Genomic DNA, 144,179 nt, shown 5'->3' on the forward strand with positions numbered 1-144,179 from the left:
GAAAAATGTACCCGAACTCAATATGACCTGACTTAATTGAAATCAACCCGAAGCCAAGATTAACCCAATATTTGAGACACGAACCCGAACATGACCCGACTTAGAAATGACTCGACTTGATTGTAACCCGCGTTTCTTTATTTTACTTGAAACAAACTCAACCTGAACCCGAGTATGACCTGATCGACCTGATTATAACCTGCAAATTATTGACTTCAACCGAACTCGACTTGAACCCAAGAATGAATCGACTAGGAAATGACCCGACTTGAATCACTTGATTATAACCCGCAAATTTTTACTTTAATCGAACCCGACTCGAACAGATCGACCTAAGAATAACATGCAAATTATTGGCTTCAACCGAACCCGACTCATACCCTAGAATGGCCCTAACTCATTATACCCCGTGAAAACCTGAATTAAACCCGACTTATTATTTACCCGACCCGAATGTAACCCAACCTATTACTGACTTGACCTAAGCTCGACCCAGCCCGAACCCGACTCGCATAAGTTATGACATTAAGCCGGATTGACCCGACTCGAGTTGTTAAACCACTAATTTAATTGACCAGCAAATATCATCTTCATAAAGCCAAATTTCTAAAGCAAATTTAATAAGCATGATGATGAGGGAATAAACAAATCAAACATATGATTATGCTATATATATATATATATATATATATATATATATATATATATATATATATATATATATATATATAAAGATATATATATATATATAAAGGCTCATGTAAGAACTCTCCTCTATATAAGAACCCAATCTTATATAAGAACCAATCTTAGCCCTTTATTAGTTTTCATCTAACCATCTAAAATGATCCTTAGTAATGACATTTCTGTAATTTTGAAAATTTCGTATTTAGAACATAGAAAAAAAATTTAGAACATAAGCAGAAAAAATTTAGAGCATAAGCAAAAAAAATTTGAACATAAGAAAAATAATTTAGAAGATAGCAACAAATTTAGAACATACGCATCCAAAAATGTTAGAACATAAGTTGAAAAAAATAATCATAGCATAGGTAAAAATTAATAACATAATATGAAAAAATAATTTAGAACATAGGAAAAAATTTGGAACATAAGGTGAAAAAATAATTTAGAACATAGGAACAAATTTAGAACATAATCTAAAAAACAATTTAGAACATTAAAAATAATTTGGAACATAAGTAGAAAAAATTTAGATTATGAAAAAACTTTAGAACATAAGTTGAAAAAATAATTTAGAACATAGAAAAAAATTTAGAAGATAAGCTAAAAAAAATAATTTTAAACATAGGAACAAATTTAGAACATAATCTAAAAAACACTTTAGAACATTGGAAAAAAATTTGGAATATAAGTAGAAAATTTTTAGAATATAGGAAAAACTTTAGAACATAAGCAGAAAAAAATTTAGAACATAGGAAAAAGTTTAGAACATAAGAAAGGGTTCTTATATATATATATATATATATATATATAGGGATCCGGTAAGAACCCCTCCTTATATAAGAACTCTAGTTATATAAGAATCCATCTCAACCGTTGGATTAAGTTATTTTGGACGGTTAAGATTAAAACATGCATCCAACTTTTTCAATCCCTTTACCCACCTCCCAACCTTTTCTCTCTCCTCTAACTTTCCCTCTGTTCCTCATGGATTTCTCATTTTCTCTCTCCACAAACCCCCAAAAATCTCCATAGAAGTTGCAGTTTGAAGGATTTTCGTTTCAGGTATGTTTTTCTTTTCGATTTTGTTCAAATTTTCCTGAAACTAGCATGATGTTCAAGTGGATTTTGTGGTTTTTCGATGTGATTTTTTGAGTTTAGGGTTCGAATTTAGGGTTCATTTTTTGAGTTTGATTTTTCGCATGGAGTTTAATTATTTCGAGTTCGGAGTTTTGCAAATTTAGGGTTTAAATTTATGTGAATTATTTTGTTCGTTTTTTGCAAATTATTTTATTCGATTTCTGCGAATTATTTTGTTTGATTTTTGTTCAATTTTTGCGAATTAATTAGTTTGATTCTTGTTTGAATTATTTTGTTCGATTTTTTTTTACCGTCAATTTCACACAGATTTTTCAAGAATTTCTCAATTTTTGAATTTTTTTTCTTCAAATTCAAACAATTGATTATAGATCTGTCAAATTTGAATTGATCCATCCAAAATAGTTTAGAACATATTAATATTTTAGAACATACGAATATTTTACGAAGTATATATGAAGGGATTGACTATGATTTCCACTTTGGATTTGTTAGTGTTACTTCCCTTGCTTATATGTGTAGGTAATGTATGTATGTATGTATGTATGTTGTATAGAATCAAGAATTCATAATTGACTAGTATTACTGAAATGAAATATTAAGGATGAAAACATGGAACAAAATGGAAAAAAGAATCTTGTAAAGCTCATAGCGTCAATTCTGCCTATGTTCTAAAATATTCCAAAATAAAAGGAGACGAGGCCACATACACTCGATCAACTTCACGGCTTCACCCCCTTTCTTGCAAGTTTTGTTGGCTAGTGTGGGTGCTCTGAGTGATAATCTACATTTGAATTAACCAAAAAGGAATGTGGGTTTGTTGGTTGATATTGTGTATAATATTAATGGAATTACTATGGTCTGACCATTGAGAAAATGTTTAACTATGTCAGTGTGATTGATTCATATAGTTAGGTCTAAATTACATATTCTAGACAATAAATTTATATTCTAAAGTTCAAGTTCTAATTCAAATCTTTCCTCCTATCAAGTAGCTTAGTCAATGCATAAAGTTGTAACTTTGGCTGAAATAAAATATATCGGTAATGGCTTTAGCTAAAGTGTTGTTACTATTAAATAAATAGTCTCTATTTATTAATTTTCCATCTATGCATAAAATTTTAGAACATAGGGAAATAAGATTAGAACATTAGTAGAAAAAAAAATAGAAAACTAAAACATAGGGAAAAAAAATTTAGAACTTAAGAAAAGGTGAAGAACAAAGGAAAAATAATTTAGAACATAAAAGAAAATTTAGAACATAGGGTGAAAAAATTTAGAACATATGAAAATATTTTAGAACATAGATGGAAAATTTTAGAACATAGGAAAAAATTTTAGAACATAGATAAACAATGTCAAATATGAAAAAAAAAAGTTTAGAACATAAGGTGAAAATATTTAGAACATAGGGTGAAAAAAATTTAGAACATAGGTAAAAAGCTTAAAACATAAGGCGAAAAAATTTAGTACATAGGAAAAAAGTTTAGAACATAGGGAAAAAAATTTAGAACACAGGGTGAAAATATTTAGAACATAGGAAAAAAGTTTAGAACATAAGGTGAAAAAATTTAGTATATAGGAAAAAAGTGTAGAATATAGGGTGAAAAAATTTAGAACATAGAAAAAAAGTTTAGAACATAGAGTGAAAAAATTTAGAAATGTTTAAGATTATAGATAGAAAGAATTTAGAACATATGGTGAAAATTTTCAGAATTATACGAAAAATTCAGAGCATAGACAGAAAAATTTAAAGTAATGGATGAAAAAGTTTAGATGATACGAAAATAATTTAGAACATATAAAAAGGTGTAGGCAAAAAAAGTCAAAGTATTAGCAAAAAAAACTTTTGAAAAATTAAACTAATAGCAAAAAACTTTTGAACATTTATGGTAAATGAAAAAAAAAGAACATATGCTAAAACCTATTAGCTCAATTGGTAGAGCACTATGCAAATGCATAGAGGATGTAGGTTCGATTCCTACATAGGTTATCTATAAAAAAAAACTTTCGAAAGTAAACCATAATAACTTAATAGTAAAACTTGAAAATAAATCAAATTATTTTTTCAACTTATGTTCTAAATTATTTTTCTTATGTTCTAAATTTTGTTTGCTTATGTTCTAAATTTTTGTGTTTTAAAACTTTTTTTTCTATGTTCTAAATTTTTTCTACTTATGTTCTAAATTTATTCCTATGTTCTAAATTTTTTCTATGTTCTAAATATAAACTCTTCAAAATTACAGAAATGCCATTACTAAAAGGATCATTTTAGATGGTTAGATCAAAACTAATAAAGGGTTGAGATTGATTCTTATATAAGATTGGGTTCTTACATGTATAAGAACCCATTATATATAAAAACCATTTTCAGCCATTGGATCAATCAAGATCTAACGCTCAACATTTACCCGGATCAAAATAATGGCACTATTGTAAATTAATGAACTTTTTATTGTATAACAGGAATTTTAGAAAAATTTGTCAGCTCTTTCTCTATCTAAAAACTGGTACAACTTTTTTCTCTCTCTAAAGTTCTCTCCCCAAATTCATTCAAAGCTTTCAAAGAAAGATTCATCAAATTATTCATTCAAATCTGCTTGGAACTCACGAATTTTGTCCGAATTCTTCATTAATTCAAGTGTTCGTCAATACGTTTGCGATTTTTGGCGATTTTTGGGTATTTTTCTATCTGATTTTGTTTTTGGCGAGTTTCTATTCGATTTATATTTATTTGTTCGATTATTTATTAGTTCGATTGTTTGATTGTTCGATTTTTTTGTTCTAATTTTGATTTTTTTGTTCGGTTTTCTTTTGCGATTTTGATGCTATTATACTGCTATTTTTTTCTCAAATTTTCCCAGCCTTTTGCGATTTTTGTATGCTGTGATTTTGATGCGTTAATTTCTCAATTTTTTGCTCCGATTATGTTCGATTTTTTCTGTTTTTGTTTGATTTTTGTGATATTCATTTGAATAATGATGTGCCTTTACTAGTTTTTTAATGAACGTTACCAAAAGATCTTAGCTGCTTCCAAACACCTTCTCCATGTGTAACATGAACATGTTGTTTTATACTCCGTTTAAATGAATTGTGGAGCTTGTTTGATGAATGAATTAGAGATGTGTAGTAAGCTTCATGATGCTGCTCCTTGCTGCTTGAAAGATAAGTCGTATGAGAAGGATATTGAGGACCTGATATGTGTATATCTTTGATTCTATTTTTGTTATAACAGCAAGCTTATGTATCAAACTGCTTTAAATACATCAACATGTAGCTTATTTATTTGCAGCCTTTTTACTTTCAGTTTAGATATGTACTATGGGTTTGTTGGATGTGGCTTAACTATTAATATATCCCCTTTTCATTGAAATAAAAAAAGAGTGAGAGATGCTCTTGTTTATGTGTTGATTGTTGAAGAGCATTTTGTCTATTTATGCTTGTGAAAAGTTTAGAGCTAAATGAGCTTGGACGTGAATATTCAGCTCAGCTAGGTTATGTTACCGACGTATCGTAGTAGTCATGGATGATTGATAGATCATCCCTCCAATATGACCATGAGTAAGTGATGCGTATTTGAGTACTACTATACTGGTAGTTGTATGACTGATAGATCATTCGGGTAATTTTAGTTGTTTTTAATGCTTACCAGATCATTCGGGTAATTTAAGTTGTTTTTTATGCATTAATCAGTTTACTTCCTATGTTTAAAAGTTTACTTACAAGTTCTAAAGTTTACTTACAAGTTCTAAAGTTTTTAGTCTATGTTCTAAATTTTTCCAACTATATTCTAAAGTTTACCTATGCAATCTACACTAACCCCCTACCAGATAATAATGATGGCCTAGACAGCTTGTCATCCCTTCCAACTCTAATACTTACAAATGTTAAACATATAGCACTCATGATAGATCAAAAGAGGGAAAGCCAAATGATGGCTCGAGTTTTAAGACCAAGGACAAGGACAACTAATCTAGTTCATAAAACAAAAGTTTGGGTTCTGAATATTATCATGGGATCAAATCCACTATGTTCTAAAGTTATCCTTTTATGTTCTAAAGTTTAACCTCTATATTATAAAGTAACTAAAGTTATCCTTTTATGTTCTAAAGGTTTTTTTTATGTTCTAAAGTTTACTCTCTATGTTACAAAGGTTCTAAAGTTATCCTTTTATGTTCTAAAGTTTTCGTTTTAAAGTTTACTCTCTATGTTATAAATTAAAGGTTCTAAAGTTATCTTTTTATGTTCTAAAGTTTTCGTTTTAAAGTTTACTCTCTATGTTATAAAGGTTCTAAAGTTATCCTTTTATGTTCTAAAGTTTTCGTTTATGTTCTAAAGTTTACTCTCTATGTTATAAAGGTTCAAAAGTTATCCTTTTATGATCAACAAATTAGAATCCATTGTCCTAGTGAGATTTGAGAGCTGCAACCTAGTTTTATGCTTGCTAGTTCATACTTGTGTAAGTGTGGTATACTATATATCAGTTTGCCTTTATGATGTGATGGGATTTTGTATGTGATGGTTTCTGTGTTCATGTCTCTATGTCTTTTCCCGCCAAGACTTACAAAATAGAATAATATTAATACTTCAAAGAAGAAAGATGATGATTTTGATATTGATAATTGCGAACTCCCTATATGTGACCTTCCTTATTGACTAAGCTGATGCTATTGCTATTGCTATTGCTAATTTGCTATTGCTATTGATAAAGTGATAATGAGTTAATGACACATACAAAGCTAAATATTTAGATATGTTTTACTGTCATGAATCTCATGATTGTCTAAGCTTTTAATATAAACCTTGTCAATGTCTTTCACTGACAAAAATTGAATCTCTTATTGTCCAATCAACAATTGCTTATATTATTTTTGATTTGATACATTAGGTAAGCTCAAGGTTTATATTTATTTGAATATCTTATATACATCAGTCTACTAGCTCAACGGGTAGAGCATTGTGCAAATGCACAAAAAATGTGGGTTCAAATCCCACGTAGGTTGATTTGTGTAATGTGGAGACAAGTGTATGTTTATCTTTAAAGAGTTTCGTTTTAACATAGTTTCCCTAAGTATTTTTTGTTCGTATAACTTAGTCCTGTATATTTTTTGTCAAAGCTTGCTTGGTTAATACTAGTCTTAACATGGGATAGTCCTTGCCCTCCCAAAATGTGCACTACAGGACTACTAATGACAGTATAAGCAAACTTAATGTCTATCTTTTTAGTAATTTTTTTAGTTCGGATGCTTTATATACATCAGCCTACTAGCTCAACGAGTAGAGCATTGTGCAAATGCGCAAAAGATGTGGGTTCGAATCCCACGTAGGTTCATTTTCATAGTGTGGAGACAAGAGTTTGTATGTGAGTTAAGTTGTAACAAAGTTTCTATAGTCGTGAATCATTTCGATCAACCAATTTATTCTTGTACGAAATATAACTTAGTGCTAATCTAATTTTCTTTTTGAAATTATTTTTAGAGTTAACCTATGTAGGAATCGAACCTACATCTTCTATGCATTTGCATAGTGCTCTGCCAATTGACCTAATAGGTTTAGCATATGTTCTAAAATATACTAAATTTGTTCTAAAATTTACTAAATTTGTTCTAAAGCATGACTGAGAATATAAAAAAGATTCGTATAATCATACTACGTACTTTAGAACATAAGCAGAATATTCTTTTTCTATATTCTAAATTTTTTTTGCCTACTCCTATGTTCTAAATTTAGTCTACTTATGTTCTAAAGTTTATTTTCCTATGTTCTAAATTTAGTCTACTTATGTTCTAAAGTTTATTTTCCTATGTTCTAAATTTAGTCTACTTATGTTCTAAAAGTTTTTTTTTTCCTATGTTCTAATTTTAGTCTACTTATGTTCTAAAGTTTTATTTTCCTATGTTCTAAATTTAGTCTACTTATGTTCTAAAGTTTATTTTCCTATGTTCTAAATTTAGTCTACTTATGTTCTAAAGTTTTATTTTCCTATGTTCTAAATTTAGCCTACTTATGTTCTAAAGTTTTATTTTCCTATGTTAAAAGTTTTTTTTTTCTATGTTCTAAATTTAGTCTACTTATGTTCTAAAGTTTTATTTTCCTATGTTCTAAATTTAATCTACTTATGTTCTAAAGTTTTATTTTCCTATGTTCTAAATTTAGTGTACTTATGTTCTAAAGTTTTATTTTCCTATGTTCTAAATTTAATCTACTTATGTTCTAAAGTTTTATTTTCCTATGTTAAAAGTTTTTTTTTTCTATGTTCTAAATTTAGTCTACTTATGTTCTAAAGTTTTATTTTCCTATGTTCTAAATTTAATCTACTTATGTTCTAAAGTTTTATTTTCCTATGTTCTAAATTTAGTGTACTTATGTTCTAAAGTTTTATTTTCCTATGTTCTAAATTTAGTCTACTTATGTTCTAAAGTTTTATTTTCCTATGTTCTAAATTTTTTCTACCTATGTTCTAATTTTTTTTCCCCTATGTTTTAAATAATCTTTTTACCTATGATCTAAATACTTTTGTCTATGATCTAAATTTTTTTCCTATGTTCTATTTTTTTCGATGTTCTAAATTTTTTCCTATATTCTAAACATGTACTATACATTTCTTCTTATGTTCTAAATTATATTTTTGTCTATGTTCTAAACCTATAGCCTATGTTCTAAATTTACCTATGTTCTATACTTTTATTTCTTCGGCCTATGTTCTATTTTTTTTTCAAATGTTTTAAATTTTCTTTTTCATATGTTCTAATTTTTTTTCTTATGTTCTTAATTTATTATTTTTTTGTCTATGTTAAATGTTTTCCTATGTTCTATAAATTTTTTTCCTATGTTCTAAATTTATCCTATGTTCAAAACCTGTGCTCTAAATTTTTTTCTACTTTCTCTCTTGCTGCTCAACCACTAAACCTTCACCACTCCCTCTCTTATCCTACACCGCATCTCCAATCTACACCCTCACTCACATCCACCCAATTCGGCCTACCCCCTGTTGCTCCCTCACGCAAAACCCTCCACCTCTGCCAACATCACAACCTTCTCATTCCTCTGCCACCAATCACAGCCAACAACCACCACCAAATTCACACCACCATAGCAGCCACAAAACAACAGCAGTACCCACACAACAACAATCATTCGAACCCTAAATCGAACGAAATAATGAACAAAAATCGATCGAAATAATGAACAAAAATCATTCGCAAAAATCAAACAAAATAATTCGCAAAAATCGAACAAAATAATTCGCAAAGATTCGAACCCTAAATTTGCTAAACTCGAACTCAAAATAATCAAACTCCATACGAAAAATCCAACTCAAAAATCGTATAAAATAATACGCAAAAATCGACTCCTAAAAATCGCAAAAATCGAACCTTAAATCCGAACCCTAAAAATCGCAAAAATCACCTATTAAAACTGCAAATTCACTTGAACATCATGCTAATTTCATGAAAATTTGAACAAAATCGAAAAGAAAAACATACCTGAAGCGAAAATCCTTCAAATTGCAACTTCTATCAGATTTTTTGGGGGTTTGAGGAGAGAGAAAATGAGAGATCCGGGAAGAAGAGAGAGAAAGTTAGAGGAGAGAGAAAAGGTTGGGAGGTGGGTAAGGGGATTGAAAAAGTTGGACACGTGTTTTAATCTTAACCGTCTAAAACAACTTAATTCTACGGTTGAGATGGGTTCTTATATATATATATATATATATATATATATATATATATATATATATATATATATATATATATATATATATATATATATATATATATATATCTAGGGGTTCTTACCGGATCCCTCCCCTATATACACATATATATATATATGTGTGTGTGTGTGTGTGTGTGTGTGTGTGTGTGTGTGTGTGTAGGGGAGGGATCCGGTGAGAATAGCTTCATATTTGAGAATTCATACTTATATGAGAACTGATTTAAAATTTAGAACATGTGAGTAAAAATTTAGAACGTGTGAATAAAATTTAGAACATGCGAGTTAAAATTTAGAACATGTGACTAAAATTAAAATTTTGAACATATGAGTAATAATTTAGAACATTTGTGTGAGTAATAAGTTTAGAACATTTGATTTAAGAATTAGAACAAGTGATTAAAAATTTATAAAATTTGCTTTATGAAATTTTAAACATACTAGTAAAATATAAAAAATCTGAATTAAGATTATGAACATGTGAATAAAAATTTAGAACATCTGATTTAAGATTATAAACATGTGAATAAAAATTTAGAACAAACTAATATAGAAAGTGTGAGTAAAGTATTTAGAACATACGAGTAAAAAAATAGAACATATGCTTTGAAATCTGGAACATATAATTAAAATTCTTAGAACACACGTTTTAAAATTTAGAACATATAAGTTAAAATTTTGGAGCAAGTGATTTAAAATTTATGACATCAAACTTAACTAATTTATGGTTTAGAACATGTGAGTACTAAATTAGAAAATTTGATTTAATTTAGAACACCTAAGAAAAAGTTTAGAACATCAGATTTAATATTTAGAACATACGAGTAAAAATTTAGAACATAAAGAGTGTTCTCACATATGAAAAATTCTCACATAAGAAAAATTCTCACAAGAGCCATCCCCTGTGTGTGTGTGTGTGTGTGTGTGTGTGTGTGTGTATATGTGTGTGTGTGTGTGTTTGTATGTGTGTGTGTGTGTGTATATATACACATATATATACAATATATCTAATAGAGAATTAAAACTTATATTTATATACACATATGATATATAAATATATCTAATAGAGAATTAAAACTTGTATTACCATGAGGTCCTTGACAATAATACTCTTTCTCTGTTACAATTACGAAGTATAAGGCCTTCGTTATTTTGGTTCGGTTTTTTTTAAAAAAAATTTATTTTATTATGTGTAGTTGTGTACGTATTATTCCTGCAAAATGGATTAATGTGGGAGTATTGCAGACTTGCAGTAGAGTTGTTGCAATGGAAAAGTATGAGATTAGTGTGTATACTATAACCTTGCAAGTGTGCAGTTATTCAACCAAGACTCAAGAGTTCATGGAATGGAGAATTTAGTGGTATTGAGTTGGATTGTAGTACTTCTTAAGTAAGCAGTTTGCATCTATCCAAGCATTTGTGTGTTTTTTTTTCTTTTTTTGTTTGAAATTTTAAAATAGACAATATTAGCTATTTTTGCAGGAATAAATGTGGGAGTATTTTTTTTTTTTTTTTTTTGAATTAAAGGAAAAGGAGGGAGTAGTTTTTTAGGTGGGAGTGAATGAGGAGGCTTGGTTGAGGTTTTGGAGGCTCCTCATTCACTTACTCTACAATTATATATTTTGGTAATTGCTTCAAATTATTAGTCGTTAGTTAGTGTTTCCTATTTTCTTGTTAGTTGTTGTTAATGTATGCTTAAGTGGGTCTTAGGATATTTACTGGTGGTGCCGTAGTGGGATAGTTATTAGGATTAGTTGTTACGTGTATTTAGTCATTAATAAAGGATAAATTAATTAGGAGTATGTTGTTAGTGGGAGGTTAGGTAGGCTATGTTTATGCATTCTGATCATGGGATAGTTCCATATTTGTAGGCCTAGTTTGTTACTTTCATTTTCTATAAATTATGTAATGTATCTGTTTGCAAGTGTGTGGAATATGACCATCATTATTTCGGTTTCTCTAAAACCATTTTCTCTTCTTTAAACCATTTTCTCTTCTTTATTCCTTTTATTAGCTTCAACATGGTATCAGAGCGAGGTTTCGATCCTCGGACCTATTTGTTTGCTCAAGAAGTGTGGCGTTCCTAAAGAAGTTTATGTGTCACAATTAAAAATATGGTTCTTATTACATGTCATTCAGTAAATATTAAATATTAATAAAGATTTTTATAATGCAGTAATTCAGGGTATTGCCGGGCCTAATACAAGGAAGTAGAAATGGTGGAATGTTATGTATTTGCAGATACATAATATTGATTAAAATATTTTAAAAACAAATGGTAGAGAGAGAAAAGAGGAGAGAGATAGGAAGAAAAAGATATGTAGGTGTACCTCACCTAGTTTTTGGTCGGATAGTATCACGTGATGGGGGATCACGTGTTGATTGTTCCACTGAAAGCTTATATAGTACTATTGAATCTTCAGTGGTACTATTTATGCATTAAATTAGTAAAACTAAATGCTTATATAATACCAATAGATGCATATATAGTATCACTGTATGTTCAATGGTACCATTTTGTCATCCAATGATACCAGAATATGCATTCGCTTGTACATATGTATAATTATATGTATGCCCCTTGCTATGCATTTCTACATGCATAACATTCCCCCCTTTAAAATCCCTCGGCCTAGTAAGAGGGATTTTAAAGGGAGGATGCATAACAAGGAGCATTCATGTAATTACACGTATGTACAAACGAATGCATATTATGATATCATTGGATGATCAAATAATACCACTGAACATACAGTGATACTATATATGTATGTACTGGTATTGTATATTCATTTAGTTGTACTAAATTTATGCATAAATAATACCATTGAAGATCCAATGGTAATATATAAGCTTTTAGTGGTACAATCAGTTTATGGTCCCCCATCACGTGAAACAATCTGACAAAAAAATAGGTGAGGTCCGCATATAGAGCTCTCTCTTCCTATATCTCTTTTTTCTCTCTCTACCATGTGTTTCTAGAATATTTTAATCATTGTTATGTATTTGTAAATACATAACATTCCTCCCTCACTACTTTCTCACATAGTACCCCCTCCGTTTTTAAATACTTGTTCCACTTTTCATTTGCAGCCGTTTTAAAATACTTGCTCCATTTTTTTATTTGGAAAGTTTTAACAATATTTTATTAATTTCTCTCACCTAGTGGACCCAACATATATCTCTCTCCTCTAATTTTCTCCACTGCTTATGCTTTTTACAATTTTTTATTCTTCCACCAACCCCACCACCTCCATTTTTTTTACTTTCTCCCATTTCTCCTAAAATTTCACGCATGGATATTTAGGAGGGAGTAATCTAATATATATATAAATAAAGTAGGTATTTTTGGAGAGCATTGGGAGCGCCATGTAAGCAAAGGTAGATTTTGGACCAATAAAAAAATTAGATTTCTATTTTATTTTAAAATTAAAAAATTCACTCTCCAACTAGATAAAAGTGACGAATAAGATTCGATATATCTCCAATTTTAATGCCATGTAGATTAAAATCCACGAATTGAATTATTTTAATGGGAAAAAAATACTATAAAAATCTAATGATATAGATAAACTACATAAACTTCAAAAAGATATTGTTAGTTAAACTACTATACTACCTAAAAACTATCTTCACAAACAATATATAAAATTTATTGTTGTTATTAATATAAATCGTAGGTTAATTTTCATACATAAGATAATTATCTTATTTAAAGTATTATACTCTTGCCATGATATCCGTTTACCATTGCATGATAATATAGAGTTATAAAATTCTTTGAAATATCTTTGATTTAAATATCATATGATAGTAAACATCTACTACATACAAATATTAAATTATTTTTGATTAAAATATTATATGATGATAAACACCCACTATAAGTAAGAATGTTGGCATATGTAAAAAAAACTATCTTTACAAAAAATAGCCGTGCATACTATTCAATCATCTATGATTTAAATATCATATGATATTAAACACCCACTAATCTTTAATTAAAATATTCTATGATAATAAAAACCCATTACATATAAATATTATAAAACATATATATTGTAAACACCTACTATAGGTATGAGTGTTGGTATTTGATGGTTGCATATAATTTTCAATATTAGGATTTGATAATCATAACTATCATGATAAGAGAAAATTTATTTTAACAATAGCCCAATAAAATAAATTAAAAATACTTATAATCATATCTTAAAACATATCTACCATTATACGATAAATTTTGATGGTGTTTACAATAAGAATTAAAAATTAATCGTTAATTATAATTAAATTAAAATTTGTGATTCATACCTACTATTATAAATTGACCCATCATACGACACCAACAAAATTTCGTATCAATACAAAACCAAATCAAATAAATTTTGTGTTAGTAATTGTGTCAATTGTAGATCATTAATAGCTGGGTAATTCTTAGCCGTTTTTTAAAAAAATTATCTTTGTATTTGTTACGTACATTGTGTTTATTTTGGGATTTATGTTTGTTTTTGTGTTTACATACAAATCAAATTTAATTTAAGAATTAAATTCAAGCAAAAATGATTGAAAAATCAAAGTACGTGTTTCTCGCCTATTTAATGTACTGAATTTTCGCAAACACGATAGCTTAATAAGTTTGGATATGGTTCTATTGGACGCGAAGGTATTTCTTATAAAATATTGACCTCTATTAAATTTTTAATTGAACCTTTTTAGTTTTTATTATAACTAGTTAACTTAATTTCTTATTTTTAAATGCAATGTGTACATTCACGCCTCAATCGAATCCAACTTTGTTCAACCCTTTCATCCGAAATTGATTGAAGGAAAAGTTTACACCATTAGATATTTTTCAGTCGTTCCAAATAAGAAGCAATATCGCATTGTCAATGACAGCAAAACAATGATTCAATTTTTTTAAAAACACCGTGGTCCGAGCTATTGGGGATAATGAATACATTTCAATGCATAGATTTGATTTTATACAATTACATTCTTTTGATCAATTTTGCAACAATTATTCACTCTCGGTAAATATATTGGTTATTTTATCTAAATGTATAGATTGTTTTATATCAATTTTATTTTTGCTAATATTTCATTGTTTTATTTTTATATTAGACGTAGTAGGTCTGGTTGTAAACGAAATTGGTGATTCAATCGAAATAGGTGATAATGGTATGTATGTGTTTTTTTTTATTATTATTTTTAAATAATTCTTTTTACACATTTTTATTTTATGTGTATCTAATATTTATTTTGTAATTAGGGGGAAACGAGTATACGAAACAGAAAATTCAACTCGATCAATGAATTCACTAAACCTTTTCCTATTATAATAACGTCAACGATGGTGAAAGAGTTTAATGGTAATTTAAGTTAATTGTTGTTTATTATTTTACAATTATTTTTCTATCTATTTTTTTTTTATTATTATTACTTAATATGTTGGTACTTTTAATCTAACCTTAATTTTTTTTATTATTACTTAATATGTAGGTACTTTTAATTAAATCTCTTCATCATCGAACAAAATCTATACAAATATAGAAGTTCCAGATGTTCAGTTCTTAAAAGATATTTGGAAGTATGATTTCTATAGCGTATGCTTTTAAGAATAAATTTATTGGTCCATTATGCAAGCTTCAAAGTCATCGACTCTTATAATTTATATTTTTTTAACTAATTTTTTATTATAGTGAAAAATTGGAAAATAGTACTATATATTGGAAAACTTGAATTACAACGTACTTCTACGGACTCAGAAGAAATTATCTCCAAGAAGATTGATATCTCAACTCTTATGAATCACATACAAAAAACTGTTGAAAAGGTATTATATTAAAAAAGCTATATCTATAATTTTGGATCATTATTTAATAATTAAATTTATATCATATAAAATAATTTCTAATAATTTCGTAAATATAGGATTTAAGATTCTACTGTAAGGCTAAAGAAGAAGATACAAGTAAGGAAATTGAAAAACGGTCTCATGATAAATCTGATAGTAAAGATGATAAAGATTCAAACAACAACATATTTAAAAAATCAAAGGTATCTATCTAATTTTTCTCAAAAATTAGTAATTTTTAAAATAATACACTAATTAATTATTTAAAAATCTCATTATATTGCAGGCTTAATTTCATGATCAAGATAACAAGTTTCATAGTGTGGAGGGATATTCAAGCTTCAAAATTATCATCCATTATGTAAATTTTATATACTTCATTAAATAATCATTGATGATTTTAGAATTTCGTTATTAAGTTAGCCATTAGACTATTTAGCAAATTCTTTATATGATTTTAAATTATTATGTACTCCAATATTTCAGATTTTAACTTTTATAAGAGATCTTATACGTTTTATTATTAGTATCATATTTCGTGTTAATATTTTTGTGTATATGATACTATTCAAGGTGGTGGTGAAAAGAAATTATAAATGATAATCTTTTCATGTGTGATGAATTTTTTTTTTAAAAAAACAAATATATATCTAAAATTAAAAAGACATTCTTCTGAGAAAAAAAAAATTTAACTGTTGTAAAGATAAGTTTCAAGGCCGAAACTCCATGATATAATCCTAACCCAACTTTAATAAAATAAGTATCAAACTTATTTGAATCATAATTTTTATTAAAAAAATTATCATACCTATTTGAATGATTAATAAGACTAAAAGTTATCTTTTTGATTTTGTCCAAAAGCTACCATATACGTGTACGTGATACTATATAGGGCCCAAACATGTTTATGACATATTAGTATGTCCCAATACATATTTGGCAAAATCTGTTGTAACTTCTGTAAAATTTTGATGAATTAATTAGTCATTAAGTTGGCATTATATGAAACTATTTCGACATAATAGATGACCAAAAAGTAATAGGTGAATATCTTTCTAAAAAAAAAAAAGTAATAGGTGAATAAGTGGACTTATATAAAGTTAAAAGAAACAAGATAATCTTTTCATATGTGATGAAATTTTAAAATCAAAAAAATTTTAAATCAAAAAGATAAAAATTTACTTTTATTGTAAAGATTTTACTAACCAACTTTAATAAAATTATCATACATATTATGTATTTGATTAATAAACATTGATCCAACACGATAACATATGGTTTCAAAAGGTAACATGTTGCTCTCTCCCATATTCATAACTAAAAAAAATAATATTTAAAAATAATAATAATAAAAAATATATAAACTAACTCGTGCATCGCACGGGCTTCACATATACCATTGGATGCATCGTGTACCGGTGTATTTAGCAACCATGTTTTGTTTTGAACTCTGAAACCAAAGAAACCACCACCACCTTCCTCCATTGCCGATGCCTTCTCTTCCTCTGTGGTATGCTCTCAGACCATCGCCATGAACAAAGAAAACGATCCGATTCAAGAAGATTCACTAACGCCCGAACAACGAGATCGAATTTCTCTCAGGTTCAGAGCTGCCAAAGCCCTTCTTGCTCGCAAAAAGCCTCGCTTTTCCTCTCCTCCTTCTGTCCCACTCAAGTAAGCTTTTTCTTCCCTCTTTGAGAATCTTACCCTTTTTCTGTTTGCCGTCAATTGCTGTAATTCAGTTTTAATTTCGTCATTCCTTTATTCTGTTAGGTTTTATAGTCGGTTTCGAAGAACAATTGTATTAATTTTAATGGGATTTTGGGTCATTACTCAGTGAATTTTATGATGACTTCTTAATTCACTTTAATTCATTCAAAAGAACCCCTGTTAATTTGTTAATCGATTCTAATTGTTGTATCAATTCATAATTAGCATTATTTAAGTCGAGATTATGTCTCTCGTTTATAATTGTGATTGGGGTCGGATGTAATTTATTTTGTGATACCGAGCAACACGAATGATGATGAAATAGCATGATAAGGAAAATACTATGAATTGGTTGAGATTATAGGAAGCTTTTATATTGCTATTGGTTTTCGTTTAGTCTGTGTGGCATTGCAGTCCGAGCATGCTGAATTTGTTATTTTTTGTTCCTGTGAATATGGTTCTACGTATTTGTAAGTGATAGTTGGCAGTGTAATGTGTATCAGTGTGTATATCATTCATGTGAACTTTTGCACTTGTTGTAGGACTACTACTAAACTTGGTAGTAGCTGTTCAACTTGGGTTCCTAAGACTGAGAGAGTCCCACTGAAGGAGTTGCAGAAACCTTTGGAGTCTTTATCTGCATCAAGGGTATACAACCAAAGTGACAATAGATATGTTGGTGTATCTTCGCCAATGCGTAGTTTTGCAGATAGGATATTAGATAGTTCGACTACAAGTGAGAGCAATGGATGCTCCAGGGATGGGAGTCTATCTACTCCAATCAATGTACAAGTGCAACGATCTGAATCCTTTAATATAAATCACTGCTCACCAGTTTCCAGTGTTCTTGATGAAGAGTTTGACTCGTCAATTTTTGACGAAATCGATTTATTGCTTGATGGAACTCATGGGAGTTCCGCTAAACAATCTGAGAGGGAAGTAGATACCAGACAGGATCATACGCCAAAAACTGAACTTGATGATGGGAATCACTCCAATACAAAGCCCCTGTCTCATACCGAGCTTGATAATCTACGAGATATTCAAGGTGATATTTCACAACCTCTCATGGGGAAAGTAAACATAACACAATCAAAAGAGTTTTCAGGAATGCCAGAATCTTATTCGAAGTATTTGGAGTCACTTAATGAGGATCAATTGGATGCTGCTTCTACTGATGCTTCAACACCATTGATGGTTGTAGCTGGTCCAGGAAGTGGAAAGGTCATCCGCAATCTTCTACCTTTTACTTCTTTAAAGTTATTAATTCTCCTTAGGTGTTCTTTCTTGCATTTATGCTAATAAAACACTATTATGTTATAAGTTTGAAGTATGAGGAGTTTTGATGTTTAAGCTACAACGAAGTAATGTTTGAATTATTATGTACTACAGCTGAATAATTGATCCTCTATTCATCCAAAAATATTAAAAAAGAAAAAAATCAGTTACTTTTAACTATTTCATTCCTTGAGTAATGGCCATTTGGATTCAAAACTGTAATATGTTAGTGTCTACTCACCTACTTTAAATAGCTCTACTTTTTAAAATTGAACTATATGTTTATATGAACTGAAGAGAGATGAATTATACATTGACTAAAAAAATATGATTATGTATTTGCAAACAGTCTGGTACTAATTTGATAGAGTAGAGATTGTAGTTTTAATGATCTCTTTTATCTTCTCCATGTCGGAAGAAAAGTTTCCTATTGTTCAATACTTCAACGTATCCTTGCCTATCATGTAATGTCTTGAAATGATACTATGCCTTTTAACTTTCTCGAATTCGTTCATTGAGAATAGGTTCCTTCAAATCTTCTTCCATCAAGGGCAAGAACTTATATAGAATGTGGGAAGTGTAGTTTTGCAACCATGTTAGCTACATGCTTTGTTTACAAACTACTAGTAATTTTAATCCTGTTTTTATGTATCAGACATCGACAATGGTTGGGCGTATTTTGATGCTGTTAAATCAGGTAATGCTCTCTTTCTCCTAATCTAATACTGATAACCTGTAGCAGAACCAGGTCTCAGAGAACTGTTAGGCTGCTCAAAAAGTTTTTAATTCTTGCTTTCTTCTTGGAGGATTTGTTTAGGGCATTGGTCCATCCCACATACTGGCAATGACTTTCACAACAGCAGCAGCTTCTGAAATGAGAGATCGAGTTGGAGTAGTAGCTGGAAAGGAAGTAGGCAAAGCATTAACCATCAGCACCTTCCATTCATTTTCTCTGCAACTTTGTCGTGCTCATGCAGATAAGTATGTCACAACTGTGTTTTGCTCACATTTTTAAATTGAAGGATTTCAAAATATCTGAATAAAGCTGACTGGTTATTGAGTTAGATACATGATAGAAATTGTTTGAATTTTGAAACACTCAACCATCATTTGTTTTGGCAAAAAAGTGTTGTTGCAAGCATCTATAGTATACTTACCATTTCATAATGATGATTATTTTGGATTACATATAACTTGAAAGGAAAATATTCATGCTTTAGAAAAATTCAAAAAACTTTTGATAAGACATTGATGTTGCCCATACAGAAGCAGCCTGACTTACCTATTTTCATGGCTCCATCAGATTTAGTTGTTACATTGCAAGTTCAAGTTAAAATATATGCTACCATAGTGGCTAGCCTAGTTTGTGGTTGAAATAGTGACATGACATTTAACTTTGGAAATATGTGGCAGAGTAATATGTGGCTGATTAGTAGGGCTTAGGAGCATTCAGGTTTATAGTATCCCTTCACTTGTTATTCTGGCGCATCTGGTAGATTTCTTGAAAAGAACCACTATTTGTAGTATTTTGATTTTAATTTCAATCAAGGAGCTTTAATTTGTGGTAGAAGTTTCAAGGAGAGAAACTACTACTGTTATGGTGATTCTTGTTGTAATAGTATGTACTTTTTAGTTCTTGAATGTTCGACTCACTTCCCGACGGTTTTAGGGTGTTTCCAAAAGTTCTATTCACTTTTCATTTTTTCGATTTTGCCAAACCCTTTAACTATCTTACCCCTCTTGGTTCTGTCCCACACTATTTATACTTTTCCTCTCACTAGCTCTCACTTTATTCACTTTTTTCTTGCACCTCCTGCCTTTTTCCTTATGCAGCTTTTTCTTACACTTATTCACCAATCTATACATTCCTAGATACAAGAGTCTACAAACGTAACTTGAACTTTCTAGAATTAAGGTAGTAGCTAAAAAATACGTACTCGTATATGATTTCCAAAAAATTGAAATTAACTTACACACAACAAAAATTTTATGAGCTATAGTATTCAGTCACGTAAAAGGTTGAGTGGACAAAGTTGGATAAGTTTCAAACTCTAAATGCTGATATTGAGTTGTAAAGATTTTAATTGGAATTGAAATAATAGGGCTGAGTGATCTTATTTAATTTAAATAAGATATACTCAACTGTTATGTTAAAAATTAAAAAATTGTGTGGTTAAAAATTTTGAAGCAGACTTTCCAAAATTTTAATTGAGTTCAACTGCTAGTGATGTATCCTATGCCAACTTGCTGTTTGTGAAGACTTGGTTTTTGTTGGCTTCTTAGGTTATTGGGCTGTCTTAGGATTGCTTGACAGCCATTTTGACCTTATAATCATAACTCTAATTATCGTCGATAGTGCATATATTTTAGTGTGCTCTCATTAGAATTTCTTCTCTATCCATGTTGTAACAACTCTAGGTTGGGTCGAACATCAGAATTCTTGATTTATGGGCATGGGCAACAAAGGAGAGCTGTTATTGAGGCAGTTCGTTTAACTGAAAGCAATAGTGGAATACAAAGTCTTGATAATTGTGAGAAAAATATTTCTGCCGATGATATAAAGATTCAGGATTTCAAGGAGAAGTCCCAAAAATGGCAGAAATTTGTGACTAAGGTGTGTAAAATGTTAGCTTCTTCTTCCTTCCTTTCGATATTTAGCTACCTTGAAAATTTGAAAGGTTTGAATCTTTGTATCATATCTTAGTTTTGTAATGAGTATGGTGCAAATGGTCCTTGGAGCTTATGGGCATGACAAAGGTGCATGCCTTTTGGTATGAGATGCTCCTTAAGTGCCATTAACCCTATAAAACACATTGATAGTATGTTCTTAAATCAAATTACATATGAGATTATAAATTGACAGAAGGAAGCATAAGTGAATTTCATAACACATTATGCCTTTGGTGTCTTTTTGCTTGTTAACTCCACCATATACTATTTTCTCACCCACCATGTAAAGTTTTCATTTCTCTTAGGCACAATTGTATAGGAAAGAAAATTTGATGTGGAATTATTGATTAAAGGTGAATAAGAAATGAGTTTTGTGGGTTTAGTTTAATGCTTTATATGAGATTGATTTGTAGCTTAATGATTCCAATTATTTAGTATTTAATATTACTTATCTGTTTGTGAGTGACTTAACGACCTAAATTAAGTGCTTATTAGGTAATAATTGGCCACAAAGGCACCTATTTAAAAAGGCTTTGCTTGTAGAGTGCATTAGCTTTTGATGTATGAAAATGTGAGATTTTGTTCTTTGGTTGTCCTTAGTGAACCTTCCGTTGTAGTAAACTACATTGTTAGTGGACATAATCATTTTTCAAACTTGGTGTTTTGTTCAATGGCCAGTACTTGGTTCAATAATAACAACAAAACCTTAGTCTTGAAATGTTTCAGGGTCGGCTAACATGAATCGTCATAAGAAACCGTCTGACAAAGAAATGGACATAACAAGAAAATTAGTTGAAACAGTTTGGAGAAAGGTGTGTAAAGTGAGAAAAAGAAAAACTTGTAAGTAGAATTTAAGAGTGTTAGAAGAGTACCAAGAATGAAATTTTAAAAAAGTTTTAAAGCAGTGGGAAAAACGTGTGAGTAAAAAAATTATGATTTAAGAAAGATTTAGCAAAGGAAGTCAATAAAGTTTATAAAACACAAATTGAGTAAAAGAATAACTGTAAATGTTAGAATAACATAATCAACAATATCTATATAATCATGACACGTTGTTGACGTGAATTATTCTCCCTTTACACTACCTTATCCAACACCATATTTTCCTCAATTCTGAAAACACTCAATCACCCATTTCCAAGTTTTTCAGGTTTTCCCCTACCCCTCGCGATCCTAACACTTTGCAACTCTTCAAGTTTCCTTATTGTAGCCTCACTTGGTCTCCTAACATGGCTAAACCACCTTAAGCGATTCTCCCTCATCTTGTATTCAATGGATGTAACCCCTACTTTTGTCTTAATTATCTCATTCCTTATCTTAACATACGCATCCCCTCCACATTCATCTTCTACACATGGCAATGCTTTACACCTCTCGCTGTACCATATAACAAAGCAGCCTTTATTTCATTCGGTAGAATTTACCCTTCAATCTATGAGGCATGTCGGGATCACATAAAAACCTTCTCCACTTTAACCAACCCGCTTTGATCAATGAGCTACATCTCCATCCAATTTTTCATCCTTTTGAATAATAGATCCCAGATATCTCAGAAGGCCTCATGGACAAATCGTCCCGTCCAAGGTGATCACCCCTTCCTCCTTGTTTCTCCCGCCGTAACAATTACATTCCAAGCACTCAGTGTTACCTCTGCTCACCTTCAAGCCACGAAATTCCAAAGTCCGTCTCCACAATTTTAACTTATTTTCCACGGCTTTTTTCATCTCAACAATCAACACAATATTGTCAACAACATCACGCACCATGGTATATCATCTAGAATTAAACTCGCCAAATCGTCCATAAAGATAGCAAAAAGAAAAGAAAAACTAAGTATAAAACCTTGATGAACTCCAATTGTGTTAAGGAACTCTTCGGTCTTCCCAATAGTTGTCCGCACACTTGCGCTAGCTCCTTCATACATGTCCTTAAAGCACACAAAAGACCCTTGGTACTTTATCCTATTCCTTCTCCAAATCAAGAAAAAATTATAAGTAAATCTTTCTTCTTATCTTGATATAATAGCTTTGTGTTATTATTTGTGTAAAGATCTTATCTTTTGCTTGCTTAATTGCTTTGTATCTCATATAAAACTTACAAAAGCCTTACAAATCTGGAAATCAAGGAATTTCCTTACCATGTTCAATGGAAAATGAGGATGCAACATTAGAGGGTCCATAGGGGGTTTTTGTAACACCCCAATAATTCTCTCTTAAAAACCTGTATATAACCTGAACAATTTAAAGAGAATTACTGGCGTGCTACCGCCACGTGTTCAAACGTTAAGGCTATAAACTTAAAACAGTTATAAATAAACTTCAAAACCAAAGTATTAAATCAAAATAAGTATTACAAGTTGGAACCATTAAGGCCTTTATTCAAATCCCAATAAAAGTACTGAGTAAATAAATCCACTGTTCAAATAAATTCAAACCAAAAGGAATAGTGTCAAATAAAAATCGAGTTAAAATAAATTCAACTTGCGAAAGATATAAACTGCAGTCAACCAACCCTCTACTCAAAATCCCACGATGAATGTTGCATGTGCAAGAACCTGTGGTTATTCTGCTCCCCAATATTACAAGTGTAAAAATTGGATCGTCACATGGTCATTGAAAGGCGAAGGCCATGACCAAAGAAGAACACACACAAAAGCACGCAATCGCTGAGTACATACAAGCTGCGAAATAAATTTAGAAATACCTAACATGCTACTAATAATCAAACATATGCATCATTAAATAATAATCTCAACACATGACTCAACTATCCAATTTATTAAGACTTCACTAGTTAATAGTAGCTAACTCATTTCAATTTATTCATTGGATTTAGCAATAGACAAGGTTGTCCAACTAATGTCCCATTTGGAACATCAATAATGAAAAACCCCATGCCTCATTTCGGAAACATCAATAAACATCCAACGACCACGGGCGCGACTCCGTGACCACCTTTGAAAAATATTTGAAATAAGAGACTCGTTTGGGTAGACTTAAGAAGGGAATACTTGCATATTTCATACATATCTTTTCATTTAATTATCACATGAAGTGTTGTTTTTCTTATTTATTTAACATGTTGTAATTAATGTTCTAATTGATGTGTTTTATGATGTGCTTGTGTTATGCTTTTGTATGTTCGTTGCGTTGGGTTGGCGTAGAAAAGAGATGAGTGACTCAGTAAACACGTCTGAAAGCACGAATAATGGTACTAGGAACAACCCCGTTGTTGTGTCTGAGGATGAGAATGATGCTAGAAGTGAAGATACTCTAGAGAGGTTTGAAAGGACTATCACGCCAGCTAATCCTGATTACCAGTATATACATGAGTTTAAGACTGCAAAGAACAAAAAGCATAAGATTAAAACCTACCAAAGAATGTTTCATGACTATACTCTTATTGAATTTCCAGATAAGAATAACCTTGAATGGCTACAACCACCACTTGAAGATCCAAATGCTGGGAAGAGAGCTACTAGGAATCCTAATCCTCTTTACAACGCAATAATTATTGACTCAGATGATGAGAAGGGTCCCCATTTTGATGCTAATAATTATGATGAGAAGAAAGATAAAAACAGCAATGTGATACCTTGAGATTTATTTTTATAAGGGTAGAGTTAGCATGAATAAGGCATTTGCCATTGATAATGGTTATTAGAACTTCATTATTCAAGGTTACTATAATGAAGTTCTAATAACCATTATCAATGGCAAATGCTTTATTCATGTTAACTCTACCCTAACAAAAATAAATATCAAGGTATCACATTGCTGTTTTTATCTTTCTTCTCATCATAATTATTAGCATCAAAATCGGGATCCTTCTCATCATCTGAGTCTTCAATAATTATTGCCTTGTAAAGCGGATTAGGATTCCTAGTAGCTCTCTTCCCAACATTTGGATCTTCTGTAGCCATTCAAGGTTATTCTCATCTGGAAATTCAATAAGAGTATAGTCATGGAACATTCTTTGATAGGTTTTAATCTTATGCCTTTTGTTCTTTGCAGTCTTAAACTCATGTATATACTGGTAATCTTCCACATCAGGATTAGGTGGCGTGATAGTCCTTTCAAACCTCTTTAGAGTATCTTCACTTCGAGCATCATTCTTATCCTCATACACAACAACGGGGTTGTTCCTAGTACCATTATTCGTGCTTTCAGACGTGTTTACTGAGTCACTCATCTCTTTTCTACGTCAACCCAACGCAGCGAACATACAAAAGCATAACACAAGCACATCATAAAACACATCAATTAGAACACTAATTACAACATGTTAAATAAATAAGAAAAATAACATTTCATGTGATAATTAAATGAAAAGATATATATGAAATATGCATGCATTCCCTTCTTAAGTCTACCCAAACGAGTCTCTTATTTCAAATATTTTTCAAAGGTGGTCACGGAGTCGCGCCCGTGGTCGTTGGATGTTTATTGATGTTTCCGAAAGGAGGCATGGGGTTCTTATACGTGAAACAGGGAGAAGGAAGAAGAGGGTTCTTTCTTTTTTTTTTTTTTTTACGTGAGAGAGAGGAGAAGTGTGAGGGTTTTAGGATTTTTATTTGGGTTTTATTTTTTTCCAAGTTTTATTAGTAGTAGGAACTTGCAATTTGGGCTTGAATAAGAGGAATTAAGTGTTTGGGCTATTAAGTTAAGAAGACTTAGAATTTAAATCACAACTTAGTTGTTTTAGTTTGAAAATAATTAAAATCTTATTGCTTTACCTCAAAAAAATTCATACTTGTAAAATAAAAAAATAGAAATATTTTTATGAATAATTATAAATAATAAACTAATACATTATAATTATATCGAAAAATGTGGGGGATTGCAGTTTTTGTAATCAAAATTGATGGTTTTGTGAATTAGACTAAGGCATAAGCTAATGACTTATAAAATTGCAAATGTTGAATGATTGGATGATCTGAATTATGATGACAACACAGTGAAATTCCTGTTTTTACTTGTTAGGGCTTGGGTTTTTGTAAGATAAGCAGCCATGTTTCATCAGTCAACTATGATTAAAGGCATTAGATATTAACCTGCATACTCTGAATGATATGGTTATGAAGTTCTGTCTTTCATATATATATTTCTTAATTAATTTTATCTTAAATTTAAAAAATCATGCTATTTACTGAAGAGTAACACATGTATGCAAATGCTATTATGCTATAGTCTGCTACATTGGGAAGGCATTGAAACCATTTGTCCTAATCTATGTATGTAAAATAAGTTTGTTGTACTTATTGTTTCCTTCAACTTACAATGCAGGCTAAAGCATCTGGTAAGACGTCCGAAGAATGCCGTCAAAAGGGTGATCAATTTGGAGTAGGTTCCCTCTTTTATCCTGAAGTCGCATGATCCTTTTCCTTTTACTTTTTCTCACGGCTTTTGTATAAAAATTTTCTAAAACTTTTGTTCTGATTTTGCGTCAGGCTACAGTCTTGAGCAATTATAATGACATATTAAGATCTTGTAATGCTCTAGATTATCATGACTTGATCAGCTGCTCAGCTATGCTGCTAACTGATTATCCTGAAGGTTCTTCTCTTGTCTACTAAAATGGGCAATATAATAAGAATTTTCTTTACAAACATAAATTCTTACTTTTGAACTTTTCTTAGTTCTCGAGGAATGTCAAGCATCATGGAAAGCCATCATTGTAGATGAGTTTCAGGACACAAGTTCTATGCAATATGGCCTTTTAAGGCTGCTAGTATCCCATGGACATATAACTATTGTTGGTGATGATGATCAGGTTAATTCTCTGTAACATCTGTTTGCATTTTGTCTTCCCCATTTATCTTAGTGAAAATAGGTCTCTTTTCCCTTGTGTGTGTGTGTGTGCATGTATTTCTGTATCTTAGTGTGAATTGATTGGAGAAGGGTGATGCTGTGAATAAGCTATGGTTCTACGTAACTTCATCTTCCAATTTACTTCAGACAGAACTTGAATTGACGTTTGTCAAATTGTCTACTGCAGTCCATATTCAGTTTTAATGGGGCAGACATATCTGGATTTGACTCATTTCGAAAAGATTTCCCCTGCCACAAAGAGGTTTGCCTTGCAATTTTGATTTTGTCTCATGTTGAGTGCATCTGCAGATAAGATAATAACTTCTACAAGATTTATTGTTGTTTCTCTTACTCATTGTGGGATATACCTTACATAAGTATGCTGCTTTTACTTCAGGTACGACTAAAGAAAAACTATCGATCTACTCGCTGTATCGTTGATGCTGCTGCTTCTTTAATTCGGCATAACATAAAGCGAAGTCAATTGAAACAAGCATTTACAGATAATTCTTCTGGTTCTAAGGTAAAATTCTCACCTAGTCACAATGACATGGGCACGGTGAAGCCACTGCTTCACATCCTCTCTCTCTCTTTTTCTTTTTTCCCTGTTTCTGTTTAAACTCCTGAGGGTTTTCTTCTTTTCAGATAACATTAAAGGAGTGTTACACTGAGAGTGCACAATGTGCATATGTCGTTGATAAAATACTGGAAACCGTGTCAAATTCCTCTGAAACTAAATGTTCTTTTGGCAATATTGCAATTCTTTACAGGAGGCAGGTTACGTTTATGCTATCCATAAATTTTTACTTCTTTCACTATCTGCTTCGTTATCTATTGAGAAGCCTAACCCCATAAATTGTAATAGGTGTCAGGCAGACTTTTCCAAGCAACCTTCCGTGATAGGAAAATTCCTTTTAATGTCCATGGTGTGGCCTTCTACAGAAAAAAGGTTCAACAAATTTATATATTAAATTACAGTATTTTGGATGTTATCTTTTCTTCTTTTGTTAATGTTGGAATTTACAACCTAAATGATATGGAAACATTGCTGTCATCTTGAATATAAGTATTTTGGCCTCATGGATGTAAAAGTTAGGTTGTTGATGAGAAGGATAAAAAAAAAAGCTAACACCTTTCCATGGTAGTTTTAGTGACACTATAATTGCTTGAACTCAACATAAGAAGTATGTCCCTATCATGTTGATGTCAGCATGGTATGACTTGAATTTAAATATGAACTCAGTTTATAGGTCAAATTTTGAGAGAAAGAAACCAAATCAAACTTGACTCCTTTATCACACGAAGTTAATTTGAACCTCATTCCATTTATCTTATGAAAATTTGCACCAGCTTGACTCGACATGTTCACCAACACATAACTTTGACCGTTGATGTAATCTTTCGAAGAAAACACCTTCCCTATCCTTTTGAGTGAGATGGGTCAATAACTCCACATTGGAATATGGAGAAACTTCTAGAACGTAGGATCTTAATTGATTTGGGTGTCTTAGTTTTTATTATGAATGGTTTACGCTGTGTTCCCCCATTGTTAGAATTTTCGTTATCAGCGGTGGTGGTTTTAGGTTTTTATTTTGATTTGGTGGTGTTTACTTGGGTGGCTGTGAGTTTGAAGGGAAAAAGGAGAAGGTTTGCTATTTGAGGTAAGGAAGAAGGTGGTAACAAAGGCTATGCGAGTGGGCGGTGGTGGCTAAGTAGACTAAGGTGGGGGTGATGTCAAGGGTACGTAGGATAAGGGTGGTTAAGGGTATATGTATGTCCTTTTTCTTTCTATTTCACATTTTCACCTCACCTTAATATACCTGCTATAAAATTTCATTAAGAGGAAGTATTTTTCTTTAGTAAAAAATCAAGGGGTTTTCTCATGGTGGCCTTGTAGGTTTGTGTTTTAGTTTTGGTAGAGAATTTCATATTATTTTGTGTATTTTTGAATTTTAATATCATTGGTGGCCGTGTTTATGACTTTATGTATTATGGACCTTAAAAACGCATATGTGAAGCTTTTAAGAACACCATTGTTGATTAAAATAAGTCATGGTGTATTTTTGAGAAATTCATTGGAGTATGCTTTTTATGATACTCCCAATGGTGCTCCATTTGTCTTCATTTAGCTCCTATATTTTTGAAATTTACTTTGCCCTAAAAGAAAGAAGGGAGGAAAAACAGAATGTTGCGTGTGTAGAGCTCTTGTAGTAGCACACCCTTGTTTTTTGTTGATGAGAAGATAAGTTATGTGAGAACAGTTCGACATTTTAGTTGCTAGAGGTCATAAAAGGCAGTTTAATGCCATTGATCAACTCTTTCTCTGGCATCTATCGAGCTTTTTTGAAAGAGGATTTAGAAATCCTTGCCACCCAAGATGGCGGTAAAGAGGGAGTGGCTAGGTGGTGACTTAGGTGAAGGTGGGGTTAGGGTAGCTAAGGATTAGATGACAGTAGGGTGGTGCATTTAATGATTCTGTTAACTTGCCAAGTTGATTGGTGAAGGTGCAGGATTAGTGGCGAAGGGTAATGTAAGGGTGATTTTGTCTTGACTTTCTCTCGCACCTCGCCTAAATATGTGTGAAAAAAAAACGTGTCAACTAATTTGAAACGGAGGAAGTATTTGCTCATATTAGAAATGTTCAAATTGATTAGATCTCTTTATTTGCGTTTATTTATTGTTAAATGGTTTTATTTTGCGATTTAAGATTTTATGAAACTTCATATTAGGTGAATTGAACATAGCCTTACTTATACTTCACATAAATTTTGCCAAACTCAATTTACTATCTTTACTTACCCCAAAATATTTAGACCTTTCCACACTCCTTTACTTTACCTGCTCTTTTTCTTACACCTACACTACCCCTTTTAACTCCATTTATCTTAATTTTGCAACCATTTTCTTTCACCTAATCATATTTTTAGAAGTTTTTTTTTTTTTTTCCCCCCTTTTTTATCAGCGTATTTTTAGTAAATTTAGAGTAAATGAGTGGAACAAAAAAGGGAGGTAGTGTTACCATATTGATTAAATCTTGAGAATACTCTAATTTAAAATCCTTAATTTCAAATTTTAAATCATTTTAATCTTAACCCTTAAGTATTACATATTCACGGTTGGTTCCTTTTGCACTTTAAGTTAATGTGAGCCATTAATAATAAATAATAGGAAGAATGGTTTTTAAAAATCCAACTTTGGTCGATATCTTTAAATAATCCCTACTTTTGATAATTATGGAATAATCCAAACTTTAAGGTGCGTTTTCTTTATGGTTAATATTTTTTAACAAAATATTTTGCCACATTTCGAATGTTAATTGGTAAAAATAATAAATAAAAAACACGAAAAAGAAAATAAAATAGGCCACCCATCACCACAACCCCTCCCCACTCTCTTCCTTGCCGGCGGTTTGACCCCACCTTGCCCTTGTCAACAAACTCCCCACCCATAATTTTGTCGCCCGACAAACCTAAAAAACCCCCACCCACCCTTAATTTCGTGCACATTTCAGCGAAAAACTGGAAAACCCACACTAACCCTCCTTGAAAACACCTAAACCCCCCACCCCCGGTTTAGGGTGAGAGGCGGCAACTGGTTAAGGGTCGGAGGGGCGGAGAGGGTGGGCTAGGGGAATGGGAAATGACTAGGTGTGGGTAAGTGGGGCTGGGTGTGGGTGGTTTCAATTTTCGATTTTTTTATTTGATTGTTTTGATTTTCTTAAAGGTTTATTTGTTTTTTTAATTTTTTGATTTTTTTTTAACCTATTATAGTAAATTATTGACCAGTAATGTATGGGTTGGACATGATAGAAGAAAACACACCCTATAATTGGGATTATTCTAGAATAATCAAAAGTTGGGATTATTATAAGAAAATAACCAAAAGTTGAGATTATTATAACCAAATTTTCCTAAATAATAATGAGATTCACTAGATACATAAGCTAATAGGAGCTATTATTCTGACCTCTCTCAAGCTAGATGTAAGATGAAAGCTTTTGTTTGTTTGTTTGAAATTCTTTTGATAACATGATTTGATGTTCAATTGTTCATGCACCTAGAAAAAGAAAGTTTTGTTTTGCTAAGTTCATTTCCTGATATATGATTGGCTTGTACCGTAGGTGTAGTTTGCACACGGCCGTAATTAATTTTAAACCTTACTCAATTCCTAAGCAAAAAGTTCTCAATGACCATCCTTCTTATGGGAATTAGCTGTATAAACATGGAGTGTTTTACTTCATTGAAGTTGCTCTTCTTCCATGTCAATACATCACATTTTGTTTGCATATTTGCTACCATGAGGTTTGAAGGCCTTATGTAATTGACGGGTAGGTTGGGTCAGGGTCGATTACGGGTCGGGTCAAAGAGGGTCACATTTTTTAGGGCTAATAGCGGATCGGGCTAATGCGGGTCGCAGGTTAATAGCGGATTGATAATGGGCGGGTCAACAAACTATCAACTCAAATAAATATTGGACAAAACCATTATTATTTGACCCTAAATTGATCCTATGCAATAAGGGCTCTGTCCATTAAAAGCTCTGCCCATTAAGAGCCCTTTAAGTTTGGCCCTGACCTATTATCATTGGGCTAAGGGTCTACTGGCCACTAGATTCACACTTGTTCCATTTGAATACAGTCATATGCTATTAACTCTTATTTTGAAAGACTTGAATTGTGGATTCCTCATTTGTATACACGTGGTTATCGTGGCATTAGTTTAATATCTCTATATCCAAAAGATGTCTTTCATAGTCCTCAGCATAGGCTACACCTGTATAAGTTTATTATTTTGATAATTGTCAACTGATTGATTCCATTCAATTTAGGAGTTGAATATTTGTTGTTTTTGGATAGGTAATAAAAGCAATCTTAGCCATGGTTAAAACAGCTTTGCCTGGGTGTGATGATAACCCTTTTCGTCAAGCATTCAAAACTCTGTTGCTGTATGAGAAGGAAGAAAAAAAGAAAGTAATGCTCTTAGTTTCTTTGTTTACATTTGTTGTTATTTTGAAGGACCTCAAACAATTGTTGATTCTGATATTAGCCATTGGTTATCGTGTCGTTATTATTGATACATGTTGTCCTTGATTGTTGCGGATATTTTTTTTCTAGGTAATAGAACACATTGATAAAATATCAACCATAAGGAAGTGCAGCTTTATTTCAGCTGCGTCTGACATATTTAATGCAAAGATATCGGGTACCTTCAAGAGGTTTTTATTTACACCATCGCTCCATGCCTTTGTATCAAATTATTTTGAAATCTACAAGTCCTTTTTAGTACCTTAATAACGTGATGGATTTTAATTCTGTTTACAGAAGTCAACTTAGCCAAGGACGAAAAGTGCTTCAAACACTTGAGATGATATCAAAACTTGTCTATCGGGTAATTCTATATCAGCTATGGAATGAAGATTATTCATTTCGCATTGAATATCAATGCAAAGTGAAACTTTGCAACCCATACAATATAACGTCAGGATATGATCAAATTTGAACTTGATTTGTATAATACTCTCGATCCTTGTCACTGCAGTAAGAGGTCATATTGTTTATATTAGTGTCACAAGTGTTAACCTTTTGTTTATGTAATAGCTTATGCTAAGCTCATCTTTTGGGAGAGTGTGTAGCCACTAGCACATTGTAAACTTATCGCTGCCCTCAATTCTTGTTTGTTTGACAAATGCTTGCAGGAACAGTCAATATCTTCTATCATTACATCTATTGCGAACCTCCTCCCTCAGGTTCTATCTTGTGAAACTTTATGTTTATCTTTTGTGTTTATTTGTTTATTAATTTTTCTTTAATAACTTTCATATGCAAAGCTACAGCTAGTATATCTTTGAGTAACTTATAAAGAAAAACTAATGTTGGATTGAGTTTGGTGAAGTTGTCTTAAAATTTTGCAGTGGTTCTTGTTCTTGTATTAGTTTGCACACTTGTGCATTATTTTTGTGGCTTATGTTGTTGATATTAGTAACCATTGCTCCTTTGTTCCTCATTCAAAATAAGGGAATTAGCAAAAACTTGACTAAAACGTTGCAGAACTGCTAAATTTTTCGTTTAATACTTTAATTTTTGGTATTCCTTGTTTCTTGGAACTTAAGTGTCAACGTTACTATTTAAGCCATCCCATCAAAAGAATGTCACTTTTCAATTATATTGGACTTATTATGCACTAGTAAAGTTTTTATCTTAGGAATTACTTGCAAATATGAAAACAATTATGCATAGCAATGGCTTGAAGAGCCATCCTTACATTTCCTAGCATGTTGAATAGCTACAGATGAGAATTTCACCAATGTTAGGCATAACCACAAATATATTCTTTGTAAAACGAGCATTTGTTGGTCTAATGAGAGAAGAATTTAAGATCTCGTGACTTGCATTGCTTTATCAATGTACTAACTCTATTCCGTATTAAATTATTAATTGCAACAATTGGGTTGGGCACAAAGATTAAGAAATCGAAAAATGTAGGCCCACCATATAGGTGGCCCAACCTTGTGGCCCAACTTTATTCTTGTGATTAGATGAAAAAAAGGAGAGAGAAGCAAATAAACTAGGGCAAGGTCTTAACTTTAGTTTTGAAATGCTTCCCATTAGAGAATTGTTGCTATTAATGTGAATCTTCCATAAAGGCAATTGTTGTTATAAATAACGGAGGAAATATTAATTGTAGTGACATGTAATTATGTATAAAAAAGTATTTCCAAGCCTCACACTATTTGCTTATTGCTCTGATATTTTATTTTCACAGAAGTACCTTCTTGAACAGCGGGCAGTGATTAGTGTTGATGGAGGGAAACTACTGAATGAAGACAATGATCTCAGATCTGTAAGCGTGTGCTTTATAAGGATCAGAGGAAACATATTGCATTTTAAACAGCAAATTTCTTTGTTCTTTGAAATAGGATTCAAATATTAATTGCTGATTGTGTTTGTCTGCCATGTTGCAGGTGCTTCAATACTTACTAGATGATGTGAACGATTTTTTATCATCACAATCTGTTCCAAGAAAAACTGTACTTGATGAAATTGTAGAAAACAAAGGTTGTATTCACATACTGCAGGCTTTTGTGGACTATATATCTGAAAGGGAGAAGGAAAATTTTCGCTCAAGGAGACAAGATAATCTAGATTCAGTCACATTGACTACCATTCATCAGGTTATTTCCATGTTTTAATCATGAGAAAAGCACTCTGTTCTCTTTAAATTTCACACCGCCGTTGGTGACATAAGATGCAGATAAGAAAGAAGAAATTAGTTTGCATAGTCTGCTATAACCTCCTATATGTTTTGTGATTTGGTTCTATAGTGGTATATTGTGAAACTGCCATCTCACACACATTATTTTATCCTTGTGTATTTTGCAGTCAAAAGGCTTGGAATGGGACATTGTGTTCATAGTGAAGGTAAGTTAATATGTATATTTTGGTGTAATCACCTGCGGAGTGAGTGGTTGTATGTGCCTTCATTAAAAAGAATGTCTATGTTTAAATTATGAGTCTAGTTAGCTTCTTAGTATAGAATTTTGTCATTTACAAAAGGTTATGCATATTATTGATTCACTTATGGTTTTGGAGCCCATCTATTAATTAATTGGCAGAGTCTACAGTACATGACACGCATCGCTATTCACCATAAAAGTCATGTATTGCTATGTATTACTCTACTATAATTTTTTTTTTTAATTAAAAAAACCTAAACTTTATCCTTTCCCCTTATTTTCACCCAGTTTCTCGCTCTTTCCTATGGCTTTCCCCTTCTCTAGGTTCTCTCTTATAATCAATTACTTTCCTCCATTGATGAGTTTGAAGCTTGAAGCATGTAATTTAGTAACAATGTCCCTGTCTACCTCAATGATTCAATTTAATTCATTGTTTTTGATTTGTTATTTTTAATTTCTTTTCTAATTAATCTAAACCCTAATTAATACACGTTTACATGTCGAATCACCCATTACTTTTGAACCTACAAAATCAAAATTAGAATTTAACAAAATAATCTTTGTTAATTATAATAAGAAAAAATAACTGAAATTAGTTCATGATTTTTTTTTTTTTTTTTTTAATTCTCATCACCATTGATTATGAAGTACAATTCATTAATTAAATTACAAGCCTACAAGGCACTGTAATTCCTTTACAAAATTGTGAATTGAATGAAAATGAGTTTTCCATTACACAAATTTCAGCACAGTGCTTTGTAACTTGAATAAAAAGGAGGAAAAAAAGCGATTGATTGGGGAAAAAATTTGAGCCAAATTGGCTTACGTTAATTTTTAAAATTGCAAATACTAAGTAATATTTTTAATTTATAATATTATTAGCAGTACATGGCGGTACATTATCATCACAATTCCTTCGACATCCCCACCAAGCACTTCAAGAATTGGTGTAACCCCCAATTCCAACTCCCAACTTTGTAGGGCATCCCTTATTTTAGTCGGCCCAAAATTTTAGTGTGATTTGCAAGAAACTCTACTTTAAGGACTTATAACCCACATCCCGTATCATCACAATTGCATAGTTTAAGTCAGAAAATGGAGTGACACCTCGATCAATTGATCACCCTCGTGCACACATCCGGCTAAAATCGGTCCATCGATTAAGCTAGTGAGTTAGTTATAACAAACTACGACTATGAAAACAAGCAATGTAATAAAACCAGAAGCTTAACTTCTCATTAATATGATATAATTTACAATGATGCGTATTTACAAAGAAGCAACAAATAAAACACAACGAAACATTAAACATAGATAAGCAACAACTGGACAATAAACATAAATCCACAAAGGATATCCTTAAACTTTAAGAGGTAAAGGGACCAAACTGAGGTTTGAGACGAGCATACTATGGGGTAGTTGGGTTGAATTCAGGCAATGGAACCACCATGTTTCTCATCATCATTGAAACAATTGCCTTTCTATAAACCGAGTCAACGGACTTGGCTCAGCAGCACCCGGAGTCGCCACTTCCACGTCGCCACTTCCTAAGTCCTCTTAACTGGCACCTCACTATACCTCGTTTGCCTACATTAGAGACTCCTCGAGCTAACCACTTGCATTAGAAACATTAGTATGGGTGCTTTGAGAGACAGATTGATCAGAAGGCTCCACTCCCACCCCTGGGAAGGGACATGTGAGATGAAGTTGCTACTAACATCCCACACTGCACCACTTTTCCATTACTTAGGCTTGTCGATCATTTATCTGGCTCGCCAGCCTTAACTTGGTACCACCACGAGGTCCAAGGGTCCTCAAGTTGAAACCAAGTTTCCCACGGATCTCCTTCACAAGGGACTTCATGTGGTTGAGAGACAACTAAGGACCACTAGAGTACAACACCTCAATGAGATCCCCAAGGTAAGTCATCATCCTAGCATACAAAGGATCATCATCAAGTAAATCTTCTAATTGAATTAAGTAAATCTAGCAGCACAAGGGCGGGAAGGCTTGTTGGCACTAGCATTGCTCGACACTCTTTTAGGGATATCCCGAGTGAATGTCAGCTTCCCCGATGGTGGTCGCATCTTAGTGTGTAAACTTTGAGATGGTCAGACCAAATTGTCATGGGATTTTTGTGGACTAACTCAACGTTACAAGGAACGCGGTACGGTGCCACGAATCGCGAACTGATTCGTGCGAACCGGAACGCGGAACAAACGCGAACTGAGTCGCTAGTGGTCGCGAACCAGAACGCTGAAGGTGGCGACTCCTAGTTGTGGCTGACCGAAGAGGGTTGTTCTCCCTCTGCAACTTCTAATGGGTTGTTTCCCGACATTTGCAGTGCAATATTCTCTCTCTTCCTTCTTTCACGTGCATTGCTTATTTAATTTTTGAAAATTTTCTGACTTTTTTCTCTCTCCTCTCTCATGTTTTACATAGCAGTAACATTTTACTAGGGTGGCAGCTAGGGTTTTGTTTCAATTGGTGAATGGGCTTAAACCTCTATCAACAACTGGGCCTTTTTTCAATGAGCAACTTAGGCCTTCTATTTTATATACTCTAATTTTTTAGCAATCCACTCACCTAAATACATATTTTTGGAGGAATTATTATATATTTGTGTTTATTTTAATTTCTAATATAAAATCTATTAATAAAAATCACCTATATATTTTTTTTTATTAATTTACTATTTCGTACCCAATCGTACCGGATTCACCACGGGTAGCGTTCCACGTATTCGTTTCCGTACCACGTTTCGAATCGAATCCCGTTCCTTGTAACATTGGACTAACTTTTTTTTTTCTAAATTAGGGAGCTTAGAGGTTCCCTTGATGGGAAGTGGAAAAAGTCTAAACTAGCATAACAACACTCAAAATAAGAACGCGCACACAAGTAAGAGAAGCACACAAACACAAGCATAAGTAAGAATACTTTATTAATTCATGGCACACCAATACAACAAGTTGTTTCTCTCTCTTGAATCTTTTTCTAGAGCTCCAAGAATTCTGTCTCTAGCAAATGAATGCCTTGGCCAGTTGGCCTATATAGATAGGCACTTACTACATCACAGTAAGTTAGGATAACTACTCACTACGCCCACAGCACCCATGATCTATGTAACTGCCTACTACTTGCATAGTTATTTGGATGCATTTGGACTTGTCCACTAAATTTTTTTTACGTTAAACATGATTCCATAATCGTCTAGTCCCACTATCCCATGCTCCTACATTTTAAGAGGTATGCATCAGTTGTGCCTATGTGGCGCCCAACTGCTCCATCAACATAACTACCCACTCTCCCTTAGTGCTCCTATTTTCTAGGAACACTAAGTAAGTGGCGTAATTGGTAGATGACGCGGTATTCCTCTCTAAAAATAACTACTCACGTTCTACGCCTCACTTTGGTGCTCCTATTTTATAGGAATCGCCTTAGTAATGGCTTAATCGCATTCTGAATTGACTTTGGTCATGATTCTGGAGTTTCAATCCACTAACATCATGGCCCTATATTTTAGGAACCATACTTAGTCATGTGCCACCTCAGCATATCCATCCTGATATTTTAGGGAGAGTGGTGCAACGTGGGTGGTTACCATAACCGCCCACTATCCCTACAACTCTTCCCACCCTAGAATCAAGGCAACCGTATGTTATCCACGATGACTAAGTTAACCGTCAAGGAATCTCTACTATTGTGGTCTGCTAAAGGTATTCATGGTTACACCGATCTATTTTGCCAAGGCTCTTCCTTAGCAACTACCCCGTGGCATAATTCCATAGTTCCACCATAGGAACCATAGTCATCGTTGACTAGGTCATGCTTGCTCCTCCATGGGGGAGTCTTCGTAGTCTACACTATAGTATTAACCGTAGAGACTTCCTTACATGATCTCAAGCACATCCCTACATCAAACCACGCTCCGTCAAGTTCAAGGTTCCATCATAGGAACCATAATCAATACCAAAGATTGTTATGGAGTTTTGCTCATTAGAACACTCTAAGATTTGTTTGGTGCGCTCGCGCGTGCTAGCCACAAGCACAAGGCTTAGTTGGCTAAGCACTTGCTAGCACCAAGATCTAACCACATGGGGTTATTCCTTGTAACCTCACAAACCTTAGACATGATTGTGAGTTGCTTTAGCCTCACTTGGCTCGTTCTCCTTCAACCGAGCACTTGGGTCGTTTTCCTTGAACCAAGCATACACTTGCTTGCGTAGGCAAGTGAGTCCCGAAGGCCTTGCGTGCTTATGCGAGATGGTCGGCACCTTTTCCTAGGTCGACCAAAGTGTCTGTGACAAACCCCCCAAACTAAATGAGGTTAACGTCCTCGTAAAAGATTAAGAAGGTAAATCCTCACTTGATCTATGCTTCCCCAAACACAATGCCTTCACTTAATCCGGGCTCTACCTCTTTTCTCTTTAGCTTTGGACTATGATTTTCCCTTACTCGGGAATTGTTGTGCCCATCACAACTTGCCTTATTGTCACGAAGTTGGGCTATCCTGTTGCTTCCACATGCACTAGGAAACATCATAGATCCTTACAAACCCTTATATTATATTCTCTTATAAAGTCGGCACGGGATTTTTTGGCTAAGAGGACAAGGGAGTTGGCTAAGATAGTTAATGTCATCAAGGTGGCGACCAATGGAAGTGATTAACCTCTCTGACTCCGAGGATAAAGCAGCGGATGTTGCTGGGGCCATGTTCTATGACTCGGCTTTTTGGAAAGGCTATTGTTTCAGTGATGAAGAGAGAAACATGGTGGTTCCATTGCCTGAATACAACCCAACTACCCCATAGTATGCTCGTCTCAAACCTTAGTTTGGTACCTTTACCCCTTGAATTCAAGAAGGATATCCTTTGTGGATTTATGTTTATTGTCTAGTTGTTGCTTATCTATGTTTTTATGTTTCGTTTTTATTCGTTGCTTCTTTGTAGATATGCATCATTGTACATTATATTGTATTTATGAGAATTTAAACTTTGATTTTATTACATTGCTTGTTTTCATAGTCAAAGTGCGTTATAACTAACTCATTAGCTTTATTGACGGACCGATTTAAGCAGGATGTGTGCACGAGGGTGATCAATAGATCAAGGTGTCACTCCACTTTATAATTTTGACTTGAAAAATGATGCAATTGTTATAATGCGGGATGTAGGCTGTAAGTCCTTAAAGTAGAGTTTTTTGCAAATCACACCAAAATTTCGAGAATTCTGACTGTAGTAGGGGATGCCTTACGAAGTTTGCAGTTGGAAATGGGGGTTTACACCCAATAAGCACTTGGTAGGGATGTTGAAGGAATTGTGTTGATATAAGGCAATAAGCCCTTCTCGATGGTGCCCAACAGCACATCGTTCGACTTTGCATGCTTAGCTTCACATGAGGAGCAAGCCAAGTAAAGAAAAAAAAGCCAAGTATATTAATCAAGTCAAAACCATTATGTGAATAATGAAAAAAGTCAAAGTGTAACACTTATTAAAAGATGGATGAGATATTATTATTTATATTCCCCACAAACTCCACTAACACAATATTTTATTATATTTAATTCAACATACTTTAAATATTTCCCGGTCAAATTGATGCACAACAACCACAGCACATACAAAGCCTTAGTCCCAAGAAAATCCGGTGTACTTAATTGGAAAAAAATTAAAACAAAGGGAGTGCGAAATAAACTGATTCACTAATATTTCAAGAGACGTGTACCTGCAATTATCAAGCCACATAACCTGGTGCTCTCCTTTTTTTGACCATGAGCTCAACAACAGAATAGTGTTCAATTGTAGCCCAAGGAAGTTTTTTCACATATATGTGAAGTGACGAGCTATTAAATTGTAAAATCTTCAATGTTTGTGTTTTGAAAGCCTCATTATCATTAACAAACACAAGTTGACATTTTTTAGATAATGTTATTGCACTGGACTATTTAGAGTATTGATTTATTTTCTACTTGAGTTAGAAATTTGGTTGCTTCAAGCTTAACTATATTAACAACCAGTTTGGCTTGATATTAAGGCTTCCGATCAATAGCTTGGCTCAACTGTTTAATTTAAAGTTTCTGTTAGTTCTTTGTTCTGCAAAATGTATCTTTTTCTTGTATTTTTCCATATAGATATGCTATTTCTTTGGATAAGTCAGTGAATAAATCTTGTTCTGCATTCCAGGCAAATGATTCGGAGATTCCACTACTACATGAGCATAATGGTATTGCTAAGGAACGTGGAAATTCTCTTGAGGTGGGCACCCTTGTACTTCAAAGTTTTTGCAATGCTTATTGTCATGAATCAGTTGAGAACTATAAATTCCTAACTTGTAAGGTTCTGCTTTGATCTGCAAATTGCAGGAAGAACGGCGTCTATTGTATGTGGCTATGACTCGTGCTCGAAAAAAGCTTTTTATGTTGTATGTGACAATGGACTCAAACTGGCAGGTCATTATTTAGAAAAGTGCATTCTCGCTTTGGAGTTTCATACTCCTAGATTTTGACAACATTGAATTTAACTTCAGGTGCTTCATCCTTCTCGTTTCCTTCAAGAGATTCCAACGCATCTACTGGAGGTTCAGGTATATCAGTGTTTATTTCTGTGCTAGAGACAGATATGGAATGTTGTATTAGTTCCTGGTGTTAGCTTTTAAAATATTTAGTACCTCTGGTGGCTTGTGTGTTTGAAGGATGACTATATTACCCATGCTTAGCCATCTAATGTGAGAGTTGTAATAATAAATTAGCAATGATTTCTAATTCCACAGTCTTATACTCTTCTCCCCATTTTTTAGTTTTTTATTTTGTTTTTCATTTGTTGTAATTACTACCCTGTCCATCTGATGTTTCAATTAATCAATTAGCACAGCCCGTACAAAAGTATTATTATGTGAATACCTTCATTTCACAAACTTCCCGTATTATGTTGTCTGTTTTGTCAATGATTTGATGGGGGCTCAGTTGAAGCAGTAACTTAAAAAAAATGCAGGGTATTTTTGGCATGGGTATAAAGGTGCAAACTCATGTGATACACTGATATATCTTAAAAGTTTTTAAACAGTCAAATTAGTCATTTTTATGATAGCAGGAGAGGGAGTCTGTGTTATATAATTGTTTTTCGGTTGTTGATATGATTTTAATATATGGTGTGATGGAAAGTAGAATCAGGAACAGCTTTTCTGCTAAGCTGTAGGAGTTCCTAGTAGTGCCAACCCTTAAGGATGAACTGAGATATTAAGCTATCAATCGGGAGGATTGAAGTACTAAAATTTTGTGTCCAGTCTCAGGCTGTGATGATGTGATGTTATTTATGAAAGTGGCCCATATATCTGCCTGCGAAGCTAGATTGGTAAGGGAGTCAACTTTATGGCTTTTGTTTGTGCAGCAGATTGCCTTTAAAAGTTGTATTACTGGTATCATGTTGGTCTCATGGTGCTTTCTTGTATAAAATCTATAAACTGTGTGCCTTTTCATCTGTGAGCATAGTTATTTGCTGTCCACCTATAGGATTTGGATTCCGCCTAGGAAATTTTTTTATTTTTATTTTCAGTCATCAACATGTGCATCACAAAGGGAAGGGCTTACAACTTCTGTCAGGCAAGGGTCTGTGTTCAATAATTAAACTCTGCTACCTGTAGGAAATCTTCCTTTAATTTTGTCCAAAATATAGTGTTAATTGTGAAGGTCCATACCTATTTTTGAGTATCAAATATTAATAATCTGACATGGGTATTTAAGGTGAAAGGAAGTGTCAGAGCAACTTGGCACACATCCATGGCTGCATGCCATTTGAGAACTAGAATAATTCAAGAACGCAATGTATTATTTAATATAATTTATTAATCAGCTCAACAATGTGACAGCTCTTGGAAAACAGAATAAGAAACAGTAAATAGCTGTTTTAACGAAGGCAAATAGCAATCACCAACAAATACAAAATATATATCTCAGTTCATGTTTAAGCTTATTGAAACTTACTATACTATTGCCGTGTTTCCAGTAACTTTTGCTTTATTGGAGATACAAAACTCAGTAGCTGCATGCAATGTTTCTGTTTTTGCAGGCAGACTTGAATTTATCTGTAAATAAAGAACTATCTGTCAAAATCCAGTCTGAAGCTATCGAGCCATGGGAAGCTGTAATAGGAAATGATTCTCCTAGCTGCAAGATAGACAAAGCATTGGAAGATTTAAGAAATATAGAAGCTTCAGAAGATTTGATAAATACAGAAGCATTCAGTGGAAACTGTTTCTTGAAAAAGTAATTTCCCAATGGCACTTTTATGTTACCTTTTTCTATATTAGACGGTTTCTTATGACAATTCATGTTAGCTGACCCCACGTCATTTTGGGACTAAGGCTTTGTTATTGTTGTTGCTGTTATTGTTGTTGTAGTAGTAATTGTTCATTTTATAATGGTGCATTTGATGGCTTAGGTTATTTTTTTTTTTATTACTGTTGAATTTATCTTCGTAATCTATTCTAATATTACTATTTTACAGGTTCAATGCTGAAGACCGAGCACTGGTTTCACGAATATTTCATCAATGGGCCAAGAAAAAGGCTTTTCAAGATCCTAAGAGGCTACTTGACAAGGTAATGTTTTGAAACAAAGAATGTTACTTTTTGGTCACTAGATATGACATAGATAATTATAGCTCATCAAGGATAACAATCCTTGATACTTTAATAATACACTTGGATGATTCAAGGTCCATGTTGTAATTTGGAACTAACTTGTGGGCGGTCTTCAACCATCAGGTCGTAATGAAAGGATCTGTTATTGTTGTTGCGTTTTTAATTTGTGTAGGTGTTTTTACCTCTATTTTCCCATTTTTTATTACCCATTTATTGAAAATGTTTCCTTCCCAACTTTGCATAAATGCTGGGATTTTGTTTAGGGTTTGTTGTTGTCATAGGATGTGCAATTTGTTGAGCTAGAAACACTTGAAAAAACAGCAAGTACTGGAAAATGGAAAATGTATGCGTCATTGTCCCATTGACAAAATATATTATGTCAGCATCAATTTTGATTAAAAATGCGCTATGTAATTTCATACTGTCTTTGTTATAGTGGTTTGGTGTTGGAAATCACTGTGGGATAAATACTATAGCTTGCCTAGTAAGATGCATTATGTATGTGGATTCAGAAAAAGTTCTCTTGTGTGCACATGACATGCCATGTTGACCTTTGGGATGCAACCTTGCAAATTCATCAACCTGTTGTTATAGTCAATATATCTATTGGTTTTATACGAGATACCAATTTATAGAATACCATTGATAAACTTTGTAAAATGAACATCAACATTTTTTTTGTTGATGAATAATTTTGATGATGAAATTATTACATTTGCACCTTGAAGATATTTGTAGGTTGGGAAAGATAGGCTAATACTAGGGAAAATTCATCCAACACAATGTATAAGCCTTTAATTTTGTACTTTGTACTCCTATGCGTCAAGTTTCTCGTAACTTTTTTTTTGTTTTGTTTTTTTTTTTTTACTTTTTTTTTTTATTTGGACTCTAGTAGATTATGTTGTTTTTATATACGCAGTGATCTTTGTAAATAACCTAGTTCTTGAAAGTTATATATGTCCTCCGTCCTCAAATTAAAGTCCTATTTCACCCAAAACCTTGATCTCTTAATGTCCCATTTCATCTTTTTATTTATTTATTTATTTTTTGTCTTTTGTTTTCATTTTTGACCAACCAAATCCCACTATCTTCTTTTTTCTATACACTTTTAATCAACCATGATCTCCCTTTCTTCTTCACCAAACCCCACTATCTTAAAAAACTTGTGCTACAGACAAACAAGGCTTTTATTTGGGGACAACAGATTACATGTAATTTTTCTTCATTGAAAGTTGCCATGCTAGCCTCAATGTTTATTGACTTAAGGTTTTTCATTGCTTGTAGGTGAACTTTGTTATCAACGAACGTTTGAATATCAAGAAAGGGAATAACAAGGTATGTTGATCTTATAATCCTCTATTTTATTCCATGTAACCTTCCTAAGATTGCCTTACTTTTCTTTTCCTTCAATTAAATTTCTAATCTAGCATTGTGGAGTGGCTTTTTTTGTCTGCATCTAGTTATGGCTGATGAAATTGGAGAATTAGGAAGCACCTATCATTGGGCAGTATAGTTTAATGGCATCCAAGATGGAAAGGGGATTTCACTTTATTGGAGATAGAAACATATGCCAGTGTTTGGTTATAATGTGTATAAACAAATGGAAAATTTGACTTTTGCTACCACTAAAATGCACCACTTTGATTTGCTACCCATCTAAAATTTTATTTTATTTTACTACCACCCAAAATCTAAAAATATAGGTTTTGCAACCACTTAGCTGTTCCGTTTGCGTTTGTGGGGTCCCACTTATTCTCCATTGCTGCTATCACCTTAAGCTCCACCTCACATATGCATTAACCTTCACCACTCCTTCACCACTCCTTCACCCACACAAATCCACCAATAACTCCCCTGCTCCCTGCGCACAGCCACCCCACAAACCAACAGCAGCCTCACGTTGCAGCTCCCCCTACCAACTCCACCTCGCACCAGTCCACGCACCACCTATTCAAACCAAGCAGCATCCTAGCCACCGCAATCAGTGGTGCTGCCCCAATTCCATCCCTGTAGCTCCTGCTCCTCCCGCACATCATCAACAGCAACACAACCCACATCAACCACCTCACCATCTTCTCCCTCAATCTCATTGCTGCCGGAAGCCATTAAACACCAACAACAACCGCCGAACCTCCAACACCAAGGAACCACCTGAGCAACTCGCAATTGCAGCAAGCCTTTAATTTCAGCTCAAAAATCCATTGGGATTTGAAGCAGATACTTCTTGTAATCGAGCAATCGCTCCACTATCATCGAATTATTTCAATTCAAGACCGCGATTTCTTCAATTAATATAATGGTTGAGTTTACTTAGTGCTTGGTGATGATGTTGTCGATCAAGGATAATGATTGGTGTTGATGATTGTGAGGTGGGTGTTGCCAGAGAATGGGTGGTGTTGCCGGATAATGGGTGGAAATTTGGGATGGGGCTGCTTGGAGGAGGTTTATGGAGAGAGAAGAAGAAAATGGAAGAAAGTACATAAGCGGGCCCCACAAACGAAAATAGTAACAGAACTGTTAAGTGGTAGAAAAACCTATATTTCTAGGTTTTGGTTGGTCGTAAAATAAAATAAAGATGGATAGCAAAAATCAAAGTTGTGCATTTTAGTGGTAGCAAAAGTTTAGTATTCAATTATCTTAAGTTTAGTATTCAATTAGGATGTCCTAGCTTTAATTTCTCGTGTGAGATGATTGAAGATTGGCCTTAAGAGCTCTTATAATAATATTTAGGAAAGACACCCACTAGCTTGTGCCAAACAAAACATTTGTTGTGTTTAGATAGCCATTTTTTAATTTATTTTTATATCTTTGTACAAAATCTGTGCTATGACTCATCATTACTCTTCATTGAATAGTTATTGAATCATTATTCTATTAATCTACGCACAGTCATTAGCATACTTGTTTTTTTTTTTTTTTTTTTTTTTTTTTTTTTTTTTTTTTGACCCATTTGCTGATGACAATTGAATTTTGATGCTGCTTTATGTATGTTGAGTGTTAGTGTATGTGGGTGTGCATGGTCATATTACGGTCTCAATTTCACTTATTTATTCTTATATATTTAAGTATCCTTTAAGTCTCTATCCACAATTTCTTGTTACTTCTTGTGCTATTTATCATCTCAAAATTCTTGATCATCAATAGAAATTAATTTAATATATCCCTGTGTGCATTACTTGCCTGGTTTCTTATCTTGAAAAATTTCTGCATTTCTTTGCCCTTTATTTCCATATGACAGCTGCATGCCTTACTTGAATTACATGGGCGTTTGACTATGAATTGATCCACTATTGTTGGCCTTGGGGATCTGACTTTAAGTTTGTCATGTTTTGCAGGATGTTTTGGTTGCATTGAAGTCGTTCCTGAAATGTGAAGAAGCTTTTCAATTTGCTGACTATGTAAGCTCCTCTGTTTCTTTGTAGCTGGGTGGGGTTTGTAGGGGAGTAAGAGGAGAGCTAAGATGTTTTTATTTATAAAGATCCATTTTTTGTTACTTTGTTTTCTTTACACCTTTTTTTCTCTCTACAATGCTTGATACTAGGTTATAAAGTGGGAGCAGATTCCATCTGAGAAACGTGTGCATTTGACAAGGGAAAGACAGGTAGAGCTTTCTTGTTGTACCTTTTCTATGGGAGAACCTTTTCTGCATTTTGATTTAATCAACTGAAGCAATCTTTTGATGCTTTATGATGTGAACTAGGCTTGCTAAACCTAATCATTGAGACCAAGGTTCCGTTATTGTGATAAATTGATCTAAACTGTAGATCACTACTAACCTAGATAAAGAATGACAGTGACTTTAGCGGATTGAACAGTTCACAAAGGAAGATTTTAATCTAGATATTTTTTTGTATCCATCAATTTTATAAGGTTTAGAATGATACTAATTTTGGACTTTTAAAAGAAATTCTGTTAGGAGAAGATCCATTTTGATCTCGCATTGCCTTTCTACAATACATAATCATGCTTCATCTTGGGAATTTTAAGTCAAAGGGGGTGATCTTTGTTAATGAAATTTTCACTTAAGGAATGCTTTGCAATGAAAATTATGTGAATTGACTAATCAATTATGGGTGATTCATAAACTCTATTTTCTTTTAAATCTTTCTGAATATCATATTTCTTGTAGCTTGCTGAATCCTAATTTTATTAATGTCTAGCTTGAGTTCCAAAAAATTGGTTTTTTGGCATGTTTGGCAAAAACTTATTGCAAAAAGGAGCTGAACCAATGTTCTCTGTTCTTAATGGTTTCGTGTGTAGATCTTACTATTTTTAAGCATGTTGGTTTAGATGTGTTGGTGGTTAAGAGGAAAGTCGTAGCTAGTATGCATGGGGTCGCTTGGTGTTTAGATGGCAATATAAAACAATTCTTTTGAACTCGAAGGAGTATTAGCCAATGTAGGGTTCCTCCGGGTCTCCTTCACACACCAACTTTTCATTGGATAAAGTATATACTAGTAAGACAGATAGAACAAGATGGCTAAACACTTTCCGGGGCAAACGGTAAGTCGGTAATCCTTATTTTAAGCAGGAATAGGACCTGAGCCAGATTGCTTTTCTTGCAGTAGTTGTGAAATTTCAATTATTCATTTTCGTATCACTTTGCTTTATTTCTCCTTTGTCTGCTGCCTGCCAACTTGCTGAAGAGGGGGGGGGGGGGGGGGGTTCATAGCCATAGGCATTGCAAAGCCTGTGTGATTTTTTCTTGCAGTTGCTTCTTTAGTTTTAGACCATCGTCTACTTTTGTTTTAGACTTAGCACGGAGAGGAATTGAGGATTACATGCTCCATCTGCTCCCCTTGCTTCACTAGCCCTTGATCTTTTGTCATCTTGTTTGGATATCTGAATACCAGTGAGATATCTGGTTCTCTTGGGTTTTGTTGTATTAATTGTGCTTAGTTCTGCATCTTTTATTTTATTATTCCATCCTTTTCGTTGATTTTGTCCATTTTTTAAACAGGAACATTTCCAGAAACAGCGGATGGAGACTGCAATGGGTTCATCATCCCCAACTTCTAAGCAGGTAGAAAATTATTGTGTTGACGCACAAGTTAGCTGTATAATGACATATACACCCTTTAATATATTTAGAACTTTCCTCCCACATTTTTACTAGGGGCTGAAGTGTGAACCAAATAACTTCTCTACTATAGTTGGATAAAAATATGGCTTTGATTTGTCATGTGAACTGATGGGTATCATAGTAAAGATGTATTCTGCTATTTTGGTCCCCCACCTTCTGATTGTTTTTGTTCTCAGTAGTCAGTAGCATACTTGATGCAATTCCAGCTTTGAACTAGACATATATTGTTGTATAAATGTTGGATACGTAATTACTGTGCCAAGGGTAGTGCTTCTACTTTGGCAAAGAACACGTCCTAAGCTTTGCCTAAGGCTGGAGAGTGGAGACATGCCCCTTTCAGTAATGGATTGATTTTATTGGTCATGCAAGAATTTAAGCTGCTTGAATACATGATACCATTAACGTTATATTAAGGGAGACAAATGACATGGCTCACTTACCTTCTCATACCAGAAGTAATTTGTACCCTGCAAGTGCATCTTTGTTGATCCTAAACACTATTCTTGTACTTGTATGTTGTTTACTATGTCTCTATTCTTTCTAATTTTAGATTTGTTAGATTATCTGTTTCCTTGATTCTAAAATATTAATCATTTACTATAAACATGTACCAGATTGGTTATCTGCGTAGCTTGGGCTGCACAATCGTCCCTGAATCGAAGCTGCATGCTTCACGGTTAATAGAACAATACAAAACTCTTTAGGGACTATGAAAATTCGCTCACTTATTTATTTACAGGTAAAAGTCCTAATCTTTGCAGAATGTACGTTGATTTTTTTTTTTTTTTAATTAAATTGTATTCTTTTACTGCTAGGAATTTTAGCAAGAATTTCTTGTAATCTTTGATAATCTATTTTTGGTGTGAATTTGTATGGATAGCCAATTCATTCATGCTTGTTTCTCAAAAGTATCTTTTTGACTGGGAACTTTTCTGAACATAAATTTTGATGTTCTAATCTGTATATGGTCAAAATATACTAACGCAGTATTCAAACTCTATGTACTTTAGCAAATTCCATAATTATGTGGTTTTAAGTATGATTATCTATCTCCTGGCATCTGATTAACTATCACGTCGAGCTCATAAAAGGAGCTTCTTGCTTCTGAGATGTTGAACTTCCTGTAATTATTTGATGTCATAGTATCCTGCATCAAGGCTATCTATGACTATGAGGCTATAATTCTGTTCATAGCTTTCTCAGTCTCCTTTGTAGAAATTCTTAGTCCTCTAGTATTGTGAGACATTAATGACTAGTAAAGCCTAGTCGGTCTAAATTGTGCTTATTTGGTACTCATGTAAGCGTCAAAAATATGTGTATTGGCTCCAAACAAAGTTCAACTGTATTGGGGCTGTAATTATTTTTGGTACCCATGTCTGTGATCTTAGGAAAGCTTGAATAAATTGGGATTGACATTTTTGTTAGGGTTTTAAATGCTCATTTATGTCAGTACTCGTAACAAAGAACATGTATTTTTTCCTTCTAATGTACCAATGACGAAGTTTAAGCCACTACTTGGGAGTGGGCAAACAAATCACTACCAAGTAATGCTAGCTCGATCCAACCCCGCACGAAAGAAATGCAGGTTTGGGCAAAGCTAAGAACACTTTTTTATTTCAAAACCCGAGTTTCTCCCAAAAAGCTTGATTTGACCTCGATATTATTTTGTTGGTTTGCACACAAGATTTTATGCATAGGACTGACCTGATTTTTATCACCTCGGTTACCAAGATTGAAATCTATACTAAATATGGAGTAAAAGAGAATACTACGTTTGGGGTTTGGGATATAAGGGTAGTTGAACAGTAGAAAGTTTTTTGCAAAATATCAAGTATGTTTTTTTTTTTTATTATTATTTTTTTTTAATTTTTTTTTTCCCTATTGTTTCTCTTATGGAAAGAAAAGAGATTAGTCTCTAAAGCTTTCCTCCTTATCTTATTCGAAACTTGAGCAAAGGAATGACTTGAGTTATATGTTGGTTCGTAGATGACTTGGCAAATAAGGAAAAGACCACTCAGAAATATACAAGACAATGGATACCAATGATCTAAAGGTCTTGTCGATGACTATAATTATGGTGAGTTCAGCTTAGAGATGATCATTAATGACCGGCCTGAAAAATGTAATGTGCGGGTCTAAAAATACATTTTTAGTTAAATAATTTGAGTTGAAAAACCTGCTTTGGCTTAAGAAGTCTAACACGATAAGTTTGACAGTTTTTTTGCGGTTTTGGATATAATATTTATAATTTTGATCAGTTCAACTAAGTTGAGATGCGACAAGAAGATCCACGTGAAGGTTCTTGAAGGGAGAATAGAAGTGAGGTTCTTGTGAGTGAAAAAATCAAACAGTGATTAGATTGAAGTGGAATCTGTAGGTTTCATCGAGGATGATCCCATGGTTTTTTTTTTTTTTTTTTTTTTTTTTTTTTTTTTTTTTTTTGTTGACAAAGGATCCCATTGTTCTTGAAATAAATTGATCGCACTTTAATCTAACATTCACTACCTTTAATTTTTTTTTTATCCAATTGGTAGATCGCACATGTCAAAGATGAAGAATAAGAAAGATAAGAACCGCTTAAAGTACGTAGTATTGTTTTTGCCGGTCCAAGATGTGCAAACGAGCTAGCCTCGATCACTGTAAATCATGTATCCACGAAGGAAATGATCAAACCCCCTATGTGTATTTGTTAGCAGGTCATGAATGTTGTACCTCACTCCTTGGTTAAGTACATGTATATGGTGATTAAGAGAAGAAAGCTTAACACCCCATAAGTGTAATTAGATTTCTCCCTTGTCCCAAAAAAAAAAAAAAAAAAATTAGATGTGTATGACAACCCTTTTATAATTTAGTACTTTTTTTTTTTTTTTAAATAAAGTATGCAATTTTCTTGACTTGTAAAAAGAGGAATGTTAAACCACAAATATCTTATTAAACGCAAAACTATGAATGACAAAGTCCCTAAAGCAATGGAAAATAAGGAGGTGAGGTTAGAGAAGCGGATGAGGCTACGACCGAAGGATAGAAACTAGAACAAGAAGAAGGAATATCAAACATGCTTCCGTTGGACGGGTTCCGTACTTGTAGAGGCACCACATCTTCAAGCAAACCTTGAGATCGCCCGATTGTGTGTTGAGAATGACTTTTAGAACTTTGATATGGATTCTTTGTTTCTCCATTTGCTTCATGCACAACTTGTTCATTTTTTATGTCTTGTTGATGAACATCTAACAATGTTTTCTTAGCCTTCTTTAAAGGAGGATATGCTTGTTCAATTTGAGTATTGCTAAAGTAAGGGTATGCAAAATGAAGGTGAAGACCTTCGTATGTAATAATAAGTGTGTCTGCCTCATCTGTAGACTTCTCTACTTGCTTCTTTGCCCCACATCTTGGATTTGTGCACTTGTAGTAGCTTCTGCATTTTAAACAAAACCATACATCAAACACTAACACTTGTTAATAAATTTTGGACCTTAGCTTAACACAAAAAGTTTTAGACAACTAAAGCGCTATGTCATAGAATTAGATTGTCAACTTGATTGTAATTCAACTAAGATGTTGAGTTCGTCAAAAATTTTGATTGTGGTTGTGAATTAGGTTAAAACAACCACCTTTTATGGGAGTTAGTGTTCATATATGTAAAGGAAAAATAATTACAAAATAATTTATTTGTTCTTATTTCTCTGTTACACCCTTTCAATATGTACATGATCTTGAATAGAATGTCAAAGAAGCGGCACAAGAGTATTCATCAAAGCAAATTGGATGAAAACTTTCTTTGCTAATGTATATTTATAAATGATTATTGAAAAAGAAAAATAAAGTGTATGTAAATATGTAATAATCTGAGGTATCACTTGAACTCAAAACTGAATAGTAATTTAAAATGTAAAAAACTATCACATGGATTTAGAGGTTGCCAATAGGCTTTAGACAAAGGCAATCTCTACATTTACAAATTGATGTGTTGTTGGTAATCTTGGAATTAAAATTTTGCTTATTTGGAACTCAACTAATTAAACCATTACACTTATTTAATTAGTGGTAATAGTTAGAGTTTAGAGGTTGTTGTTATTCACTTATACCAATAATAATACATACACTATATAGTACCATTAAGAATCATCAATTTTGTCCAATTTAGACCCAATCCATTATTACAAAATAGTATGGTTGGTAGTAAACCTAATCCATCCATTTGAACAGGTTAAACCAATCCTCTGGCATATAGCTTTATGATCAACCACAATGAAAGCACAAAAAGGTGAGGAATTTCAAATCTGAACAGCTTATTATTCAGTCGACTTCCAGTAGTGTTTTACTAACGCATAAAAGGACAACAACAATATTGAAATAACCTTCTTTATGACAATTAATATAGCTTCTTAGCTTGGACTTCCTCCTTCCCCACTTCTACATTATTTCTTTGATGGTTTCTTGTGAACTTATATAACTTGATGTACATAACACTTCGTGTCCTAAGTCTATCCATGCACCATATATTAATAAGTTTGTTCATCTTTCATTTAACATGGATGAGGGTCCCATTTGCCTGTTGGCAAAGAGTGTTAAATTTCAAAGAAAATTGGAAAAAAAGTTTCTTCATTCCCTTAATAAGACGGAGATTTATATTACTACAATTTGTATAGATCGAGTTTCGAGTGAAGAATGAAAACGTGGCTTCCTTAAACGTAGTTTATATTATTTGACACTTTTTTGTAATAAATGTGGAATAGTTCATAATATGTATTTGGTGTATTCCATTTATTTATTAGAGTTTGCTCCTAAGAGGAAACAATTGGGAAAATGAGAAATATATCTCGCATCAGTTCTCATTTATAATAAAATTAACTTAATATCTCTTTTTTAGGGCGTAATTTTTTACTTCCCAAACAAATATCAAATGCACAATATTTTTATTCATTTAACCCAACTTCCTAACAAAATGCTGATCAAAATAAAGGCTTAGATAAGATGGAAGTAGTAGTTATACCACATATCTGAAGTATTTATTATAATGAATTCAAACGTTTAAGGGAAGGAAAACTTTCATGGACCAATACAATAGTGGACAAGTGATTTGGGGAGAATAGTCTAGGGACAAAGTGATGGGCCAACGAGGAACGAATGTACCTAAAGAGCACATGATATGAGTAGGTGGTGCTAACGAGCAACATAAAATTATTTTTGGGAGTGAGTTGGGCAAACAAATAACGGTGGCCGTAATGTTAGATGAGCAATAAGAGCACTCTAGTTGTATACATCGTTGTTAATTATTAACAAGCAAGTAGCCCGGGCGTTGCCTCGAATTAATACTTCTATAGCTGTGCAACTGCTAAATTTTAAAAGCATCTGATAGTTTGTATGTAGTATGTGTCTTCAATACTTTGTAGTGAGTATAATATTATTTATTGTGCAATGTTAAAGCATAATCTTGGTAAGGGTGAGAATGAAACTGTGTCTCACCCCTCATACAGACGAGGAAGGAGGGCTTTCAATTGTAAATAATTTAATTAATCTAGCTGACTTTCGATCCATATGTAACTTGAAATAAACATATGGAATAAAAAGGCTTAGATAGACACGTACATAGTAGTAGTAAAAAAAAAAAAAAAAAATTAAAATCATGGAGTTGTAGATTGATTAAGTGTAACATACCTCGGATTAGGGCTGTTTTTAATAAATTTTTGCCCATACTTTCTCCATTTGTAACCATCATCAGCCATTCCAGAGCTAGTGCTTTTGATCTTTAAGGTATATTTATTCTCAGTTTTGCTCAACTCTTTCTCTAATACAATACTGTACAAAAATTTATTAGACATTATCATGTTAATTATTGCCAACACAAAAGTTTTAAGACTTTATAGAGCTATACATAATATAATGAAAAATTTGTGAGGAAGGTCCTTTTAAGTAGACCTTTTTGTGACAAAGGCCCTTTTACAAAAAAGGTGGCACAATCCTTATATCATGTTTAGGTTGTGAGGAGGGTCCTTTGACCATTTTCCGACGTTGACTTTTTTTAGCTTTTTTTATTTTTCGGCTAAAAAAAGTCACATCTAAGTTCCTTTTTTTCTCCCTCCTCTTTTCCCTCGTTTTCCCCCTTATTTAACCCTAATTTCTGAAAACAATTAACACCAAAACTTCAATTGTAATCCCATAGATTAAAATTGAAGGCTATTCAAAGTGATTTAAGGCTAATCTTCCCGGACCTCCCCACAATGAGAGAAAACAGGGGAAAAAAGGAACTTAATAAGTCACGTGCTTTACATGTGGCTTTTTTTGGCCGGAAAATAAAAAAGTCAACGCCGGAAAATGGTCAAAGAGGACCTTTTGTGCCACTTTTTTTTATTTTTTATTTTTTATAAAAGGACCTTTGTCACAAAAAGGTCAACTTAAAAGGACCTTCCTCACAAATTTTCCTAATATAATTTGTAAAAATTAGTACAACATACATAATGAATTGAAGTTGCTAATTAAAAAAATACATTGGTTAATATTTCACCCTTTAAATATTAAAGAAAATATTAAATTCAAATATTGATTTAAGGATTATGAATTTCATTTCGTGGATGATCAAATAGTTTAATTGAATATAATTTTAAGTAAGTGCTCAAGAACTGAAATCAGATTTCGTCTTTATTATTTGCCTTAAAATATATATATCAAAATTCACCTTGATATACTTCATATTTATGAACAAATTTGTTGCTAGTGGAGTAGTGGTGATATCCTCTTGATCACGCAATGTTAATGTAGGGTAGTCACGATAATATTTGCTGTTAGGTCCTCGTCACACTTAAGAAGAAAAAGGGGAAAGATTTTTCTATCGTTATTGTCTTGAATACAATGTTTTACGGAGTAATGGTTAATTTTTTCAGAGTGTAATAAGCTTTTTGGTCCTACCATGTTAATTTATATGAATGGTTAGAAAATAGAACAAACTTATTGTGGCATATTTAATTCTTCACGAGTCAACTTTTTCATTCATTTAGCTCTTCCCCAAAATAACCACCTAATTGGAAGTTGACATAGTATGCATATTGATACTCTTCCTTACATTGGTCAACGATGTTTTTTAGTTTTTATTTTATTTTATTTAAGAATATCTTTACACATACTCGAATTAGTTATCTTTACGTATCTTGTTGCTTACTTGGTACAATATATAATTACATTGAACTTTCATATGATTGTCGGGAAATCACTCTGATTTTTATTATTTTATTTATATGATTGAGAACATTTATATTGATTATGACGACAACAAGACATGTATGTTTTGTAAACAGAATAATTTGTAAATAATAATTACATACCTTTATATTATTGTAAAAAAATAACTCGTCTATGAATGAATGATGAGAATCGATCCCAGAATCATCCAGAACAGGGAGGGAAGCTCTAACCACTTATGTTATCCCTCACTCTCACACCCGTCATATTTATTTGCTTTTAATGTTTTATTCAAATCACGTCACATAGGTAGTGAATAAAGGTTATTAATTAAGGAACCTTAAACAACAGCAATAAGATTTGTGGCTTGGTAAACCTAACAGATTCGAGAACATGTGTTGACTTTTTACTCTCTTTATTACTCCGTACAAGAAGTTCCTATTGATTTTACAATTGTAATCAATAACAGCAGTAAATATTGAATTTAGTAATGAATTAAATGTAGCTATATCTTGTAAAAATTTAGTGCTACTTCATCTGTATTTTGGTACTCCGAATGATATTTTTTTTGGTGGGCCTAACAGAGTTCAAAGGCAGCTCTTTTGTAATTTTAAAAATATATTTTGCTACAGAGTAACAGAGTGGTACTAGTACTTATAACTTTGTTTCTATAACTTGTTTACACTTATCCATACATGCTAATGTAAAATTTTTACTATTAATATCTTTAATTTGTATTATCTAAATTCATTATCTTTTCAACCTAATTTCAGTTTAAATATATTTCATCTGTTCCTGAAATTTCGACTCACTTTGTATTTATGCTGTCTCCAACGAACATTCTTTGACCATGAATATCTCTGGTTATGTTTAAGTAAAAATTATAAAAAGTAAATATTTTGAAAATTTATAATAAGAGGAATCTAATAAGATCTCACATGCTAATTTATTTCTATTGTATAAATCATAAAATATGGTCAATTTTTTCTTATTTTAACAAACATATTAGTGAGTCGAACTTGTATTATTTTATATTATCTATTTACTTTCTTTTTTATAAATTTTTTTTTATAGTAAAGTGGTCAGTTTATTTCTCAATAATCCATTACATGATGCACATTATGTTATATTATACTTTGTACACATGTACAATAAGATTATCAATATTTCTAAACAATTTTTTATTTTTTTTTCTTATTGGAAAAAGTCATAACTCAACGAATTAAAAAAAAAAAAAAAAGGAGGTTGTAAAATAGAAAATAATAATCCTCGTATAATAGGTGAAAAAGTGATGTGTATTTCTACTTATTTTTCATTTTCAATGTTAATACATACTTTGTAGTTAAGTGGTAATCAAATATTTTTATTGCAGATTCAACTTCTAATTATAGAGATTGACCGAAATTGGTCAAAGAATGAATGTCGATTGTGAATTTCAGCGTTTTTGACAAGTTGACAACAATTTTGTTTTTAGGCCTACGTACATGTGTTGACTTATAAAGCTTTTATTCTCTCTGTCCTATTCCTGATTTGTTGGTTAATCCGTACAGTTTCAATATTTGTTTAGGAAATGTTTTGTTCCTACTTTAATTACCTCAAATGTGAGCAATTTTTTACTTATTGAACAAACCCTACTACCTCTATCTTATTGTTTTATAACAATACTAGTTTTGAGGCCCGCTGTTTATTGAATTTTAAGATAAAGTTTTGATCTATATGCCAACTTTTAAAATATATCATTGATACAAAATTAGTTAGGAATTAATGTGCTTTTTGTGATGATTTGCTATCTAGTAGGCATTAAATGACTAATAATAATGTTGGCGGAAATGTTCGATTTAATTTAATATATTAAGAAAATAAAATTAGCAAAAAATAAATTAAATAAAATAAATGTTCAAAGGCCGTTGGGTTGATTCGAACCTAAAATTTTGGGCAAGGGTTGAATATTTCTTGACTCGTAACCCGAGATTACTCATGACTCATGACTTGACCCTGATTAATAAGTCTACATAGTAATAAAATTTTATTGGATTGTGAAGTATATTATTTTAACCGATTAGCTAGTATATATTACAAATGGATGTTTTACGTTTTAAACTACTTCCTTCACTCAAATAAATATCATGATATAAAAAATAAATTTTTATGATAATTTTTGTGAGTTATAATCTAATAATTTTGTTAATTTTGTTGAATAAAATTATAATTCAATTTGTACATCTAATTTATTGGAATTTTATTGAAAATAAAACTCTAAACTAATAATTTTATCCTAAATTCTATCTAAATAAAATTCTAAACTAACTTTTTTTTTTTTTTTTTTTTTTTTTTTATCTTAGGAAGTCTATTTAAATTTATCCAACGTGTTGCAACACTTGGCAAAAAGTTGGAATGCCAAGTGTCGCTGCCTCGTGACCTGGCTAAAAGTTTAGCTTTATATATTAGTTATATGATATACTATGGAGTAATTGTTATGTTATTGCTTAAAATTAGGAATTCATGAGGGTAATGTATGAGTGGTAATGACACCCGTAAAATAAAATAGTAGTGTATTCCCCTAAAAGTGAAAGTGACGTACTTATAAAAATCCAATTATGGGAATTGATACACATTTATTTTTAAATAGTATGAGAAGCACACTTAATAAAACAAATGGGTATGTGTCATAGATGTCCTTATTATAAACTTCCACTTTCATACATTTGTAGTTTGTGTATCTATACTTTGTGAGGAGAGAGGACATTTTAAGCAAAACAAAACAAAGCATAAGTGTATTTGCAACACATTTGGAGAAAGAAATTAAAGAAAATAAATGTAAATTGAAACCGATTAAATACCAAAAGTTGTGGACCTATTTTTAAATTGTGTGTTGCATTGTGTTGTTCAATAAACTGTGGTCCAATCAATATAATAAATACTGCATATATATATAAAATTGACAAAATTTGTTATTAATTAGATCACTATAACAAATTCTACAAAACGTTTTCTTTTAAAAATGTAGGGTAAACCACAACCATAGGGTTAATGGCACTATATTTGATAGTAGTTGGGAGCTGACTAATAAAAGGCCGTTGGAAATAAAAAAAATTCATAGACATACAAAGTATATATTACCCTCCCCTTTTTGTTAATTTCTTCTAACTTTTCGTTTGGATTTAGAAATTATGAGTAATTGTGGACCTACAGAAATACAAAGTATACATGCATTATTTGATTGTCAAAAAAAAAAAAAAAAAAAACATGCATTAGAAAAACTGACTACAGAAATGTGTTTTAACTAAAATGAAATGTATTAGAGTAATTAGCTATAATTGCAGTTGTAAAATTCTGTAGCACAAGTACATTGGTACCAAGCTCTTTAAAGGGTTGTATATACCTTTCTCTCTCCCAAAAAAAAAAAAAAAAAAAAGAAAAAAAAAAGAAAAAAAAAAAAAAGAGGGCTTAGTGTTTCTCCTTATAGATACACACAATTGTGGGCCAGAGAATTTGAAAAGTCGTTGCCACATACGGAGTATTATGTTTAATAATGGAAGATAGAGTGCTAACGAAAATTGTGACATTTGATCGTATCAACGGTCTTTCTAAAATGTCTTTACATGGAGAGCCGTCCAAGATAAACCTAGGAAATCTGATTTAGTTGTTGCCAGAATAGCACTAAACTAGCTCTTCGATACCTCTCACTTTGGAGAGAGACACTTGGAGAATGATCCTCCAATAAACCTATGCCTTTATGCTGCAATGACAGATGACCATGACCACCACCACGACCAACAATCATGATTGTGATATCCAAAGAGTCTATTCCCTAATTTTTTTCCCATATCCAAATAATGGATCTCAAAATCCTACATACTTAACTCCAATCAACTATGCTTTCGCAATGTGGAATCCCCAAGACCACAAGCGCGACCATGACACTTGCACTAGCCTTATCTATCATACTTGCGATCTCTAGTCCATATTTAGATTAATTACTATATAGCACGGGCAATCTTTGTTGGTGACATGGTTATTCAATCGTCGTGGTTGAGCTCTTAGTTAGTGCGCACAAGGTGAGATGTGGCTAGGAAAAATGGCTGCCTAGTGGTGGCTTGGCTAATTACGGTCTCTAGGCTAGTTGTTTGATTCGAATTTCCAAGGACCTAAGAGGTTAACAAGGTTGTTAGTTGATAATTAGCGGTTGTTGATAATTTTAATATTATTTTTAGGTTATAAGGAAGGTGTACCAAATGTTGTCATATTTTTTTTTTTGTTTTTTTTTTATTTTTTTGAAACCTAATGTCGTCATTACTTTGTAGTTTTTAGTTATATATATAAAAATGTTGAAAAACATAAATTTTAAAGTCAACAATGAAGTACTCCGTATATCTTCTTTTTTTTTCTTCTTACGTACCCCCTTTCCCATGATTAGTCTCCTATTCAAACAAAATCCATTGAAAATAAACCTTTGCTAAACTTATATTAACATCTTTTGTTTGAAATGGCTTTAAGTAATAATATTGTTAGAGATATGATATCGAAAAATATATGTGTGATATATTTTGTGTAAATATCATTAAAAGAATAAATATTTAGGTTAATTTTATATTAATATATTATTTAGACATGTATTTTCCGTTTTTTTTAAATCTCAAACAAATATAGCAATAAACAAACAAAAATAGTTCGATCAAGCAGAAAATCGAACCTGGAATGTGAGAGATGGTTACGAAGCGAAGTAGCCGTGGTAATAGAAAGAGCTTTCTCAATATCAACAAGTGTAGGCCCGGAGTAAACTTTAGAGACTTGATGTTGGTACACCGGAACTTGCTCACTATTATGATTACTTTGATCAGACGACGACGTTGACGATGACGACGACGAAGAGTTAACGAATACTGGCTCATCTGTTGACGGACTTACGGCGGTGTTATCCAACGCTAGCGGTGGAGCAGGCAACCAGTTGCTGGTGGTGGAGGTTGGTTGGTCGGCGTGTTTTAAAACATCTTTAAGTAAATCAATATCTTCCCACTTGTGATTAGGCCAAGTTATGCAACCCTTATTATCCATTCTAAATATGTATTATCAAATATATGAAGAAGTTGAGTAGTTGATGAATGAATTTTGGTAATAAGTTTTCACGTGGACATGAAATATAATATGTGTAGCTGTATAATTGAAGAGTAATAAGGGAAATAGAGAGGAGTTAGTAGGAGAATTAATAAGGGTACTGAAAGCTAGAGAGATACATATAAGATCCGAATTGTGAAGTTCGTGGAGTAGATAAATGTGTTATTCAACTAGCTAGCATATAATATATAGTGTTCATGGCATTAAAACAAGGTTTTATTTCTATTACTATTCATCAATAATTAATGTATCCGGCCATTTGGTAGTAGTTAGCATTATTATTAATTAGTGCCGTAGTCAGAATTTTTTAAATGGTGTAATAGTCAACTTTTTTATTACAAGATTAAAATTGAGAAAACATAAAACAGTCAACATTGTTAGTTGGTACTTGTTACATACTAAGCTCAAATTTTTGTGTAGCTTTCTATTTTTGTCTCAAACTATAGACATCTAAAAATGTCTCCTCAAAACCAAACTGGTGATAAACAACTTTTCACCGCCATTATTGGTCGAGTCGAGTATTTTACTTTTGGATTACTTAAATTCATATTCAATTCAATATATTTCATAAACCAACCCAATTCTTAACTCATTTCCCTGAATCATAACTCATTTTCCACTTTTCATGTCCACGTCACAGGATCGAAATAAATTGATTTTGTGGCCCTATAATTTTGATCCAAATATTATTTGGTTGGATAGGACTTGAAATAAATTTTCCAACGGTATATCATAAGCCCAATTCTTATTTAAAACGAAGAAGATATGAGCAAAACACTAAACTTGGCCGGAAACCAATACCCTTTCACTATAATGGCCATGCATATATTAGAATATACAAATGATTTTGACCTGATTCTAATTAGGTTGGAAAATAAACTTAATAAGCTTTCCAACAACATATTATATGTGTTATTTTGAGTTGCGGATAAAAAGTTATCATAGTTTTACAAACACGTAAAACTGGAATTTACCACATCATGGCAAAAGTGCTGCACCGTGGCAGGTTGTGACATGTCACGGCTTTGTGTACCGTGTCACGGTATTTTGCACCGTGACACGGTAAATATTAGGTTTAGATGTTTCGCGGTGCTTCATTTTAGGGTTACCATGACACGGTAATTTTTAGGTTTAAATGTTCCGTGGCGCTTCAGTTCTAGGGTTTCGTACCTCACCCCTCTTATTTTCTCTATAAAGAAGGGGCTGATTTCCGCTATTTTGGGGCACCTAAAATCATTCTCTTTTTCCCTACACCAACAATTAGAGGAAGAGGAAGAGGAGAGATGGTTCCACTTTATAAGGTAGATGAGTTACTCTTAATATTGCCAATTGATTTTAATATAGAATCTCCTTTGACCTTGTTTATGGACCAAACTCTCCTCTTTCATGTTCGGGTTGTCCAGATTTTTTCATATTATCTCAAAATTAACATGATATCAGAGCATAGGTTTGTTGGGCTGATCATAGCTGGGCATTTGTCAAGCAAGCCACCTGTTAAGGGACCTCTATTGGATGTTAATTCCCAATGAGGATTATATTGTACCTTCTAGTGTGCTCTAATTCTAAGGACACTCACAAGTGAGGAGGAGTGCTGAAATTCATTGCATCTCACTTGTAAGTGTCCCACATCGGAGAAAGAGATGATATAGTTCAACTTTATAAGGTAGATTAGTTACTCATACGTACTATTGCCAATTAGTTTTAGTATGGAATCCCTTCTGACCTAGTTTGTGGACCAAACTCTCCTCCACCTTTTTTGGCTTGCCCAACCCCTTTTCATATTATCTCAAAATATAACACATTGAACACTTATTGATTGCCATTACATTAGGTTAAGCCTAAATTAAATTTATGTTAATACCTATTGCATTTAACAACAATTTAAATGATTACATTTTTTTTATACTGATGTAGTAACAAAAACTATAGCAAAACTTCAAATATGAATAATTTTTTTAAAAAGTTTGTCAATTATTATGGAGAGGAGGAAGTAAAATCAAACTAATTCTATGCTCTATTTATGTGGTACTTCTTCCGTTCTTTTTTTTTTTTTTTTATAATTTTTACTTATGGCGGAGAATTAAAATTATTGATAGTTGAAGTAATATTGACAAAGCGTGATAAATGAAACAAGTCAAATTATAAACTAGGGATATTCTACATTATAACCCGCTACTTTTTGAAATTCTTCGTTGTGCTCCTACTTTTTGAAACTTCTACACTGTAACCCCAAGGTCTCGTTGGTAACTCTATTGTACCCTTTCCGTTAAGTGTCCGTTAATAAAGTTCCGTTATCCCAAAAAAATTAAAAAAAAAAGAAAACCAAAACCACTATCCAACCACCCATGTACAACCAGCCGTTGCAGCCCACGGCCATCCCTACCCCCGTCCCCTCGAACGCCGGACGCGACTCAGACCCCCGTTCCCTCCCCCGGTGACTGCACCGCCCTGATGAACCTCCCCTTTCCCCGTAAAACCACTCGTAACCCCTCCCCCCCCCCCTCTCGAAAAAACCTTAAATAACCTCCAATCGCCGGAAATCAACGAGCCGACATCTCCCTTCACCGAAGTTGTAGCCTCCGCCGTTGTTCCTTTTTTCTCTCTCCGCTCTAGCCTCGTGCTGCCGGAAATTGAAAGTTAGGGTTTGGGTTTGGGATTTGGGGGTTGGAATTTGAGAGGTTTTATTGAATTTCATGGTGGGTGTTTCGAAGGAGAAAGGGGAGGTGGTCGGGGCAACGTGAACGTCGGGGGAGGGGAAGGAATCTAGGCGGTTTACGCTCCAGGGGAAGGGTGGTGGGCTGGCGGTGGCAACGGGCTGACCATGGGGTAGGTTGTTTTGGTGTTTTGATTTTTTTTTTTTTATGTCTAACGGAACTATATTAACGATGATTTAGCATCAAGGGTACAACAGAGTTACTTACTATACCTTGGGGTTACAGTGTAGAAGTTTCAAAAAGTAGGGGCATAACGTAGAATTTCAAAAAGTAGCGGGTTATAATGTAGAATTTCCCTATAAACTATGATAATACTTATTGAAAGTACGATTTTAACAAGATCCAACATGAATTTGTTTTTCCTTACATATAATTAAAAAATGACGGTTAAAGAAGGGGTGGTGAATAATGTAAAATTCAAAGCGAGTCAAGTAATAAAAAATATATGAAATGGTTTTACGTAGAACGGACTCACGTGAGTCCAATTTATAATGCAGACATTCATCCCCACCGACCATTATACACTCATTTTTCTCAATTTTTTATGTTATATCTTGTGTTTGGTTGGCAATTTCAAGGTTGAATTGTATTAGCCAGCTTTATCAATAGGAAATGCGGGACAATTAGCATTAGATTTGTTGATATCATCAACTGGTACTACTGAAAAAATTGGCTCACAAACCGCCACCGAGAAAGAAGGACCCATCGAGCTTTCGCCGAATACTCCATCAATTTTTGCTACAAATGACGATCCCACCCCTCTTCAAGTATCTACCTATGTTGAGAATTATCCAACCTCTAATCAATACTCGAAGAAGCCATTTCAGCAAATGTTACCCAGAATCGAGGAAAGAAGAAGAAGGAGAGACAAAGATTGAAGGAGATTACGAGGGTAATATTTCCATTTGGGGTGTACCTTTATTACCCAGTAAAGGCTCATAAGGTACTGAGGTAAATGTATTGAATTATTGTCTAATATCAGATCAATACGGTCTAATATCTGACAATAATAATCTAATTTCTGACACTTTTAATCTAATATATGATAATTATAATCTTATTTCTGACAATTACAATCTAATTTATGATAATTAAAATATAACATCTGACTATTGTAATATAAAATCTGACCATTGTTATCTAATTTCTGACACTCTTAATCTAATATCTGATATTTATAACTTAATATCTGACCATTATTATCTAAATTCTGACAACTAAGATTTTTTTTTTTTTTTTTTTTTTTGTATGATGGACTCACGTGAGACCGTTCTACACAATACTTTTCCAAAATGTATATACCGAAAGAAGTATATACCACTATGCACCAACTTCATTTAATATTATAAAATCTCAATGCGAAATCCTCATCCTATATATTCTTAAATCCTTATTTTAGATACCCAAATGTATGAAAGTGTTCTCTTAAAAATAAAAGCTAACTTATGAGAATAAAAATTATTGTATATGTACAAAAGGGTTTAAACACATCATATCTTGACAAGCTCATATATAGTGACTTAATGAGAAAGGGCATGTTTTGTTCACCTAATTCACAATTATTTAAGGTCTAATAAGTTTAGATAAGTTCAATTTAGATAAATTAAATTTTTAATGGTTATCCAAATTTAAATTACAAGTATAATAAGTTTTAATAAAGTCTAATAAGTTCAAATAAGTTCTTGTAAGTTCATGTAAGATTAGAAAAGTTCAAATAAGTGAAAATCAGGTGAATAGAACACACCCTTTATCTAAATCATATGCAACACCCTGAGTAGTGACTAATATGAATTGGAGAGGGCCACACTGGAGTTACCATTCATTAACGACTTGATCTTTAATCGAAGTTTAAGTCGTTAATTGAAGAGGGTGGAAACCACGAAAGGAGAAAAAAATATAATAGTTAAATATAGTTTTTTGCCAAAAAAAAGTGCAGCACTACTTATTAAAACAAGATCACATTTGATAAGTGTAATCACTTATTAAAACACGAATGGAGTGACGTACGTTTAAGCCAAAGAGAACATACCCTAATTCAAAAGTTACAACCCTTTTAGTATTAAAATACCCCATTAAAGTAAATTTAGTATAGGAATATGTCATTGGTAGTATATGCATTTGACTTTACACATGAGTACAAAAGCTGGAGTAATGAGTTAGATACCCGTACTCAATCACTCTATCTACCATAATAATGTTAATATATATTGAGTATTTGAGTATTGACAAATGAAAAAGTTGAATTATGAGAGTAAGTGTGGATTTTGGGGTTAGTATTGTCGCAAAACAAATAAGAGTGGACGTCGTTGAACCTGCACCTGACTATAATTTAATGGAATTTTGTGAAATGTCAACCCTTTAATTCATATTCCATATTTGGACCTTATCCATCCAACATTGTCACCTGTGGATCATTTTTTCTAGGGTCATTTAACTACGTACATTCTATGATTCTAATACTTAGCTAGTATGTATGTAGTTAAATGTAAATGTGGATTAGTGGAGCATGATTTTTTTTTTTTTTTTTTTGACAAGAGCAAAGGAACAAAAACCTATGAAATATTAAGCAAATTAATACGGCAATTTCTGGCAATATCATTCGCCCTCTGGATTTGGTCTCTTTGGGTTTTCAGAACGGTGCAGGTTTTGAAGGAGGCTCCAACTTCCTTTATTTCTTTTATCATCCATGAAATTTCAATGTCCTTACCTAGTTGGTCTTGAAGGTTGTTGAGAAGAGAGATCGAGTCTGAAAGCACTAGAATTCCCTGCATACCTTTCATGTGGGCCCATTTCAAAGCTTCCAAGCAAGCCCAAGCTTCGCACTGAAGAGCGGAATTCGCAGCCCCATGTCTTCCCCCTTCATGTGTTATGCCACCATTATCCTTTGATGACCACCCGATCCCTGCCCTCATAGTCCTCTTATCCCACGAGCCATCAACTTCAACAATGAAGTTGTCAAAACCCTCCTTTTCCTTTCCTAGTTGAATATAATTAAAACCAGGAGGAAGGGTAGGCCCATCAATAACCTCGTTCTCTCTATTATGCTGCAAGTCTACAGCTTGGGTGAAGGTTTCATGATCTTACATTGCTTGGTTGATGAATTCCATCACCATGCTTGTTCCCCCCGTTGCGTCGTTGAAGCTTCTTGCATTCCTAGTTTTCCACAGTCCCCATAATGTTGCAATAAACAAAACAATACGGGTACTATACTTACCATCCTCGCTATTGAACAGCAGGATAAAGTATTGGATCCATCTTCTCAAGGAAGTGAATCCAGTAATATCAGAGCAGATTGCCAGGGCACTTCTTGCCCAGACCTCCTTTGCTAGATTACAGAATCGAAAAAGGTGCTGGCTTTCTTCCAAATCCACCCCACAATAGCCACAGGTCTCGTCTATCTCTATCCCTCTATTGGCTAGGTTGGCCTTAACCGCAATACCATCATGATACAATTTCCACAAAAAGATCTTCCATTTTGGCTGGATGCTCATTCCCCAAATAAGTTTTATGAGCTTCTGATCTCTATCATTGCTAGCCCCTTGGCCTAAATCATTACCCTTGGTGAGATAGTAGTACCCAGTTTTAACTGTATATCTTCCTGACGGATGGAATTTCCAATAAAGAAAGTCATCCTCCCTTTTCGAGGGTAACTCCATGGCCAAAATATTCCTTGCACTATCCCAATCAAAACATTCTCTTACCTTTCCCGCTTTCCAAGTGGCCGTATTCCTGTCAATAAAATCACTTACCTTCCAGTTCATCGAGGCCCTTAGAGTTTGGTTTGAATTAGCAACTGGGGTTTCCCCATTAACCCAGGGCATACTTGTGGCCTTAATATCCTCCCCGTTACCAACTTTCCAAGCAAAACCTTCTTTGAAAGCACAAGTGACCTTTTGAATGCTAGCTCTTCCCATTGAGGGGGTTCCACCCTGATATATTTGCTAGCCATTGAGCAAATGCTGCAAGATTGCAATCCTTTGTGCACTCTAGAAATAAGTAACTGCGGGTTTAGGTGCATCCTTGTTGCTTGTTTGAACAGGAGGGCATCATTTAGATTTGTTGTACCCCTAATGCCCAGTCCTCCCATGATTTTGGGGAGCTGGGTGATGGTCCTACTTACCCAGTGCATACCCTTATTTCCGTTATTTGACCACCAGAATCTAGTAATTAGCGAGTCAAGCTTGTTGGCAATGCTCTGGGGGAGTTTAAGGCATTTCATAACGTGAGCCGAGATACTAACCAATACTGTGTTGATGAGGACAAGTTTTGCAGCTTGTGAGAGACGCATAGCTGCCCAAGAGACTATTCTATCCGAAACTTTGTCCACTAAGTATTGGAACGAATCTTTCTTCTTCCCCTGAATATCAATCGGTGCCCCCAAATGGATCCCCATATTATCTGTTTCAGACATAGCCAGGATCCTTTTCAGCTCTAAACGAGTATTGTTATCAACACATGGGGAAAATTTGACAAAGGACTTATGGAGGTTTAATTGTTGGCCCGAAACTGTACCAAACCTGTGTAGAATGTCCCTGATGCATTTACACGATCCTTCGTCTGCTTTGAAGAAAAGCATGGCATCATCTGCAAAGAACAAGTGGGAGATGAAGGGAGACCTTCTAGAGACCCTCAAACCTTTAAACTGGTTGATGTCTTCTGCCAAAGATAACATTCTAGATAGAATGTCCATACAAAAAATGAAGAGGTAAGGGGATAGTGGGTCCCCTTGCCTTAACCCACAATTGGGGGAAAAGTGATCTGTTGCTTTCCTATTGATGATTGTCTTGTAACTCACTGTTGAAATGCACTACGAGATCATTCGGATCCAGTGACAAGAGAAGCCGTAAGCCTGTAGGACTTTAAGAAGAAAGAGCCAGACCATCCTGTCATAAGCTTTTGACATATCAATCTTTACAGCCGGGAAGTTTGACCCCTTCTTTGAGTTAATAAGATGCATCAATTCATGACTTAGGAGAATGTTATCTTCCATATATCTCCCTGGGATGAAGGCATGCTGGTATTCTGAGATTAGCTTTGGCAGGATGACTTTGATTCCGTTGACAAGGCACTTAGAGATGCACTTGTAGATCGTGTTGCAAAGGCTAATAGGTCTGAATTGATTAGCCAGCTCTGGGACTTTGACCTTTGGGATTAGCACTAGCAGGGATTGATTCCATTCTTTGAGCATGTTCCCAGTTCTCAAGAATTGGTGGACGCTGTCCAACACCAATTTTCCTACCTCCTTCCAGTATATGTGAAAGAAATCTGCAGTGAACCCATCCGGCCCAGGCGACTTTGATTTATGAATACCAAACATCGCCTTTGTTATTTCTTGATCTGTGAAAGGCTTGTCAAGCCAGTCTTTGTCTTCCCCAGAGAGTTGAGGGATATCCAGTTCCCTTATGACCAAGTCAATATTCTCCCCATGATTGTTTGGCATGACCGGCTTATAGATGCCTTTTATGGAAGTTAAAATTATTTCTTCCACCTCTTTTTGCCCCTCAACCCAGTCTTCATTCTCATTTCTTAAAGTCACAATTTCGTTGTGTAACTGTCGTTGTTTCACTTTCCTGTACATTGTGGGGGTGGGGCAATCACCATATTTGAGCCAAGTTGACTTCATTCGTTGTTTCCAGAATTCAAAACTAATCTGGTTCTCCGGGATGAGTCTATTTATGAGTTGAATGTAACCACCCCCTTATTGAATCGAATTGATATTCATCCCCGTGTCATGTAGCTCCTTGGTGACTTTCCTCCAATTGATCCCCCAAACTTTTTTGTTTTCCACACACCAATATTGCATCTTTGTTCTAACCCCATTCAGCTTCCTTGCTAATTGGAACATAAAGGAACCTTGAATTTCCATATTCCATTCCCTTTCAACAATGATCCTAATTTCTTGAAAACGGAGGCACCAATTTTCAATCTGGTAAGGTCTGTTGGAAGTATGGATGCATTTTTCTGAGTTGTAAGTAATGGCAGCATGATCAGAACAAATAATGGGTTCATGAACTATTTTCCCATCCGGAGAGTGTTCAAACCATTCTTCAGTGATGTAGGCCCGATTTAGTCTTTCCAAAATGAGTTCATTTCCTTCCCTTTTGTTGCTCCAAGTGAACCTTGGCCCCGAAAAAGGAACTTCCGTAACATTACTGCTAAATCTCCAATCCAAGAAGGAGTTAATCCCTCTAATTTGATTTAAACCTCCTACTTTATCACTTCCACTTTCCACTTGGTTGAAATCTCCCATTATAAGCACATTTTTATACTCCTCCACAAACCATTGGAGTTGTTCCCAAATGATAGCTCTATTTTCTACTTGAGGCTCTCCATAAAGAAACAAGATATACTTAGAACTTCCATTAGCTTCATTGAGTTTACAAAAGATAAAGTTTTTTGATGCATACAAGCAATCAACTACATCATTAGACCATCCTAATACTAAAAGCCCTCCCCTACTTCCATCCGAATTGCAACCAAAAATTGAAGTAGGGTGCAAACTACATAACTTACTAGCCGCACTAACATATTCCATTTTAGTTTCAGAAATAAACATAAACAAAGGCAATTTTGACCGATAGAGCCACACTAGATAAGGAATTGCAAGGGAGTGTGTATCATTTAAGCCCCTACAATTCCAAGTAACCACCTTCATATTACTTTTGGGAGCTGATCTGGTACAGCTACCTCACCATTAGTCGAGATCTTCACCGATTCGAAGATAGAAAGTTGCAAGTCAATATCCATGTCATCCGTTACTTCCCTTAGAGCCGAAGTAACCTCTTCACTCTTTTGCCTTTTGACCGATTTCGAGGATGATGATGAGAACTCTTGGTGCCTTTTGTTCTTTCCCCTTTTCCGTATATCCTCATCAATCTCCACCCCCATTTCACGAGCCATATCCGGATCCGACAATGCCTTTGAGGCAAATTTCATTGCCCCTTTGTCACATTTCCTCCAAATGTTGAAGTCCCCTTTCTCGGACCACCTATATAACCTCTTGAGCCTCTTACGATCCACCCATGTGTGATCCGAATCACTTTGCCTAACCGAGTCACCATCACACGAGTGTGGAAGATGCCCTATTGCTTCTCTTATTCTTTCTTTGTTGTTTGCACTATCATCATAGTTAAACAAATCAGTAAAATTGAAGGAGCTAAGATGCGATACCGGTGTGTTTGGCGGATCAAATTTGGTGAGAGGGAGGCATGGCAGCCCCCCAAGGTCTTCCGGAGATAGCTGCAAATACGGATGAGTGGTGCCTCTTGTTGTTCGATGAATAGCCTGAATTTCTACTCTTCTCGCACTTCGGATACCAAGCGCAAGAATTGTACCAGCTTGCATTATACTCGCATATTCCCCATCAGATAGATCTTCCTCATTGTTTCTCACGGTTGTCAGAACTGTTGAGTCTGAGTAGCCTTGCTGCGGCATCAGTGCTGCCATGTGAGCTGTGGGCCTAATCTGCTCGCCCCTATCATCACCAGAGCTTGGTTGATATCTCTCGAAACCCCTTGTTGCGGCTCATTCAGAAATGCCAAGGGTATGGAAGATTGTTCCTGGACCACCAGCTTGACCCCTAGCCTGCTGTGCCGATGATGGCTCTCCAACCTCAAAGGTTGAGCCCACAAAATTTGGCCTTGGAGGAGGTGACGGGTTGCTAATCAGAGGTGGAAACAAACCCGCATTACTCCTCCTTCCTGCTTCACTATCAGCGTTGAAAAGTTATCTTCTCACATTGCTTGTTGAAATACCTGTGTTAGGGTTTGCTTGCCTCGCTGCAATGAACTCGGCGTAGGGGTCATGACCTATCCCTAGCCTTCTTCCAGGAGAAAGAGCAAGATCCGGTTGGATTGGATCTATTTCTTCTAACTCGATTATTTCCGAATCATCAGTCGAAAATTCCTCTTCTCCAGTGTGAAACCTGTCACTGCCATTGCTATTTGGCGAAGATGAGTGCCCTTCCAGTGGGTGCTCTTCCTCATACTCCATGTCTTCTCTTGGCATTCTCATAAAAACCGGATCATCTTCCGGGTGATTATGATGCCTCAAATCGACCCCTGAGTTACGAAACCTGTATATATCTGGCAACCCATGAATATAATTAGAATAAAAAGGGTATTCAGTTGGTCCGTAGAGAACCTGTATGCCATCTGCCTCCACTTCGTCGAGTCTCCTTCTGACTCGTCTTCTTGCTATTGTTGGATGAAGACGACAGCGCTCCGTAGCATGCCCAGCACGTCCGCATGATTTACAGAACCTGTAAATTCCTTCATACCTCAAATACACCTAAATGACCCTATTTCCCTCCAAGGGTATGAAACACCCAGGGATTAGTGGGATGGATAAATCCACTAGCACTCTAGCTCTCAATTCTGCTTGGATTGGTAGATCTCCGCCTTCAAGATCTAGTTCCTCAATATACCCAATGTGTCTAAAGATGTGCCTAGCCCATCCCGGCGTGAGATAAGCTAGAGGGAGGCCATAAACTCTGACCCAAAGCCTCGTCAAAGTGAAGTTCATTTGGTGTGGAACGTAGTCCACTTGATACCTTCGGAAGTTGATTAACCTTCCATCAAAAACTGCAGTGCTAACCCTCACCAATGCTTGTTGATCTACCCCATTCGTGCATTCAAACAAGAAATAAGGTCCCGATCTATGGACCCTTATTTCACCGCTTCTTATCCATCGTGAATTAACAATGTGTTGCACATATGAAACAGAAGGAGGTCGTGGTCCAACAAATAGACCTATCACACTCAAGTTGAAATTGATGTTGATGTTTTCATCTTCAAAATCTGGAGGGTTAGGAATTAACGGTCCCCCTCTTAGATCCAGATTTTGATGCTCATTATGAGCGTTAGTGTATTGGTTGTTATTGTTCATAGAGTAACAGAGAGAATAACAGGGGAAAATAGAAAAAGACAGAAATCAGAAGAGAGGGAGAAGGACAGAAGAATGGTATAATCAGATGAGTTTAACTTGCTGAACTGCACTTCTCATTTATAGCCAAACCCTTAGTTCTTGGAAGCTGGAGAGTTTGAGCGCGGGGAGCAAGAACACTAGATAGCATAAACACTAAATGTAGTTAGCCGCCTCTAGCTATGTTTAATTCCACCAGTAGAAAATAAGCAACATAAATGCTTGGAGCAGATTGGTTGCATGAGAAATAAGGAGGCGCTCAGCTTTTTTGAAAGGAGAGAAATGCTTAGGAAAGGTTCCAGCCTTTAACTTGGGAGCCGAGAAGTTTTGTGATAACAAGAAAGTTTCTTGGTTATCAAAAAAGGATTATCAGTAATCCAAAACAGAAGCCAAAATATTAAGATTCCTCCTACCTAGAAGGGATTTTAATGAATCTTACCCACCTAGGCTGAAATACAATTGCAGAAGATCAAATATAATCTGCATGCATGCAGATAGATAAGCTTGAAGATTTTGATATCCTTAGCAAAGCTAAGCTGGACTCACTTTCTTAGTGAGAGGTGCTCTCGTTTCTAGAGAGATAAAATATTATCACCTTTGTAACTCATACATTATGATAGAGTTGTGGAGCATGATTTACTTCTAGCTAAAATGGTGATATATATACATGGTTTTTACTCAATGAGGTTTAGAGTTCAAATCTCTTTTTATACATTTTTAGTTTGGATAATTGAACAATGATGTGGCGTGATATTAAAGGTTATTGAATGATTGTGTAAGAAGGAGTACAAATGTACATAGATATATATATAACATGTAAAATTGCAATGTATAAATAAGATTAAGGACGAAAATTGTATGAAATAAATTGAATATTACAAATATCGAATCTTTAAGAAATTAAATGAAAAATTATAAGATAGATAAATTCGAATTTATGGTTTTGAGGACTTCTTGAAGTCACGGTTCTTTATGCACAAAAGTCTCAATTTTGTGTTTTGTTTAATCACAAACCTAAGTAGAAAAGCTAACAATTTTATAAAACAAAATCCAAATTTATTGAATAAGCACGTGTGCCTTATATAGGTATTAAAAAGTATAGATAACTGATTCATCCATTCCTTATAACAAAAGTATCTATGACTCTCCATAAAATCCGTGCTTAACTCTTATCCGTTGTATGCTAGGCAAAGCACTCTCATTCCTTGTGACATTCTTGATGACCTTGAAAAGAGTTGTAGGCGTTTTCTTTGGAATAAGGTGGATAGATCCCATTACTTAGCTAGAACTAGTTGGGAAAAGATTTGTCTTCCTATTGGTATGGGGGGATTAGGGGTTAGAAAGTTGAGAAATTGGAACTTGGCTTAATTTTATGGCAAAGTTGGATGGAGGATCATTAAAGATCCTAACAAATTATGGGTGAGGATCCTTAAAGCTCGTTATTTTCAAAATTCCACCTTTCTAAATTGCTTCCCTAATCCAACCGATTCTCCTCTTTGGAAAGCTATTCTTAAGGGTAAGGATCTTCTTTTGGAAGGACTTTCATATAGAGTGGGCAATGGTGAGGATATTTGTCTTTGGTTTCATCCTTGGGTGGGAAGAGAGCCTCTCTATAAGGTCATTGATAGACCCATTCCGGACAGATTTGCTCATTGGAGAGTGAGTGATATCATTAGGGATGGGCATTGGGATTTAGGGAGAGTTAAACACATTATTCCGGAGCATATATGTGATTTAATTAATGCTATTCCCCTCCCTTCTATTGCTACTGTCGAGGACACCACTTGTTGGGGTCTTGATACCAATGGTCAATTCTCCATTAAAAGTGCCTATAGATTGTGCTCTAAATTCAGCCCTTCCCCTTCTTTCCCTCCATTAAATTAGAACAAATTATGGCATATCGATGTTCCCTATAAGTACAAAATGCTTCTTTGGAACGCTTGTCATAAAATTCTTCCTACAGCCTCTACTCTTCAAAGGAGTATCCCCAACTTCAACCCAATTTGTACAAGGTGTGATATGGACTGTGAAACTCATATTCATCTTTTCCGTGACTGTGTTAATTCAAAAGTACTCTGGTCAAGAATTTTGGTTGGAGATAGGCTTGAAATTTTTTTTAACTTCCATTCTTTCTACAAAACCAGTTGGACAGAATGGATTAGTTACAATCTAGGCCTTAGCAACAAATGGAAAATTATTTTTTCAGTAGCTTTTTGGCACATTTGGAAAATCAGGAACCAGGTGGTGTTTAGGCTTGCTATGATACATCCTGTGACCTTTTTTAACAAATTTATGGTCGATCTGCTGGCTACAATTAATACCTTTCAGGGTCAGGGAAGTGAAGACAGCGCGTGCAGTGAGGAGACTAAATGGGAACGCCTTGGCAGGGGCTCTGTTAAGCTGAATGTTGACGGGGCTTGGAAGAGCACTACCATTCCAGGGGCAGGAGCTGTAATTCGAGCTTATGACGGTGGTTGGCTGGGTGGTTGTTCTTGGAAGATCACTGCTCGAAGCTCTTCTGAAGCGGAGCTATTGGCAATTAAAGGTGGCATGATCTTAGCAATCAATGAAAGATACAAAAAGGTCACGGTTGAAACTGATGCTCAATCACTTAAAGGAATTCTGGAAAACCTTGAGAAGAATGGCACTCATGAATTTGCGGCTATTCTCAAGGATATAGGTGAGATGCTCAAGGGTGATTGCAAGTTCGAGTTCAATTACATTCACAGGGAGGCTAATGAGGTGGCGCACCAATTGGCTAAACTGGCGTTGCAGCTTGAGGATTACAACATGACTCATGAATCAGTCCCTACTTGTGCAAGAGCTGCCTATGAGAAGAATTTGGTGGACAGCAGGGAGGGAAATTAGCTTGCTCATCAGTGGAGGAATGTTAGATGTTATCTGTCCTTTTTTAATTTCCAATCACAAGACTATGGTTTGTATTTTGTTGAACAACGATTTGGCTTATTTTCCTTGTAGCTGCTATGCAGCATGCTCTAAACTTGGAGTATTTGATTAAGTTTTAATATATTCTCCTTTCCTCCTTAAAAAAAAGAATCTCCATAAAATAAACTTAAATATACTATTCTCTTTATGATATATAATTATATATCTATGGAAAATATATCACATATAATTTTCGGTTATTTCACCAAATGCCACTAAACACTTTAATAATTCACCATTCACCAAATGCCGTCAAGGTTTTCAAAATTCACCAAATGCTACTGAGTTTTACAAAAATTCACCGAGTGTCATTAATGACTAACTCCGTTAGTCATTAGGGTTTAATCATGACACATGTAATGATATAATTGGTTCATTCTAATCATTTATTTATTTATTTTTTAATAAAAGGAGCTTTTTTTTTTCTTTTCTCGATTGTTCGATGAAAATTATTCAAATTTAGCTTAAAATTGACTAAAAAAAAATAACGTAAATGCCACATTGAAATTTGTGTGTCGAAAAATATCTCAATTAGCGAATAATTTTTTTTAACCATGAAAATTGATCGGGTAAGGTTTTGGAGGTTAATTAAGCTCGAAATTGACAAAAAAATAACGTAAATGCCTTGTTTCGTGTGTTAAGAAATATATCGATTAACGTGTTGGTTTTTTTAACCATTAAAATTGACCGGCTAAGGTTTAGAGGGTCATTTTGATCCTTTAAGGATCTAATTTAAGCTCATATTTGGCAAAAAAGTACGTAAATACCTCGTTTTGCAATTTTTATGGTAAAAAAATAATGATCTTAACACGCAAAATAAGACATTTACATTATCTTTTTGCCAATTTCAAGTTTATTTTGGACCCATAAAGGCCCCAAATGACCGCCAAAACCTTACATGGACAATTTACAAAGTAAAAAAAACTAACGCGCAAATCAAGACATTTCTCGACACACAAAACGGGGCATTTATGTTGTTTTTTGCCAATTACGAGCTTAATTTAAATTCATTAAGGGTCAAAATTACCTCCAAAACCTTACCCAATTAATTATCATGGTTAAAAAATATTGACTCGCTAATCGAGATATTTTTCAACACACAAAACCGGGCATTTACGTTATTATTTTACCAATTCCGAGCTTAATTTCAATCTATAAAGGGTCAAAATAATCCCCAAAACTTTTCCTGAATAATTTTCGCACAAAAATCGAGAAAAAAATGTTATTTTTATTAGTTAAAATAATTGAATAAAATGAATCAATCATACCATGACATGTGTCATTATTAATTTTAATGACTTACGGAGTTAACGTTCGGTCATTAATGGAACTCACTGAATTTTTTAAAAACTTTGTGGCATTTGGTGAATTTTGAAAACCTTGATGATATTTAGTGAATTATTAAAGTGTCCAATGACATTTGGTGAAATAGCCGTATATTTTTCGGTATCTCATATCTCTAACCTATAATGTTGTAATTCACTTGACTTGTTTGCCACAGTAGCAGTCTAGCAGAGGGTGCATAAGGAACTCTTTCCATGTCTTTTAATTGTATCTCAATCTCAATTCTTCTTAGGACCCTTGTTCATATTTTAGAGCATTTATTACTTTTTTTTTTCCCTTAAGGACGAATTTATTGTGCTTACCAGCTTGTAGATTACTTTCCATCTTAATTGTACGAGTTCCCTTAAATATTATTTTTTCTTAAATAAGTCAACAACTTCATATAAACTCAAAAACTTTAGAGCACATGAAACTTCTAAGCCCATTATATAGCTTACAGCTCCTTGAATATTGCATGTGATATCACTAATTATTATTAGATCATAAAATTTCTCCAAGACACTTAGGGGGCGTTTGGTTCACGAAATATAGGTATGAGGTATTGGTTTCGAATGACTAAAACTCATACCATATGTTTGGTTGTCAAAAATATGAATTTCAAACCCATACATCAAACCCATGAGCTATGGGGTTTAGAAACTTTGGGGGGAAGATGGGTTTGGCTCATTCCATTCCCTTAGGTATCAAATAAAAGGAGAGAATAGTGAGATATTCCATTCCAGAATTAAACCAAACACATGGTATTAAGTATCAAGTTCCAACCCGATACCACCTTAACCCCAATCCTGATTCCAACCCCATACCACTCTGTGAACCAAACACCCCCTGAATAGGTGTGCACGAAGTTCTACCACAATACTGTGCTTTTCACTACAAGAAAAAAAAAAATCAAAGAGGGCAATATAAATTGATAAGGAGGGTGAGTTGTATTTTGCCTTATTAGTTTCTTTCAAAGAGGGCGAATTCATAATCGCCTCTTTATTATAAAGCAAAGAGGGCGAGTTTTACTTTCGTCTTTCTATTTCAAAGCAAACAGGGCGAATTTAATTTTTGTCTTCTTTTTCCGAGCAAAGTGGGCGAATTTTTGTTTTGCCCTCTAATTTAGATCGTCCTCTTAGATCTTATTTATTGTAGTGTTTACCACAATCCCCCAAAAAGATAGACCTTACCAGTTACAAGTATCTCAAAACTCCAGCAATCGTACGTAATGGGATCAATCGATTATCTCAATTTATTGCTAATTTTAATAACTAATGGGCTAATGGCAATGTCCTCATGCTCATCGCAGAGATCACCGACAAAAACGCCAAGTTGTAGGAGATAAATCTATTAAGTACTGTGGAAGTTAGGAAGAACAGGCTAAGAACTCTTACATAATTGCTGAAGTTAGAGATTAAACATATTTTAGTATACATAAATAACATAATTATATCCTTATTACATAGTTACATACTTGTATTTTTTTCAGTATGCATAGGAATTTTACACTGCCATAAGTTTATACAAGTTTCAGTTACCATTCATCTGCAGAGTAATAGCTAATCACCAAACACAACCAATACCCAAAAGTAACGCGTGTGATGGAAGTAGGTAATGGAAAGTTTCAAGAGGACCTATACTTAGTATGGAGTAGTAATATTTTTTAATAGCACGTATGACTGAGAGATGAGAATTTGACTCAAAATAAGAGCAATTTGAAATGAGAAGTACATGAATGTATTATTGATATATATACAAGTTCAAGCACTAGTCACATACAAGAGGAACGTGAACGTGAGGAATATATCTCTTACAACATAAGCGTTGAAAAATACTGCTCGAATTCTTGATCAATTGTAGGCTTCTGTCTACCTCTTTGCGCCTCTGCATCACAAACGAAATAATATCTTTAGAATGAAAAGTTCTAATTTCTCCGATCTCCACATATAGATTATAACCAAACATCTACCAGCTTTGAAATAAATTCTAACAGCAAATATATACTATCTTTTGAACCCAGAATAAACCTTTCTTTCCCTTATTTTTTGGGTGATGAGAAAGCCGGATCAAAATTCTACTAAATTATGATCAAGGCTTTAATCAAAGATGTCAATTAACTAGGTGTTGGATAGTGACCAAGTTAATTATTTCAAGATTTTCTCTTAAAAAGCAGGACTAAATTACCTCGATCAACAGTCCACTTATCCGATGATGGTATCCCACTGGAGGAAAGTAACCCTTCAAGCTGTTCAGAAACATGTTGCTTGCTGTCCTTGTAGTAATGTGTGCTGATGCACTCCTCCAGACAGTCAACATCATGCCACGAAGTATTATCTTGATGAGAAAAATGGTATTCTTCCATGCCATCGCCTTTGGTATTGATAAGTGTATTCTCCAGTGAAATGGAATCATTTTCAGATGTGATTGGCCTTGAATTAGCCCAGGAACTAGAAGCCTCATCATATGAATCTGTCTTTCGAATACCTGCATCAAAAATGACTTCCGTAGATGAATGTGAACCCCCAGCAAAGCTATTGCTGTCTTGAGTTGATTCAACCAGCATGTCAAGTACTTCTACATCCTCTTCATTCACTGTTTGTAATGATCCACATTCAGATCTGCTGTCAGCTACCTCACAACATACGTGCTTCGGTGCAGGCAGACCCAAGTCATCAGCAGCGACAGCTAGCTGCTTTCTTTTCTTCAAATTGGAGTCAACAAGTTTCATTTTTTTCAATTTAATGAAGCTCTGGATCGGATAAACAACCAAGAAAATTTAATAAGAATCCAAACATTTGCTAACTAAGCACAAGGAATGCATACCAAAAAAAGTTAATATTTGAGCCCAGATAATACTACAAATTCAAGCTGTGTAATCAACCAGCTACAAATATAATTGCCAGTTTGCAGTAACAAAAGTGTTTGCAAAGATAAAAGAACTTTCTTATCTATATATCACATCATGAGATCAAAAACCTTTATGCTTGCCATTTGTGTTATAGTCGTATTACGTCAAATTACTTTATAAACTAAATTAGTACATGGAATATGATCCAATATGATCCTATAAAGTTCACACTAATGGGAATAGCTTGTCCTCGATACAATATTACTCCATTCAGTCTTAGGCCCTCATGCTGGTCACAGAAACATTAGTATTTTTGTCAGGTTTTAGAAATGTAATGAACACTTGACAACCTTATTGGTTAAATTGATTTCACCAGCTTATTAGAAAAGTCTAATTTAATGGCCAATCCGGTTTCACAACTAAAAACTTGACATCTGATATCTTAGGGCTTGTTTGGCATTGTTTTCTGATTTTTGTTTTTTTTAAAACAAAAAACCAAAAACAGGAAACAAGAAAAAGGTGTTTCCACTTTTCTGTTATCAGTTTTCAAAATTATCATGATTTTAATAAGTTTGACTAATTTTGTTTCATAATATGACTTATATCATGTGAGTTTGAAAACCAAAAAACAGAAAACCACAGCAATGCCAAACGAACCCTTAACTTCTAAAAATGTGGATACATCTATATATAAGATGAAAACAAAGTTTCAGATTTCAAAAGTGAGGGAAGAACCTGCTACAAGCCTGAAAAACAGATCCCGAATCCGGATTCGCCAAAGAATGAATAGGGTAGAACACCAAAAAAAAAAAAAAAACAAGCCTAAAAAACAGAACCCAGTATTCTGAAGTGACAATGACTCTCCAACATGGTTATGACTTATGAGGCTATGACTATAAGATTAAATGCAAATTAACTTGCTAAAACGTGTTTTAGTCTTATAAAATTCACATTTGGCTCAATAATTAGGACAATTCCTAAGTAGAATTTGCCTGCTCAGACATTCTATCAGATGGACTAGTATTCAAAGAGTTAGAATCAGAACTTTACAACCTTTAACTGGTCTATTGAAATTAGAGTATTTAAAATTTACAATGAATTAATAAGAACAGCTATTTTGAAATAGCTTGAGGAGAATGTACAGCACCTCCCTTAGGTAGTACCAGACTAGCAGGTAAAAATGACAGCATTTACCTGCAGCCGCGAGACGGCATTCAGGCACCTTGAGTAATTTCATCAGCTCGTGGTTACTCTAACAGCTAACACCAAGTTCCTAAACTTTAAATCATGATAAAAATTATTCCATGACATTAAAATTTTATCATTGGAAATTGTTAGTTTCTATGAATAGAAACAATGACAGTTATTGGTAAACATGATCTAATACCACTATCAGAGCAGAGGGTATCTTCAAAAATCATCAAAGCATCCGAAAATTATACATAGCAAATCCAGTTTTAATCAAATTGAACTGTTAAGTTTAGAACCCATCAACCAAAACAATAATAACTACAACAAGTCAACAACAACAAACATTGAGAAACAAAAGAAAAATTACAACCAAGCAAACAAATAAAAAAAAAAGTAAAAACCCCAAATAAATTATGAAATAAAAAACAAAAAGTTTGTTGAACCTGTATGACTTTGACTATGCTTCAACTGAATATGAAGAATGGAAAGAAGTTGGAATTTGATTAGTGGTGAGAAAGTGATCTAGCTAGTAGAACAAGAAAGGGTAAATCAGAGAGGTGTGAGCTAGTTTGTCCATGGTTGAAGAATAGAAAGAAGAAGTGAGGGGAAAAAGGAAAGTGGGTATTTAAATGAAAGAATATAATAATAGTATAAAGTATGACAGATAGATGGCCATAACTTCCATAAGACAACTCCAAAATAGTAAGGGAAAGGTAATGTGACTTTTTCGGATGATTCCTTCAATACATCATGGGAATACTGATACGGATAACTAATCTATTCATCTCCCAATTTTTTTTTTTTTTTTTTTGTTTTTTTTTTTTTTTTTTTTTTGATTTATCTCATGGCCCGTTGGGTTACGCTATGTTATCCTAACTTTTAAAATAATTATGTTTTATAAAATATTTATCAAATTATTTGCCATTATTAATGTTAGTTGTGTCTCTTATATATAGAACTCTTAAAAATAGTGTGAAAACATTCCTACCCCTAAAAAAATTTTGTTTACATATTTTCCCTTATTAATGTTACTAAAGTTAAGACATAAAATCAAACTAAAAAAGATTTTTAGACATGCATCGCGCACATTAGCTACCTATGAAAAATTTACCAAGTGAGGAAACGAGGATAATCTTTTCGTGAAGAGGTGTCAAAATCACACTGTTGAAGCTTAAGAGGTTTTGATGATGATGAGTATAAACAAACTTCAACTAATGCGATTTCTCTAAGTGTTGAATTAGAACAGGTGAATTAGACTTTGAAAGTGGAAGTATAACCTATTTATGAAGACTCAAGGAGATACAAAATAAAGATAAAAAGAATTGAAGAAGAATTCTGTTTTGGGTAAAAATACCCCGCCACGTGGTCCAATGAGAATCGGACGTGTGTCCACCCAGAATTGATCCAAATTGGACCACTAGCATGATGACACGTGGACCCCCATTGTCAAGAGAAGGAATTGCGGCCTTCAGGCCGAAGGTCGCAATTCCCCAGAAAAGCCGTCATAAGGACAGCCCACCAAATTTAGGTCACCTAACCTACGTAAGGGCACAATTCCCAACGACCCTATAAATAGGGAGAGATTCCCCATTATGGGGACACATTCAATCATTTATTACCTCACATCTACATTTCTCTCACATCAGAGAAAACACCTGATCTTGGGATCTGTAAAGATATCACTTTTATCTTTTTCCGCACTTTTTACTCACTCTTACGAATTCTAATTTGATCGTCGGAGGCGGAACTCCTACCAACCCGTGTTTCCGTTGTTTTGCAGGTCGGATTGCGTCGAACAAATCTTGTAATTGTAACACATCCAAGGGACCAAAAACATCCAAAACATTTGGCGCCGTCTGTGGGGAGAGTACCTCAAAGATGGTTCAAGTGTCTGTACCACCTCCTGATCCCAACAATCTACAACCGGTTATTCAACCGGGCAACTCAAACATCCCTCAGCCGGAGGTCTTCACTGACCAGAAGTTTGATGATGACGATGTGGAGACGTATGTGGCCGAGGATGGCTCATTCATCTTCAAATACATCTGTTCCAAGGACCAACTGGAATGGCCTGCAACCTAGGCGGGTCCAAGCAGACCGTCTGGGAGGCTAGCTAGAAGGGGAAACCCAGACGGCCAGAGGATCAGCCCCAGCCACTCGGGACGACCTCATGAAATTCATGACTAGTTTCAAGGGTGAAATCAAGGATCTGATCAACAAGAACAAGGCTGGCTCTGGCAAGAGTTAGTCGGCAAAGAAGACTCCTCAAGCTGAGGGGAGGAAGCTAGTCAGGGACAGGCGGCCAACTCCACATCCCAAGGAGAAGGCGGTCACAACCCTTGACTGGACACAGATTCTTCTACCAAAGGGTCTGCAAAGGAACACCCGGCATGATCAGCCGGGTGGAAGTAAAAATCAGCCTCCGACGCTTGGCATATCATTGAGCGAAGGAGAGAATAACAACTTTCTGAGTCAGCCTCTACCTCGAGCTTTCTATACATCTTCAAAGAAACTTCAGTGAGGAACTCACTGTCCTTGCATGAGAGCCGAACAGGCGGCAAGTCCGTTCGCATTGTCCCTCACATGATCGGGCAAGCCCCGTATGCCCCTTAGGCACCATATGGTCAATATGATAACTTTCAATACATGCAGCCGTCCTACTAAGGTCAGGCGGCATAGAACAATGTCCAGCCACTAGACTGGCAGCTCCGACTGCTCAGACTTGGTGAACCACCTTCTGCGTTTACCAGGGAGATAATCGAGGCGGCTCAGCCGTCTAAGGTTAAGAATGTGTTGGTTGGTACTTATGATGGTACCGCCCAACCCAAAGACCACCTCATGGCATACACTAACCTCATGTATTTACAGGGGTTGGATGATGCTACGTGGTGCCGCTGTTTCCGGCTACATTGAAGGGCATCGCGCAACAATAGTTTGGCAATCTGCCAGCCGTATCTATTGATAGCTTCAAGAAGCTGGCCTTCTTGTTTGCTTCCAAAACTTCTCCATGAACATCCTTGCAAAGAAAACAAGTATTGACTTGAGCACCATTAAGCAGGGGGAGTAGGAGGGACTCCGCTCGTATGTCAGACGGTTCAACCTAACCTGAATTCAAATTCAGGGACTGTCTGACGACGTAGCATTCACAGACTTCTTTAAGGGTTTGAAGGACGGGTCGACCTTTAAGTTCGACCTCGTCAGGAAAGTGGCATTCACCTTACAGGCGGCACTGAGGGAGGCAGCAAGCTTTATACAAGCAACCGACCTCTACTCGTCTGGTAATCAGTCGGACTCAAAGAAGTCCGACAAACAAAAAGACAATCGGCCTACTCAGCCGGTAAAGAATAAAGAAGAGAGGAAGAAGAGAAAAGAAGTATGGGCGGTTAATGATTCAGACCAACCGTCCTTGAAGAAAAAGAAGGAGTTTAAACCGTACGTCCCCAAGTACGAGTTTAACAAAGACTCCAACTCCATCTTCATGGAGATCAAGGATCGGCTAACCCTTGAGAAGTCGAATCCTATGAAGAGTTCCGTCCAGTCTCAGAACAAAAATAAATTCTGCTAATTCCATGAAAAAGTGGGCTATGACACCAACGACTGCTTCTGTCTCCAGCGAGCGTTGAACCGTCTGGCTGACAAAGGGATGTTGAAATCTTACATCTCCAAGTCAAAGGGGAATAAGAAGAATCCGGGGAAATTGACAAAGACTCTCCAGCCTACTAGTAGCTCGGACACTGACAAAGATCCAGTCTACACCATAGTAGGAGGATTCTCATGTGGTGGCCCTACCATCCGTGGCACCGAGAGCCATCTGAAGAAGATGGACACGATTGTTGATGAAGAGCAGGCGTCTGCCAGTAGTACCTTCCTAGACGTCCTGATCACTGAGAAGGACAAGGGTAGTGTTCGTCGTCCGCATGACGATCTGGTCGTCATTGAATGTATGGTAGCCAACCAACTGGTTGGTCGGATCCTTATAGACACCGGTGGCTCTTCGGACATCATCAGCTATAAGTTCTTGCAAAAACTCAAGTATAAGCCCAGCAGCATGCACCCAGTTACCCACCCCTTAGTTGGCTTTGGGGGTGGAATCGGGTACCCAGTCGGCCGAATTGACTTACCCATCCGGGTGGGAGAAAAAGGAGAAGGGCGGCACTTAGTCGTCAAGTTCTTAGTAGTTGATGAGTTGACCGCCAACAACATCATTTTGGGTCGTCCAACTCTGAACGAGTCCAAGGCTATTATCATCCCTTCCCTCATGCTGTTGAAATATGAGAGGGATGATGGTTCTGTTGGCTCCCTGAATGGGGATCAGAAAACAGCAAGGGAGTGCTACCTCTCAGCTGTTAAACCCACTGTGGCCCCAGACGATTAAGGGAAAGAACCAATAGACCTTGACAATAACAAAGACGTCAGCACAGCCCCACCAGCAGCCGAAAAGAAAAGAAAAGCTGGTCAGCTAGTGGAGGTGAAGAAGGAAAAGAAATAGCAATCATTGACCAGAGAACGGTCAGATGAGCTCCGTCCCCAGCCGGCTGGTGAGCACATTGATCTAGCTCTGGATGACAGCCGTCCGGAGCGTACTTTAAAGGTTGGGACCGCTGCTTATGCTAAGTTAGGTGCAGATTTGCACCTCATGTTAAAAGAATTCAAAGACATCTTTGCATTTGAAGTGGAAGAGATGCCAGGCGTCAACTCAGATCTCGCTGTCCACAAACTCGCCAGGGACCCAAAAAAGAAGCACATCCGGCAAAAGAAGAGAAATTACAGCAAGGAAAGAAGTCAGGCGGCAGCTGCCGAAGTTAAAAAGCTGCTAGACGCTGGGTTCATTCCGCCATGTAACTTCCCCGATTGGGTGGCGAATGTTGTGCTTGTAAAGAAGTCGAATGGTACCTAGCGCATGTGTGTTGACTACACGGATCTCAACGAGGCATGTCGAAAGGGCAGCTACCCGCTCCCCAAGATCGACAGCCTCGTCGACTCTACAGCAGGTCATGCCATGATGAGTTTCATGGATGCCTACTTCGGCTTCCATCAGATTCCCCTATGGAAAAAAGATCAAGAGAGACGGCCTTCGTCACTGATCAGGGGTTATTCTGCTGTACTGTGATGCCGTTTGGTTTGAAAAATGCGCTTGCTACCTTCAAACGAATGATTAACACAGTTTTCATGAATCAAATCGGAAGGAACGTGGAGGCGTACATTGATGATATGAGAGTCAAATCCAAGCTCCAGACGGATCATCTTGCTGATCTCTGAGAAACCTTCACCACACTCAGGTGACATAGGATTATGTTAAATCCCAAGAAATGCGTTTTGGTGTTGAGTCTGGGAAGTTTCTCGGATTCTTGATTGATCAAAGGGGGATAGAGGTTAACCCCCGAGAAGATAAAGGCGGTAATTGACATGAAGTCACCCCGCACCGTTAAGGAAGTTCAGAAACTAACTGGTTGCTTGGCAGCTTTGGTTAGATTTATCAGCCGGTCAGGTGACAAATGCCTTTATTTCTTCCAAGCAATTAGGAAGAAGACTAGATTTAAATAGGGGGATGATGCTGAGGTGGCCTTCCAAAAGTTGAAAGAACACTTGCACTCTTTGCCAAGGCTAGTCAGCCCTCTGCCCAAGCAGATGTTATTCAGGTATTTAGCCGTCTCAGATCATGCCCTCAGTGTTGTTCTCCTTGCAGAAAGAGACGGCATCTAGCTCCCAGTCTATTTCATTAGCCATGTTCTCAGATGTTGAGCTCCGGTACCCCATGGTTGAGAAATTTGGCCTCGCTCTTTACATGGCAGTGAAAAAGTTGAAACCATACTTCTTGGCACATCCGGTTGTAATATACACAGATCAACCTCTCAAGCGGCCAATGTTTACCTTGGAGTCATCTGGCAAAATGTTTAAATGTGCTATTGAAATACAAAGTCTTGAAATCACTTACGAACCATGAAAGGCGGTGAAGGGTCAGGCGTTTGCCGACTTCATTGTTTAAATGACTCGACCGATTCCTCTGGATCATCTTGATCAGGTTTGGAAAGTGTACGTGGACGGGACCTCCACAAAGAATGGCTGTGGTGCAGGCGTTATCTATGAGTCTCATGAAGGAGACAAGTTTGAGTATGCACTACGATTCAAGTTTCAGGCCTCAAACAATGAGGCAGAATATGAGGCCCTACTAGCCGGCATCCGCATGTGTAAAGTGGCTGGAGCAAAGAAAATTGACGCCTATTCTGATTCTCAGTTGGTCGCTAGCTAGTATGACGGTGTGTATGAAGCAACCCATCCGGCTATGATCAAATATCTTCAGGCAATCAAAGAAGAGGCTGGGACACTTGAAGAATTTCATTTAAGTCAAGTGCCCAAATCTGGCAACAACCAGGCGGATGCCTTATCCAAATTGGCTACTTCCGCGTGTTGTGATACTCCTCGGTCAGTCTTTTAGGAGGTTCTAGAAAAGAGAAGCATATATGAAGAGCCCATTGGAATCCTTGACCGAAGCTCTACTGATGAGTGTCATTTATGGCACTCAATTGGGTCTTTTTAGAATGAATTTCGTGCTATTTCATAGCTTTTTTCTTTAGTTTTCCTTAGTTATATTCCTTATTCCTTTAATTTGTGCTTTTCTTAGTTAGTTTTCTATTTTTATGCATTTCTTGGTTTATTTAGTCTTTTTCCCTTTCATTTGCTTGCTTTTGTTCATTTTTCCGGTTATGATCGTTATCCATGGATTCCCGAGTTCCCTTCTCAAGTTTTACATCAATAGAGATGCCTTAGACCTTCCATTTGAAGCTTAAGAGTGTAGGAATTCAAGTGCCAAGTCTTCTGGTTCGTGCTTGCAAGCGGTGGGGGCACCATTCTTGGTGTTGAACCCATCGTCGGAGGTATTTAAAGACTGCCACCTTTGGTGTTCATCATCATCATCAAGTGGAGCGCACGAGGAAGAGCATGATTGAGAGAGAAGGAAGCTGCCCTGCTCCCAGGCGCGGGCGCGCACGACCATGGTACGACCGCGCGGCCTGGTGGCTCGGGCGCGCCTCCTGTGCCCCCTGTTCCATAACCATTTTTCCGCGGCCACGCTTTCCTTTGGTTGCAACTGTGCCTTTCCGGGTTTCTTTTAGACAATATATTTAACTTCCTTTTGTAACTTTCCTATATATAGTTTTTCCTTCTATTTGTAGAGAGGAAAGATTTAGAAGGAATTAGAATTAGATTTAGGTTTGATTTTCTTAGAGAGAAAAACTCTAGTTCTTAGATTTTTAGAGAGAGAAACTTGAAGATTGATGGTTGATGATTGAAGATAGCTACATTTCCTTTGATTTTGATCAAGTTTGTAAGGATTTCCTTTACTTTTATTCAATCTTTAGTTTTGATTTCAATTGTTTTGTTAATTGCTCAAGTTATTAATTGTTTGATTGAATTAGTTTGATTTCAATTGATGATGATGATGAATTTGTTGGTAGATTTAGCTTTGATTTTGATTTTCTTGGTGGATTGTGAGTAGTTTATTTGCTACGGTGATGGTGAAGTTGTAGACACCCATTTGTGTCTCCCCAAAACCAAACCCAGTGATGAATGCCTTTCACGTCGAACCGTAGTCGAATGAGGTGAAAGTGTTTGAAAGTCAAGTGTTGCGGTTTAGTTTTATTTTAAAATTCTCTTCTCTCTGTTTTCGAAAATAACTCTATTTATTTAAAAATAGCCAAACCAGTTTAGTTTGGTCCATAATTAAGGTCCAATAATAGTGTAGTTGGATGGGGCTCGAAGAGACCTTTCCAACAATATATTATAAGCCCAATTCCGATGAATATTGAGGAAGTTATGGCCAAAATACTAAACTGGGCCCGGTTAATTATTTACATACGGCCCAAAGATCTAGAGGAGGGCCCAATGTTAATTATTATTCCTAAAATTATTAGGATTAATTATAACTTTCTGGAAGTTTCTAGAAGGTTCCTTTTAATTCTAATATTGTTAGATTTAATAATTATTTATTTTAAAGTGGACTTTTATTTGGAATAAAATATTGTTATTATTATTTTAATATCATTATTATTATTTTTATTATCTTTGAAAATACGTTTTTTTTATCTTATGTACAGATTCCGTAGATCAAGTTGATTAAAGATCGAATTCCGCGTGGAAAAACGCGCCTAAGCCAGGCTGTCGCCTCGCGACAGAGTGGATTCCTGGCAACAGCATGTAGTTTTATTCCTTATCAAATTCTATACTTTTCCGGACTATTTTCTTATAAATAGGGTCCCAAAACCTCCGTTTTCATTCATCAATTCTAACTATCAATTCTCTCATCTAGGATTACTTAATTCTTATTCTTTCTTTCTCTTTCTAAACCAACCTTTTTACAAAATACAATATTCCGCATTCACAAGACTTCGAATCTCTTAGCCAAGTTCGAAGTTGCCTTCGCCCTAGACGTGTAAGGTTTGATATTTTCTGAGGGTTTGGTCCAAAACTAGTCAAAACTTTGTTTAATTTGATTTCAATTTAATTATTTAGTTATTCTTTATTATTTTCATTGAAGTTTACTAACTTGTGTATTTTGTTATTAGAAAGAGGTACGAGGCTTCAAAGTAAGTAGATTAGCTTATTCCTTATTTTATTAACAATGTAGAAAGCATGCTTATTATTGTTTAATATTCCGAGTATCATGTTAGGATGCTTTTAATGCTTTCTAGTATCATGTTAGGATGTTATTTTATGCTTTCTAGTGTCATGTTTAGGGTGCCTTTACTCTTTTCTAATATTGTGATAGCATGTTAGCACCAAGTTAGGTCTAAAGCTTTGATCTTTATTGTTTAGTGACATGCTAGGATTTGTTATTAATCTTGTTAGTATCATGCCTAGGATCTTGCTATTATATTTAAGCTTTATTATTAACATGATGATTATAATTATTATTAATATTGTTTATTATTATGTTGCTTGATATTATATATTATTGTTATTGCTTGATCACACCTTTTATGCATGTTAAAGGAAATTTGTACTTGAAATCACGCTTAATAAGATAATTAATAATTTAGTTTAGGCTAATGTGATTTTAACTCAAGTGCTCGCCAATAATAGTGTTATTTGTGCATTAATATTCAACCAACATAGATAAACAGGTTAGGTTCAATATAATGTTTGTATGTTATTCGAAAAGCGCACATGAATACGAGCAGAACAAAGTAGAGGCCTATTTTATAGGGCGGGTCCTTTCTTTTGTAGATTGGATTCGTACCCTCATCCCCGAACCCTGTTTGGTTCAAGACCTTATGGAGTTGATGGTCCTTTTGGATTGTCTTTTGGGTTTACAAGTTCCTAAAACTTGTTGGCGACTCTTTTGCTCTCTTTTCTTTCCCTTTGGAACGCCACCATACTTTAGTGTATGATCACAGTGGGGTTCAAGTTTGGGATCATAGTGCTTGAAATATTCCCTACAGTTTTTGGCGACTCAACTGGGCAGGATTTCTATTTATATTCCTGAAATTTATTTTGGCAATTATTTAGAATGAGCGGATGAGACTCGAAAAATTCAAAGTATTTCATGTGCATAATTTGATTAACATTATTGTCATATGCATAAAAAGGTTCTCATTGGATAGACCAATGAGTCAAAACATAGGATTTTTACACGTAGGAAATTTGAGAAATATCTTTCATGACTAGAATCGAAAAAACGCTACGAAATCTGGAAAATTCTAAGAACACAGACACTTGCCAAGGCATGTAGGAACTAGCGTCTAGAAAACAGGGCTTGTCGCTTGTAAAGAGCTTCTGTCGCCTGGCGACAGTTCTGTCACTTGGCGACAGAGGTTCTTTTGCGGCGACAGTCCCTGTAGTCTGGCGCCAAGTTCTTTCAATACCGATCCAGGGATCTGCCTTCTTGTTTTGACCATTTCTAGTACCGTTGGCACGATTCTACTTATTGATTGAGTCCTTTTCTCACTTTTCTGAACCCATATATGTTTAACATATGGACATAACCCTCTGGGGGTTCCTGCTTCACCTGCCCAATTGAATATCCACTATATGTGCAACAACGGGTACGTGCAAAGTTTGTGAATCCACCAAATAATGGAGTCGAGTTCGATTTCATCACGAACTCGCGGGGTCCCGTCCATTCGCACCAACCCTCACGGTAGGCTTGTGTGCAATGCATACAGACTCATAACCATGGACCTTTTTGACTTAACCCATATCCTTGAACTTTAGAGAACTAGAGCCATGGTTAGGTTGCAAACTCATTGCATTATATTGTGACTATGTGAACTACTTGTGCATCCTTGTTTGTGCATACTATATATGTGTTAACCGTTTGTTTGACTTGTGATTAAGACTAAATAAATTGACTAATGACTAAAAGGACTTTGTCTAACAATTATTAATCTCGAATTAATTAAAGGCTAATAAATTAATCAACTTGACTTAGTACGACTTTAGGCATGTCCACTTAGAGTAAAATTACTGGAAACAGTCCAGATTGATGTTTCAGCAATGGCACAGAAATTTGGGCTGTGGCGCCTAGGGATGGCAACGGGTCGGATCTGGACCGGGTCCGGATGGACCCGGATCCAGATCCGTTTTTGTATCTAGGATCCAGATCCGACCCGGATCCGTCGGGTCTGGAAAATGAAGACCCGGATCCAGATCCGACGGGTCCACGGATCCGGGTCCAATATATTTTGCCTAATTTTTTGCAATAAATGTAATGTTTGGGTCAAAAAATTTATTTTAAACTTTCGTTGGGGGGTTATTAATTTCAACCTTAATTAATGTTATACACCTAATCTAAAAACACAAAGTAACTTACTTATACACTTATTTTTTGTAATAAAAATTATAAACAACGAAAAAGTACAATACTACATATACGATGATATATTCAATATGAGCATTTTAAATAAAGAAACAAACAAATTTTTTTTTTTAAATATGTAAAATAAAAAACGGGTAAACGGATCTGGATCCGGGTCTGGGGCCAGACCCGGATCCAGATCCGTTTTTGTCAGCAGGACCCGGATCCGACCCAGATCCGTTGGGTCCAAAATTTAAAGACCTAGATCCGTGAAAAACGGATCTGGATCCACGGATCCGGGTCGGGTCCAGATCCATTGCCATCCCTAGTGGCGCCGCTGTTTAGTGTTTGTCGCCTGGCGACAGTTCTGTCGTTTGGCGACAGGCTTTAAACAGTGGCGAAAGTCCTGTTGTTTTAGCGACAGTCCAGTTTCTTGCTCGAGTTATCACGACGAGTTTAATTAAACAGTCTACTAATCAATTTACCGATTTATTAATGGTTTAAACCACGTCCAAGTCTTTAATTGAGTTTAGGCACTTAAAGTCCAATGGTCATACACAAAGAGTCAAAGCATGTCATTCACACACATTCATAAAGCACACACATAACATGTTTGTCACACTATGACCATGTCTAGAGAGTCTTGCATGTGTGTTTTCCGTCATTTTTTTTAGGGGGGTAAGTCGGATATTAATCCACCAATTTAAAACTTCATTAAATCTTCCCTTAAAATATATACCCTATTTTTGCCGTTTCTTTTTAATTTTAAACCATAAAGTCAAGTCAATTAGAATCGAGTATTAAAACAAATATGGTTTAACTTACAGCGCGTGGACAAGAAAGGAAGGGCGTTTAATCAAGGACAACACCTTCGTGCAAATCTTACTTTTTGACAAACCGGTTAGTAGGAAAAGGAAAGCTAAGAAGACAATGGCTAGTTAAGAAGAGCTTAATGAAGTCAAGGGAGAGGTAGCCAACTTGGCTGAAACATTGAAAAACTTAACTCTGCAAATAAAGTGACCCTGCGAGACAAAAACAAATGGACCTAATCCAGGAAAGCTTGGGCAAGCTGTCCAACGACTTTAGATTCCAAGGGATTACCTCACAAGGGGTCTCGGTGGATAAGGACCTTCTCCCGCAGAAGTTCAATCCCAACGACATCCCTAAATTTAAGGCTATGGATAACCCTTACTTTCATTTAAGAGCATTTGAAACTATAATGAATATTAAGGGGATAGATAAGAAAGATTTTCATTCGGTATTTTCTTTGTCTTTAGAAGCTGTATGTCAACAGTGGTACTTTTCACTTGATAAAGAAAAGACCTTTAGTTGGGAGTCTATTGTAAGTGCTTTCATTGAAAGATATAAATGCAATATTCAAATTGAAACTGATCATAGGGAGCTTGAAATTCTAAAGCAGAAAGAAAATGAAGGTTTCACTTCCTTCTTTAATAAATGGAGGGAAACCACTGCAAAAATGGTTAAAGTACCTAGTGAAAAAGAATCTGTCAGGATGTTCATTAAGAACCTCCAAGAAAAATATTCTAAGCATCTTAGGTACCAAAGCAATCTGCACACCTTTAAGGCCGTCTATGATATTGGTATTAATATTGAAGATGACCTAGCCAAACAAAAAGCTGCTAACAATAATTCCAACAGTGGCTGGAAGGGTAAGAAGAACGACAATCCTTCTTCATCTAAATCCACCCACTCAAACAACGTTAGCACCTTTAATTTGAATGAGGTCCTAGCCATGAACAACAATCAAGGACAAAAGAAACCATTTAGGAAGAACTATACTCCTATTGGTATGAGTTATGACACCGCGTTTGACCGTCTACACGCAAAAGGTCTCATAACTCCTATTGGACCATTTGGGGACCCACCTGTCGAAAGGAGAACGGCTAGCTGGAACCCAAATGCACATTGTAAGTATCATCAAGGCAGGGGCCATCTTACGGAAAATTGTTGGAGGCTAAAGGAAGCCATTCAAGACTTGATTGATAGTAACAAGCTTCTGTTGCCCCTTGCAAGTAAGAAGCCAAATATCAACACCGCACCACTGTCGGATTCCTTGGCTATTTCTGACGAAGAAAATCAAATTGATCCATCTAGTCTCATAGAACCTATTGAGACTATTGAAGAAGAAATCTTCGAAGATGCCGTCGATTCTCATGACCAAGAACCTGCAACTATACAGGACGTCTATGTATTAACACTAGTATTGTCGGAAATGTACCGGTTGTTGTTCCAAACCTATGAGGCTTTAAAAGAGAAAAATGAGTTGCTCAAGAGTAGACCTCCACCCAAGGAGAAGAAACCCTTTTCTCTCCAAGTAATTGACACTCCCAGAAAAAATAACAAACATTATACTCCAATTGGGACGTCATATGCTAACATGTTCAAAATGCTCTCCGAGAATGGTAAAATCCAACCTCTCGAACCGAGACCATTTGAGTCATTAAAAAGGATGGACAAATATTATTGTTTATACCATCAATCAGGGGGACATACAATAGAGAATTGCTTTAAGTTCAAAGAGTTGGTTCAACGATTGATTGATGATAAGAAACTGGTTCAACTCCCACAGGATGCTGCAATCAATGGAGTGTGGGACAGTGATGATGAGGATGTCTACCTCAAAGATATCGAAGAAACTCCGCTATCAACAATATACCCAGTAAGTGACATTTGGAACGAGGAAGATTCGCCCATAGATGTCCTCACCAGGTCCGGGAGAATGCAACCTCCCATTTCAACACAACCTATGCCCACCATCCAACAAATTCCCATACCAATCATAGAAGACAACGATGTTGTCAAACAACTAAAAAAGACTAAGGTTGAAATGAATGTATGGAAGCTCTTAGCCACATCCCGAGAGCATAGAGTTGCAGTCATGGATGCCTTGGCTAAAGTAGGCATAGATTCGGACACCACTCCTGAGGGACTAGCTAACTTCCTCACGAGTGATCTTCTAAGTCCGATCAACTTGGTTACTTTTTCGGATAAGGATTTAGGTGACAAACACAATAAGGCTCTAAACCTCACAGTAATATGTAAGAGGATGAATGTTCCTATGACCCTTGTGGATAATGGTTCGGCAATCAATGTTTGCCCACTTAGGACTGCAAGAATGTTAGGAATAAGAGATGAGGATTTGTCCCCATCAACTCAAGGAATAAGGGCTTATGATAACTCACGCCGTCAAGCATTAGGAACAATCACCATGAACATAACGGCGGGTGCAATTGAACATGCCACTACGCTCCAAGTAGTGGACATTAAAGCATCTTTCAACTTGCTATTGGGACGCCCTTGGCTTCATGATCTAAAGGCCGTCCCTTCATCTCTTCACCAACAAGTGAAAGCCATAGTTGGAGGAATTCCAATCACCATCAATGCTTCATCTATGAGGATCAAAACAGTGGAAAATCCACTAATCAATGTAGAGCACGACGAAAATGATGAAGATTTGTGGGGCTTTAACGAGGAGGTCTCCTTAATAGAGGAAGATGAAAGGACCCCTCTTCATTACGACCTCCACTCAAACATGGTAACTAATGCTATTCTAAGAATACAAGGACACATTCCTGGAATGACTTTAGGAAAGAAGAAAAGAATAGCTAAGCATATGGGATTACCTGGCCTCCCTAAGTTGGATAATTTCAGACTTGGTTTTGAACCAACTCGCGAAGATCTTAAGCGGGCCCAGGAAAAGTCAAGAGCACGAAAGAATGCTCGTACGCAAAAGAGGGAAATACCCATGGATCAATATCCTCTCACTCTAAATGGACAATTTATAAGAGAAGGAGAGGATTACCCTTGTCATGAATTTCCTGAACCTTTCGTTGTAAATGGCATAAGACAACCAGGGTTCGAGATCTTTTTGGATTGTTACTTCCTAGATGAAATCCCAACTCCAATTTATAAGGAGAAAGCACCCCCTTGCTTTGACTTTAACGTCATGGGACTCCTCTTTGGAAGAGAAAAGAATGAGCCAAGATATGTGGAAGACAACTCTTCACTCATTCAAATGGTCCTTCAAAGTGAAAACTTTGATCCCTCGATATTCATCACTCCAATAGAAGATCAAGAGCGAGGATGGCGCAAAACAGTGAAGGTGACCACTACAAATGGAAGGAAGATTTCAGTAACTACAGGACAAGGGCCAATGTTCGAAGAATCGTCTGAGTCAGAGTCCGAGTTAGAGTCTTCCCCTATCGAGTCTTCCAAATCCTTAGTTGTAGCACCCCCACCTTCTATTTCTACTCCTAGGATAGTTAGCAATCAAGTCCCAACGGACATTTCTCTATTCGATGTAATGATTTCAGAATTCAATAATATGTCTTCTTCCCCTTATTCCTCTTGCTTTTCTTTATCTAAAGATGACGAGCATTGCTTAACTAATGATGAAAATGACAAAGAAATAATTAAAGCAATGGAAACACTTGAAAACAAAACTTCTATAATTGAGGATACAGAAACGGTTGACATCTCAAAAGATCCAACCATTAAAAGAGAAGTTAAAATCGGACTAACATTAAGTAAAGATGAAAGAACCGATTTAATTAATCTACTTAAAGAGTTTATTGATGTATTCGCTTGGTCATACGAAGATATGCCAGGCATTAATAGAGAGATAGCTCAACACACAATACCATTAATTCCAGGAATGAAACCTGTAAAACAAAAGTTACGTCGAATGAAACCCGACGTGGCTCTAAAAATAAAAGAAGAAGTACAAAAACAAATAACTGCAGGTTTTATTAGGGTATCTAAATACCCCGAATGGGTCGCCAATGTCGTCCCAGTTCCGAAAAAAGATGGTAGAGTTCAAATGTGTGTCGACTGTCGAGATTTAAATAAGGCAAGTCCAAAGGACGACTTCCCTTTACTACACATCGATATTTTGGTAGATAATAAAGAAAATCATGCGCTTCTCTCATTTATGGATGGATACGCAGGATACAACCAAATTCTTATGGCTGAAGAAGACATGGAAAAGACAACATTCATAACACCTTGGGGTACTTACTGCTACACGGTAATTCCATTCGGGTTGAAAAACGCGGGTGCCACTTACCAACGAGCAGCAGCTGCCCTACTCCATGACATGATGCATAAAGAAGTGGAGGTTTATGTGGATGATATGATTGTAAAATCCAAAGACCGCCCAGGACACCCAATAGCCTTAAAAAAGTTCTTTGAAAGGCTAAGGAAATATAACATGAGGTTAAACCCTTCTAAATGTGCTTTCGGAGTAACTTCAGGAAAGCTCTTGGGATACGTCATAAGCTTTAGAGGAATAGAGATAGACCCCACCAAAATCAAGGCAATCATGTCCATGCTACCGCCCAAAACCGAAAAGCAAATTCGGGGATTCATTGGCCGGTTGCAATACATAAGTAGGTTCATATCCAAGTTAACCACAATATGTGAACCAATATTCAAGAAGCTTAAGAAAAACGTGCCAATCATATGGGACGACGAGTGTCAAAAAGCCTTTGAAAAGATCAAAGCCTATCTCTCAAATCCTCCTATATTAGCTCCAGCACTCCTTGGAATACCCCTAAGGTTATACTTAACCGTTACAAAAGAAACAATGGGAGCCATGCTCGCGCAAGAGGTAGAAAATAAAGAAAATGCTATTTACTACCTAAGTAAGAAAATGCTCGAGTACAAGACACGCTATACACCACTAGAGAAGTTGTGCCTCGCATTGGTGTGGGCCACAACTAAATTAAGACATTACATGCTTGTACATACCGTTTACGTAGTATCACGAATGGATCCTCTCAAATTTTTATTCGAAAGATCTACGCTTAACAGGCGTATCTCAAGGTGGATAGTAAACTTAGCCCAATTTGATATAAGATTCATGCCTCAAAAGGCAATCAAAGGATCAGTGGTATCGAATTTTCTGGCAGATTTCCCAATAGAAGATTCGACACCCTTGGAAGAAAACGAATTTCCAGATGAAAGTTTAATGATGACAGAGGATGATACATGGACTTTATATTTGGGTGGAGCCTCAAACCAAAAGGGATGTGGCGTAGGAGTCTTATTAGTGTCACCTAAAGAGGAACATGATCCTATATCCATAAAGTTAGATTTCGACGTTACCAACAACGCAGCCGAATATGAAGCATGCGTGGTAGGCCTCGAAACTGCTTTAGCCTTAGGAGTAAAGAAACTTTGGATATTTGGAGATTCTTCATTGATCATGAATCAAATCTCGAAGAGATGGAAGGTTAGGAGTGAAAGCTTAGCTCCCTACCAAACATATTTAGAAACCCTCACTGATCAGTTGGAAAAGGTGGAATACACCTATCTACCTAGAGAAGAAAACCAATTCGCCGATGCCTTGACAAGACTAGCCTCAATGGTTAGGATTCCTAAGGAAATTGAGCAAATGTCTTTGACCATAGAAAAAAGGCATAAACCAGCATACATTCAAGCTATAGAAGACGATGAAGTGATTCAAGAAGAAGAACAAGAAGAAGAACCATGGTTTACGGATATACTAAATTATGTCACCAAAGGAGAATATCCTCCTCATGCTGACAAAAGGGCAAAAAGAGCACTAAGGCTTTTAGCTTCCCAGTTTGTACTCATAGGAGATGAGTTACACAAAAGGGTACCTAAAGGTCGAGCTTTATTATGTGTAGGCAAAAAAGACGCTCAAAGAGTTATGAGAGTAGTCCACGAAGGAATATGTGGAACACATGTTAATGGCAAAATGCTAGTCCAAAAGATAATGCGAGAAGGGTATTATTAGACTACCATGAATAGGGATTGTCATCAATATGTAAAGAGATGCCCCAAATGTCAAATTTATGCAAATTTGCAACATGTTCCGCCATCTCTCCTCTACACATACACTTCACCATGGCCTTTCTCTACATGGGAAATAGACATAATTGGAAAAATTACACCTCCCGGAACAGGAGTTCATGAATACATCCTAGTCGCAATAGATTACTTCAAAAAGTGGGTAGAAGCACAATCATATGCTAAACTCACCGCCAAACATGTAGCACTATTTATCGAAAGAAGCATAATTTGTCGATACGGAGTCCCACATGAAATGATAAGTGATAATGGAACTCACTTTCAAGCTGAATGTGAAGAATTGCTACAAAAGTATGGTATTCAACATTATCATTCTTCCCCTTATAGACCTCAAGCAAATGGAGCAGTTGAGGCCGCTAATAAAAATTTAAAGACGATTATTGAAAAAATGACTGAAAATTATAAGGATTGGCCTGACAAGCTTCACTTCGCTTTGTGGGGCTATCGCACGTCAATCCGAACATCAACAGGGAATACGCCATTCAACCTAGTACATGGAATGGATGCCGTACAACCTGTAGAGTTAGAAATACCTTCTCTACGCATTGCGTTAGAAAGTAAACTTGATGAAGTCGAATGAACTAGAGCACGGTATGAAGAGTTAATTCTACTCGATGAAAAACGACTAGAAGCTCTACATCATACCCAATGCTATCAAACCCGCATGGCTAGACATTTCAATAAGAAGGTCAAGACTAGAAATATCAAGGTTGGGGACTTGGTATTAAAAGCATTAAGGAAAAATGTTTTGGAGCCAAGAGGCAAATTTAGGCCTAATTGGTCCGGACCATAAATTGTCAAAACAATCCTGTCAGGAGGCGCGGCTAAGTTAACTGACATGGATGGTAACGAGTTTTCAAACATGACAAATCTTGACCAACTTAAGAAATACTACCCATAATTACTTGAGTAAAACACTCAAGAGAGCTACGTTTGGCCTAATTCCTTAGACAAAGGATACGTAGGCAACCCCAACAGGGTGCGGCCACTTTAATTTTTCAAAATCTCGCATCCTAGAGTCAAACAATTCCTATATGCAAAATTTCACAACTGACGCCAGAAAAAGAAGTATGTCGCCAGACGACAGCTTTGTCGCTAGGCGACAGAGGCAATTCGTCAGCGACAGTTAATTGGTTAACATCGCTAAGTTTCTGCAAGTGCCTAGGCAGGTTTTGTATATTCTGGAAATTTGTTTGACTTCCGTACTCGAATAAATTCCCCGAAAAATAAATGTTGTAATTGTTTTCATTGCTTTAAATGTAAAGTTAATTTGAATAAAAAGCTGAAATTTTATTAGTTAATAAAGAAATTACATTATTGATAAAATAAAGCTTAAAAGTTAACTAAAACAAATCAAAATTGTCTAATAAATCAAAAGAAAAGCAATGCTCTAATCTTTTTTCTCCTTCTTAATTCTTTTCCAATTCTTGTCCGCATTCTCTTCCTCTTCATCCATAACCTTTGCTTGGAGACATCCATTAGAAGATCTACACTCTATTTTAGTATAGATAGTTTCTCCCTCCGCTAAGACTCCGTGTTTCTTCTCCACCCAAGCCTTCGTTTCTGTAGAATCAACTTTTCTTTTTCCTTTGTTTTTCCTTAGAACTTTTCTTTTTTGGCATAATAGGAGTCTTAAATTAACTTCTTTCTCCTAGGCGTTCTTTAGCAAGAACCTTCTTGTCACCCAGACGATTCTTCACATCAGTCTTCTCAACCTTTACTTGGGATTTCTGAAGTTTTCCATCAAGCCATTGCTTCACACTATTTGACAAACAAGGTGGAACCCTGTGGGTAATCACCTCCCATAAGGGCCTACCACTCCAATATTTGTCAAAACGCTCAACTTCTTGCGACACAGGAAATTCATAAGGACGGCGGAGATCTCCTGTAGGGATGGTTTGTGCAAGTCCATATTGTCTCTTAACTCTACAAGGGAAATAAAAAGTTAACTTTGATAAGCTAGGGAGACGGCAGTATGCTTGGCTATTACAACCAACCATCTTCTCAATCTTCCACCAAGGGATAACCCAGTTCAGAGTAAAATCACCAGCATCAAACACTTTGCTCCACTCGCGGCGACCTATCCTCAAAAATCGTTTCTTTCGCCGAACCACGCAATTGGGAGTGTATTTTTCGATATCATCGGGAGGATTAATAAGTTTTAGCCTCTCCATGAGCCATATCTGTAAAAATACATTTGATTAGCATCGCAATGTAAAAATATATTTGATTCCTTGTAATTAAGAATACTATTATTTTATACTTGTAATAAAATTGGAGAACCTCGAAAAGGTGCCTTTGGATTCTTTCTCAATGCATCTAGCCACAACATGGTCTCTCCAACAATTAGTGGCATTGGGTTTCTCCCGGATTCAACTTGTTCTATAACAGATTTGATTATTGCTTGGCCTTCATTATCTTTACCACTAATTAAAAGAAGTTGGCTAAACATGCAAAAGAGGAAAGCTCTTCTTTTATAGACATGAAAAAATCCAGAATTAGGTTTGTCAAAATAATAACGTGCCAATTCTTTCAAATCAACTACATTGCCATGCACTATATTTTTTAAGTCCATACCCCTTAGATCAAAGAAACGCTCGAAATCTTTGTAATAATGTTCACTTACTCTAGGCATTACCGCAAGATCTGTGGAACAAAAGCCTATAATGGCTCCAAATTCTTCCGGTAAAGGGCATATTTCATCATGGAAAAATCTAAAACAGTGGGTATTAATATTCTAATATTCTACGGCAGAATAGATAAAGTCTATGTCAAGACTCACCCCCTTTACACCATACATACCCCCCATATGGAAAAAGTCTAATTCTTTTTTTCTTTGGAAGTTAAAAGACGACACCACTCATTCATATATCTGCAAAAAGTTCTTTTAGCTAAAGGCATGATTACTAGTTAATTTACTTAATTAATAAGCTGGTCAAATTATGCAGAAAGCGTAAGTTTTGGAGGCTATTTATAAGCTTTTTTCACAGCAGAATTCAACTCCTGTGAGAATTAGGAAAATTAACTTTGTCGCCAAGCGACAAGTCTGTCGCGTGACGACAAAAGCTGTCACGTGGCGACAGGTGTAATTACGCGGCGCCAGTATTTTTTCAATAGCGACAGCTGTTACGCGTTGAAAACTGTGTTTTACTTGCTCGAATTCAACTTTGACTTGACTTATCTTTATTATTATTTTTTCCTCTTTTATCCATACACATTTTTACCCTTATTATTATTATTATTTTATTTTATTTTATTTTATTAAGCTTAATTAATTTTAGGCTTAATTTTAGTAACTATACATTTGCTCCTTCATTTTATTTTTTCATTTTTCTTTTGGGGGAGAGAGTCGGTACCCTCCACTAATATTAAAAATGATGGAAATCTTGCGCAAAAATTACACTTTCTCACACACTCACACGCACATAAAATAAAATGAAAAATAAAATAAGAGATAAAATGTTTAATAAGTGCATATATACAAAGTGTCTAATACATGAGTCATGTAAATAAAAATAGACAAAGTCCTACAAAGTCAAAATAAATAAAAATACAGGTACAACTACGGTGCAGGAGGTCGCAAATGGTGAGGGACACCAAAAGTGTCAAAGAAAGTCCTACTCCGTGGAGTATGTCCATCACCATCCCCCGAACCACCAGTCGGCGGAAACTGCAACTCAGGGCCAGGCCATCTAACCTCACCCTGGTACCCGACGGAAAGAGGTTGGGGCTGCAAAGGCTGCTGCGACGACGAGCCAACCTCGTACGTCCCACCACCCACCCACCTCGGCTGGTCGGCCCGGTCGGATCATCCTCAGGAGATGATGCTGAGTCCTCTACAGCGGCGGCCTCAGAAAGACCACCCCGACCACCTGAAGTAGTCCGACGACGCCTCGAGTCAGACCTAATAGTCTGTTTCCTAGGCTCGAGTCTCGAACGAGTGCGTGGAGAAGGAATAGGCTGTCCCTGCAAAAGTAAATCAAAGTTAGCAAATGCAAGTAAGAGGCAAGATAAAGATACTAAATGTAAGGAACAATACCTCCTCAGCGTCGTTGCTACGACAGGTAGCACGGTTCCGCAACCTCACGAGCTGGCTGCGAAAGATGTCTATGCACCTAGCCATAGCTATCACCACCTTGCGAGAAAACTGCCAAAGTAACTAAGTCAGTAACAACTATAAACAAATATAAAGACGAGATATGTGAAGTTACTTACCCGAGTCCGGTGACGGGGAATAGAACGCTCCACAAACTGCTCCCCCTCTAGAGCTGGTGGAATGAGCTCCTCGATCGGCCCGTACATGCCCTGATAACGTATGGACATCCTCGGGGGAATGAACTCCCTAGGACCGGCCTGGTAAGAATAAAAGGTTAGGAAAATACTTGGGGGCTACCTAAAGAAAGACAAGTCAAATAAATAAAAGCATACCGCTGCCTCCTCTGAAAGGACAGGGGCCGGCGCTAGCAACGGTAGCAGATCCTCCTCGTAACTCTGCTCGAGGAGAATGTAGGATCTCCAAGGAGTACCCGAGAAGATCCACTAGCTAGATCCCGCTGCAAGGCATCATGAAACATGTGCCGGGGTGGAGGAGCAGGAACTACAAAAACGTCTAAGGAGTGCTGAATGGCTACCCTCTCCCCTAGGTAGACCACCGCGTCGTACACCCCCAGAAAGTAACGACGCTCAGCAGTGTACTGCGCCGCCAGCGCAGGAATAGGAAAAGTAGCCCAGGGTCGATAGACCGGGCTGGGCTCCTGCAAAATCACTATGTAAGGAACTAATACCAAAAGGTGATAAAAGAAAAAAGTAATTATTATAGAAACCTACTGAGAGGATCATCTCTCGAAGGCGTAGCACCTCCGGTGGACCTCTGCGGCCTGCCCAACTAGCAGCAACGGGGAGCACGCGAGGAGAAGGCCTCGCAGGCGCAAGCGAGGGAAAATACTCGTAGAACCAGATCTATATGAAAAGGCAAAAGTCAGTAAAGATTATGCTTCTAAACTAGAGTTAAATCTTAAAAGGAAAAGGGATATACCTCTACGACCCTCCAAAAGCTGGAAAGTGCCACCTCTCCAGATAAGGCCCTGTGACGACAAGAACGCCGCAAGCCCAGTAGGAAGTCCGCATAAGCCATGCTGGCCCAGTCATATGTCTCGACCAGGTGAAGGTCGCGAACGACGGACAGGTAGTAAAGAAGTACTCTACTACCTCGATCAGGGGAAAACGTCCCTGACAGCAAGATCAGCACGAAGATGCGCACCCGCTGCTCTCGGGTAGTGGCATCATCCTCAAAAGCTGCAGCCAATGTGCAGCGACGAATGCATTGGGAACTCATCTGCCCCGACTGAGCCTCAGCTTGGGCCCGAACAGCAATCGGCCCCAACAACTCCTGAACCTCCGGCGAGTAGACAGTGATGTTGGTGTCGAATGGCAGAGGAGTAGACTGGAACTCTTACCCCGTGATGAGGCTGAAGTCAGCTTGAGTGACAGTCATCTCACCCCAAGGAAAGTGGAAAGTGTTGGTGGTGTCCCAAAAGAACTCCACCAAAGATCGAACGACGAGGTTACCCCCATCGTATGAAAACATGGCCCGGGTGGCCAGAAGAAGAGGAGTCAACCCACATGACTCCCAAAGACGACGCAGACCCTCGTCTCGACTGATGAAGGTGTCGTAGTGAGAACTGATGGTGGAGTTACATGAGCCATGGCTACGGGTCCTCCCACCCGCAAGACCACGTCGGACTCGCTCCGACAGGGGGTGAACTGGTGCGTGAAACAGGGTGCGCTCGTCCTAATCTGGCATGAGACCCAACTTGGAAGTAGAAGGAACGTCCTCACCCTCGCTAGTAGGCTCATCCTCTCGGCGCGAGTCTCTCGATCGAGAGCCAGAAACACGTCGTCTAGCCATGCTAAAGTATATAAAAGTAATTAATTTTAAGACTCTACAGTATCTAAGGTTCGCCTAAGCCGCATGATACTATGTTCGCAAAACAAAGTACATAGTACTAAAACAGAGCAAAATTTCAACTAAGCATGTAAGCATTTTTCAAGCAAACAAACAATTTCTTGCAAACATATGATGAATATTGTGACAAATTTTACAAGGAAAAGCAGTAAAAATGCGAAGAACGAGTCACATTGTTCTTCACGACCTTAAGAGGTCCAACGATGGTGAATTGTTCATTTCTTCACCAAATTGAGTCAAACAAGTCTCAAAATACTCCCAAGGCAATGCATAATTAAACAAATTCAAGGCATAAAATTCAACAAACAAGGCAAATTAAGCATAAGCATTTTCGAATTTTTCGAAAACTCGCGAACAAGAACATGCAATTCATCAAAAACGAGTAGAGTTTGAGCAAAACTTACATAGATCGGAAAAATAGATGAGAAAAGCTTCGATTTGCAACAAGTTTGAACGAATTTGGTTGAGAAACGAGTAAGAATGAACGTTTTGAAACTTTCGCGAAAATGAACGAAGCAGAGCAGCAAATGAGAAAGAAGAAGAAGACGGGTTTTAAAACCCCGATTCTGTCACCAAACGACAGGATTGTCGCGAGGCGACAGACCCTGTCGCGTCGCGACAGACGCGATTAATGGCGACAGCTGTCTCTGGCTAGCGCTGGAGCGGCGACAAGATGCTGGGCCCCACATTATGACTTTGTGGACCTATTTTAGCAGTTTGGGTTCCTTGGTACGCCAGTTGGCCCCTTTAAGCAAAATTGACATGATTTAGTCAGCTTGATTGCAATTGCATTAAGTGATCGACCTGATGAAAGATCGTCTCACTTAGCTTAAAGCGCCTAAGTATTGGCTCATAACAAGGCACTAATATAATGGTTCACTAAAGTAAAAGCACCGAAGCATTGGAATAAAAAATAACGATATATTAAATACACAGAATGATTCTTTGGCGATATCCCAACATAGAGAGGAATTTTCTAGGGGCGAAATACAGCCGTGGCGAGGTAATGTCACAAGTTTTGAAGATGGCGAAATAAGGTCACCTTCGACGGTACCTCAAGGTAAAGAAGAGATTGACTATAGCGGCGATGCACTGCCGTGGCGACGTACTGCCACAACCTTGAAGATGACGACATATAGTTATTTTCGACGATGTTCCCGAAATACTGTGGAGGATTGTCACCAAAAGTATTGAAGATGAAGACGCATGGTTACCTTCAATGATGGCGTTCACGAGATACTGTGGAGGTTATCACAAGCAACAACAAAATGGTTACTTTCAGAGACGTGTGCTCGACGGTGCAAGATACGCGTTTCTTAACTCTCTTATCTGTTTTAACTAATGATTAGTTTGCAGGTATTGGCGTTATAAGAATGATTTGGAATCGCAGAACGTTTTCAATCATTCTCCATCCCTACCGATACTTTGACTTTTGTTTTCGAAACCTAAGTTTCTCCAAACTCAGTCAAAGTGGGGGCTTCTGTAGACACCCATTTGTGTCTCCCCAAAACCAAACCCAGTGATGAATTCCTTTCACGTCGAACCGTAGTCGAATGAGGTGAAAGTGTTTGAAAGTCAAGTGTTGCGGCTTAGTTTTATTTTAAAATTCTCTTCTCTCTGTTTTCGAAAATAACTCTATTTATTTAAAAATAGCCAAACCAGTTTAGTTTGGTCCATAATTAAGGTCCAATAATAGTGTAGTAGGATGGGGCTCAAAGAGACCTTTCCAACGATATATTATAAGCCCAATTCCGATGAATATTGAGGAAGTTATGGCCAAAATACTAAACTGGGCCCGGTTAATTATTTACATACGGCCCAATGATCTAGAGGAGGGCCCAATGTTAATTATTATTCCTAAAATTATTAGGATTAATTATAACTTTCTGAAAGTTTCTAGAAGGTTCATTTTAATTCTAATATTGTTAGATTTAATAATTATTTATTTTAAACTGGAATTTTATTTGGAATAAAATATTGTTATTATTATTTTAATATCATTATTATTATTTTTATTATCTTTGAAAATACGTTTTTTATCTTATGTACGGATTCCGTATATCAAATTGATTAAAGATCGGATTCCGCGTGGAAAAACGCGCCTAAGCCAGGTTGTTGCCAAACGACAAGGCTGTCGCCTCGCGACAGACCCTGTCGCGACAGAGTGGATTCCTAGCGACATCGTGTAGTTTTGTTCCTTATCAAATTCTATACTTTTTCCGGACTATTTTCTTATAAATAGGGTCCCAAAACCTCCGTTTTCATTCATCAATTCTAACTATCAATTCTCTCTATTCTGTCATCTAGGATTACTTAATTCTTATTCTTTCACTCTCTTTCTAAACCAACCTTTTAATATTCCGCATTCACAAGACTTAGAATCTCTTAGCCAAGTTCGAAGTTGCCTTCGCCCTAGACGTGCAAGGTTTGATATTTTTTGAGGGTTTGGTCCAAAACTAGTCAAAACTTTGTTTAATTTGATTTCACTACTAGAAAAGGCTGATTTCCGACGGAATGCTTCCGACGGACACGAAATTCCGTCGGAAATATCGGAATTTACGACGGATTTTTATTCCGTCGTTTATTTACGACGGATTTTAATATTCCGTCGGGAATTTACGACGGAAAATAAATTCATCGGAAAAAATATGCTTTCCGACGGAAATTTCCGTCAGAAAATTATATTTCCGACGGAATTAAAATCCGTCGGAGGTTTCCGACGGAAATTTCTGTCGGAATATTATTATATATATATATATAAAATTAAGCCTTTGTTAAAACCCTAAAGCGAGGAAATTCCTCACCGCCTCCTTCATTTCATTTCCTCCCTTCTCTCTCTTCCGCCCTTCTCTCTCTCTCTCTCTTCCTCTTCTCTCTCTTCCTCCGCCCATTCTCTTCTCCAATTTCAGACTCAACGCCTCCTCTCTCCTCCTCCATCTCTTTCTTTCCACCATCTTCGCCTTCTTTCATCTCTTTCCTCACTTCTCTTCTCTTACTTGGTGTTTTCCATGCCCGGAATTAATGGTTTTTTGGTCAAATTCGACCATGAAAAGTGTAGATCTACACTTTTTATGGTCGAATTTGAACTATTTAAACCAAATTCAAGAATTCAAAGCCAATTTCAGTTAATAAGGTATGTTTTTTCTTGTCTTTAATTTTTTTTGTTTTTTTTATAAATATTTTCGGTTTTTTGGCTGTTCGATGTGGTTGTGGTGGCTTGTGTGGTGGTTTCGTGCCATGGTGGTTTGGCTTTTGGTCGGATCTGGGTCGTTTATGAAGGTGGGTCGGTTTTAGGGTGAGGTGGGTTGGGAGTTTTTCGGGTTTTTGGGTTTTAGGTTGGGATTTTAATTTTTTTCTTTTTTTTTTGTTTAATTTTTGGGTTGTGGTAGTTTGTTTTGGTGGTGGTGGTGGCGGTGGTGGTTTGAGGTGGGTAATGGGGTGGTTTGCTTAGGTGGGGTGGTAGATCTGGGCTCGTTTGTGTGGGTTAGGGTTAGGAGGGTATGGGTTTTGGTGGTGTGGGTGGTGGTACGGGGCGGGTTAGGGGGGCTAGTGATACGGGTTAGGGGGCTGGTGGTGTAGGGTGGTGGTGGGGGGTTAGTTAGGGGCTGGTGGTAGTGGTGGTGGTCTGATGTAGGGGTAAGGGTTTATTTGGTGGTTGGTGGTGGATGATACGCCGTGCCGTGGTGGCGCGACGTTTTTTTTTAATTCCTTAAAAACAGTTTCCGACGGAATTTCTGTCGGAAAATTTCCGACCGAATTGTATTCGTCGGAAATTTCCGACGGATTTTCCTGGTGCTGTAAAACTTCTTTCGACGGAAAATTCCGTCGGAAATTCTGTCGGAAAAGTGTTTCCGACGGAATTTTCGTCAGAAAAAGTCAAATTTCCTACGAAAGGTTTTCCGACAACCTGTTACGACGGAATTCCGTCGGAAACTGGTTTTCCGACGGATTTCGGGGTGGTTCTGACGAAATTTTTCCGTCGGAAATGACCCTTTTTCTAGTAGTGTTTCAATTTAATTATTTAGTTATTCTTTATTATTTTCATTGAAGTTTACTAACTTGTGTATTTTGTTATTATAAAGAGGTACGAGACTTCAAAGTAAGTAGATTAGCTTATTCCTTATTTTATTAACAATGTAGAAAGCATGCTTATTATTGCTTAATATTCCGAGTATCATGTTAGGATGCTTTTAATGCTTTCTAGTATCATGTTAAGATGTTATTTTATGCTTTCTAGTGTCATGTTTAGGGTGCCTTTACTCTTTTCTAATATTGTGATAGCATGTTAGTACCATGTTAGGTCTAAAGCTTTGATCTTTATTGTTTAGTGACATGCTAGGATTTGTTATTAATCTTGTTAGTATCATGCCTAGGATCTTGCTATTATAATTAAGCTTTATTATTAACATGATGATTATAATTATTAATATTGTTTATTATTATGTTGCTTGATATTATATATTATTGTTATTGCTTGATCACACCTTTTATGCATGTTAAAGGGAATTTGTACTTGAAATCACGCTTAATAAGACAATTAATAATTTAGTTTAGGCTAATGTGATTTTAACTCAAGTGCTCGCCAATAATAGTGTTATTTGTGCATTAATATTCAACCAACATAGATAAACAGGATAGGTTCAATATAATGTTTGTATGTTATTCGAAAAGCGCACATGAATACGAGCAGAACAAAGTAGAGGCCTATTTTATAGGGCGGGTCCTTTCTTTTGTAGATTGGATTCGTACCCTCATCCCCGAACCCTGTTTGGTTCAAGACCTTATGGAGTCGATGGTCCTTTTGGATTGTCTTATGGGTTCACAAGTTCCTAAAACTTGTTGGCGACTCTTTTGCTCTCTTTTCTTTCCCTTTGGAACGCCACCATACTTTAGTGTATGATCACAGTGGGGTTCAAGTTTGGGATCATAGTGCTTGAAATATTCCCTACAGAAGCATATATGAGTAATGGATTAATGCTAATTAGGGGAAATTGATGGAGTTAATGTTGTGATTAAATTGGTTGATTGATTATGTGCATGTGTGTGTTTGACTTAGGAGTGATCAACCTAGTTATTCACACTAGACTACATTGTAGGTTCAGAATGATACGGAGAATTGATTTGTGGCTTGCATTTGTCGATTGAGTTGTTTTGCGATGTTCTTGGCTAGAGTCTCTCGTAGTTGACGCTAGTTTGACCTCTAGGAGATTATCTTGACACGCTCTTTTGATTGCATGATTGATATCCCTCGCATCACTCGACTTAGTCAATTCCTTTCTAGATCAGTTGAATCCATTACAAGTATATGTGGATCCTAAACCCTAGTACTTGATAGTGGTTCGACCCTCGACTTACTCCTATACTTGTATAAGGGTGTGTTGATCAATTATAAATTTTGTTTGGCCTAAGGAAAGGTTAGTTTTAACGATCTAGCTTTGACCCTTGTCAAAATGGCGCCGTTGCCAGGGAATGGCGTTGTGGTTTTCTATTTTTGTTGAGTCTATTTCACCTTATTCAAAAATACAAAAAGATTTTCTTTCTTTTAGGCTACATTTGTAGCCGTGCTACTAATACTTTTGTTTGAAATTGTGTGTGTAAGTGAACATGGGAGAAGCTCAAAGGGTAACATTAAAAGAGTTGGGCACTCCGGGTGCTTACATGTATGAGAGCGGGATTGCTCCATTATTGATTCCGGATGGTGATTTTGAAATCAAGCCATCAATGATCACCTTGATTGAGAGGAGACAATATAGTGGTACAACAAGTGAAAGTCCTCTCAACCACCTTAAGGAATTCGAGAAATATTGCAACACAATAGTTGCACAAGAGTATATAAGGCTCATATTATTCTCCTTTTCTCTCATAGGTCGAGCTTTGGAATGGTTGGACAAAGAGGTCAAGCCAAATTCTCTAAGGACATAGGATGAAGTTACCAAGGAATTCTTGTCTCGCTTCTACCCACAAAAGAAAACGGCGGAGACTAGAGCTTTAATCCAAAGTTTCAAGCAATTACCTGGAGAGAACCTCTATGAAGCATGGGAGATGTACAAGGATTACCAAAGGGAATGCCCTCAACATGGAATTCTGACTTACCAAATCATTCAAATTTTTTATGGTGGTTTGATTCCTCAAGGGAGATCAAGTCTTGATGCCGGAGCCGGAGGCTCGATTATGAACAAGACGGAAGAAGAGGTTGTGGATGTAATAGACGATGTAGTGAGGAACTACATGAATTGGCATGAAGTAGAGATGGAATCGACAAGCATAAGTGGCTCAATCGATCAATTCAATACCTTTAACAATTTGTCCACACTACTCTCGGAGTTAGGGAAGGTGGTGATTTCTATCAAGGCTAAGCTTGAAAGTCCATCACAAGCTCAAACTTTTCCCTCCCAATTTAACGGGAGAGGTACATCTTCTTACTCTAACCCTCTTTTCACTTCTTATTGCATGATTAGAGAATGTTTGGTTTGTGATTTATGTGGAAAGAATGATCATGATGCTTCTAATTGCCCTATATTCCTTGCGATGGATATGAGAATGTCCATGTGAATTGTGTTGATAATAATGATTTTGGACCTAGATTTAATGTTCAAAAGAATGTTGGAATAGAAATTATTAAAATAATGGGAACTATGATAATTATAACCAAAATAGTGGTATGGGAACCAAGTAACCCAAGAATTTCTTGGTAACCATAACAACTTTGGTTGTAATGATCAAAGTCACGACCAAGAATATGGAGATCATAACCAAGGTTATGGTAACCATAATCAAAATTCGGCCAAAATCATGGTATGGGTAATTAGAGTAACCAAAGTAGGGGAAATTTTCATTATGATGCTCAAAGAGGTTCCCCACCCGAATTTACTCCAAAGACTCAAAGCCAAGGTGATAATTTCTATGATCAACAATTTCATATGAATAAGTTAGAGAATTTCATTGTAGATCAATCCGAGAAGTTGAATGATTTTGTTTTGTCTTGTAACGAAATGTTTCATGACCTATTTACTCATGGAAAGTTGCTTGAGACCCAAATCATTCAACTAGCCAATCCTTTGAAAGATTGTGCTAGTCCTCCTTCTTTACTCTCACAAGGAGTTGATCCTAGGGAACCAATTTGTTCTATCACCACTAGGAGTGGTAAGGTCCTTGTAGAGAGTGTTCCTAGGAAGAGTAAGGAAGGTGAAAAGGAGAGTGATTCGAGTGAAGGGAATAAGCATGAAGTGTCTAGCAAGATGAGTGAGAGATCTATTGAAGAGCCTAAAGAGAAAGAGAGGAAGAAAGATGATGTTTACAAACCCAAACTTCCATATCCGCAAAAGTTCAATAGACACAAATTGGATGAACAATTTTGACAGTTCATCGAGATGCTTAAGAAAATTCATCTTAATATTCCTTTCACCGAGGTCTTGAAACAAATGCCAAACTATGCTAATAAGTTCCTTAAGGAAATTTTGAGCGGCAAGAGAGATTGCAATATGGTGGAACGGGTGAGTTTGGGGGAGTGTTGTAGCACCTTTATCCATAATGACTTACCCCAAAAGTTGAAAGACCCCAAAAATTCTCCATACCTTGCAAAATTAAAGGAAAATTGTTCCGAAATTCCCTTTGTGATCTTGATGCTAGTGTTAGCATCATGCCTTATTCCGTCTACAAGAAACTTAAGTTAGGTGAGCTCCTTCATCCTACATGACCCTTCTATTGGCCGATATATCTATTAAGTTCCCAAAGGGGAGAGTTGAGGATGTTCCCCTCAAGATAGGAGAATTCACCATTCTCGTTGATTTCATTTTTTAAAAATTGCGGAAGATGACCACATTCCTATCATTTTAGGAAGACCTTTCTTAGCTACCTCGGGAGGATTGATAGATGTCAAGGGAGGCCGTATCACCTTGAGAGTTGGTAACAATGAGGAAAGTTTTGAGTTAAAACCGATGCATGAGTCTTTGTCTCTTGTGAAAGGAATCATGTGTGTTAATTCCCCCCTCGCCCTATTTATAATGTATGCATGATTCATTCTTCTATTAACGATGTTCTTGAGAATTGTGATGATGTGCTTTTGAGTTTTGATCGCTGTGGTACCTGGTTTTTTAGTGGACAAAGAGTAGTCTATAAAGGTTCCACTTAGGTGTCTGATAAGACTTATAAACAAAAATTAGAGTCGCCACCTTATTTTTATCCGAATAAGGACGGATTTTAAAACAGTCAATTTTAAGAAATAAAATTAAATAAATAAATAAAACCAACTGCTAACTCCATAAAAAAAAGGCACAGGGTTCGGGGTTTAGGTTAAGAGAATCGAACGTCTGGAACTCGTCTTCTCTTCCATTCTAAGGAACGGGCTCTTACTATTGCGTTGTTAAAAAAAAAAGTTTTAAGACATATCAACCACAAAAAAAAAAAAAAAAAAAAAAAAAAAAAATTAATACAAGGTAGGTTTGAGCACCAAAGTTGCACTACGTACCGATCATAGTGAGATTTTGAATTCACTCACGGATCAAAACCTTCGTAGTTCAGACAGATGCCATGTTTTAAATAAACAATTCCATTGGGTTTTTAATTTGGGTTGTTGACATAAATGTCATTTTTTGTAAGTGGGATTTTAGTGATCTTTGACGGATTCACTCATAAAAGTAAAATGAACCACCTTGGTTGAGGAAAATCACCCCGATTAGTGATCACCAAAAATGTCTTTTGAATAAGACAATTCAACAAATGCGTCCTAATTGACGACTTTTTAGTGGGTCAAGGTATTTATTGGAGCGAAACTGTAAGGGTTCACTATATAATCTCACTTTGGGTTTAAATTCACTCAAGGTTAATTTTTGAAAGTTTTTCAAGGTTATGTGTTTAGGTTTAATGGAATTGACCAAATAAAACACGACACCTGTCAAGGCCTTAATTCCAAATAAAAGGGAACAATAAACTATTTAATCATATCTGATTGTCAATTAATCCATCGGGTAATTATAATAGTATGGCTGTTTTCTTCTAGTAAGGATGTTTTATTTCAATAATGATGTTTTATCGTAGTGTGGATGTTTGTTCCTAGATTAAAACCCCTAACTGTTATATTCTCTTTATTTATAAATGTTTAAAATATTAAAACGCGCCTTTCATCCACCACGCTGCCTTTCATTCACCACGCTGTCTTTCATCCACCACGTTGCCTTCATCCACCAATTTGCCACTTCTTCTCCACAATCAGGTAAAATTCTATTCGTACAATTATGTTCAAATTACGAAAAATCGAATTAATTATGCTCGAATAATGTTTGAATTTTGGCTCGAATTGTGTTCCAATTGTGGCTCTAATTATGACTTGAATTAGGGCTCGAAGTGTGTTTGAATTATGGCTCAAAGATTACTCTTATGATTTGGGGGCATGGAATAATTTTTGCCTAAATTTTCTGTATCTTTGGGGGCATGGAATAATTTTTGGGGTTGAAATTCTGCATAATTTGGGCATCTCAATGGAAATCTATATAAAAAAACTACTCATAGAATCATATACTCGTATAATTTTTCATGGATTGACTTTTAATAAAATAAATTTGATCTAAGTATATATGTAAAGTATTAACCAACATTGTTTTTATTGTAAAAATGGTTCCGAGGGTTGGAAAAAGAATTCTTACTCTTCATAAGTTTTATAAGAGTCTGGATAATGGTATGAAAAAGATCATTGATGAAGCCATCGTGTCTAATAGGGATGGTAGTTGTCTTCTCCGCATGTTGAAGGTTGGTGAGGGAATTGCCGATAATTCCTTGAATTCCTTAACTGGTTTGATTGGAGAGGCAATGGACCACTTTGATGTCATAGATGATAGGATTAATGCCTATGGGTTCATTTTTGGCAACAATGATCAACGGATCCTAATGAACCCAACTTTAGGGGATGTTCTCTATCTAACATATCATCTTTCTTTTCCCTTTAATTTCAGGTCCAAGGAGGTAGCCAAGTTTAAGGTATGAATGTTAAGGATGATGTCATCATTGTTCTAGCTTATTTCAATAACTTGCAGCGTCAGGCAATTAAGGATGCTGGCGTCATTGTTGGCCTAAACGTGCTTCATATTATCAACGAGCCAACTACAGCTGCATTTGCTTATGGTCTTGATAAGAAGGCTTCCGGAAGAAAAAATGTGCTGGTTTTTGACCTTGATTTAACCCGACTCAAATTCAACCAACCCTGTTACTAGAACAACTCAAATTTTAACTTATTGGCTTAAATACGAATTTATTAGAAATTATATCTCCTATAATAAATGAAATGAAGGACTTGCTAATGATTAAATGTGAATATATATTCATGAAATGAAAATAAACCAACTCGAAAATGTACCAGAACCCGATATGACCCGACACTTGTAATCAATCCGAGACCCAAATTAACATGACATTTGAGGTCCGAACCTGAACATGCCCCGATTTGTAATCAATATGAGTTCCAGATCAACCTAAAATTTGAGAAATGAACCCGAACAAGACCCGACCGGAAAATGACCCGACTTGAATATAACTCGCAAATTATTAACTTGAACCGAACCCGAGTGCCCAACTCAAACCCGAGAATGACCCTAATTCATTTTGACCCGTTAAAACCTGAATTTAACTCGACTTATTATACACCCGACCCAATTGTAACCCGACCTGTTATTGACCTGACCTGAACCCGACCCAAAGCTAATAAGATGTATAACTCGACATGACCCGACTCATATATGAACCAAACCCGAACCCAACTCGGATATGTTACGCCATTAACCTGAACTAACCCGACCTAAATTGACCCGACCAATATTGATCCGACCCAAACCCGACCCATTTACCCGAATCGACAGTTCTACCATTAGAGTCGCCAATTATGGATCCGACCCGTTATAGTAAATCCCCAAAATATTAAAAATCGGAGGGAATATTAAAATTTGTGAAATTTGTGAATTGAGCTTAAAAAGTAAAATAAACATGAAAAACATTTTTCTATATTTATAGATATTTACGTCATAGTGCATAATCTAATTTTTAAAATTTTTTTTCTTCTTCAATGTATATTTTTCTAATATAATTTAATAAAGAAAAAATATATTCCGTATATTTTACTATTATTATTATACTCCCGTGTCCTCGTCCTTATTTTTTTGTGTTGATGTTTTTTTGTACCCTTATCTTTCCAATACTAAAGAACCGAGAATCTATGTACCAATACAATCGAGAGTTCAATTGAATTCAACTCCACAAACAGCTGGCTCTCCTTCCGTGTCCTTTAATGGAATTCAACTACCACAGATAAAGTTGATTTGATGATTCAAGCTAAGCTGCTTCTGCATGCATAGCCTCAGTTCTCAATATCAACATTTATTCCTTTGTCGCTATTTCTATCTCTAGGTTTTGATTTTTTTTGTACTTTTTGACGGATTGTAAAATTGATTTGATTGAGACCAATTTTCTTTATAGCAACTACATACTCAATTTATTTCTAACACTCAAAATGTTAGCGGTTGATAATAAAGTTTTTAAAAACACCAATAAAAACACATTTATTGGGCAAAAGAGAAGGAGAACTGAGAGTGAAGAAGAGGGGGAAATTACTGAGAGTGAAGAAGAGTGGGGGAGCACTGAGGGTTAGAAATGGAAATAGCAGAACCATCAGTGGAACAATTAAATGCAAATCTTGATGTCCTAATCTTAATAAGGTCTTCAAGAGACACCCCTGAGTATGGGGTACTGAAAGGTGTAATAGCTGATTACACCAAGGAGAACATCTATGAAACAATCGCCGATGAGCTCAACCGTCGCCTAAACATTCAATGTTTACGCATGGACAAAAGAGATGCTTTCAACATGGTATCTTCGTTGCAGAAAACATATATGGATAGGGGGGTAAGTTATGTTGAAATATTCTCTAATTTGTTAAAATTTAATTGATTTATTTATGTATATATTTGTAGGCGTCTTTCGAAGTGCGCCTACTTAAAGCATGTGGTGAATATGCTTGACACTCATAGGAAGTGGGAATTGACATTACGATTAGGGACAACGATTAGGGACAAAGCAAAGTAGGGAGCCGCCAACAAGTTTTTAAGGGACTTGTAAACCGTTCACGGATCATAAAAGGCAACCACGAAAAGGGACAACGATAGGCAACAACGATTGACCCGTGAAGGTTACACCCCATTCATAATCCATGAGATTACTAACTCCATATGGTTCGGAACCACAAAAGGAGGATCGGGGATGATGGTACGAAGTGAGTCATGGAGTCACATTCGCCCGTATTGGCCTCTACTCGATTCTTATTATGAAAAGTATTCCTGTGATCTCAAAGGTATACACACAAAGATTCAATTTGCTCCAAACTATTATTAAGCTAAATTGGTTGAATATTAATGCAACATATAATTCTACAATATCCGTGATCACTTGATTTAACAACAAGATTAAAGGAACCTAAACCGATTGTCCAAATTATCTTATTAGTCGTGATTTCCAATTACATAGTCCCTTTAACATGCAATATGGTGATCATAATAAATATAAGAATAAACATTAATATTGGAAGCAATCTAACAATAATAGCATTAGTCCAAATCAAATAAAAATAATCCTAATCATGATACTAGCAATAAGAAAATAAAATAAGTAATTAAATTAATTAATTACTCACATTCCGCGCGTTCCTTTAAATTGCTACATCATGAATAAATTGTTAGTAACTTCAATAAAAAATAAATCAAATTGAAATTAAATTAAATAAAAGGTTGAGTTGATTTGGTCCAAACCCTCAGTTAATTCTACCTTTCACGCCTTGGTTTAAGTACAGAACTTTGGGTATTGTATGGACTCCTTAGAGTGCTTAAGGGATGTATAGGATTTAAAAATAGGGTGGCTATAATTTAGGCTAGAGCAAGAGAATATTTTTGGTGTAGGGAGAGAGAATGATTTTTGGTGTAGAAGAGAGGAAGAGAGAATGATTTGGTGATCAAGCTTGTTGATGATTGAAAAAAAGGAGATATTACCTCTATTTATAGGGGAAAAAAGAGGGGGTCGAATCAAGAAAAGATAAGAATTCGAATCGGATAAAACTCTTGCGATAGACAGCAGTTTTTGCGGTTTTGTTTTTATCATAACTTTTGATCCAGAAATTGGAATAAGATGAATAAGATATCGTTGAAAAGCTCTTGAAGTCTACTTTCTAACCAATTGGAATCAGATTAAAATATTTTGTAGAATAAAAGATGTGGCCGAAATAGTGGGACGGTGTCAGTTTTGGATAGAGTTTCGTATTTCTTTTATATCTTTTACGTTATAGCTCGGAATTAATATTATAATATATCATTGAAAAGATAATTTCAAGAGCTATCCAACCATATAAGAATTAGATAAAAATAGTGAGGAACGAAAATAATTTCTGACTATCTTTGAACGTTTTTCAATTCGAATCGAATTAGGACTTTCAAAAATAAAAGTTTTATTCAATTTCAAATGCTTTAATCTTATCTTTTCAAAAAGGATAATTAAGATATTTTAGAAACTCATAGAAGCTTCCAATTAATCCTAATTGGTGAATGAGATTAAAACCTTTGGACCCTCCACATGATCATTGGGCCGTAGGTAAGGTGGACTTAGGTTCGGTTTGAGCTCAGTTTAGTATTTTGGCCATAACTTATTCGTTATAACTTGGATTTGGGCTTATAATATATCTTTGGAAAGCTCTTTTAAAGCCCCATCCAAATATTTAACAATTAGACCCAGATTATGGACCAAAATAAACTGATATAAACGTTTTATATAAAGGACACGAAATGAATGATTTTAATGGACACGAAACGAATTATTTTGGGCTTAAAGGCACGAAAAGAGGAAAATAAGTTATGGTTTGGTGAAATGGGTTAGGAATTGGGTTGGTTTATGAAATGTATTAGGAATATGGATTTATTCACTCCAAGGTTACATACTCAACCCGACCAATAATGGCGGTTAAAGGTTTTTCATCATCGGGTTTGGTTTTGGGGAGACACTTTTAGGTGTCTACAATATTTGCCCTATGTCTGCATGCCATCAATTATGACTTTAAATTGCAATTGCTTGATTTTGCGTAGGTAATTTGCTCTTCAAATTATTTTTTTTTGTTGCCTCTTGATTTTGAATATTTAGATGAGATTCTCAAGTTGCGGGTGGTAAAATTTTAATTTTTTGTTGCTTGATTTGGTTTTGTGGTGGCTCGTTTGGTGGATATGGTTGTTGTGGGTGGGTGGGACGGTTTTGTGGGTTTTGGTGGGTGATTGCGCTTTAATGGCTGTGGGATGGTTTGAAGCTTCTTAAATTTGAAGCTTATTAGGTTTGAAGCTATTTGTCACAAACTGAGTACTTAGAATTTATCTGATACAACTAGAAAACACAGTTTTAAGGTTGTGCACCAGCAAGATACATTGTCTAGTTTTGGTGGGTAATTGATGGTTGGTTTTGGTGGGTGATTGGGCTTTAATGGCTGTGGGATGGTTTCATTTATAGTAATGGTGGTGGCATGTTTTGTGGGTAGTAATGGTGGCTTTAGTAGTTGGGTGGGTAGTGATAGTGGGGATGGTAGCATGGTGTTGACGGTAGACCTTGTTATTGGGAAGGTCTGGGCGGGTCGGTGCAAGTCAGTTGCAATTAAAACTTAAAGGGTCAAAACCAGCTTGGATTAGATGGCTTAAACAAGTCATAATTCCCTCCATTTGTGCGAAAATCTGTTCGAAATTATGGAGGAATTTTTCTTGAATTTTTTCTTAAATTTTGGCTTAGTTTTGATGCATGAGTGTTGGTGAATTGATCTTGGTAGTTTAAATATGTATAAATTGTGCAAAGTAGTTAAGAGGAAAAATACACCTAAATAAAGCTAAGGCTTTGTTGGTTCAATTCAATGAATTCATTGGTACAATATTATGTGACTCTTGTTTATATCTTGCAGCAAAAGGTAAAGCCGGACAAGATTAATGATGCATTTGGCCCTTGCGAGAACTGTGGCCATCGAGTTCTTCTCCCAAGGAAAGGTCCTTTCGCAATAACAACAACAACCAGAGCTAGGGTGGTCGGGAGTGGCAGTGGCAGTGGCTCTGGCTCTGGCTCAGCCTCTAAAAATGCTAATGCACCTACGGATGAATTCAAAATCTCAATGATGATTGTTGACCTTGTTAAGAGGATTATAATTGACGTGACTGAGGCTAATGTCGCTATTCACTGGTTGGAGGGGCATACTAAGTATGCACCAGGCTATATCTTGACATTAACCGAAGAGAAACTGATAGATGATATCAAGACGAGATTCTTAGGTGTTGTGCACAATGAGTGATGGTGGTGTACTTATGCTTAGTATGAACTTTAATCATTAGTATGAACTTATTATTATGAACTTATAATTATTAGTATGAACTTATTATTATTAGTATGAACTTATTATCATGTAACTCTTGTTAGTAGTTAATACATTAACATATGGTCTGCTATCTGCTGCTTTTCTTGATTGTTTTGCTTTATTGGCGTATGTTCTGGCTGCTGCTACCTGTTATCTTGATGCAAACTAATGTAGTTGGTTAGCTTCTGTCTTGGTTGCTGTGAGGGAAGCTACAGTGGATGGTGCTCTAATTCCTTGTCCTGCTTGCTTTCCCTTGATGCTGTTTTTTTCAGGTACCCTTTTGGTTTTGTGATGGAGCCTAGTTCATAACCTCTGGCATCAGGTTCATATGAAATGTGGAGGGAAGTGGAAGTGATTTAACTAGTACTATTTAATTATGCTGGATTTTTATGGTTTACGGATATTGAACTACTTATATGCTTGAATTTTATGTTTTGCCTCCACCCACTAGATTGTGCACACTAGTATTAATGTTTAGCCTCTACCCACTAGATTGTGCACACTAGTATTAAATGCTGGCAAATTTGTCATAAAAAACCTTTTAAAAGCACCATTTTGCAAAAGAAAACCTTTTAAAAGCTTTGTTGTAAAAGAAAACCCAAACACTCTTAATTTTTGTTGAAGACAACCTGGTACCCCTAATTCACGTAATTAAGTACTAATTACTTCTAATTATTGACGTGGGAAAATTAGGTCTTTGGACTAATCCTCCTAAGCCAAACAAAATTTATAAACACTCAACAAACCTAAATACAAGTATAGAGGTAAGTCAAGGGTCGAACCCAAAGGAACGGTAATGTCTAAGTGCTTTCAATTATGTGTCTAAGCTAGGTCGAAGATAAAGGGTAAAAGAGGACACTAACAACTACTAGGACAAAGAAATCAAACAAATAAAATGCTAGGGATTAGGATTCACTTATAATAGCAATGAACAATGCAAATTGGTTTAGGAAGTTACAAATCAATGGTCCGTATCAATGTGAACTTACAATGCAATCTAGTGTGAATAACGAGGGTGATCAAGCCTAAATCAAACACACACATGCACATAATCAATTAACCAATTTAATCACATCATCAACTCCATCAAAATCCCCAATCTACATCAATCCATTACATAATACAAGCTTCACCAAATCCCTAACCAAACAACTACTCTAGAAACATCATCAATTCAACCAACTAAAGTAATCAACAATCAAAGAAGAACAATTACTCTAATCAAACATCAATCATCAAATCATCAAAATCCAATCAAAATCAACAATCTAAACATGAATACTAAACAAACAATAAATGAGATAGAGTTTAGAAATGCTCATTGATAATAGAGTAGATCTCCAACACAATTGTCACCATTGGATCTTCAATCTCTCAATCACCATTGAAATTCTTCACTTTCTCTCTCTAAAATCTACTCCTAAAACTAACCCCTAAATCTAGAGAGAGAAGCTCTCAACTAATCTAAGAATATGATCTAATTCTATTATAAAAACTTCTTACAAAAATTGGGTTCAAATAGGTATAAGAAGAGAGAGAAAATCGTCGAAATCCGATCGGAAAAGACCCACGTTGGTGCGGCCGCACAACAGAGGATGTGCGCCCGCACCACCATGATGTGCGCCCGCACCACCATGGTGTGCGGCCGCACATCCTTCGTGTGCGCCCGCACCTTCTGCGCGTGCGGCCGCACTCAGCTGGGTTTCTTCGAATCTTCAACTCTTCAAGCTCAAGGGGTGCACACATGATTTATGATGGTGATGGAGGACAAGGTAGGCAGTAGCTAAGGCTTAATATTGAGGGCACACACTTCCTTTGAAGGGAGCACAAGAAAAGAGCCAAGACTTGGAACTTCCACTTCTTTGCATCTTGAGCTTCCCAAATTCCATGAACTTGATCCAAAAGCTTCTTCCACCATAGTGGATCACCAAAATCAAGCCCCGAACCTTGTCCAATACCTACAACCACGAAAATAGAGCAAATAAAGAAGAAAAGGCTAGAAAACCAACGAAATGCACAAAAGCTACAAAATAAGAGAAGAAAGGTAAAACTAAGCAACAAAGCCTAAAACTAAGCACTTATTAAGCATGAAAACTATGAAAAGAGAATAGAAAGGACCTAAATGCTCGACAAATGTGTGCCATTTATGACACACATCAAATACCCCCAAGCTTACCTTTTGCTCGTCCTCGAGCAAAACAAAACCAAGGGAGTGGAAATGACAAGCTTATTAAAACAAACTAAAGAAAAGACGAGATTAGAATATACACTAACTCACTTTCGTAGGAATCACGGTCAATTTTAGCAACTAATGACAAGCTATTTAAACCCCTAGATCGCCCTAGAGGACGAGTGATGCTCTCGTAAGGGTATCCTAAGAGTTTACCCATAACTCTAATAATAATACAAACAAGGCAAAGCATGAAAAAGAAAACAAAAATACAAGAAAAGAAAACAAATGTTCATGAATGTACTTTTGCAAATGTATAAGCACAAGTGGATGCAAATCTTTCTAAACAAGTAAGGGAGTGCACGTTCCAAGATACCCAAGGTTGATTAAAACATAAATATGCTAAGCATAGGAACTAGCTTTCACAATCCACTTTCATCCCAAACGATCTTACCGCGTTCTTCCTAATAGCTTCAAATCGACCTCAAATGAACATCCCAATGATTCCACGAAGGAACCGGAAAAAGAGAATTTTTAGGCTACTCGACATCTTGACTTTTGCATCCCCTCTCCCTATTCCTAAAACTCACATTCCTCTCTACCGATGAGTGACTCAACCATTTAGGTCAAAAGGTCTTTCCCCAAGGTTGTAACGTAAGGCAATAAGGGTGAAGGTAGGCTAAAAATTTGAAATTTGGTGGTTTTCCTAAAAGTGAAGCAAAGAGGGCGCCTTTCTTTAGAAACACAATCAAGTAATCACCAATCCAAACAAAATTACTCACACCCCCAAGCTTATTCAAAGCTATAAACCACAAACATATACACAAAAAGCGTGAGAACGCTTCCCCCCAAGCTTAAATGAAGCATTGTCCTCAATGCTCAAAAGGGAGAAAACTCACACCAAAATATTTTTTGAATTTTTTTTTTCATTTTTCACCTTTTTTTTTTCATTTTTCAATAGTGCTTTGTCTTCGCCTCTTTTAACTTTGGACGGCTTTTTCGATTTTGCACTTATTTGTTCATGCCTTTTATAATATAGGACGACTTTTACTCATACTCATTTGCCATTATTCACAAAGAAATCATAACACAATCTTGCTTTCATAAGAACCAAACATTGCAACTTCTCCACCACAAACTCCATCAAGAATGATCAATTGCTTCACAAAAACCAAGAAAAGAAAGAAAATGAAACAAAAGGCCAAAGATCTAAAGATGTGTCTTGAAAAGAAGGTATAAGGCTCAAATGGTTGCAAGAAGGCAAATGTAAACCCAAAAATAAAGATGAAACAAACTATCCTAAAAATGAAAAATACCACCCCGAAAAAGGTGCCTTTTTCCTCCCTAAATGGTTCGGTCTCGGATTCAAGATTTATGAGTCAAGTTTCAAGATTAGGTTTGCAAGAAGTCAAGGATCCATGCCGCTCATAAAAGTAAGGTAGAAGGCTTGAAAAACATAGAACTCACATGGTTGTAGCAAAAACTCACTATTGGCGTCAAATCGACTATAGGAAGCAACTACCAAACGGGCCACAAACAAGTAGAATCCGGCTTCATGTTCCCACTAGTTCTAACCAACTACCTTAGCATGCTTTATCCTAGAATCAACCAAGCGTACTCTCAAACCGTGCACACCACTACCATTTAGGAAGAAAAGCATTCAATTATACAAGTCCAAATGTTATTATGTCCAAAGCAAGAACAAAACAAAACACATTGCAAATTTGCCTTGATAGAAACAAAAATCTTTTTGGAGTTTTTCAAAATATAAGAAACATGGAAAAGCATATACAAAGGTGCATAACACATGAGGATCAACATCCCACCAAACATGATAGAATACCCTCCCCCAAGCTTGAATGAGACAATACACTCAAACTTAAATCATATATAATCCATGGGAGGGGAAAACAAGGAGATTAATCCAACAAACCAACATATGTCCAACATGGCATCATCCACTAGAGAAAGAGCAAGGAAAGATATTACCGGATATTAGGTGGGTGTAAATACCCGCAAATGACCCAATTTAAACCTTTCAAAGCTAATTTCTCAAGAATTAAACCTTGTCTCCATATGCTCGCAAAGATAGGAGTCAACCTTCCTTGATTCTTGATCCAAATCGAAGCACCAAAGTATATCAAGTCATGTACCTAGCAAAAGGCACACAAAAATTTCCATGAGAGAAAATCTATTCTAAAAAGAAAAGGAAAATCTAATCTAAAACACGGGTTACTTCCCGAGAAAGGCTTGCTTAAGGTCCAAGCTTGACCGCTCTAGTAAAATAATATTGCAACGATCGCAAGAGCTTGTCAAATGCACTATTACACATTTCATAAGATAGAATGTAGGCAAATGACGGAAGAAAAACGTGCAACAAGATCATTGCACGCAAGTGAGAAGGGAGGTGCCAAAAGAAAGAAGAAGAAGGATCAAAAGGAAAAACAAGAAAATAAGAAGAAGAAGGGGGAAAAGAAAAAGAAAAAGGCAAATCCTCCTCACTAAAATATTTTTGGGTGGAAACATCACCCTTTTCCTCAATTTGAGACAAATGAGCCACATGAAAATCCTCATAGACAAAAGGGTCCCCAATGGGCTTACCAACAAAGGAAGGGAGAAAAATAGGGCAATAGGGGATGTGGTCAAACTTTTGAGAGAAAGGGGTATGAGAAATAGGTAAAGGGTTCGCGACTCCCTCAACACAAGGTCTCACATCACCAATGAGGGCATGAAAATCAATCATAGAATCCTCAAAAGAAGAACACTCATGATCACCATCTCCCTCAAACATCCAACTCCCAAGAGGAACCACATAATCTCCTCCACTACCTTCATGAACAATAGCTCCCTCAACTTCCTTAAAGCCTAAAGTCTCAAAACCATGCATGAATGGAGGCAAATATAACTCAAAATCATCTCTCTCCTATGAAGCTTTCTCAATCAACTTGCTTAAAAGGCTATGGCTATTCCTTATGCACTCAATAAACACATTTGACATAACCTTAAACGAGTCCAAATACTCATGGATAGAAGAGTCACATTCATACATTTGAGATTCATTACAATGGGTGGGAGGGTTGGGAATTTCAAATTCAAAACTCTCTTCGTTCTCAACTCCTTCACCATCGCTCATATGCTCACCAATGGTATCCTCACACACTCTTGGTTGCTCAAAATCACCATCATCATCCTCAACACACATTGGATTTGTTATTTTCACACACAAGCATCAAAGATGACAATTGGATTTCTAGCTCTTCATTTCTCCTTCTTCCCTCCTCAAAACGCTCCTCACTCTTTTTCATCATCTCCAATTGACTTCTCAAACAATTAAGAGTAGACTCCATTTTAGGCCCAAGATCATCACTAAGCTCAACATGCCTAATTCGAGTTTCCAAGGTAGCAATAAGAGATTCAAAGGATGTAGGAGATTGAGGCTCAACAAAAGAAGAAGAAGTACAACCAAGATTGGAAGAATCAACATTGAAATCATGAGCATGTACATCACATTGGGGGGTGGGGGCAAAATCAAGAACATGAGATTCATCATCAAGGGAACGAAGCACATCACAAGAAGGCATGGTAAATAATGAAGAATATTGAAACACACCATTAGCATCAACTTGAGCATGTACTTCATCATCATGAACAAAAGGGGAAATAGAGTTGAAATCATGTGTTCTAGGTTCACTAATGGGATCATGTGACAAATCATGGGAAATCATGCTAACATTAGAAGAATCAAGACATTGCACATCAATATTAGGAACATGATTATCCCTATTATAGGCATCCCTAGCAAACCAAACATAAAAATCCCAAGCATCATCAATTGACAATGCTCTAAATTCACCATCGTGCATGCATTCAACTTCATCCCTAGTTTGCTCATTCAAACCAAAATAACAAATCTCACAAGCCTCCCAAAGACTACTACAATTACAATCAACAAATCCCTCTAGTCTATTAAAATATTCACAAAAGGGCTCATTGTCAAATTGAGGAAATGAGAGACATGCCATTTTTTTTACAATGCAAACAAAAATCAAATAAAAGAAAGGTATACACAAAGACGTAGACTCAAGCAATTAAAAACACTCAAACATAGACACCGTTCCCCGGCAACGGCGCCATTTTGACGTGGGAAAATTAGGTCGTTGGACTAATCCTCCTAAGCCAAACAAAATTTATAAACACTCAACAAACCTAAATACAAGTATAGAGGTAAGTCAAGGGTCGAACCCAAAGGAACGGTAATGTCTAAGTGCTTCCAATTATGTGCCTAAGCTAGGTCGAAGACAAAGGGTAAAAGAGGACACTAACAACTACTAGGACAAAGAAATCAAACAAATAAAATGCTAGGGATTAGGATTCACTTATAATAGCAATGAACAATGCAAATTGGTTTAGGAAGTTGACTAAGTCAAGCAATGTGAGGGAATATCAATTATGCAACCAAAAGAGCATATCAAGCTATTCTCCTAGAGGTCTAACTAGCGTCAACTACGATAAACTCTAGCTAGGAAACATCACAAGACACCTCAATCGTGTAAATGCAAGCCACAAATCAATGGTCCGTATCAATGTGAACTTACAATGCAATCTAGTGTGAAAAACTAGGGTGATCAAGCCTAAATCAAACACACACATGCACATAATCAATTAACCAATTTAATCACATCATCAACTCCATCAAAATCCCCAATCTACATCAATCCATTACATAATACAAGCTTCACCAAATCCCTAACCAAACAACTACTCTAGAAACATCATCAATTCAACAAACAACTAAAGTAATCAACAATCAAAGAAGAACAATTACTCTAATCAAACATCAATCATCAAATCATCAAAATCCAATCAAAATCAACAATCTAAACATGAATACTAAACAAAACAATAAATGAGATAGAGTTTAGAAATGCTCATTGATAATAGAGTAAATCTCCAATACAATTGTCACCATTGGATCTTCAATCTCTCAATCACCATTGAAATTCTTCACTTTCTCTCTCTAAAATCTACTCCTAAAACTAACCCCTAAATCTAGAGAGAGAATCTCTCAACTAAGCTAAGAATATGATCTAATTCTATTATCAAAACTTCTTACAAAAATTGGGTTCAAATAGGTATAAGAAGAGAGAGAAAATCGTTGAAATTCGATCGGAAAAGACCCACGTTGGTGCGGCCGCACAACAGAGGATGTGCGCCCGCACCACCATGATGTGCGCCCGCACCACCATGGTGTGCGGCCGCACATCCTTCGTGTGCGCCCGCACCTTCTGCGCGTGCGGCCGCACTCAGCTGGGTTTCTTCGAATCTTCAACTCTTCAAGCTCAAGGGGTGCACACATGATTTATGATGGTGATGGAGGACAAGGTAGACAGTAGCTAAGGCTTAATATTGAGGGCACACACTTCCTTTGAAGGGAGCACAAGAGAAGAGCCAAGACTTGGAACTTCCACTTCTTTGCATCTTGAGCTTCCTAAATTCCATGAACTTGATCCAAAAGCTTCTTCCACCATAGTGGATCACCAAAATCAAGACCCGAACCTTGTCCAATACCTACAACCACGAAAATAGAGCAAATAAAGAAGAAAAGGCTAGAAAACCAACGAAATGCACAAAAGCTACAAAATAAGAGAAGAAAGGTAAAACTAAGCAACAAAGCATAAAACTAAGCACTTATTAAGCATGAAAGCTATGAAAAGAGAATAGAAAGGACCTAAATGCTCGACAAATGTGTGCCATTTATGACACACATCAATTATCCTTTAACTCTATTTAATAATAACATTAGTTTATAAATAATAAATAAAAAAAAAATAACCACCATCCCCAATTACCCACCACCAGCCTCCCACCCACCCCCTTTCCCCCTCCCCTGAGAGCATCCCCTACCACAGATTAAGCCACCTGAATCGTTGCCAGCCTCCAGAACCAATTGAGCCAACCACAAAAACCACCCCCAGCCACAACGTACCACCAGCTAGCCTTCTCCTGTCGTCAACCACCACCAAGAATTCCACCTTACTACCATCACCAACCCATCACGTAACAACCACGCCTCAGAAACATTAACTCGATCCGAGCACAAATTCTCTTCAATTGCAAGTCGAGTACAATAAGCGTGGCGGACATGGCAGTGAAGGAGGAGAGAGAAATTCAAGGTGAAATTGAAGTCTTCAATTGATAAATTAGGGGTTTTGTGAGATAATTTAGGGAAGTTGAAAGGGAGAAGCCATTGCTAGCCATGATTGAGCTAGGAGAGAGAAAGATAAAATTAGGAATTTTTAGAGGAAATTGATGAAGAAGATGAAGAAGAAAAGAGGGTGCTTGTAAGGGGGAAAGGGAGGTGGGTCGCCGGCGGTAGGGGTGCAAGCGGCGGCTCAGTTGGGGGAGGGAACTGCTGCCGAGGGAAGGGGAAAGGGAGAGGGAGTGGTGGTTGGCTGGTGGTGGGGGTGGTGGTTCTTTTTTTTTTAATTGTTTTTATATATAAATTAATTTAATTATTAGGTAGTAAAATGAGAATTAGAGGTTAATTAGAAGTACTTAGTAGTTAATTAGGTAAATTAGAGATACCAGGTTGTCTTCAACAAAAATTAAGAGTGTTTGGGTTTTTTTTTTACAACAAAGCTTTTAAAAGGTTTTCTTTTGCTAAATGGTGCTTTTAAAAGGTTTTTTTTGACAAATTTGCCTTAAATGTTTCATGTTTAATCTAATTGTGTTTATTGTTATTAATTTAGCTTAATTTAGCTTATTTATGGTTATTTGAAGGTTTTCTGTTACTCCGAATGCTTTTCCTCTTGTAGGGTTTTTTTCATCAGTCTGGATGTTTTTCTTTAGTAAGACTTTAGGCCATTTCCACTCATGCATGTTCCTTGTCCACCTCCGATCTTAGGCCCTTTCCACTCATTAATTTTTCTCTCTAGTGATTTCCCTCACTCTAGATGTTTTTCTCTATTAGTTAGGATATAATTAGCTTAATTTAGGTTCATAACCGGATAATCAACTATAGGTTATTTACCTAAGATGATTCCAGTACCTAGGGTGGTGTTAGGAACCTGTGTATTTACCTAGGGTGATAACTAATCCACTTTAGGTCCTACCACTACCAAGGTTCTTTAACCACCCTGGGTATTGGATCCACCCTAGGTTAGAGATTCCATAAGTTGACCGTAGGTAACTACACCACTTTAGGTCTTACCACCACCAAAGGTTCTATATATATATATATATATATTATATATATGTATATATATACAACAAATTAGACTATTTTTTTGAAGTATTAAAAGTGGTGAATTGAGGACGAGTGTGCTCTTGTAAGGGTTTCCAAAGAGATTGACCCATAACTCTCAACAAAAACCAAGGCAAGGCAAAAAAGAAAAACAAAGAAAAAGAAAAAAAATACAAAAAAGTTCTTATTTGGACAAGGAGATCGGAACAAGTACCAAAGGATGCAAACCTTTCTATAATAGTTGTATGCACGTTCTAAGATGTCAATGGTTGATTGAAACATAAAACATACTAAGCGTAGAGAACTAAAGGAGATTCAATCTACCCTCATTCCAACCATTCTTACCGCGTTCTTTCCAATAGTTTCAAATCAACTCGAATAATACAAATTTAAGCACATATGAGAAGGGTATACCGACATCTTAGCCATGCACATTATCTCAATAGGCTTGAAATACATCTCCCACCACCGGATTGAGTCAACCCTCAAGGGCCTAAAGGTCTTTATTGGGTTGTAACGTTAGTCTAGGGGTCAAGGTGGGGCAAAAAATTTGAAAAATTTGGTGGTATTTCCTAAGTGAAGCAAACAGGGTAATCAATCCTCAAAAACATACTCAAGAAGTCACTAAATTTCAAACAAAAGTTGTTATATTTATACAGGTAATTCCCATTTTATTTTTAGTGTTTATTCCCAATATTTTTTTAATTGGACTTTTTTATAGAAAGAAGGTAATTCAGTATTGTAGGAGGAAACAGAAAATGGATTGATCGTGGTATTGTAGAAGCAAACAGAATATGAAAATCTGCTATTAAAGAAAGGAGAGAGAAGATTAGTGTTCTTGTTTGAGAAGACAATATGGGATGAGAGATGAAGGAGAAGAAGAACTAAGATGATTTAAGCAAGAGAAATTGTATAAGATGGTCAACTAAACTGACCGCTTTTCCTAAAAAAATTAAACTGACCGTTGCTACTTTTCAGTTGAAGGTGCATTGCACTTTGAATACACATTCCACCCTTGCCACAACTAAACTTTTTATGTTTCCCAAAAGTATCAAGGTTGTCCATAGCTAGCGTCTTGTGATCCCACGAAGGGACCGGAAAAAGATATTATAATTTTGAGGTCTTGCGGGGTATCACAACGTCTTGACCTTGCATTTAGTCTCCATAGCCTTGATGTAGAGCTCCCTCCACCTACTAGTGACTCAACCCCCTAAGTCGAAAGGTCTTTTATGGTTGTAACGTTAGGCTTGGGTTAAGTTGGGGTAAAAATTTAAAATTTGAGATTAAACTTAAGTGAAGCTTTGAAAAGACATTCAATAAATCACTAAAATTCACTCCCATTCTCTATTTCAACCTCCACCGTATGACTTTTCACCCTCTCCTTACAATTTCAAACCATAAAATAACCACTTGCATTAACAACACTTTTTTGGCACTTTATTTAATATACTTCCTTCATATCATTTAGGTGCTTATTATGGGTACTTCAAAAAAGACAATTTGTTGAAGGGAATCAAGTCTGAGAGTCTACAAAACAGCATGCTTTTAGTGTTCGGGAGGAAGCGTAAGGACATACTTGGGAGGCTTAAAGAAAAACAAACCCCAAATCCCTTAAATTCGAACCCTAAATCCCCATATGCAACAACCCCAAACCCCAACTCCATGAATTCGAATTGACCCCTCAATTCGTCTATTTATCTCTTTTCTTTCAAAAACATTAGTCATCTTTCAGAAATTCTTTATTGACCCACCTTTATATGGTTGAAAATATAGATTATGATCATGATTTCGTTAATGAAATAAGTCCACTAAGATAATCATGGAGTATTACAATAAAAATTGAAATGGTTGTAATGGATGCAAAGGTTACATATATAATTTATTTACCTTTTCCAATATCACCATTTATATATTTTACATTAATTTTTTCTTAAATTTACACTCTATTGAAACATGTTTATTTCTTATATATTTAAATGTGAAGGGAAATAAAATACAAGCTATTGTGAAGAATTCTTTAATGGAAATTAATAGTTTTTAATGTAATCAAAATTAAATGTTTAAATAAATATTTAATATCACAAATAATGTGTAATTAAAAATCTAAGTAACTAACCATGGCCAAATGATTCTGATACAGAACAACCAAATGATTCTGAAAACAGATGAGGTTTTTCTTCTAAAACAACAGAACCTAATTGTTCTAAAAATATACCAGTTTTTTTTTTTAAAAAAAGATCCCAGCACAGCTGCTGGGTGTGAACCAATTAGTTGAATCCATACCGTTCAGGCTCGTTACTTGGACGAGTGCTTTTCCGACGCTCCAGATCTTGATACCTACGATTACGACCACGAGGATCATATTGAGGGAGACGTTGACGATTAGGACAAACATCATAATAAGTGCTATCATCTTTGACTTCAAGACACTCTTTTTTATACCACATTGCAACCTCCTTCTTATATGAGTTGAAATAATCGTGTCCGTTACTGCCACGATTATCAATAACTCGTATCCTATGATTAATTATATCGAAACTGTCCCGATGCAAGATTGGGTGAAGCTGGTGGGCTCCAAGTTGGTTTGTAACATTATGTGGTTTATGTTGAACCACATGGTTGTTACAAAACAAAGGGCTAAGTCGTGTTATGAACTTTCTATCTTCTTTCAGCTCGTCTTGAAGCACCCAATTCGAATAGGGTTTCAATATAATATCCTATCAATAAAACATCAAATACAAAATCAAAACCAAAAATAAATCAATATAATATAACTCCTAAAATGGCCTACTTGTTTCAGTTTACTCTGAAGCTCCTAAAACAATGTGAGGTGCTCATTGAAAAGATGATAGCAAGAATAAGAACTTGGAGTGCAAGACATATTTCTTTTATTGGTAGATGTGAATTGATCAATTAGCATATACAGTGGAGCAAATTCCAGAAGAAGTGTGAAGCAGTAATTGATGGCAATGGGAATGGGGAATGATCTACAGCAGTGGCCATTGTTTACAAGAAGATGGAACAGAGGCAGAGGAAAGTTTGCTGGAAGGTTTAAGAAATCAGTGTGTAACAAAAAAAATCCAGAAGAAGACATACCGTGGCTTCGAGGTTTTCAAAAACAGGGGACATTTTCTTGAGGTAACCCCCCTTTTGATCTTTGCCAAAGGTGGACGGTAGCAGCTTCCTTAATATCCATTCCATCGGAAATGGGTCTTGAGCCAATTGCCCCTCCTCCATTTTGCGCCTCACTGATGTGAGGCATATGGCATCCCACAACATTGGGATGCGAACGAAGAAGAAACACTGTAAAGTAAGGTCACAATCAAATTAATTTTTAAATAATAAATATAATAAAACAAAGGTTGATTTAAAAAAGAAAAAGAAAAAAAGAATAAGAAAAAAAGAAGAAGAAGGAGCTTACCACTAATAGCCATGCACAACCATCTACCTTTTTATCTCTCTCCTCCAAGGGACTCTGGAGGGCAGAAAGCATGGCTGCCCCCCATGCATAAGTCATAGAGGTCATATCAGGATCACTTAATAATTCAAAAAACGCGGGATAAAAACGATTCCCGTTATGAGACGACATTATTATGGAGTTCACTATTAGCATTAAAAGTGCTACCTTGCGCTTCTTTGCATCCAATTTTGTATCCTTGATAATCGCCTTTAGCTCATCAAATTCGCACATAGGCTTCCCAAAAATAGAGATGCAATGATCGTCGTTGTAATTCTTGATAAGCACAGGTTCGCCATCAATTCGAATTCTCACTAGGAATAACACGTCTTGGAGTGTTACTCCTAGCACATTACCGTTGATGTTAAAGGTGTTGGAATGGGGATCGTAAAAGTCCAACACCTTTGACAAAAAAGAGGTTGGAATCTTGATATAAGGTAGCGACAACATCTTATACAAGCCACCTAAGCCTTTGCACTGCTCTAAAAAAGAGGAGGAATTCTTACTTAACTTATCTTCCATATCAGAAATGTTCTGAAGCTTGCCAACGAATGAATAGTGGTGCTCCATTTAGATCCTGCCAAATAATATTGTACCAATGAATTCATTGAATTGAACCAACAAAGCCTTATCTTTATTTAGGTGTATTTTTCCTCTAAAGTATCACAAACAAAAATCCTTAATAAATTCAAGATAACCAATTTGCACAATTTATACATATACAATCAAGAATAATGTTCTAAGGTTAGCTTGCAATGAAAACAAACTCAAGGTATCAAGATAAATCGGACAAGACAACTCCCTAAGCATATTACATTGTAAGTTTGGCAAAAGAATAATGTTTTAATACTATCATAAATCATCGCAATTAAAACCATGGTTCCAACCATTAATAACTTTGCTCAAGTTTAAGCCAAATTGTCATACATATGTGAGAAAATTCAGTATATTCTATTTCGTGTATATCAATCAAATTAGTATATACTATTTGATAAAAATTATATAGCCGATTTCTTTCCATGGACCATCTACATATAAGTAAAAATTCGAAAACACAATGATAGCACAAGTCAAAAGTCTCAAAACACAGCAAATAACACTCCACGTCACAAAGCCAATGACATGTATACCTAACACAAGCATTAAACGTAAAAATTTAGAATTTCAAGTAACATCTACGTCTCTAACATAAAGTCTTAGTATCAAATCATTGCCATAAATCAACTACACATGTTAAGGATGCTTTAGAATGACTAATTTGGGAAACAAACCATATGAATTGATATGCTATATCAGTGAAAGTTTAAAAGAGAAGTATCTCAACTCCTTACATCAAACAAAAGGTCAAGCATACCTACAAGCAATATCTCTTGAAATTTACGGGACTATAGCACTATACATAGATAACCAATCTTCATACATGAGTGTATGTAATTCTTTTCCACATGCCTTTAAAAAATTCTCATGGAACCATTGAAATTCTAGCAATTTCGATTGATAAGAAATGAACCCACCCTCATCTGAATGCACAAACAAAAACCTAGATATTTGCTAAAGAACTAACCACAATAGAAGTTCTATGGCAATATATTAACACAAACTAGTAGTAGCACAATGAACAGCAAAATTCATACATACTAAGAGGAGGACACACTTGTAAGCACAAATGAGACACATTGATGTTGTCTTATTGAGCACTAAAAATCTTCACCTAGCATTATATTCCTGTCTAAACCTTCAGGTAATAATGACACTATCTTCTGCTTGCAACAATTATAGATTTAACCATGCGAAGTATAGAATAGCTAGGAGTGTTAATTACCATTGCAATGATTTCTTATACCAAGGATCTAATGGATACCACGACAAACAAGATCAACAGACTACAAGCTGCACCAGCAGCAGAAAGCAAAGCAGCAACAACAGATTATAGCAATTTTGGGTAACCCATATGAAAAAGTACCCATAATTTCATTACTAAGGCATGAAGTAGATACCTCTATTACTACCCACTTATATGAAACCTTGTCACCTATTATATTTCAGCTATATAAAATATATTTGTTGTACAACCCAACTATATGAAACAATTAATCTATTTCACACCGGTTACACAAATTAGATAATATTGAATTATGCAAGATATGTGAAATATGTCCTTAACCAACTATCATCCCAATTTGATTTTTTTATAGATTGAATGCATGACACTTCGACCTTAACAAAGAATGAATACAGAGTACCCAAAATGAATCAATAATCATCAAATTCGATTGAAAAAAAATAACCCCAATTATATACAGAGTACACAAAAATATCAATAATCATGAAATTCGATGAAAAATTTACAAAAATCAACCACAATTGAATACAGAGTACACAAAATATCAATAATCATCAAATTCGACTGAAAAAAATTACAAAAAATAACCCTAACATTAATTAAGAACTTGGAGAAACAAAATTAGGGAAATTGTGAGATATTACCTTAGCAACAATGACAAATGAAAGCTAATAAGGGCAAGTGGTAGGCTTGGCGGTGGTTCGGCGTTAGAGGCTTGGTAGCAATCAGTAGCACCGAAAATTAAAGATTTTATTTTGAAAGGAAATTAAAGAAAGAAGATGATGGAACTAAAATATGAATGCATGAAGAAAGGACGAAAACGCCTCATGGTAAGTGAAACCGCTAATTACCAAAAAAAAAAAAAAAAAAAAGCGAACCCCCAATTAATTAAAGAAAAATCTACATATACGCTTATTATTATCTACTCCGTTTTTGGTGCATCAAATAAGTATTATTTGTGAAACATAAAATATTCATTTGATACAGATAACCAAAAACGGAAGGAGTATCTATTTGAGGGAGAAGATAGCGGATCAACACGGGTTCCGCTAAGCCGAGCCAGCTCGAAGCACCGCGTAAGGTAGGAACCACAAGTTAGTTACTGTGTGTGGTAGGCCTTGGGACGGGCTTGGGTCACACTTTCGAATTTAAATATGGCAGAAGTTTGAATGAACCGTCAACCGCCACCACCCTGCTTTCGTCCTCTAAACGCCTACCCCAGTTCACTCCCATCCTTGAATTCCCCTCCCATGAAACCACTCATCCCCTCCCCCTTTCCTCGGATATAATGAAAGCCCCAATACCCCAATGATACCCCAAACGTCCCAACGCCCAAAAAAAATACAACGCCTGGATCCCCCCAAAAGCATCCTCAAAAGCTTATCTAAGATTACTTTCACTTTCCCCAGCCAATTTTGACATGATCTCTGGCCCATTTAAACCAAAAGAAAAATGCACCAGTTTTATTCGCCACAACCCGGGCTATTATAATATTTAATAACAAGAGATTTAAAGAACATCTGAGGTGCCATATGGCCTCATTTTTTTTGAATAATTTTTTTAAGGAAAAATTTGAAATTAACACCCATTAAAACCACTGATTTCAAAATTAACACCCAAAAAAAATTATTTTTAAATTAAATAACACCCAAAAAATCAAAAAATTGTAAACACAATAAGATTTCCAGTGGAACATCATAAAACGTTCATAAAAAAACCATAAGATTTTTTCTACAATGTCATAAGATTTTGGTTACAAGATCATAAGATTTTATCAAAAAGAAAAATGCACTAGTTTCATTTGCCACAACTGGTTTTCCTTCTCCTTATAATCCCGAAATCTCAAGAATTACAAAATTTGATCTGGTATGAACAGTAACGTGTTGTGCATATCTAGTTTTGGGGGTAGGGGCCGGGGTGGGCGATTCTTTTCGGGGTAGTTTCGACGTGAATTTTGGAGGGTCAAGTGGTGTGTCTGCCAGAGGGAGAAGATAGTGGGTCAACGCGGGTTCCGCTAAGCCGAGCTAGCTCGAAGCACCGTGTAAGGTAGGAACCACAAGTTAGTTACTGTGTGTGGTAGGCTTTGGGACGGGCTTGGGTCACACTTTCGAATTTAAATATGGCAGAACTTTGAAGAACCATCAGCCGCCACCACCCTGCTTTCGTCCTCTAAACGCCTACCCAAGCTCACTCCCATCCTCGAATTCCCCTCCCATGAAACCACTCATCCCCCCCTCTCCTCGGATTTAATGAAAGCCCCAAGGGGTAGGGGCCGGGGTGGGCGATTCTTTTCGGGGTAGTTTCGACGTGAATTTTGGAGGGTCAAGTGGTGTGTCTGTCAGAGGGAGAAGATAGCGGATCAACGTGGGTTCCGCTAAGCCGAGCCAGCTCGAAGCACCGCGTAAGGTAGGAACCACAAGTTAGTTACTGTGTGTAGTAGGCCTTGGGACGGGCTTGGGTCAGTCTAAGGGCTGCTACTGGTCAGTTGTTCTTGATGAGTTCATGTTGTTGTAACAAGCAATTGGAAAGCCGAAAATTGGATCAAATTATAGTAGTACAGTATTATTACTCTGTTATATTTGAGTTGATAAATATGGACAAAAGAAAAGAAAGGGGCTTGATGTTTTATTGAGACTTAAGCAGGCAAAATAAAAAAACAGAACAAAATTGACCAAAAAATTGACCCATATTCCCCGAAAAATCGACCCAAAATTCACCCAATATCAGACCCCAACTTCGAAGCTAAAATTTTGCATTAACTTCATATTTCCTTTTTTAATTTTAGTGCAACACCCTTGTCCTCATCCTCATGGTCAATAGTAAGGCGTCCCCTTTTTTTACCAATCTGACTCTAAGGGTGTTGTACGTGAATTTTGGAGGGTAAAGTGGTGTGGCTGCCAGTGGGAGAATATAGGATGGTGGTGGCCACCAAAGGTGTTTGAAATTACTCTACGAACATTCTTTGTGTTTGAAATTAATATATTAAACTCTCAATAAGTTTTTTTATTAAAGGCACAATACATCGTCGCCACATTACCTAAAACACCCACCCAAGCTCACTCCCGTCTTCTAAACGCCCACCCCAGCTCACTCCCATCCTCGAAACCCCCTCCCATGAAACCACTCATCCCCTCCCCCCCTCCTCGGATATAATTATATATAGCAGGGTAGAATTGAACTTAACCTGCATAAGATTATCATTATAACACATAATCCCTAATCTAGGCCATCTGCTTCCTAACACCACCCACATCATCATAGTCAACCTCATCCAATCTATTCTCCTCTTCTTGTTTTACTGGCTTACCTTCACAAAATATCTTAGTATCTGGGGCAACCACACAATATTCAGGCGAATTTCAGTACTGAAGTCTCTTTTTGTACCCTTATCAGATGATTCAGTATTATCAGCCATTGAAGAGGAGGAGGTTGAGCTAAGGAATTGATCGATGGAGTGGAAGTCGAAGCTTGCATACACCAATCCCCTAAACCCCCATTTCCCCCATCCCAAAACCTCTCACCCTCATTTCCCCCACCGCCGAAAGCCCCCCCACCGTCGAAAGCCCCAACGCCCCAATGATGCCCCAAACGTCCCAACGCCCCAAAAAAACAACGCCTGGATCCCCCCAGGGGTGTGGTGGGGTGGGACTTTTCGGTGGTGGGGCCGCGTAGGAGCGTTTCAGGGGTGGCAAGTTTTGGCAGTGGGGGAACCGGGGGGTGAAACCGGCCCCCACCCCCCGGTTCCCCCACCACCGAAACGACCTCCTTTGAAATGCCCCAACGTCCCCTCACTGCTTAAAATCCCCACCCAAGCTCACCCCTGTTCGACACGCCCCCATCCATAAGAGTCAGGAACATTCTTTCACTCAAAATTGGCTTCTCAAAAATGTACTTGATTGGATATAAACTCGAAACCAGATAAGAAGTATGTCCTTGCAAATAATGTCGAAGCTTCTTGGTTGCGTAAATAAGGGCAATGCAAGCTCTTTCCAAAGGAGTGTATCTAGTTTCATACTCAAGGAACTTTTTACCGAGGTAGTAAATAGCTATTTCCTTCCTTTTACCCTCTTGATACTAAGCCAAAAGAGCTCCCATGGCCGTTTCTGTGATAGTAAGATATAATATCAAGGGTTGCCCTGGTTTCGGCGGCATTAAAACTGGAGGATTGGAGAGGATATTCTTTCATTGAATTAAATGAGGCTTGGCATTCGTCATTCCATTTTGTAGGAACATTTTTCTTAAGTAACTTGAATATAGGTTCACACCGAGTTGTCAATTGCGATATGAACCTACTAATATATTGAATTCTACCAAGAAATCTCCGAATCTCCTTTTCTGTCCTTGCGGAGGAAGCTCTTGTATGACCTTTACCTTGTCAAAATCGACCTTAATTCCATCTTGACTTACAACGAAGCCTAAAAGTTTTCCCGAAGTTACTCCAAATACACATTTCTGAGGATTCAATCTCAGATTGTATTTCTTGATTCTATCGAAGAATGATTTTAAAGCATCAAGGTGCGTCTCACGATTGTGAGTTTTGACAATCATGTCATCAACATAAATCTCCACAATATCATGGATGAGGTCATGCAAAATCGTCATTGCAGCCTGTTGATAGGTTGCCCCAGCATTCTTTAATCTGAAAGGCATTACTCTATAACAAAAGGTTCCCCATGGGGTAGTAAAAGAAGTTTCGGACATGTCCTCTTCTGACATAAGTATCTGATTATATCCCGAGAATCCATCCATGAAAGAGAACATGGCGTGTCCATTAGTTTTATCAACCAGAACATCAATGTGGGGCAATGGAAAATAGTCTTTTGGTGATGCTGAATTTAAATTCCTAAAATCAATACACACTCTGACCCTTCCATCTTTTTTGGGCACTACCACCACATTCGCCAGCCATTCCGGATGCTTGATTAGTTTGATGAAGTTGGCATCAAGCTGCTTTTCAATTTCTTCCTTAACTTTGAGACTAACTTCTGGTTTCATTCTACGAAGCTTTTGTTGCTTTGCCTTTCTATCAGGGTAGAGTGGTATACGATGTTCAGCAATATTACGATCGACACCGGGCATATCAGAATAGGACCATGCGAACACATCCACATATTCTTTAAGTAAAATAATGAATGCATTTTGTTCATCGAGGGAAAGGGAAGATCCTATCTTGACTTCTTTTACATCATAATCCGTACCTATGTTTATAGTTATAGACTCTTCTATGGGTGTCACGCATGATTTAGGTTCATTGAAAAGTTCATTATTAGAAAATGCATCATGATCAAGATCAATTTCTTGTACGCAAATACGTTTACAAGTAACTTTATCGATATCTTCATGATATGAGATATCAGGCAGTGTATGAATAGAAGATTGGCTAGATGATGAACTATCGGTTTCAGAACCTTTTGAGGTAGAGGATCGAAAGGGATATAGTTCGGGGAAAGGAAGGAATTGTTCTTGAGTTTCGGGTCGAATATCGTTTTCAACTTCTGTTCTTATTGGAGTGATAAGTGTAATGGGATCGAATCTAGCTCCATAATCAGAAATTGATTAAAATAAGCCTCTTAGAAATCCTTGCTTTAGATAGTCAGTCCAATCAACATCTTTCTTAAATACTAGTTTCTTATCAAACCATTTCTCAATAAATTTTTCATTCCTTGCTTCTGCAAAGAAAATTTCTAACCCAGGGTGAGTTTTCTCTTTATCCAAGTCACACCAAGGTTCAGGAAACTCATAAAACGGCTCAGTGTCGTTTTGCAACACAAATTGCCCTTTCAAGGTGAGAGACTTCCTTTTCATGACTTTAGAACCCACTTTCTCGTCGAAACCCAAACCATGATGATTTCGCTTATCAATTATTGGGATTGGATGCCTCATGCCTTCACCGTTCCGTCCTAAACCAGTTCCTGGAACATAACCCATTTAAAACATCAATTAAAGTCCTCTGGTAAGTGTTTGTGGTATTGGGTCTTGGATTTCTTGAATGGAATTTGGGGGTAGGGTAAATTTTTCAAGTTTGGTTGGTCATTGGTTGGCAAAGGATACCTAAACAATGCATACTCAAGGTTAGGATTTCCTCCTTTTTTGAAAGTAATAAAAAATTAAATCACGAATGCAAAAATGCATGCGGAAAAAAGATTTTGGTAAAGATTTAAAAGACGTATGTTAAGTTAGATAAGTTAGTGGGGTGTTCATTCCCAAAAAAAAAAAAAAACTTTTAATTATTTCAGGTCGCGCCATAAGGCTGCCTACGTATCTCCAGATATATTTTTTGTATATTTTTTTTTCTTTTTTTCTTCTTTTTTTTTGGAGAATCAGACCCGTCGTAGTTCAAAATGGAGAAAGAAGATTTTTTTTGAAACAGCTGCACTCCATCAGAGTTGCTTACGTACCCCAATAACAAAATGCGTGCAAGTACAATATTTGTGTATGATCATGAAATAGTGCTTTGGGGGATCAAGCTGTATGTAGTTCTTTGTACTAAAAGAAAATACAGAAAAAAAAATGCTTAGATTACAAAGTTCATGCTACCCCCCTCATTTATCTTTCTTGATGGAGGATAGAGATCACCATGTTGTTGTAGTGATTACGGATGCTTCCTTTCCCATGTAAAGATACTCCTTAGGCTTCAGGGTTTTCAACTATCCTAGAGCAACCTTTCTCGCAGTCTTGTTGAAATATCTTCTCCGATTAGTGACGAGCAATCAAAAGAGTGGGATCGTCTTCGCGTGTCAAAATGGACAGAGCATTTATGGACACTTTCTGATTTGGATTAGAAACTCCAGTGGTGCGCTTTATACACCAACGGAGGGCGTGACATTCGTTAGTATCATGACCATGCAACTGATGATAATGACAATATTTGTTGAGATTTGGCCCAACAGGATCGGTTCCTGCTCAACGAGGTAGTAGCTTGATACGACATTGTTCGAGTAGTTGAAGGAACAAATCAGCATGGGAGGCCTGTGGTTGTGCCGGGTTTATCTCTGGTGTGTTAGACTTAGAATGGGCTGGAGCGATGATTCCGCGATTGATGAGATCCTGGATCGCACACTTAAGATCATAACAAGTATCTGTTCTATGCTCGTATTGATGACAAAAACTGCAATATTGTCTCATATCGGTTCCATGTGGTGGTAATGAATACACATAGCTCTTTGCCCAAAGAATACCTTTTTTGCTCAAACGATCATACACCACACTCAATGGTTCATCAATTCGAGTGAATATCCTCCTGTTAGCCCTTTCACCTTGAGGATGCTCCTTAGGCCTTCTTTCTTGTAGTCGATATGCATCAATTTCGTAACCATGTCTCTCCATGTGCGAGAGGTCGGCATAGTTCACAGAAACCATATGACGATAATAAAAATCATTTAACTTCCTCAGTAATATCAACATGAACTCCCGTTCAGTAATGGGAAAACGAAGTTGAGCCCGAATGTAGGAACATCTTGAAAAGAGATGCGAGAATGAAACCCGATCACTTTGTTCCATATTCACTAGCTTCAGCTTTTCAGTGTCAGTCTATCGAAACTCAAATGCCCAATCACTGAATGCTTGAGCAATATCTCCCCAAGAACTTTTAACAGTTACCCCTGAGGTATAATACTAAGATAACGCATGTCCATCCAAACTCTTGTTGAACAACATAGGAAAATGCTCTTCTGGAATATTTAAGCGATATAAGGTGTTCACAAAGTTTTATAAATGGAGGATGGGATCTCCCAACCCGTTGAACTTCTCAAACAGGGGAAGATTATGGTAATGATCTTCATGCCTGTAGTTAGGGAAAAGAACCAACTCCTCCGGGTACACTAACCTTCTATAGCACAGGATATCGAAATCCAAATCAAAATCCTCGCCCCTAGATCTTTTCCAAGATCCTTCATCATGACCCCCTCTAAAAGAATTACTGCTCCAAGATTCTCCTCTTAAACAAGGATCGTTGTCTTTTGGAGTTTTGGGCTCTTCTTCTGCCTCATCTTCATTGGACCAGTTTGTTCCACCTCTAGCTTCTTAGGAATTAACTTCAGAGTCATTGCCATTTTCTTGACATTCCTCTTCTGGATCTTCCTCAGTTTCTTCTTCCGGCTCTTCGTCGGTTTCTTCGTCTTCCTCCAAGTCCTCCTCCGGATCTTCCTCCATTTCTTCTTCTTCTTTCCATAAGCCAATTGAATCAAATCCAATATTATGAATAGTGAATCCATCTAATTAACTACCCTCCTCTTCATCTAAATGGAGCACCGATTTTCCAAGAATAGAAACATTCATAACTTCTGGATTACCCACAAGTGTCACTGCACCATGATCCGTGAGCAACTTCACCTTTTGGTGTATTGTAGAGGCTACTGCCCTGTTCTCGTGAATCCAAGGTCTGCCGAGCAAAAGGTTAAAGCATGCTTCAATATCAATTACCACAAATTCAACATTTCTAGCCACCGGTCCATATTCCAAAAGTAACTCAATCGACCCCAAAACATCTCTTTTGGCGTTGTCATAAGCCCTAACAACTTGGCTTAAAGGTGTCAAATCTTCTTTTTGAAAACCGAGCTTTGTCATAACTCGATAAGGACAAACGTTGATGGCGAAACCATTGTCAATGAGTACCCGAGGTATCGTCCACCCATGGCATTTAACAGTTATGTGCAAAGAGTTATTGTGGTCGACACTTTCTGGGAGATCATTGTCGGTAAACATTAAAATGCGGTCGGCTCCATGAATAAGTCCTACCATTTGATCCGCTGTTATGGATGGATCAATTGAAACTTCATTGAGATGTCTCTAAATGGCGGCCCGATGAGGTTGTGAATGAGTTAACAACTTCCATATAGAAACATTTGCATTAACCTCCTTCATGCGCCTAATAGCGTCATCTTCTTCCTTATCCTCCCCTGCTAATTCCTTATCTTTTTCTTTCCTCTTCAAGGCTTCTACGGGGTTCTCATCCTCAAGATATGAAGGTTTAAAGTGATGACCTGCGTGAGTCAAATGAGCCACCCGTAAATCTTCATCATCACTAAGATCATTAAGGTAGATTGGACATTAAAAATTACTAGGGGTATTAAGGTGTGCCCCAGCATTTTTCTCAGCAATTGACAATAATGACAAAGCATCCTCTTCATCATCTATTAGGCAAAATGCCCCATTATAACCCATAGTGGCGCAGACATCAGAGAACGGATCCTTTTTTAAGATAACATCAGAACCCTTGCATGGCACAAGCTTCACCTTTTGCTGAGTGGAGTGATCATACACAACATACACATAATTCTCGGATAATAGCATCTCATATATTCGAGGGGCGTTTCGAACCATTAATAATGTTGGATCAATCTGGTTACTAGAAGTGGGATGGTGTTTATAGAGACAGGAGGCTTATGATTGGGAAGAGGATTATTAGTGATGCTTGGTTATGTGTTTTTAAATTTATCAGAGGATGCCCCAACTGAAAGCCTTCCTCCATCCACTAGATCTTGAATACGATGCTTGAATGCTGTGCAATTTTCAATATCATGCCCAGGCCCTTGGTGGAATTCACAGTGTTGGTTTGGGTTGTAACCGGGATGAGGAGTTCTTGGGGGTGGCCTTGGGTTCAAAGGTTGAACAAGGTTGGCCTTTTTTAGCTTGGAGAAAGCTTGAGCGTAGGTCATGTTCAAAGGAGAAAAATTCCTTTGTGGCCTAAGTTGGAATGTTGGAGCGGCGCCAATATTGTGTATCAAGTTGGTTGGTTTTGAAGGTATTGAATCATTGTTATTGGTTTTCCTGTTGCCCCCAAACTTAGGATTATAAGAAGTGTTACTACTGCTCCCTTCATCCTTCTTGATGTCTCCCTTTTTTATGGCATCCTCCACCAAGGTTCATGTTGATATGAGAGCCTTGAATGACGGAAAATACTGGAAAACCATTCGTCCTTGATAGACAGGAAGAAGATTCTTCACTATCATCTGTAATTGTTCATCTTCGTTTGGCCTATTTACCATCTTTGCAGCCTTGTTTCTCCACCTAGTGATGAAGGCAGAAAACGTTTCATTGTGATTTTGGGCAGTTGTTTCCAAATCCCTCCTTGTTACATCGATCTCTTTGTTATATCTATATTGGCTAGAAAATTCTCGTACAATATCAGCCCATGAAATTTTCTTTGAATTTTCTAGATTAAGAAACCAATGAGCAGCAGCCCCATCTAAATATTGTTGAAACAATTGTGCCATTAAAGGTTCATCAT

General features: G+C 36.0%; 5 protein-coding genes and 1 non-coding gene across 8 annotated transcripts; 1 reads left to right on the forward strand and 5 right to left on the reverse strand.

Annotated features, from left to right (window-relative positions):
• The first annotated feature begins 16,857 nt into the window (after positions 1-16,857).
• LOC145597406 (ATP-dependent DNA helicase SRS2-like protein At4g25120) lies at positions 16,858-50,370 on the forward strand. Of its 2 annotated transcripts, XM_081653564.1 has the most exons (30): positions 16,858-17,026; positions 17,605-18,286; positions 18,996-19,037; positions 19,158-19,321; positions 20,759-20,954; positions 26,296-26,352; positions 26,460-26,565; positions 26,649-26,782; positions 27,008-27,082; positions 27,218-27,343; positions 27,466-27,597; positions 27,686-27,769; positions 31,676-31,789; positions 31,934-32,034; positions 32,141-32,207; positions 32,515-32,565; positions 33,582-33,659; positions 33,781-33,990; positions 34,199-34,237; positions 40,454-40,525; positions 40,633-40,719; positions 40,797-40,853; positions 42,335-42,531; positions 42,773-42,866; positions 44,193-44,243; positions 46,244-46,306; positions 46,450-46,509; positions 47,869-47,931; positions 48,606-48,730; positions 49,978-50,370. In XM_081653564.1, exons 1-29 carry the CDS (start codon positions 16,884-16,886, stop codon positions 48,693-48,695), a joined length of 3,435 nt encoding a protein of 1,144 aa, XP_081509690.1. In that variant the 5' UTR covers positions 16,858-16,883; the 3' UTR covers positions 48,696-48,730; positions 49,978-50,370. The 2 variants fall into 2 exon arrangements, with proteins under 2 accessions (XP_081509690.1, XP_081509689.1); XM_081653563.1 differs by lacking the exon at positions 49,978-50,370 and having other exon boundaries at positions 48,606-48,991.
• A 521-nt stretch (positions 50,371-50,891) lies between these two features.
• Positions 50,892-60,408, reverse strand: LOC145597407 (putative WRKY transcription factor 49). The gene is made up of 3 exons (XM_081653565.1): positions 59,861-60,408; positions 53,650-53,790; positions 50,892-51,406 (listed from the first exon to the last, which is right to left on the reverse strand). The coding sequence occupies exons 1-3, from the start codon at positions 60,220-60,222 to the stop codon at positions 50,953-50,955; spliced, it is 957 nt and encodes a 318-aa protein (XP_081509691.1). The 5' UTR covers positions 60,223-60,408; the 3' UTR covers positions 50,892-50,952.
• Positions 60,409-65,548: 5,140 nt separating this feature from the next.
• Positions 65,549-67,668, reverse strand: LOC145596882 (uncharacterized). Its single transcript, XM_081653072.1, has 3 exons — positions 67,117-67,668; positions 66,211-66,925; positions 65,549-66,048 (listed from the first exon to the last, which is right to left on the reverse strand). Exons 1-3 carry the CDS (start codon positions 67,666-67,668, stop codon positions 65,549-65,551), a joined length of 1,767 nt encoding a protein of 588 aa, XP_081509198.1.
• A 10,247-nt stretch (positions 67,669-77,915) lies between these two features.
• FHL (far-red-elongated hypocotyl1-like protein) lies at positions 77,916-80,907 on the reverse strand. Of its 2 annotated transcripts, none has more exons than XM_081655115.1 (3): positions 80,670-80,907; positions 78,372-78,936; positions 77,916-78,071 (listed from the first exon to the last, which is right to left on the reverse strand). In XM_081655115.1, exons 2-3 carry the CDS (start codon positions 78,913-78,915, stop codon positions 77,998-78,000), a joined length of 618 nt encoding a protein of 205 aa, XP_081511241.1. In that variant the 5' UTR covers positions 78,916-78,936; positions 80,670-80,907; the 3' UTR covers positions 77,916-77,997. The 2 variants fall into 2 exon arrangements, with proteins under 2 accessions (XP_081511241.1, XP_081511242.1); XM_081655116.1 differs by lacking the exon at positions 80,670-80,907 and adding an exon at positions 80,230-80,616.
• Positions 80,908-109,815: 28,908 nt separating this feature from the next.
• On the reverse strand, positions 109,816-109,921 carry LOC145599892 (small nucleolar RNA R71). The gene has a single exon (XR_014104142.1). It is a non-coding gene; the product is annotated as a small nucleolar RNA R71 (small nucleolar RNA).
• A 32,247-nt stretch (positions 109,922-142,168) lies between these two features.
• LOC145596883 (uncharacterized) lies at positions 142,169-142,690 on the reverse strand. The gene has a single exon (XM_081653073.1). The coding sequence runs from the start codon at positions 142,688-142,690 to the stop codon at positions 142,169-142,171; it is 522 nt and encodes a 173-aa protein (XP_081509199.1).
• Between the last annotated feature and the right edge of the window lie 1,489 nt (positions 142,691-144,179).

Source organism: Chenopodium album, chromosome 20, assembly GCF_948465745.1.
Source record: "Chenopodium album chromosome 20, dcCheAlbu1.1, whole genome shotgun sequence".
NCBI classification, from domain to species: Eukaryota; Viridiplantae; Streptophyta; class Magnoliopsida; order Caryophyllales; family Amaranthaceae; genus Chenopodium; species Chenopodium album.

Bases quoted from the DNA above. Each gene is read 5' to 3' on its own strand.
- LOC145597406 (XM_081653564.1), top strand. From the start codon at position 16,884: ATGAACAAAGAAAACGATCCGATTCAAGAAGATTCACTAACGCCCGAA. The intron at 27,770-31,675 runs GTTCAACAAATT...GTTTTTGGATAG, and splicing joins TGGCCTTCTACAGAAAAAAG to GTAATAAAAGCAATCTTAGC. The intron at 40,720-40,796 runs GTCATTATTTAG...ATTTAACTTCAG, and splicing joins CAATGGACTCAAACTGGCAG to GTGCTTCATCCTTCTCGTTT.
- LOC145597407 (XM_081653565.1), bottom strand. From the start codon at position 60,222: ATGGATAATAAGGGTTGCATAACTTGGCCTAATCACAAGTGGGAAGAT. The intron at 53,791-59,860 runs GTTCGATTTTCT...ATTTTTGTACAG, and splicing joins AACCATCTCTCACATTCCAG to TATTGTATTAGAGAAAGAGT. The intron at 51,407-53,649 runs GTATGTTACACT...TTTAAAATGCAG, and splicing joins AAAAACAGCCCTAATCCGAG to AAGCTACTACAAGTGCACAA.
- LOC145596882 (XM_081653072.1), bottom strand. From the start codon at position 67,668: ATGTTATCTTTGGCAGAAGACATCAACCAGTTTAAAGGTTTGAGGGTC. The intron at 66,926-67,116 runs GTAAGTAGGACC...CAAATATATCAG, and splicing joins GAAATAAGGGTATGCACTGG to GGTGGAACCCCCTCAATGGG. The intron at 66,049-66,210 runs GTAAGTATAGTA...CCCAAGCTGTAG, and splicing joins GCTGTTCAATAGCGAGGATG to ACTTGCAGCATAATAGAGAG.
- FHL (XM_081655115.1), bottom strand. From the start codon at position 78,915: ATGAAACTTGTTGACTCCAATTTGAAGAAAAGAAAGCAGCTAGCTGTC. The intron at 78,072-78,371 runs GTAATTTAGTCC...TTTGTGATGCAG, and splicing joins TAAGTGGACTGTTGATCGAG to AGGCGCAAAGAGGTAGACAG.
- LOC145596883 (XM_081653073.1), bottom strand. From the start codon at position 142,690: ATGGTAGGACTTATTCATGGAGCCGACCGCATTTTAATGTTTACCGAC.